Genomic DNA, 116,723 nt, shown 5'->3' on the forward strand with positions numbered 1-116,723 from the left:
AAAGAGTCTGTTTCATCAGTCTTAAGATTTCTTTTTTAATGTCAATGCTGGTAGGTCACGGTGCCTGAATTCCCAAGGGAGGAGAGTATAATGTGGCATGTCTGACCTCCACTTTCCATCATGGCCTGAACTAGTTTTTCAGGTTAACTTTGGAATACCCTTGGCCAAGAAGAGGGGTCCATTCAGTCAGTTGGCAGGGCTTAGAATTTTATTTTTGGTTTATATTCTCATAAAATACTTGTTATTCTATAAATGAAATATAATTCAAATTAAAAGGCAAAAATAAACTGGAAACAATATTCCAATAAGTATCACAATGGATTGAGATCATTTCTATATAAAAAGCTCATACAAATTATTAAGGTTTGTAAGAGGATTTCCATACCAATCAGCGATTCACAAAGGAAGAAATAGTAGTATTCAATAGACATGGCAATCACGAAAATGGGAGTACAATCCCCTTTCTGTTCCTGTCAAATTAGCAGAGATTAAAGAAGAATCTGCAGGGGGTGGGGTGGGGAGGAGGAACCCGTGAGAGAGGCCATCTCAAGCATTAATGTTGTGAGTTAAATTGTTGTGGTCTCGTAGTTAGGTGATATAAAAATTGTAACTATGTCATTACCAATTTTAAAACCTTTGACTTGAACTTCTACCTTAGGGATTCTATTCTAAAGAAATGAGTATAAATGTGAAGAAATGTGTATACCCAAAGGCATTCCTTACAGCCATTATTCATAACACAATACTGGAAATAATATAATGCACAATGGTAAATGGTCAGGGCAATTATAGCATATTCTTGACTCCTGTAAAGTCATTTAAATGTACATGGAGAAATGTTTAGGCTCTAATTTTAAGTTAAAGCATGTTTTTACATCTTCTTGGCCCAGCATCCCTCTATGCCCTCACCTGTGCCAGCCATACATAACCCTAGTATCAGAAGCCAGATTTTATCCCAATCTAGCCAAAATTAGGCCATCTGTGGCAGGCCCATTTACATACCTGCCTATGGGATACTGTCTTTCACTCAGAGCTCCAGCCACTCCATTTAAAACAGATGCTATTCACTCTGTTTGGGCAACCTGCAAAAGAACTCAGGTATATGGGGATTACTGAAATCAGTGACTCTCTATATGTCATAAGAAACACATTTCAGAAGAAATAAATTATAAACTCGGAGCTGTGAGATAAGCTGAAAATTTATTTAAAATAAAGAGTGACGCTATGTGCTGAATATAGATAGAAGAGAACAACAGCCTGTATGAAGGTTAACAAAAAGGAAAGCTGAGAATCCGTACTTCCCAGTGTAACCAGTACTCTGCCCTGTAGGTAACAGGCACTCAAAATTTATTTGTTATTGATGATGTTTTAAGATAGTTTGTCTTCCCACTAGAAGCCAAAGTATTTGAAGACTAACTTGCTGACTGACTTGCTTGTGTAGACACTTGCATAGCTGGAACAGTGTTTACATCCAAGATGTACTTATTTCATTCCCGAAACAACCAGCCTTGAGAGACGTACACTGAAAAAGTATAGACTGAATAACCTCTGGGGAATGGAACTGGGAAAAGATAACAGAAGAGAGTCCTCTGTTTATCTATTCATATACTTCACTTTTTACATCATAATTTCATATTATTTTTGACCCTTTTTTACAATTGATGTGTATTTTATTAAAACTAAATATGTAAAAGCATATTACTATGTTTTACCTTATCTTCCACTGTTTTAATTATACAGGTATCAGAGGAATATAGTATATATGTCGTATATCTATATATTACTCATCTTCAAACCCAGGATAAGAAATAGCTACTCAAAGCAAACCCAAGATGAAAGTAATGCTGTTAGTGATGGTGGCAGCAGTTATAATAGCAGTAATAAGAGTAATAACAGTAGTAGAAGTAGTATTAGTAGCTAGTAATAGTAGTGCCTTATGTATGTTTGGTCAACCCTTGTGGTTTTCATTGACCTTACATTATTTCCTTTGTCCTATCAAACAGCACTGTGAAGCCATTGTGAAATCATTCCCATTTAACTAAAGGGAGAAGTGAGACTCAAAGTATTTGCCTAACAAATGACACACAGATAATGAATGGTAGAACCAAAACAAAATTTTGCAATTTGATTCTTAAACTGGTTTCAGTTTCACTATTTTTCCAGGCACTTGCATACACAATTATCCCAAGTGGATCCACATACAATTTGGCTCTCCAAATATTAGGGCCACTGGTACATTATAATTTTAAGGGTGTTGTGCTTTTTATGAAAAAAAAAATGTAATCCGAGAATGAGCTTAACAATAAGAGTAATAACACTAGGATCTTCTGATTTTTATTTGTCTCACATTAACGACCATTTTCCTAGGGTAGGTAAAACTAGAAAGGTGTAAAAATAAAATTCAGTGTGTCCCTGGAACATACAATTTTGAAGTTGTTCTGAGTAGGAAATAATGTTCTACAGTGGCTGAAAATGAAAATCGCCTTGCAAGGTTATCTGGATTTTGAAAATCTGCATTGTGAATCCTAAGCTTAACGTAAACTTTGTGTGAGTTACCACCTTATAGCAATTTGTGTTAACAAATGCCATCCCTAAATCCTATCATTTGATGACAATTAAGAAGTCTTATAAAAATCCTTTTCCTGAGCAACTCATTTCCTGCCAAAGAAACTGTAAATCTTCACTTTAAACTACAACATCTGCTGAGGCATGAGTGTCAGGTGGCCATTTTTAAATTGTGAATTTTAGCATCCATGCAGTCTGTCGGTTTGTTATTTTCACGTTGCTGTGAGTCACTTCTGAACTGTCATTTCCTCTTTTACATTCCTAAAGCTTTGCCATAGTCAGATACTCACTGGAATATCTAATACTCTGTTGTTACTGTAGTGGCCAAGCCCTCTTTTCCTTGTTATGGTAACGCATCCATATCATCAACCCTACCAGTTCTGCCATCATCACCCCCATCTCTGTCATCATCACCCAAGAGACATTTACCCTATATCTCCTCAGGTACACACTCTGTATAAGACCTGATTCCTTTTTTCCAAAGGTACCATCCCTCTTCACTGAATTCCCAAAATTTTATTCTTCTCTGAAGTATTTCAATGGCAGGTATACATTTATTTTGTTGCATCAGTAGGATCTTCTTGCCATTTAGATTCTTATCTTTTTTTCTATCATCTTATCTCAAGATAATAGGAAAAGATGAAACTGATGCTGCTGCTAATTTTGAAGTCTTAACATTTTGTAGTAAGTATTTTCTGGGACTAAACAAGTGTACTATGCATTCAATTTGAGAAGAAAGATGAGAAAGTTAAGTATCAATAGAGAATACCTTGAAGAAGAATTCTTAAGCATCCAAGAATAATTTCCATCATAAATCCTTTCAGAAAGGAAAACAGGAGCTGAGAAAAACATCCCCCTCTTTAACTTATCCATATATAGTGGTTTGGGTGTTACATTTTCTTATGAGTCAGCATTTTTGTGGGAATTCACTATGTACCAAGAACACTTTTAAGCATTTTACATACAATATCTTGTATAAATGTCACAATAACTTTAAAGGTAGCTATTATCATATATATTTTCTAGAGGAGAAAACAAAGGCTTAGAGAACTTGAATGATTTTTCCAAACTAAATAGCTTATAAGAAGCAAGACCCAAGGCTTAAACAAAGATCTTTCTCTAGATAAAGTCCAAACATTTGGTCAAGTATGGAAAAAGTTTCTACTAGATTTTACTAGGTTCAATAAATCTATATTGTGTTAGAGCCAATAAAAATTATTGTGGGATATGTTGCCTAATCTTGGTTTAGTTATTTCATTCATTATACCTGCCTTAAGCACCTATTATGTATTGGACACCATGTAGTATAAGCTCCTACATTCTGGACACAGAATGGAAAAAAAAAAATACAGAAAGGAAAGTATTTAAGATGAATTATAAGGCAGTTAAAGTTACAAATTATGGGACAAAAAATAAATAACTGGTTATGCATAAATATAATGAGAATGATATAGGGATTGCAGCAGATTATAAGTTACATATCAGTCAGAAATGCAATGCTGTTTGAAAATAACACAAAGACATAAAATGTAACTGCAAATAATGTTCTCTTCATATTTAGCTTTGGCTAAATGGTTATGAGGACAAGTTATTCCAGAGCAACCATGTAATAAGCAAGCTATGGGAAACTTGAAGAAGGTCCATAGTTCTACAGTGAAAATAATTAAAAAGTAAGAAGAAAAGAAATCTTTAAACAAATACTTCAGGATTTGTGGTTATTTTGTCTGACGAAAGCAAAAACATGAACAAGGAGAGCCTTAATAACTATTTCAACATACAGAGAACTTTTTAGAGGATGGGAAAAAGTTGTTCCATTTTTCCATCGGAGAGAGAACAAAAGAAATGTATGTTCCTCAGAGGATGATACCATAAACATGTTCAGAAAGCGACATCCTAATTCTCCTCTTGGGACTTGTAAGTAGATGGAAACAAAAACTTTAAGATGATCAGAGGACAAAAGTTTCTCTTCTCACCCTTTCCCTGACACACATGCAACCAGAGTGTGCCTACTTAACAATCAACGACATACACAACTGTGCAACATAAATGGTGTTACCTTTACTGAAAGATGATACAACATATAGGTCTGAAACTCATTTGGTTGTCTACATATTTTATAAAACTGAACTTTTTACCAAAATCAAAAAAAATTCAGATAATAATTTAAATTGCTTCTCTAATTTTTTAAAGATCAAAACATGAGGTGACCTGATCCCCATTCTTAGTGGGTTGAAGGTATGTACTTCATCTCACATTAAATAGTACACATGCCCTCCATTTATCTGAGTCTCCGACATTTCCTATAATATGCATACCTGACCTATTTCATTCATTCAAGTTACCTCGTTAATCTCTTTAGACTTTTGATACTGCGACTACTGGCATGAGTTAAAGAAGGACCATTGGATGACTTCACTAAACCTATTTAGTGTACACAGTTTCTCATATGGAGCCCTCTTCTTAACATTTTATTTAGAACTAGGCAACCAAATTCTGACTGGTATGGAGTGCCTGAGCAGTAGTGCACAAAGAGTAGACAAAGAAGAATAAACACCCCATGGTCTTCCAAAAGTATTCTATGGAGCTAGGTTTCTCCAGGTGCGATTGGTACAATGTGCCAGGAGCCACTCCAATCTTCAAAAGACTGTGGCAGCTGATCTCTTGGATAATTAGTTTTATTCAATGAGGAGTAACTTAAAACATGATTTTCATATTAAAGCATTATCATATGCAAAATTCAAAAACATAAGATAAAGTATGAAAGTTCAAAAACATTTTGTCATTTGTAACAGAGAACCAAGGTTTGCATACTTTTGGTGGGTATGTTGCCGTCAATGTTTGAGGAGCATTACTAAATTTCCACCAACTCTAAATTATTGCTAAGTTATATCTCTTGTGACCTAAACCTCTCCTGAATCTCTTCTTGGAAGCCTTACAAGCACAAGGGTATGTGTCCAATGAACAAGTAAATCCTAATTAAGATTATTCCCATCAAAATTAAGCAACTCTTCATTTGAAATGTTGTTTTTTAAGTGATCTCCAACACACTAATCCAGCCTAATGCCTTCGGTTATGGACACATATCTGGAGTCAGATTGCCTGGGCTCTCTATCACTCAATAGTTGTATGATCTTGAATGAGTAACTTAACCGCCATGGGCTCCAATGTCTTCATAGGTTCTTCATAATATTGTTAAGAGGTTTAAATGTGTCAACATTTGCAAGGCATCTAGAATAATATGTGATAAATAGCAAGTGGTACAAATCTTCCTATAGGGAATGCTAAGTTTTTTTCTAAAGCTTTGTTTTCAGGTGGAAGAAATATGGCTATTCACATAATAAGCTTTATAAACTTATCCTGAGGTGATAATCTTGGGTAGAATATATCTATCAACCAACCCTCTAGTGATGCACCCTTCAGTTTAGCATTAAAGGGAAAGGAAAGTACTGAAAAATAAGGACCAACTCTCAACAACTATTTAAGTGTGTTTTGACATCTCAAAAAGCAGTAGCAAAACAAAGAGAAAGCAAGAAAGAAAAGAAAGAGAGAGACAGAGAGACAGAGGGATGGAGGGAGGGAGGGAGAGAGGGAGGGAGGAGGGAAGGAAGGAAGGATGGAAGGAAGGAAGGAGAAGGGAAGGGAAGGAAGGAAGGAAAAGAAAGAAAGGAAAAAGAAGAAAGAAAGAAGGAAAGAAAGAGAAAGAAAGAAAAAGAAAGAAAGAAAGGAAAGAGAAAGAAAGAAAAGAAGGAAAGGAGAGAAAGAAAGAAAGAAAGAAAGAAAGAAAGAAAGAAAGAAAGAAAGAAAGAAAGAAAGAAAGAAAGAAAGAAGGAAAGAAAGAAAGAAAGAAAGAAAGAGAGAGAAGGAGGGAGAGAGGGAGGGAGGGGGAGGGAGAAAGGGAGAGGGAGAAAGGGAGAGGGAGGGGGAGAGAGGGAGAGGTAGGGAGGAAGGATGGAAGGGAGGGAGGAAGGAAGGAAGGGGCTAGAGAAAGAAAGAAAATTGGGACAAACAGAAGCCCTGCCAAATAGTATTTATTTCAGAAATGTGAAAGACTTGATCTCTAAATTTTATTTTGAAGAATCACATTTTAAGTAAAAGTACAAACATTTAATGCTGTATTATACTCAGTAACGTTTAAAGGAGACTAATTGTATTTATTTGTGAGTATTGTCTTTTACTTCTGTTTTTTGTTTTTGTCTGAAATATTTTTAAAGCACAGGGTCTACTCCAAATACCTTATCCAAAAGGTTAACAACACCAAATTAGATGATGGAAGCTTATTCAAGGAGTAAGGACCCATGGCTTTTGTGCTATTATAACATATTCCATAATTAAAAGGCAGTAAAAACCTGGCGATCTCAGGTTTTTCTGATTAGCCTTCCCCAGTAGTTCACAAACATTTTGGTCTCAGGACCACTTTACAGTCTTAAAAACTATTAAGAATCCCAAAGAGCTTTTATTTATGTAGATTAACCCAATAACATTTACCTAATTAGAAAATTTTTAACTGAGGAAAAATTTTAAATATTTCTACTTTAATGCTATTAAAAATAACATTAAACCAAATGCATACTAAAATAAATGAAATAGTTTTATGACAAAATAACTATGTTTTCCAAGGCCCAAAAAGAAATCATTTTTGACAAGAGTGGCATTGTTTCACATTTTTGTTAATTCCCTAATGCCTGATTTCAGAGAAGTTGAGTTCTCATATCAGCTACTGCATTCAATCTGTTGCATTATATGTTTAGGTTGAAGTATGTGAAGACAATCTGGCCCGCACAGATATGTATTTTGGAATGAGAAGAGTACTTTACTCATTTTGTAAGATAATTGTGGATACCCTTCTTTGGAACCAAACTTGGAAAGAGACAGTTTCTCAAAGTTTAGTTGCAATATGGAATGTGGAACCACATCAATGAATTTTTGGTACATATTGTAGGGATGTCTATGTGTCTGTCTTGCACTTTCAATGGATTTTTCACCTATAAATATCTTTGCAACATTGTGCATCGGCCATTTGGAAAATTTGACTCACTGAACGATGTAAATCATCCAAATGATTACACAGCAATTTTAAAATTGCATTTATTAATATACCATCAATCTTAACACCAAAGCTTTTCAGAATTGAGATGCCATCACAATCCTGGGGACATATTTTTCAAAGTTCCAATGTTTGCTGGAAAGTTCTAATGTTATTGTTAAGAATGAAAACTATCATTTTTTGAAGTAGGAGACTCATTCATTCATTTTTAATAAAACATCCAAATATCAAAGTCAGAATAGCCATAATCTGTCAGTCATTCTCTCAAATAATAAATGTGTTCAATGAAAAAGTGGCTACTTGGGCTTGTAACTCAATTTCACAAGTGTTTTTCCTCTTGACAACCATCATCCAGCAGAATGTTTTATACATAATTCCCATTTCACTACACAGGACGTTAAAAATATCTAATAAAATTCAAGATTGGGAATTAATGAATTAACAGTGTTTTCTGCTTCATTGGGTACATTTTTTAACAAAACTGACATTTCTTGTTTTCTTCCTTTTTTTAATAAAGTGAGGGCATGTTAGTGATGAAACTATCACTACTGTTCAAGCTGCCAGTAGTTTGACTTATCATTGCTTTTGTACAATCACTACATGTCAGTGTGGGAAAAAGAATAAAATAACATGTTAATATTCTTATGAAAACAGTTTTTGCCTCATGGACCCCTTGAAAACTTATCAGGTTAACTGCAGACCACAGTTTGAGGCTTTTAATGTATCCTAGAGGAAATCCTTCTTTGTATTAGTGTGGGGTATACATTGTCGTTGAAATTTGGTTGTTAATCCCCCTTTGTACCTCTCTTCTGTCATCATCTTGAATCACAACTTGCATTTTTTATTACTATGGTTATCTTTTCACATGCTGGGCTTGGCTACCCCACAGAGAATACAGTGCCTTGTTACCCAAAATGTGGTCCATGGACCACTAGCATCGGTGTCACCTAGGAGCTTTTAAACATGCAGAAACTCAGGCCTCCTCCCAGTACTACGGAAACACAAACTGCAATTTTTTTTTTTTTTTTTTTTTTTTTTTTTTTTTGAGACAGAGTCTGGCTGTGTCACCCAGGTTGGAGTGCAGTGGCCGGATCTCAGCTCACTGCAAGCTTCGCCTCCCGGGTTCACACCATTCTCCTGCGTCAGCCTCCTGAGAAGCTGGGACTATAGGCGCCCGCCACCACGCCTGGCTAATTTTTTGCATTCTTAGTGGAGATGAGATTTCATCGTGTTAGCCAGGATGGTCTCGATCTCCTGACCTCGTGATCCGCCCACCTCGGCCTCCCAAAGTGCTGGGATCACAGGCGTGAGCTACCGCGCCCGGCCCACAAGCTGCATTTTAATAACACCCTCTGGTGATTTGTACGCTTGTGTGATGGAGATCTGTTATATTTGCCTAACTGTCGTTCTCTGCTTCAGGAAATCTGTCATTTCTCTATTTCAGGAAATGCTCTGACTCCAACACATGAGGTTGGCTGCATTTTCCCTGATACAGAAGTGGATGTATAACTAAGTTAAGCTATTTAGAGTATGCTATCCCTGTAAACAGAGTAATTTGTCCATTGCTGGGCATGTGTAAGCAAGACCAATCAGAGTCCTTTTTTTCAGAATAATATGGGTGGTGGGAGAAAGGAAATGCTCCTTTCTCTGGGATTATTAGCTGTATGGATAATGCAAATCCAAAAATTGCTGCTGGCCATCTTTGCTGCAGCATGAAGGAAAGTTCTCTGAAGTGATTCCAGAAAAGAGGAGCACTGAAGTCAGAGATGGAGAGAGAGAGATCCTTGATGATATCAAATGAGCCTCTGGATCCAGCTCTGCCTGAAGTCATCTGCCCCACGATTTTCAGTAACGTGAATCAACATATTCTGCTTTTCCAGTTAATGTTAGTTTGAATTGGCTTTCCGTTCCTTGCAACCAAAAGAGTTTTGATAGAAGACGAAAAACTCCATAGGGACATATGTATCATTTATATTCTTTGTAATCTTCAAAATATCTGGCAAGTGCCTTAAATTTAATGATCACCGTTGTTCACCATCTCAGCTCATTTTATCAAGCCCCTTATTTTATACATTTCTAATATGCATATTGGAATATGTCAACCCTGGCTTAAATGCTTCAGCTCTTCCTCACCATGGAGGTGTACAGTGCTGTTTAAAATGTCCTTCACAGTATAGCTATACCCACCTTCACAGGCTTATCTGTCAATTCCTTTCTACTGGTGCCATTCACCTCATTTGCTGGATTTCAGAGGAGCCCTAGCATTTCTTGACACCAAGCATTTACATATGCTGTTCCCAATATACCTTGGCTATCTAACTGATGAACCCCTATGTGATCTTAAGGAGCGTTTTCAAAGATCACCTTCTTTGTAAAGGTTTTCTTACTGCCCACTTATTTTCCTCCCTGAGATTATACTCCTTCTGTGTTCTTTATCAAGCCTTTACAAACTATATTAAATTTCTTGGACATTTCTCAGTGTTGCCTGTAAGATTATGAACCTGTTAAATTCAGAGACATCTTTCGTCCCTGTATTCTCAGATTTGATATAGAAACCTGACACTTACCATGAGCCCTTTAAATGTTTATTAAAGCAAAAATAACTAAAAATGACAAAAGGATTTTAGTCTTTACTCCCGGGCTCTGCCATTTATTTACTCTGTGACTTGGGTCAAATAATTCATGCTACTGAAATACTGTATTTCTTCCTCTATAAAATTAGGATAATATTGTCTACCTTGCCTGGTATGATAATTCTATGGAATTACAGGCAGTAAAACAGTCTCCCCTCAAAGATGTCTATGCCTTAATCTCTGGCACCTGCTAATATATTGTGTTACATGACAAAAGGGGTTGCAGACATAATGAAATTTACAGATCTTGATGTGGTGAGATTATTTTGTATTATCAGGCAGGGTTCAGTCTAATCACATGAGCTCTTAAAAAAGAGGTTTTTTTCCAGGCAGAGAGCAGAGGAGAGATGAGGCAAAAGGGAATGTTAGAAAGATTCAAAGCTTGAAAAGGATTTGATCCACTATGAGGCCATTAATGAAGGAATGCAGGCTGCCGGTAACAGTTGAAAATCACCCCAGCCAATACTCAGCAAGGAAGTGGAGACCATAGTCCTCTAACTGCCTAGAACTGAATTCTGCCAACAATGTGAATGAGATGGGAAGTGAAGACCCTCCCAGAGCCTCCAGAAAGGAAGAGAGCCCTGCATACACCTTGATTTCAGCCTTCTGAAACTTGGAGCAGAGAGCCAGCTGAGCCAACCTGAACCTGGGCTTTTAACCTACAAAACTGTGAAATAATAGATAGTGATGGTTTTAAGCTACTAAATTTATGATAGTTTTGTTAGGGCAGCAATAGAAAACTAATACATATGTAATATAGCATTTTATAAACTAAAATGTCAGGCAAATATGTGCTCTTAAAGTTTGATATTGCTATCTATTAGAGATGTTGGGTTAAAGAATATATTGAACCAGTAAGGAAAGGATCCAGTTTCAGCTTTCTACTGATGGCTAGCCAATTTTCCCAGCACCATTTATTAAATAGGGAATCCTTTCCCCATTTCTTGTTTTTCTCAGGTTTGTCAAAGATCAGATGGCTGTAGATGTGTGGTATTATTTCTGAGGACTCTGTTCTGTTCCATTGATCCTTTCCTTACTCCTTATACGAAAATTAATTCAAGATGGATTAGAGACTTAAATGTTAGACCTAATACCATAAAAATCCTAGAGGAAAACCTAGGTAGTACCATTCAGGACATAGGCATGGGCAAAGACTTCATGTCTAAAACACCAAAAGCAACGGCAGCAAAAGCCAAAATTGACAAATGGGATCTCATTAAACTAAAGAGCTTCTGCACAGCAAAAGAAACTACCATCAGAGTGAACAGGCAACCTACAGAATGGGAGAAAATTTTTGCAATCTACTCATCTGACAAAGGGCTAATATCCAGAACCTACAAAGAACTCAAACAAATTTACAAGAAAAAAACAAACAACCCCATCAAAAAGTGGGCAAAGGATATGAATAGACATTTCTCAAAAGAAGACATTCATACAGCCAACAAACACATGAAAAAATGCTCATCATCACTGGCCATCAGAGAAATGCAAATCAAAACCACAATGAGATACCATCTCACACCAGTTAGAATGGCGATCATTAAAAAGTCAGGAAACAACAGGTGCTGGAGAGGATGTGGAGAAATAGGAACACTTTTACACTGTTGGTGGGATTGTAAACTAGTTCAACCATTATGGAAAACAGTATGGCGATTCCTCAAGGATCTAGAACTAGATGTACCATATGACCCAGCCATCCCATTACTGGGTATATACCCAAAGGATTATAAATTATGCTGCTCTAAAGACACATGCACACGTATGTTTATTGCAGCACTATTCACAATAGCAAAGACTTGGAATCAACCCAAATGTCCATCAGTGACAGATTGGATTAAGAAAATGTGGCACATATACACCATGGAATACTATGCAGCCATAAAAAAGGATGAGTTTGTGTCCTTTGTAGGGACATGGATGCAGCTGGAATCCATCATTCTTAGCAAACTATCACAAGAACAGAAAACCAAACACCGCATGTTCTCACTCATAGGTGGGAACTGAACAACAAGATCACTTGGACTCAGGAAGGGGAACATCACACACCGGGGCCTATCATGGGGAGCGGGGAGGGGGGAGGGATTGCATTGGGAGTTATACCTGATGTAAATGACGAGTTGATGGGTGCAGCAGACTAACATGGCACAAGTATACATATGTAACAAACCTGCATGTTATGCACATGTACCCTACAACTTAAAGTATAATAATAATAAATAAATTAAAAAAAAAAAAAAAAAGAATATATTGAACCAATGTTGTATTTATTATAAGAAAGATAAGGGTGGGAGATGGAAGAAATGATGTTAAACTCATGAATTTAGTTTGCTTTGCAAATGTTTAACTTTGAGGTTGCTTCTTTCCAGATCCCTGGAGATTTGGCCTTTCGGCATACAGAGAGGTTTTATTAAAGCTCAAGTCCCTTGTAAAAGCTTTTAATAGCTTTCTTAAAAAAAATCATCTAAACTCTCTGTTCTGTGCTATTCCTCTAAATGCAAGAAAGCACAAAGATACTGAAGAAACATAGAGACAAAATTAAATCAGGGGCTCTCCTAGCTCCTCCATTATTCAAAGCACTTAGTGGACTATAAATGATTTAGAAGTGATACAACTAGACTTTTCACAGTAAATAGTTTTCATTTTCCTGATTGGTAATCAGGAGAAAGAAGATTCCATATTCCCATCAACAGAGATTTAGAATTATCTTTTGCCAAAAATGAAAGAGCTCTTTCTTCCTGTATAGTCTATTAAAAAAATAAATATATACACACACACACACACACACACACACACACAAAGGTGAATCAAAAAGAAAGAAAAGAGATTACAACTTTATTACTGCCCTTATTGGACACTTATAGCAGCAGGCTAGCAGGCACTGCACAGAATATAGAAATGAGACACTAAGTACATGATCTATAATGAAAATGAAGCTAATCAGAATCTAATATTACTACAAGGTTGAAATGAAAGCTATGGTATTTCTTATAACTGCACTTGGCACTTAGAGAAATTGAGACTCACAACATGCTTCATAAACATTAATTAATTATGCTGGGCTTACATTTAATTCCTCCAGTGGATAGAACGTATATACAGAAGATGAAAGAGTCAGCCATAACCTGGTGCTCATTGAATTCTGGATTGTAGGATCAGCTAATAATAATCACAATAGTAGTTGACACTTGTAATCTTCAGAACATCCTGTAAGCATTTATTAATCAACCATTGCACCATCTCAAGGGAAAGATAAATATTATTCTTCTCATTTATAACCTATAAAGTTGTGGCTTCAAGTGGAACAGCTTTGCCCAGGATTCCCCCATAAAACCCCAAGTGGAGATTAGAGAATTAGAATCACTGTATATACATACCATAAATGTTCAATACCACATTATGAGAGAAGTCTTAAAACAGTGAAATTTATAGACAACTTTGATTACTACAGAGAAAGTCCTAGGGTACATCTAGCAAAGAGAAAAAAGGTTGACAAATTGGAAAGGAAAGTTGATACACTCCCAGAGAATATCTACTCAAAGCATTTCCTTTGACTGCAACACATGTTTTTCTGATTCCTCCAGAACATTCAATTCTGGAATGGTCACTAAACAGGTTTAAGATGGGGGCAACAAAAATCCAGCCAAAAGGCCCACATAGGAACTTACAGATATATCTGACTGGTTCATATAGTGTTTTTATTTTTAATGAACATAAATAGGGTGCAGCCACACTTTCCGTGCACCACTGGATATGAGACAATGCATTTGACACTCGTCGTTGTTAGTATATATAGACTATACTATTGAGAGATGCCTTGTACACCCAGAATCACCACCAGCTCAGAGCATATAATGCCTCCTTTCTACCATTCTCAAAACAAAAACTTGAGTGAGAGTACTGGAGGATCCCCAAACTACTGTCATTGTTGTGGTTTTTCTGTCTGTTCTTTGTCCTACCTCCTATTTTGTTTCCTTTCCAGCCCAAGTCTTTCCACCCTGTATCTGGCCTTTTTACTCCCAATTCAGAGCTTTCATCCTGACATCTCCGTCTGCTTGGAAAGTTCTTATCCCTGTATCTCATACCCTTTTGACCTACAGAATTGTGTAGGCCCCAAATCTCTCAAATATGTATCTAATCAAATGCTGTTGCCACCTCCTGTGACCTCTTAACCTGCTTTATGTTTTTTCATAGTAATTATCACTCCTGAAATTACATTATATGTTTGTTTGTTTAGTTTTTCATCATCTGAATCTACCACTAGAACGTAAATTTCTTGAGTGCAGGCCTGTTTTCTTTTCTACGGAAGTACCTAGTCCAGAGCTTGCCACGGAAGAGGCATGTGGCAATATTAGTGAATCAATGAATTAATCATGCACATAATTCCATGTCAATACATATGTATGTCTTCATTATTATCTTAATAGCTGCACATTTCACTAATATCCACATTTATTTAAACAACATATTGTTTTTGGAAACTGAGGTTGTTTGCACTTTTTTCTTTTAAACTAGCATAACATGAGGACTATGACAGGGAGGGGAGAGTAGAAAGGAGGAAGGGATCAGGGTTAGAGACACAAACCTACCCTCTTTCTTGGTAATCAGGGGCTGCTCTGCTTCCTACAACCCAACTGATTTCTAGTGACTAGATCTCTTTTAAACCTGGGTTCCTGCAGCAGTTGGCCCCTGTCAGATGCCTTCTTGCACTTACTTGGTTGCCATGTCTAGCTGCCTAGGCTCCAGTTCCTGCTTAAAGACGATGAGGTACAGAACTAAGTGCATGAAGCATATCCTCTATTACTGTTAAGTCCCTTCCTACTCCTATTGATCAAAGGGGAAGGTGCTAAATGTGTTCTTCGTGTTCCCTTCGGTTTCATTCTGTGTCTTGGTCCTTTGGAGCTAATTGGAGTAGAGTATTACATACTATAATTGACGATAGTGGGTTTTTGTTTTGTTTTGTTTTGTTTTTGAGAATGAGTCTCACTCTGTCACCCAGACTGGAGGGCAGTGTCTTGATCATTCACTGCAACCTCCGCCTCCCAGGTTCAAGTGATCCTCCTGCCTCAGCCTCCCAAGTAGCTGGGATTACAGGCGTGCACCACCATGCCTGGCTGATTTTTGTATTTTTAGTAGAGACGGGGTTTCACTATATTGGTCAGGCTGGTCTGGAACTCCTGACCTCAGGTGATCCGTCCACCTTGGCCTCCCAAAGTGCTGGGATGACAGGTGTGATACCTCGTGCCTGGTCTAGGATAGTGTATTGATGCAAGAGGTTTTGAGTGTCCAAATAATTATCTGCTGAATTTGCTGCTGAATTAGGAAATAATTAGGTATTAGGAAAGAATATCTAGAACTGTGATTTCAAATACACCTCTGGGAGGGGCTGGAGAAGTTAGGAGGCAGAGTTAGGGTGTTCACAAGTCAAATCAGTCAAATTATCTGGAAAATTCAGGGTGCTAAGTTTACAGAGTTACCCAATGCTCTATTCTTCCCCCACTTTCTCATTTGCAGTATATAGACTCAGCCATAAGCATAAGTAAGGCCTGTCCTAATTTCTACCCTCAGTTTCTTGACTGCAACTCACCATGGGAGTTAACTGACTAAAGGTTAACACTCAGACTGGGTCCATATTTCTCTGAGAATAGATTTTGATCTTCCATTGCTAAGAGACCTCCCCATTCCACAATGTATACTAACCTATAGCTCTGTTCTTCTTATAATTATAAAATGCGAGATGGCTGGGTCTATTTCCTAGAGGCAAACAGTATTAATCTGCATACCTGAAATGCTTTCTCAATATGTACTTTTTTGTAAAAGCATCTGTAGGTTTTGTCATAAACACATAGTGTTTAAGGAAGCTAAATTAATTACATGCACTTTAATACTGAAAGTACAAAATAACAAACCTTACCTAGAATGCATATTTTATCTGTCTTGCTGAGAGAAAGGACAGATGAAAGAAAAATGTGTACTTAAGTATGCATTTAATAGTGTGGATAGTGAGGGGCAAACGTGTGGATGAAAAATGAATGCTAAAGTCAGATATTTTTGAAATAAATGAAGTAGAAACATTTGTAGCTAAAATACAAGGATAATCTCAGCAACTACTGAAACAAATATTATCACTAATAATATATTTCTGGAGGCTCACAAAAAATATAATCAATTTTTCAGTTCATAAAATTTCAAAAAATTGAATTTACATTTGCTAAACCAATTAACAAATTCTAATTTACACAGTGTTGATGCTTCTAATTGGCAGCCGTGCATTTTTATGAGTCTTCCTGTTAATCTCTTATGGTAATCAAACTCACAAATTTAAAATTCATTGGTGTTCTTGATACATGTAACTAGTTAAAATTCTTAATTAAATTAGGGTGACTAAAAGAAAAGTCATTTTAAAAGTAAAATCATAAAGTGTTATGACTAATGCTGTACAAATTAGCATAGGGTAGGTTTGGGGAGAATCATTTGAAGACTTTGCAATTAGAAGCACCTGCTATTAGTGCACTTGTTAAACTTTTATCAATTAATCATTACTGTCTCAAATAGCAAGAAAAATTGAATGTTGTGAATATGAAGAGAGTGATTAATTGCAAGTGGTAAATTGCTGACTGGTTCCATTATTACCTGTGCTTTAAGAATTTTTAGAAGTAAATGTCTATTATCAGTTTTATGAATACATAAATTATACTAATGTGTTCAGTATTGGTTGCTTTTCTGTCTTACTTATTCTGTAATAATTGTTTTCTCAAAGTTATAAAGACGACTTGGAGAACATGGATTCTGTAATAGAATATTATTATGGCTTCATCAAAAACATTTAATGATTGAATTATTTAATCTTATTCTCTAAATACACTCTATCCATATTTTTTATTAAAAGGGGCACGGGAAGAGGCAACACTTGTTTTTCTGCGGTGTAGAAATCAATCCCTATTTGAAGTACAATTTAGGATTAAACAACATAGCACTCTGACTTCAAAATGTTAATTAATTCTCAATTTGGCCTGCTGTCTCAAACCTAAGCATTTAGATTGCAAAGGGCACTTTGGTTAAGACTCATTTTATTACAAGTTGAAATTGTGAAAAAAAATTGATTTAGAAATGTGTTTCTAAATCAATGCAGTAATAGCAGGGTACCTAAAGTCTTTGCTCGAATGTACTTTTCATTATTCTAAGATTCACACAGGGATCTCTAATGGTCCCTGAAAATCCAGAGATTATCAAGAAATGTGACTTTAAGTACCATGAAATTGCTATAGCTATTTATCTTAGCCACTCATAGATAAAGTCATGTAACTATTAAGTGGAAACAGTTTCAAGTATAGGAAAGACTTCAGGTATATTTTATATTTCAGAAAATTATAGGACATAAGTTTAAATTAGGAAGAAGAGTAGGGGTGGTTGTGGGGGAAAGATGACCTATAAACCAAACCTTTACAAATACCAAATTCAACCAAAAAATAATATCAAAGGAGGATGTTCTTCTTACCTTCTGGAAAAAAATACCGCACATAGCATTGACTTCCACAGAAGCTTTGAGATCACAAACGTACCCTCATACTCGACTCTCTTATGTTGGCTTTAGGTCATGCGTTTTCTTGTCTGCCTAAGCCAAAAGAAGGAATTCACTAATTTACAACAGAACTATCCAGGCATGGAAAAAGAGGTGTAGATCAGGGATTCTCCATGGACATTCAGAGCCAGATCATTCTTTGTGGAGGGGGGCAGCTCTTTGTGGGGGAGAATGTTAGGCAGCATCCCTAGCTTCTATGCTAAGCTCCACAGGACTCCTACAGTTGTGATTTCCTCAAATGCCTCCAGACATTGTCAAAAATCCCTTGGTGGCAAAGTCATCCTGCATTGAGAACCACTAATCTCAATTGATCTAAAATTCTAGAAATTATTTATGTGGTATATCAGGTAGATTCAGATCCCAGTAATATCACCTTTCAAGTGTTGGCAACTATAATGCTTAATTCAGTTTCCCATTCTGCTACTCACTAACCCTGTGATTGTGGTTTTCATCACTAAACTTTAGTCTGTTCATTTATAAAATGGAGATAATAAGTTTCAAGTTAATAGGATTATTGTGGTCAATAAATAAGATACTGCATATAAACATATAACATAATGCCTAGCATATTATTAATCTTCAAAAAAGTTGATATTTTGGGTTGTTATTCGTCCAGTATCATTTTATAACAATGAAATCTGTGTCTAGATGTCTTCTCAAGTTGCACTAGAGAAAGTTTCAAACATAAACAATGATGATAACTTACATTTGCATAACACTTTAGAGAATCTAAACACTATTCCAGAGCTTATTTTTTATTTTCCTATCAACGTTTTTTTAGGACGATATGTCCAATAGTCTATTGAACATTGTCAAGAAATTCAGAAGAAATAAAAGTCTACTTTGGGCCTTCAAAGAACTTAAAACCTAGTCAGGTAAAATTATTCTTTACTCATAACACCATTAAAGAAAAGTAGACAATGCTGTTCTACACGTATTTATTACATTGCAAACTCATTGTGAACTGTAATAGTGTCTTAGACACAAATTTAATTCCCCCACTGCTACTTTGCAAGTAGAAGGCAATCCATAAATATTGGTGGGATGAAGAAATGGAAGGAATGTCAGAATAAAAAACTGGCTTTTCTTCCAGGTTGTTCTTGACTTAATATATGGCCTTGCTGAAGTCACGTCTGTAAGTTGATCTCTCTCAGTAAATGGAGAAGGTAATAACGATGCCTAACACCTGACATTTGTATTGCCCCAAATAGTTTGTAAAGCATTTTCCTTTACATTATCATCTCTCATGATAATATATCATCAGCCCATTCTCCTTTGAGAGCTCAGCAATTTCATAGCTGCAGCTACATCATGGGTCTTGGCCCTGGAGTGTTTCTCAGCCTAGGATGTACCTCAGACCTTAAATGGACTTGACTCTATGAGAATATGCTTTAGTAACAACAGATCAATTTTATTATATGCAAGATGAAGTTATAAACATAAATATAAAACCCCTTAGAATCTTTATCTGATGGAGTAGAGCCCTAAGCATCAGTTTAGTCTTATCCTTTTACAGATATGCAGACGTGGTCCTTTGGTGAAGAGGATTTCCCAAGTTTTCTCTTGGTGGGTCACCAACCACATCAGAATTAGAAGCTGATGACTCTTTCATTGTGTCACGGTATGAATCATTACAAAAGACAGAGGATTTAAATTTAACTCAAATTAGTCAGGCTTCCTTTGGCTCTGTAAAATATTTCACTTGTAACAGCATGTACATTTTTTAGTCTCTCATCTATAAATCCAATAAACTAATGAGCACGTAGTTTAGTTAGCCAATATGGAAAGAAGTAATGTAATGCAGCTGATGTCTCTTCAACAGCCATTTGCTTGGGAAGGTCCAAATGGAATTTTTTTCTCTTCAATTCCAACTTTAACATCTAATATACACTGAGGTAATTATCTTAATTTTAGAGAAATCTTGCAACTATCATTAAGTGCAAATGAATTAAATATTTTCAAGCATTAAATGTACCCATCATGGACTTTTATTTTCATTTTACTCTCACTCAATTTATTTGGAGACCTAATTAATCATGCAACAAGCTCTATATACTACATGTGGACTGTAACTCTTCATGGATGTAAACAATGAGGCTCGAACTCCTTTTGGACACAGACATGTAAGAAATGGCTGACAAATATTGAGAATGTTGGCAGCTGCCTGCTAAGGCTTTAAAGAGCCACCAACTATAATTTATGTACTTGGTCTGGTGAGCCATCTTCATACAATTTGAATGCTTGTAGAGTTCTTTATATAGAAAAGCTTTAATAATAAATGTGTAAAATGAGAGATGAGTAAGTCAACCAGCAGTAATTATTTTCAAGGCTAGAATTAAGGGTCTTAGTTACGTAATCACTGGTGAACTATAAAGCAGAAATTAAACTTTCTTTGAACACTACCTGAAACTAGGGGCAATTCTAAAAGTTCTGTAAAGTTCTAAAGGACAGAGACCATATTTTATCAATTTCTGTACATATTAGCATGTAATGGTATTCACCAATTTTTTGTTAAACTGGCCCAACATTGTCTCTAGAATGTTAAATCACCTACTAGTCCATTTCTAAATTTTAGGGATGGCATGGCTTTCAAGAAATCTTCTGTTTGCCCTACATACGCAGCTCAGTTTGACCACTTGTGTTATTTATGTGGATGCTAACTGGTTGCTAAATTTACCTGTAAGATTTCTAGAAGCCAGGTTGGCTAATCCTTACGCAACCCTTCTGCCTCCTGTTTTTGTTAAGCCAAGAAAAATATCCTATTTAAATACAAATTTCCAAATCTTAAACTGATGCTAACTCCAAATCTTAAACCCTAAATCAAGAGAAACATTCTTAAAAATACATGGACACTAGGGCCAATTGCTGTGACTGTCTCTGCAGCATCCATAATAATTCACGAAAACCTGGACAGAGTGAAATCTTCATAGAATTTTGTAAATGATATCAGTTGTGGAGGATCTTTTAATTTGTCAGATCCCATGATGGCCAGGAAAACATGGGCTAAGAAAACTTAAGGAGGAGAGATCTATTTTATCCCAGTTAATAGGCTTATCTTTCATGCAAAAAGAACATGGCTGTGACGGGTGTTTTTCAATCCTTCTTCCATATCCCAAGGCTGATTAAGTTCATGACCAATAAATAGATGTCGCTTTCCCTGAAAGGTGATTTAAATAACTTTTGATGCCTTTGCCCTAATAACAATACTCATCATATCTAGAAACTTCTATCATGTCTCCTTGCAAGATTCCACTGAAAAAGAGGCTTGCTTTTTCCTACTAAAGCCCTGATATATTATTGTGTAACCTGTGAGCCTGTACTTGCTTCAAGACTGGCACCCTCTGTTAGCCCTCCAGATGGAGACACTGGATATTCTTGCCGTCTCCCCTCAGCTCAACACCACTCCCCTGGGAAAAAGTTCTTCTTCATTTTCCAGGTGTGGCTAACTCACCACTGTAAGTAACCAACCCAGAAGCCCTGAAGTTTCAAAAATGAAAATTCGTGCTTAGAAATGTTCTCCATAGACAAAATGAGATTGGTTTGCCAGGTTCAAGATGAGTTCTCCACCAGGAGCAGGGTTCAGTGCTCCCTACATAGGAATACCACAGTTTCACTGCTTTGCTCCTGACAGACTCACTGGCAGGTATTGCTTGAAATGTAAGGTTTCTTTTATGTCAGGAAGTTGTAAATCCCACAGTTAAGGAACTTGATGGTTAGTAACATAATTCCTGTACAAGAGACTTACATTTTAGAGCATCGATCTCTCTGGATTCATGGTGTTTCTTTATCTGTTGGGGTAAATATTTTTAGAGTATTGTCTACTCTTTCTCCTGGTTTTAGAAAACATTCTGGCAGCCAAATAAATCACTAGTGAAGATGAGAGGGGAATCTCTTTTTTTTTTTTCTTTTGAGATGGAATTTCGCTCTGTCACCAGGCTGGAGTGTAGTGGCACAATCTCGGCTCACAGAAACCACTGCCTCCCAGGTTCAAGCAATTCTCCTGCCTCAGCCTCCCAAGTAGCAGGGATTACAGGTGTGCGCCACCATGCCCAGCTAATTTTTGGATTTTTAGTAGAGATGGGGTTTCACCATGTTGGGCAGGATGGTCTCGAACTCTTGACCTCATGATCCACCTGCCTAGGCCTCCCAAAGTCCTGGTATTACAGGCGTGAGCCACCACGCTCGACCGAGAGGAGGAATCTTAAAGGGTCCATCTTTAAGCTGCCTCTCTCATAAAACCAGAACACCTTCTATTCAGTCCGAGTTTTTATCTGGTATGGTAGATGCAATGAATTTCCTTGTCATGGAAAATGGCATCCACCTATATGAGTTATTTTCAATCTTGGCTGCATATTAGATTCACCTTGAGAGCTTTAAAAAATACCAATGCCCAGGCCCTACCCAAAAAATTCCTATGTAATTGATCTGGAGCAATGAAAACCCATTAGTGTTATTTTTTACTAACTCCCCAGGTGATTCTAATAAGTGCCCAGAATCATGAACTTATGCTTAGATTTATTATCTCTCTCTCTGATAATCTTTTAAACTTATTTAGCTTTACAATGTTCTGCCAAGGTAATCTTCCCTGGAGGACTGAAGGGTAAGATTGATGATTAACTCAGTATTTCTCCACCTGAAGTCACTGGGGAATAGATTGGCCACCTCTTCCCACTGGGCCACTATTTTAGATATAGAAAAATTAACCTAAAAGGGATATTTATCATTAAATGTGTTCATGAACTAAACATGGTGGTGCTAAATGGTAGACATAAATCCAGAGGAAATATTGCACATGTCACTGGATCAAATATTCTCACTTATCATTTATCATCAAAAGACATATTAAAAAATTCCACCTTAGTTACTTAGGGAGAATGTTTCTCCCTTCACCATCTTTTAACAGATTGATGATGACTTAAACTTGATCTGCTCTTGATCTGCTAGGGTCTGATCTGACAAGGAGGATCGGATAGCTAAATGAATCTTTGATCAGGTCAGTGTGCAACATGCAAAGTAAAAAATAAAGGCTAATGTGTTTTTTACAAATTTTAAATCTTAATATATGATAGGGAGTTCTGGCTCTGCCAAGATGGAGTAGTTTCATTTCTCTCCAATGCCCCCCTTCACAATTAAAAAAAAAATCCCTGGATATAACACAACAAGCGAAGGAATTCTCAGAAATGGGGGAAAGAAGAAAGCTGGATGCAAAGGGACCTTGAGACTTGAGGAACTACATGGTGATGAGTTTACTGTGTCTACTTATTGCCTCCCACATATCCCAGACCATGCCAGGCAGAAGCTTCCAACCCAGAAGTGTCAACAGCCACAAACCAAAATGCTCCAAGAAAAACCTGCTCAGCCCAAGTCAAGAGGACCAGGAAACATGTCTGACATTAGAAAACTTTCTTGGCAACACCGCCAAACTCTAGCCAAACATGAAGGGGAAAAACTATATCTTGTATTCCTCTGGTTTCAGCCATGCAGTGGGAAGTTGATCTTCCACACCAATACCCTGCCCGGGTGAAAATAGGCAGCATTCTGATTCCCCACATCTGATTGATGTCCATGGGGCTAAGCAGGGAGATGGTATTCCATCCCCTGCCTGGTGAAGATGGGCAGTGCTCCAATTTCCCCATGAGAGTTATGGCAGTGGAGCCGGGTGGGGGGCTGAACCTCCACTCCCACCCACAACCAACAAGATTAAATAAAGAGGTGTCAGTTGTGGCTAATCTGTGCTCCTGTTGACCTCCACCCCGGGTGTCAGCAAGACTCGGTGGGGAACTGAACGTCCACACCCACCTAGCATCAAGGAGATGGAATGAAGTCGTAGAAGGCAGGGTAGTTGACAGTGGGATAGTTGTCCCATTGTCCTTCTACCTTTGTGTCAGCAGGACTAGTGAGAAGCTAAACCTCGACCCTGTCAGGCACTGAACAGGCAGAAGAGGTAGTGGGAGGCAGGAATAATTGAAACTCCACTTCTTCTTCTGGTGTCAGGCTCAGTATGGAACCAAGCTTCATCGACACCCTGCAGCAACCATGCAGTGTGAGTCAGTGCCCACTTTTGCCAGGGTATGGTAGACAAGCCCTGCAAGAAGCTGAACACATACAACCACCCAGACCTTGAGGTACCCCTTAAAAGAGGCATGGCCTGCACAGAAAAGATTATTAAATAGGAAACAGAGTCTCATAATATAATATCCAAAATGCCTAGGACACAACAAAAAATTATTTTTCATATCAAAAACCAGGAAAATCACAAGGATTAGAAAAGCAACCAACAGAAGCCAGCACCAAGACAAATCAGATGTTACAGCAATTTGACAAGGATTTTGAGGCAACCATCATAAAAATGCCTCAATGAACAATCACAAATTCTCTTGAAACAAGTGAACAAACAGGAAAATCTCAGCAAAGAAATAGAAGTCATTCAAAAAGAATCAAATGGAAATTATAGAACTAAAAAACACAATGGCCAATTTCTTTTTAAAACTCACTGAATGTGCTCAATAGTAGAATGGGAATGGCAGACAATAGAATCAGTGAACTTGAAGATAGATCAATATAATTTTCTCAGTCTAAACAGCTGCAAGAAAATAGATTGAAAATAAAAATAAAGTCTCAAGGACCTTTGGGACAAAAACAAAAGAACACACATTAGTATCATTGGAGACTTAGAAGGAGAGGAAAAAGAGCAGAACTGAAAAAGTATTCAAAGAAATAATGGCAGGCCAGGCGTGGTAGCTCACGCCTGTAATCCCAGCACTTTGGGAAGCCAAGGCAGGCGGATCACGAGGTCAGGAGTTTGAGATCAGCCTGGCCAACATGATGAAACCCTGTCTCTACTAAAAATACAAAAAAAAAAAAAAAAAAAAAAAAGATCTGGGCACAGTGGCACACACCTGTAATCCCAGTTACTCAGGAGGCTGAAGCAAGAGAATCACTTGAACCCAGGAGATGGGGGTTACAGTGAGCCAAGATCACACCTTTGCCCTCCAGCCTGGATGACAGAGCAAGACTCCTTCTCGGAAAAGAAAAGAAACAATGACTAAAAACTCTCCACATTTGGTAAAAGACATAAACCTACAAACTCAAGAAGCTGAGCAAACTGCAAATAGAATACCCAAAGAAATCCATGCCAAGATACAAACATCATAAATAAACTTCTGAAAATTAAAGGCAAAAAAATCTTTAAAATGGCCACAAAGAAATAATACACTGCTTATAGGAACATACCAGTTTCATATCTAAAACCAGGGAGTACAGAAAAAAGTGACATTTTTTAAGTATTGGAAGAAAAGAACTCAATATAAATTTTATGTCTGACGAAAATAGCCTTTAAAAATGATGGGAAAATAAAGACAGTCTCGGAAGAAGTAAAACTAAGAAAATTTATTGTCAGCAAATCCACTGTAAAAGAATTACTAAAGGAAGTCCTATAAATGGGAAGGAAATATTAATAGAAGGCTTGAAACTTCGGAAGGAAATAACATCGGAATGGGTAAAAATAGGAATAAATATAATAGACAATCTTCTTGTTAAGTTCTTATATCATGTTTGATGATTAAAATAAAATTTCTAACACCCTCTAATGTGGTACTTAATGTATGCAGAAGAAATACATAAAACAATTATATTTTTTAATGGAGTAATTGAGTAGGGTAAAGGGACCTCGATGGGAGTAAGCTTTCTAAATTTCACTCAAAGTGGTAAAATGTTAATAATGTCAGACTGATATGCATATTGTTAGAACCTGGACCATCCCTACTGAAACTAAAAATACTATAAATAAAAAACAGGATGACATTTTATAAAATATTGAAATAACCCACAAGAATGTAAGAAAGGGGAAACAGAGGAACATAAAACAGAAAACAAATATTTTATTTTATACTTTTTGCTGTCTTAAAATACATACATATATGTGTGTGTGTGTGTGTGTATATATATATATATCAGATATCCAAGTAAGAGTATCCTAATTTGACACTCAGATGCAATCATAAAGAAGAATCTAAAACATTATTACCTAAGGTATGAATTCAGAAAGTATACAAATGAACATTTTTCGAGAGGAAGTTTAAAGTAAGCTCTCAAAAATTTGTTTTATGTCTGAAGAATGATAGCCTTCATTTTAGTCAATTTTTAGTTGTTCATATAACTAATATATTGCGGTCCCATCTGGTATAACTAAAATGAGCTATTTCTTATTTTCTAAAAGGCATCTTTTACTCTTCCAACAGTGTAGAATCATTAGTTTACAGAAGAACTATGTATATCAAAATATTTTTAAATGTTTTTATTATAAAGGAAATAAAAATATATTAGTAAACCAAAAGCAAGGCTTTTCAGACTAACGTTCTACTGACGGAAGTATTTAAGGTACATTTATTTTTCTGGTGCTGATCGCTTACTATGTTTTTAAATCATCTTGTAAAAAATTATTCAAAACAATAAAGGATTATTGATTTTATTACCATTATTACTTTATTGTATTTTTCTTTTTGCTCATTTGTAATTAGTAAATTTTTTTCAAGAAGCATGCATTGGTATTATAAGATAAAAATTCCAGGTTCATATTATACAATCATCATCAGCAAATTCTAATTTCTCTATATAATTTCCCAAGAACTATACAGATCAAGGATGTGAGCAAATAACAAATAACATCACCATCAAAGAGGATACTAAGAGAAGAAAAATATTCAAATTATTTCTATGATTAGAGCATAATATTGAAACTAGAAAGCTGGAACCCTAAGTAATTAAAACTACAGATAATTTCATTTATGAATATCAATGCAAAAATCTCAAATAAAATATGATCAAGCAAAATCAAACAGCACATTAAAAAATAATATATCCTGACTAAGTGGAATTCATTATAATAATGCAAGAATGGTTCAACAATTTTTAAAAAGCCTTTAATGTAATTCAACACATGAATAAATTTAAGGAAACAAAATCATACATCTTCCTAGGTGCTTAAGAGGCATTTGAAAATTCAACATCATTTTCTAACTTTAGAAAAAAGGATTTGTGAAATAGGATTCAATACATTCATCCTTAAAATTATTACATATGTGTCTGTGTGTCTGTGTATGTATGTATATCCAGTCCTCAACACAAATGCTAACATTATGTAGAAAACACCACATAAATTTTCCCTAAGGCAAGGATAAGGCAAGGATGCCTATCATTTCCACTAATATATCGTCTTGTTTTGGTGACATTACTGATATGGTTTGGATCCTTCTCTACACCTAAATCTCATGTTGAATTGTAATCCCCAGTGGTGGAGGTGGGGCCTGGTGGGAGGTGATTGGATCATGACGGTGGTGGTTTCTCATGAATGGTTCAGCAACATCCCCCTTGGTGCTATCCTCATGATAGTGAGGGAGTTCTCGTGAGATCCGGTTGTTTAAGAGTATGGCACCTCCCCTTCTCTCTCTCTTGCTCCTACTCCAGCCACATGCTGTTTGTACTCCCCATTTATCTACCGCCATGATTGTAAGTTTCCTGAGGCCTCCCAAGAAGCTGAGCAGATGCCAGCATCACGTTTCCTATACAGCCTGCAGAACTGTGAGCCAATTAAACCTCTTTTCTTCATAAATTACCTGGTCTCGGGTATTTCTTTATAGCAATGTGAGAACGGACTAATACAATTACCCAATGTACTAATAAGCACAGTAATTAGGAGTATAATGATTATAAAGGAAAAGATAAAAGTACATCTATATGTAAGAATTACGATAGTATACTTGAAAAGAATCAATGAAAATAGAATTACAAACAAAAATATGGTTCCATGAGGAATCAAGATCTAAAATTAGCATGCAAAAATTATTTCATATATGCAAAAATAATTAGAAAATGTCATAGAAAAGAAAGATGCCCCAACAAAAACAAAAAAGTGAGCAAAACAAGAAATACAGTGAATAATAAATGTGGTGCAAAATCTATACATGGAAATAATAAAACACTATTAGAAGATGCAAGCAAAATAAACTTGAAAAGAAAGACACCCTATATTCTTGAATTTGCTGATTTGACTTATAAAGGGTTAATATTCAAGTTAATATAAAAATTACAATATGCAATTCCAATAAATACATGAAGTTACTTGCTAAGCTACAGACTTGATTCTCAAAATGCAAATAGGCAAGAAAATGTAGGAAAAAAATCAATAAAAACTACCTTAATTATATAATAAGGTCACTATAATTAAACATTGTGGTGTTAGTACAAGAAAAAATAGACAAACAGTGAAAGTGAATAGAAAGTACAAAATTAGAGTAAGTATATATGGATATTTGATATACTGTAAAGGTGGCATCTCAAATTACTGGGAAAAAGATGCACGTATAAGTAAATGATCGTAGAACAATTGCATAACTAGAAAAAGATACAATTGAATCCAAACCTCTCACTTACTATACACCAATAAAAAAATCCATATGGATCAAGGATATAAATATAAAAAAGAGAATATTACCTATACTGGAAGAAAAATAAGTAAATTATTTTAATACATGAAAACTGGAAAGTCTTTCTGTTATGATTCAAATTCTGAGGCAATAAAAAAAAATAGACCTGAATACAAAAACTCTTGTGTGTGGCAAGACAAAAAGGAAAACAAAGAAAATATAACACCATATACCAGTAAAAATACAACTCTACTCATCAGCTTTTATAAGATATGCTGTGTAATAATCCTCACATCTCCATGAACAGCAACAGCAAATGTTGATTTCTCTCTTGCCTTATTGAAATTTTGTGTTGGCTATTGCTTTGTCTCATTACTCCAGAATCCTCATTACTCCAGAATCTAGGCTGATAGAATAGCCCATTTCTGTAACACTGCTATTCTCCTGACAGTCATTTAGCACCTCCACAGGTGGTTCATGAGGATTCCAGTTGCTCCACATCTTTGCCAGGGCTTGTTTTTAATTGTAGTTATTCTGATGGTTGTGTAATAGTATATTACTGTGGTTCTAATTTGCATTTACATAGTGACCAATGATGTTTAACAACTTTTCCTGGGCTTGCTGGACATTTACAAATAACTTGCCCATTTCGTGTTGGATTGTCTTGTTATTGAGTTGTAAGATTTCATTATATGTTCTGAATCCAAGTCTTTTGTAACATGTATGTTTTGCAAGTATTTTTCCCCATCTGTGGCTTATCTTTTAGTTTTCTTAATTAATGGTGTTTTCTGACAAGCCAAAGCTTATTATATTGGTGCATTTTAACTATAAAATATTTTTCTTTGGTGAGTCATATATTTTGCAAACTGTCTTTGCAAGCTTTGCCTTACCCAAGATCACAAAGATTTTTTCTTATATGTTTTCTTCTAGAAGTTGTGGGGTTTTAGCTCTTATTGGGGTCTATGATCCATTTTGAATCAAATTTTGTGTATGTTGTGAGAAAAGTGCCTAAGATCCTGTTTTCCACACAGACATCCAGCTGGATCATATCTTTCAGGACTATTTATTTAAAAGACACATTCTTTCCTCATTGAATTATCTTGACAATTTTTAAAAATTGACCATATAATCATACATCTATTTCTGAACTCTCAATTCTGTTTCACGGATCTAGATATCTATGTTTATGCCAATACAAGCATTACACATTGATAGTGCCTTCAACTCAGGGAATAAAAGTTTTCTAGACACATTCTTCTTCAAAATTCTGTATTCTTTGTGGACTTACATAAACTTTAGGATCAGTTTGACAATTTCTGTAAAAACTTCTGCCTGGATTTTAATTGAAATTGTGTTAAATAGATAAATACATTAGGAAATAATCAATATCATAACCATATTCAGTCTTCCAATTCATTAACATTATGCCTCCCAAATTATTTGTTTCCTTTAATTGCATTCAGCAATTTTTTTATATTTTTCAATGTATTGTTAAAATTATCTCTATGTTCTTTATGGTTTTTAATGCCATTATAATTATTCACTGTTAAAATTGAGAAAATCATTGACTTTGGTCTACTGGTTTTGTCTCATTTGATGTTATATTTACATACTGGTTAAAGTAGCTTCAGTTGTAGAGATCTTGGGAATTTCTGTGTACAGGATGGCAATATCCAAAAAAAATTTTAAGTTTTATAGCTTCCTTTCATATATATACATGTATATATACACACACAGAAAAAAAACAAATAAAACATCTGTCTCTCTCTCTAATCTATCCATATGAATGTGTGTGTGTGTGTGTGTGTGTATGGAAGGTGTGTGTATATATTGTTACCTGGATGACAAAATAATATGAGCACCAAAGCCCTGTAACATGCAGTTTACCTGTATAACAAACCTGCACATGTATCCCGATCCTAAAATAAAAGTTCACAAAAATTTTTAAAAAATGAAGAAAAACATATCTCAACAGTGTAATACACACATATCCGTACATACACGTATATATGGATAACTATTTAGAAAAGATACAATTGAACCCAAACCTATTTTATTTCTTTTTTCTTGCTTTATTTCACAGGCTAGGACTTCAATGACAATGTAGAATATAAGTGGGAGTAGGTATTCTTTCCATTTTCCCAATCTTATAGGACAAGTATTTGATCCTTCACCATAAGTATGATGCTACCTTAAGTAAGGTTTTCTACTCTTACTCTAATATTTGTATGTTGCTCAGAACTTTTACAATGTGTGGATGATGCATTTTGCAAAATGTTTTTAATTATATCTATTGAGATGATATGTTTTTCTTCATCTTTTTGAATTTTTAAAAACTTTTATTTTAGGCAGGTTTGTTATACAGGTAAATTGCATGTCACAGGGCTTTGGTATACATATTATTTTGTCACCCAGGTAACAAGGATAGTACCTGATACATCATTTTTTTTGATCCTCACCCTCCTCCCACTCTCCACCCTCAAGAAGGCCCCAGTGTCTCTTGTTCTTTTCTTTGTGTCCATATGTACTAAATGATTAGCTTCCATTTGTAAGTGAGAACATGTGGCATTTCATTTTCTGTTCCTGTGGCAGTTTACTTAAAGTAATGCCTCCAGCTCCATCCATGTTGCTGCAAAGGACATGATCTCATTCTTTTTTATAACTGCATAGTATTCTATGGTGTATATGTATCACATTTTTTTAAAAACAGTATACCATTGATGGGCATTTAGATTGATACCACATCTTTACTATTGTGAAGAGGGCTGCAGTGAACATACATGTTAATGTGTCTTTATGGTAGAATAATTTATATGACTTTGGCTATACATCCAATGATGGGATTGCTGGATCGAATGGTAATTCTGCTTTGAGTTCTTTGAAAAATCGCCAAACTGCTTTTCACAATGGCTAAACTAATTTACATTCCCACCAGAAGTAAGTAAGTATTCCCTTTTCTCCAAAACCTTGCCAGCATCTGTTATTTTTTGACTTTTTAATAATAGCCATTCCGACTGGAATAAGATGATATCTCATTGTAGTTTTGATTTGCATTTCTTTAATGATTAGCGATGTTGAACAGTTTTTATATGCCTGTTGGCCACATGTATGTCTGCTTTTCAAAAATGTCTGTTCATATCCTTTACCCACTTCTTCTAAGGTTGTTTGTTTTTCACTTGTTAATTTGTTTGAGTTCATTATAGATTCTGGATATTAGACCTTTGTCAGATGTGTAGTTTGCAAATATTTTCTACCAGTCTGTAGGTTGTCTGTTTATTGTTTCTTTTGCTGTGCAGAAGCTCTTTAGTTTAATTAGATCCCATTTGTCAATTTTTGTTTTTGTTGCAATTGCTTTGGTGTCTTAGTCATGAAATCTTTGCCAGGTCTGTGTCCAAAATAGTATTCCTAGGTTATCTTCCATGGATTTTATAATTTTATGTTTTACATTTAAGTCTTTAATCTATCTTGAATTGATTTTTGTAAATGGTGTAAGGAAAGGATCCAGTTTCAATCTTCTGCACATAGCTGGCCAGTTATCCTGGCACCATTTATTGAATAGGAAGTCCTTTCCCCATTGCTTGTTTTTTTCAACTTTGTTGAAAATCAGATAGTTGCAGGTGTGCAGCCTTATTTCTGGGTTCTCTATTCTGTTTCATTGGTCTGTGGGTCTTCTTTTGTACCAGTACCATACTGTTTTGGTTACTGTAGCCTTGTAGAATCATTTGAAGTCTGGTATTGTGATGCCTCCGGGCTTGTTCTTTTTCTTTAGGATTGCCTTAGCTATTTGGCCTCTGTTTTGATTCCATGTAGATTTTAAAGTAGTTTTATCTAGTTCTGTGAAGAATGTCATTTGTAGTTTGATAGGAATAGCATTAAATCTGTAAATTGCTTTAGTCAGTACAGCCATTTTAACATTCATTCTTCCTATCCATGAACATAGGATATTTTTCCGTTTGTGTCACCTCTGATTTCTTTGAGCAGTTTTTCATATTTCTCATTGTAGATATCTTTCACCTTCCTAATTAGCTGTATTCCTAGGTATGTTATTCTTTTTGTGGCTATTGTGAATGAGATTCTCTCTCTCTTTCTTTCTTTCCTTCCTTCCTTCTTTCTTCTTTTCTTCTTTCTTTTTTTCTTTTTTTTTTTTTTGTCAGAGTCTCGCTCTGTTACCCAGGCTTGGTTCAAGCGATTCTCCTGCCTCAGCCTCTTGAGTAGCTGGAATTACAGGCACTCCACCACACCCAGCTAATTTTTTTTGTATTTTTAGTAGAGACGAGGTTTCACCATGTTGGTCAGGCTGGTCTCAAACTCCTGACCTCGTGACCCCCCCGCGTCAGTCTCCCAAAGTGCTGGGATTGCAGGCATGAGCCACTGTGCCCAACTGGGATTTTGTTCTTTATTTGACTCTCAGCTTGGATGTTGTTGGTGTATAGGAATGCTACTAATTTTTGTACATTGATTTTGTATATTGAAACTTTGCTGAAGTTGTTTATCAGATCAAGGAGCTTTTATGGAGTTTTCTATGTATAGAATCATATAATCTGCAAACAGGGTAACTTGACTTCCTCTCTTCCTATTTGAATGCCTTTTATTTCTTTCTCTTGCTTAATTGTTCTGGCCATCATTTCCAGTACTATATTGAATAGGAGGGGTGACAAAGGGCATCTTTGCCTTGTACTGATTTTCAGAGGAATCTTTCCAGCTATTCCCCACTCCGTATGATGCTGGTTGTAGGTTTTTCATAGATGGCTCTTATTATTTTGAAGTATGTTCCTTCAATACCTAGTTTGTTGAGGGTTTTTAACATGAAATGATGTTGAATTTTATCAAAAGCCCTTTCTGCATCTATTGAGATGGTCAGATGGTTTTGTTTTTAGTTCTGTTTATGTGATGAATCACGTTTATTGATTGGCCTATGTTGATTCAGCCTTGAATCCCAGGTATAAAGCCTACTTGATTGTGGTGGATTAGCTTTTTTATGTGCTGCTGGATTTAGTTGGTTAGTATTTTGTTAAGAATTTTTGCATATGCTCATCAAGGATAGTGGCCTGACATTTTCTTTTTATGTTATGTCTCTTCTAGGTTTGGTATCAGCCTGATGTTGTTCTCATAGGATGAGTTAAGGAGGGACCCCTTCTCCTGGATATTTTGGAATACTTTCAGTAGGAATGGTACCAGCACTTCTTTATACTTCCGATAGAATTTGGCTGTGAGTCCATCTAGCCCTGAGCTTTTTCTGGTTGGTAGACTTTTTGTTACTAATTCAATTTCAGAACTCATTATTGGTCTGTTCGGGGATTCAATTTCTTCCTGGTTCAATCTTGGGAGATTGTATGTTTCTAGGAATTTATTCATTCCTTCTAAGTTTTCTAGTTTGCATTCATAGAAGTGTTTGTAGTAGTCTCTAAGAGTTTTCTAATTATTATTATTTCTGTGTGGTCAATGGTAACATCTCTGTCATTTCTGATTGTGTTTATTTAGATTTTCTCCTTTTTTTCTGTATTAGTCTAGCTAGCAGTCTCTCTATCTTATTAATCTTCCAAAAATTTACTTCTGGATTTGTTAATCTTTTCTATGGTTTTTCACATCTTAATTTCCTTCAGTTCAGCTCTGATTTTGGTTCTTTCTTGTCTTCTGCTGGCTTTTGGGTTTGTTTGCTCCTCTTTCTCTGGTTCCCCTGGTTGTGATGTTAGGTTAATTTGAAATCTTTCTAAATTTCTGGTGTGGGTGTTTAGTGCTATGCATTTCCCTCTTAACGTGGCTTTAGCGTGTCCCAGAGATTCTTGTATGTTGTCTCTATGTTTTCATTAGTTTCAAAGAATTTCTTGATGTCTGCCTTAATTTCATTGTTTACTCAAAAGTCATTCAGGAGAAGGTCATTTAATTTCTATATAATTGTATGATTTTGAACAATTTTATTAGTATTAACTTCTATTTTTGTTGTGCTGTGGTCTGAAAGGGTGGTTGGTATGATTTCAGTTATTGTGAATTTGTTAAGGATTGTTTTATGTCTGATTGTGTGTTTGATTTTAAAGTACGTACCATATGCTGATGAGAAGAATGTATATTCTCTTGTTTTCAGATGGAGAGTTATGTAGATATCTGTTAGGTTCATTTTTGGTCAAGTGTTGAGTTCAGGTCCTGTATACCTTTGTTAGTCTTCTGCCATGATAATGTGTCTAATACTTTCACTGGGATCATGAAGTCTCTCAATATTTTTGTGTGGTTATCCAAGTCTCTTTGTAGTTCACTAGGTACTTGTTTTACAAATCTGGGTGCTCCTGTATTGGGTGTTTATATATTTAGGATACTTAGATCTTTTAATTGAATTGAGTCCTTTACCTTTACCATTATGTAATGCTCTTATTTGTCTTTTGTATCTTTCTTGGTTTAAAGTCTGTTTTGTCTGAAATTAGAATAACAACCTGGGCTGGGCACAGTGGCTCACGCTTGTAATCCCAGCACTTTGGGAGACCGAGGCAGGTGTGTCACTTGAGGTCAGGAGTTCAAGACTAGCTTAACCAACATGAGGAAAACCCATATCTACTAAAAAACACAAAAAAATTTAGCCAGGCATAGTGGCAGGCACCTGTAATCCCAGCTACTCAGGAGGCTGAGGCAGGAGAATCACTTGAACCCAGGAGGCAGAGATTGCAGTGAGCATAGATCACGCCATTGCACTCCAGCCTGGGTGACAGAGTAACTCAATCTCAAAAGAAATAAAAATAAAAATAAAAAATAACAACCCTTGCTGTTTTCTGTTTACTTGGTAGATTTTTTTCAACCCCTTTACTTTAAGCCTGTGAGTGTTACTGCATGCGAGATGGGTCTCCTGGAGACTGCATATTGTTGGGTCTTGCTTTTTTATTCAACTTGCCACTCTGTGCCTTTCAGTTGGGGGCATTTAGACTATTTACATTTAAGGTTAATATTGAAATGTGCAAATTTGGTCCTGTCATTTTGTTGTCAGCTGGTTATTATGCAGACTTATTTTTCTGGTTGCTTCGTAGTCTTACTGGTCTATGTACTTAACTGTGTTTTTGTAGTGACTAGTAATGGTCTTTCTTTCCATATTTAGCACTCCCTTTAGGACCCCTTTTAAGGCGGTCTAATGGTAACAAATTCCCTTAGCATTTGCTTGTCTGAAAAGCATCTTGTTTCAACTTTGCTTATAAAGCTTAGTTTGGATGGATATGAAATTTTCGGTTGGAAATTCTTTTCTTTAAGAATGTTGAATATAGGCTCCTAACCTCCTATGGCCTGTAGGGTTTCTTCTGAAAGGTCTACTGTTAGCCTGATGGAGTTCCCTTTGTAGGTAAACTGCCATTTCTCTCTCGCTTCCTTTAACATTTTTTCTTTTATGTCATTCATGGAGAATCTGATGACTGTGTGTCTTGGGAATGGTCTTTTTCTGTATTACTGTGCAGGAGTTCTCTCTATTTTCTGAATTTGAATATGGGCATCTCTAATAACGTTGGGAAAATGTTCATGAACAATGTCCTGAAGTATATTTTGAAGCTGTTAGTGTTTTCTCCCTCTCTTTCAGTGATGCAATGAATTGTAGATTTGGTCTCTTTACATAATCCCATATTTCTCAGCAGATTTGTTCATTCTTCTATACTGTTTTTTTCTTTAGTTTTGTCTGACTGAGTTATTTTGGAGAACCAGTCTTTGAGCTCTGAAATTCTTTCCTCAGCTTGGTTAATTCTGCTGTCAATACTTGTGATTGTGTTCTGAAATTCTTGAAGTGGGTCATTCAGTTTTGTCAGAATAGTTTGGTTCTTTCTTAAAATGGCCGTTTTCTCTCATCTCCTCCATGCTTGTATCATATTCCCTAGAATTCTTGGATTGGTTTTTGACCTTCTGAATCTCAACTATCTTCGTTCACATTCATATTCAGAATTCTATTTATGTTATTTCAGCCATTTCAGCCTGGTCACGAACCATTGCTGGGGAACTACTGTGGTCATTTGGAGGCAAGACTCTCTGGCTTTTTGAGTTGGCAGAGTTCCAGGGCTGGTTATTTCTCATCTTTATGGGCTGATGTTCCTTCAGTCCTTGAAGTTGCTGTCTTTTTATCATTTTGTTGTTGTTGTTGTGTTGGCTTTTGTCCTCTTTGATGTCCTTGGGGGTATACTTATGGTACAAGGTAGCTTCAGTTGACTGGCTTCATTTCTGGAAGATTTTAGGAGGCCAGAGCTCAACTCAGCACTCCTGGGCTAAGTGCTCTAAATCATAGGGGCTGATAGCAGGCCCTGGCCCCTTAAGGTTAGGAACCTGCTGCACTGGAGGAGTTGAGGTATTCCTGGACTGCTGGCCACAACACTCTGATGGGTTGTGCCAGTCAAAGCTGTTCATGGGGAGGTGACAGCAGAATCTGTGGATCTGTGCTTTTTCATACCTGTCAGTAGCAGCAACAGCAGCATGGTGGCAGGGTGTCCAGTTGTTGGCTAGTGAGGCATGCTGGCCCGTACAGGACTGACTTTCTCCATGCAGGTGTTTGCAGTGGCAGCATATGGGGGACAGGTGTTGGGGCTACTGTTGTCTGTGGATACAGTGGTGTCTGTATAGGGGCAGGATGCTGGTAGATGTGGGACTTGCAATTTCTGTGTATGTGTTCATGCCAGAGCAGCCATATCGGTGCAGGACAGGAGATGGCACTTTTGGCCTCCATGCATGTGCTTGTGCTGGCAATGCTAGCATGACAGGGCATTCAGGGGCAGAGTGCACTCAGGACAGCAGCAATTGCACAGTTATCTTCATTATTTTCTACATGGGGAATTACATTAATTGAATTAAAAATGATAAACCAACCGAGTGTGGTGGCTCACGCCTGTAATCTCCACATTTTGGGAGGCTGAGGCAGGCAGATCACGAGATCAGGAGATGGAGGCAATCATGGCTAACGTGGTGAAACCCCATCTCTACTAAAAATGCAAAAATTAGCCGGGTGTGGTGGTGTGTACCTGCAGTCCTAGCTACTCAGGAGGGTGATGCAGGAGAATTGCTTGAACCCAGGAGGCGGAGGTTGCAGTGAGCCAAGATCGTACCACTGCGCTCCAGCTTAGTGACGGAGCAAGACTCCACCTTAAAGTAATAATAATAATAATAATAATAATAATAATAATAATAAACCAGCCTTACAATCCTGGGATAATACCATCTGGTCATCATGTATTATCTGTTTTGTTGTTGTTGTTGTTTTGTTTTGTTTTTAGAGATGGACTCTCACTCTGTCACTCAGGCTGTAGTGCAGTGGTGTGATCTCAGCTCACTACAACCTCCACCTCCCAGTTCAAATAACTCTCCTGCCTCAGCCTCCCAAGTAGCTAGGATTACAGGCTATCTGTTTTTTATATAGCTTGGTGTAATTTTTAAATATTTGGCTCAGGATTCTTACATCCTGTTTTATAAGGGATATTGCTCTTTAGCTTTGTTTGCTTTTGAAGTCTTTATTTGGAGATGGTGTTCAACTAATGCTAGACTCGTAACATGCTCTGAAAAATGTCGTCTCCTTTTACTTCCTTACAGAGTTTGTTAGGATTGATATTGTATTTTCCTACATATGCAATACAACTCTTTTATGAAGTTGTCTGTGCCTACAGTTTCTTTTGGGAAAGTCTTCAAGTAATAAATTTAATTTATTTGATAGATACAGAACTATCGAGGTGTCTATTTCTCAATAAGTCAGTTTTTTAATTAAGACCTTTCAAACAATTTGCCCGATTCATTTAAGTTCTCAATTTTTATTGGAATAAAGTTGTTCATAATATTATTTTATAATCTTTTCAATGACTGTTGGATCAGTAGAGACATCACTTATTTCACTTCTGATGATGATAATTTGTGCCTTCTCTCTTTTTTCTTAATTCATCTACTAGACATTCAATCATTTTTTTATCTTTCCAAAGGACAAACTTTGAATTTTATTCATCTCTGTTTTGGGAGTCTGTTTTCTTTTTTACTATGTTGGCTCTCATCTTTATTTACTTGCTTTCACTTACTTGGGTTTTATTAACTCTCCTTTTTTAGCTTCCTATACTGAAGCTTAGCTCATTGATTGTATGCCCTTTCACTTTACTAATATAAGCATTAAAAGATATAAATGTCTGTATTGGCTGGGTGTGGTGGCCCATGCCTGTCATCCCAGCAGTCTGGGAGACTGAGGCAGGCAGATCACCTGAGGTCATGAGTTCAAGGCCAGCCTGGCCAACATGGTGAAACCCATCTCTACTAAAAATACAAAAATTAGCTAAACTTGGTGGTGGGTTCCTGTAATCCCAGCTACTCAGGAGGCTGAGGCAGGAGAATCACTTGAACCCAGCAGGCGGAGGCTGCAATGAGCCAAGATCACCATCACACTTCAGCCAGGGCAGCAGGGCAAGATTCTGTCTCAAAAATAAATAAATAAATAAATGTCTCTGTCTACGCTTTAATTGTATCCCACAAATTTTGAAATACAGCTGCTTTCTTTACATTTGATATCAAATATTTTCTAATTTCCTTTCTGATTTCTTTTTTGATCTAAGGGTAATCTGGAAGTGTGTTGGTTGCTTTCTAAATTGCTGTTATCTCTCAATGACTTTTTTGCTTAATTATCTTGTTATAAGGGAACATACTCTACACAACTACAGTCCCCTTAAATTTATTGGTAAATTCATCTATGTCTTCTGTAACTCTCTGTGGTAGAAAAAAAAAAAAGCCCCCCAAGATATCCATGTCCTAATCCACAGAACCTAAAAATATATTACCTTACATGGCAAAAGGGATTTTTTGAATGTTATTAAATTAATGATTTGGGGATGGAAAGATTTTGTATTATCTGTGTCAAAGACTAAAACAATGTACAAATTTTGCTAGATATTGTCTATTCCTTTCCATAAATACCGTTTTTCCTTGTCACCAGCAATATGTTATTGTCTCTACCCCTGAAGCCTGGCCAAGAGAATATGTTGTAAGACTTTTGGATTTTTGTCAGTGTGATAGGTCAAAATTTGTACATTAACAGAGTTTTACATGTAACTTATTGTGATCAAATTAAGCCTTTTTGCATATGTTAAATTCATTTGTATTTCTTTTTTCAATGAACTATTTTTATCTTTGATACATTTTTGTTCCATTATATATATTGTTTCTTTTAGCTCTTTTATGTTTAGAATATTAATCTTTTGCCTGTGATAAAAAACTGGAAGCTATTTTTTTTTTAGTTTATTATGTCTCTTTATTTTGCTTGTGGTATTTTTGCCAGGCAAATGTTTAAATGACTTTTAGCCTAGTATTCTGACTGCACATCCTTAATAGAACATATTCTAAAGGGAAAAAAATCTGAAACACAATTTTAAACCTTATTGAGAGTTAGTAAGCATATTGGAATTTTTATGTTGTAGTCATTCTATACATGTCCTAGAGTAAAGAATAAAGTACCATCCTGGCTAACACGGTGAAACCACGTCTCTACTAAAAATACAAAAAAAAAAAAAATTAGCCAGGTGTGGTGGGCGCCTGTAGTCCCAGCTACTTGGGAGGCTGAGGCAGGAGAATGGCGTGAACCTGGGAGGCAGAGCTTGCAGCGAGCTGAGATGGCGCCACTGCACTCCTGGGCGACAGAGTGACACTCCGTCTCAAAAAAAAAAGAAAAAAAAGAATAAAGTAAATGTGTTAATTAGTAACCAGGGTTTTCAATATAAAACACAGGTTATCAATACAAAATCAAAAAAATCAGAAAAGCACTGTAATGTTAAATTTGAATTGGAAATAAACAACATATACTCAATCTTTAAGTTTACTTATATTTACATATATCCTAGCTTTATCCATTGAAACCACACCACTCCAATGTAAATGAATACTCCTGATACTCACATTTTAGTTTCTATCAGTTTCCCCCCAAAAAATCAGATATATTTCTTAGTTTAATTAAGTCCCATTTTGTTTTTGTTATTTGTGCTTTTGAGGTCATTATTTATTTGCCTAGACAATGTCCAGAGGAATTTCCCCTATGTTTTCTTCTAGTATTTTTACAGTTTCAGGTTTATTTTTAAGTCTTTAATCCATCTTGAGTTGATTTTTTAACACAGTGAGAGACAGGGGTCTAATTTCATTCTTTGGCATTATGAGAACCCAATTTTCCCAGCACCATTTATTAAAGGGGTGGCCTTTCCCCAGTGTGTTTTTGTCAACTGTCAATGATCAGTTGGCTGTCAGTGTATGGCTTTATTCCTGAGTTTTCTATTCTGTTCCCATTGATCTATATGTCTATTATACCAGAATCACACTGTTATGGTCACTATACCTTTGTACTATGATTAAAGTTAGATAATGTGGGCTGGACATTATGGTCATTTTAATGGCATTAGTTCTTCCAGTCAATTAGTATAGGATGATTTTCCCACTTGTTTGTGTCATCTACAATTTATTTCATCAGTGTTTTGTAGTTTTCCTTGTAAACACCTTTCACTGCATTGGTTTAAAGTTTTCCTAGGTGGCTTTTTGTTTTGTTTTGTTTTGTTGTATTGTGTTGTGTTCTGTTTGTGACTGTTGTAAATGGAATCACCTTCTTGACTTGGTTTTCTGCTAGATCACTAATGTATACACATGGTACTATTTTTTTACATTAATTTTGTATCTTGAAACTTTACCGAGTTTATTCATCACTCAAAGATTTTTTGTGGAGTCTTTAGAGTTTTGTACATGTAAGATCATCTCACTAATGAACAGGGATAATTTAACTTTATCTTTTCCAATTTGGATGTCTTTTATTTTGTTATCTTGCCTGATTGCTCTAGCTAAGACTTCCAGTGCTATGCTGAATAGGAGTGGTGAAAGTGAACATCCTTGTTTGGGTATCTACCCAAAAGAAAAGAAGATATTATATCAAAAAAGATACCTGCACTCTCATGTTTATCCTAACACTACTCATATTAGTAATGATACAGAAGCAACCTAATTGTCTATCATGAGATGACTGGCTAAAGAAAACGTGACATAAATACACAATAGAATAGTATTCAGCCATAAAACAAAATGAAATCATGTCTTTTGCAGCAACATGGATAGAAGTGAGATGCAGAAAGACAAATACCACATCTCCTCACTTATAAGTGGGATCTAAATAATGTGTACACATGGACACAGAGTGTGGAATTAGAGACACTGGAGACTCAGGAGGGTACAGGTTGGGGGTTGGATGGTGAGAAATTACTCAGTGGGTGCAATGTAACATTATTCAGGTGGTAGATATACTAAAATCCCAGTTACATATTCATGTAACAAAATTGCACTGTACACCTTAAATTTATACAAATAAATGTTTAAAAAATGAATTCAGAGATCTTTGAAGAAATGTTCGAATTCTGATCTGGAGCATAGGAAATACAAGATAAGACCAACCTGGACAACATAGTGCGACCCTGTCTCTACAAAAAATAAAAAATTAGTCAGATATGGTGGCACATACCTATAGTCTTAGCTACTCTGGTGGCTGAGGTCAGAGCATCACTTGAGCCCAGGTGTTTAAGATTACAGTGACCAATGATTGCACCACTGCATTGCAGCCCGGGTGACAGTGTGAGACCCTGTCTCAAAAAAAAAAAAAAAAAAAAAAAAAGAAAGAAAGAAAAGAAAAAGAAAACACAGGGTAAGACTGTAATATCTTAATAGTTCATAAAACAAAAATTTAGTCAAAGACCACTGAAGCAAAAATTTGTGTCAAAAACACACAAAGGCATTTTTGACTTTATTTTGTAAATTTGTGGTACATGTGCAGGATATGCAGGCTCATTACATAGGTAAACGTGTGCCATGATAGTTTCCTTCACCTATCAACCCATCACTTAAGTATTAAGCCCAGCATGCATTAGCTATTTTTTCTGATGCTCTTTCCACATATCCCACCCCGTGACAGGCCCCAGTGGGTGTTGTTCCCCCCACTGTGTTCATGTGTTCTCATTGTTCACCTCCCACTTATGAGAGGGAACATGCGGTGTTTGGTTTTCTGTTCCTGCATTAATTTGCTGAGGATAATGGCTTCCAGCTCCATCCATATCTCTGCAAAGGACATGATCTCATTCCCACAAAAGCATTTTTAAGGGATTTACATTAGCCAATTTTGAGATCTGAGTATTTGAGTATTGAAATGTGAGCACCAATAGGGATAATTATTTTAATTGTTCAAGTATAAAAGATTTGCCTATGAAAAGGCAAAATTAATTATGAAACATTGAATAAATAAACACTTAGGAGTCTGTAGTGATTCTGCAAGTGAAAGCCAGGTGGAGAGAGAAATTGGAGGTGACTGATACATAGAATAATGTTATAACTTATTGTCAATTTGTTAAATTTTTATTGTGAATGGAAACACAACAACATTCTGTGGAAAGAGACATAATCAGGACTGTCCTGGATAAACTGGAATCGCTAATCATCTTATTACTGTATCAGTTTCTTACTCTGACAGCTGGTAATTAAAATAAAGGAGCTGAGCAAATTTAAAAGAAAGGAGCTGAGCAAATTTTTGGAGGAGAAACACTTTTCCTACAAAAGAGTGATAGTTAATAAACATAGAAAGCATAATAATATTTTAAAATCATGTTTTTCTGACACCCCACATGGAAATAAGTAATCAGGAAAAAATTATTTGTAAAGATTAAAACAATTAGGTAAAATGTTGCTGGAGTATAAGATATACACCGTTGCCAAAGGAAAACATACTTTTAAATGGAGAGGTTTGCTCGTCATCACATTAACAGAGTGATCAAACTTAGAAATTGCAGATGACTCACTAACATTGGGATATACCAACATGTGTACCTCTTGATATGATGTAAAATGAAATACAAAGCATTACATATTAAATATTGTCTAAAATGTTTACTGTGTATCTAGTCAAGTCTTTAGATCAACCTTCAGTTTTCCAGAAATAGAGGATAAAAAAAAAAGATAAACGTTATGAGGAAACTATCAGATACATTCAGGATGTGGGACAATCAATGAGAAAATGGATTTGGTCATTTTAAAAAGTCAATATAAAAATTATAATAATGGAGGACAGATTAGTGGTTGCCAGGGGCATTGGAGAGAGTGGAAACAGGAGGAAGCAGTTGTGGCTATAAAAGGGGAATACAAGGGATCCCTGTGGTAATGGAACTCTTTTGTATTTTGACTGTATCAATGTCAATATCCTAATTGTGATATTTTTATACTATCATTTTGCAAAATGCTATCATTGGGGGGAAAAGGGTAAAAGATACATAGGATCTATCTGCATTATTTTTTACAACTGCATGTAAATCCATAATTCTCTCAAAATAAGTTTAATTTTAAAATAATTTTAAAAATATGTTAAATGAATTAAAAGCTGGGAAGACTACTCTAGATTTTAAAATACTAGCGATAAAATGAGCAAATGCAAATATGGTCAATTCCTATTGCTGAATATTGATGGTAGATATTTATTTTGTTCAACTATTCTGCATGCTTGAAATTTTTCATAACAAAATCAGAAAAAAAAAATCAATCTCATTGTTAGACAATTGATTAGAAATTGATCATTTCAGGCAAATTGTTAAAATATCATACCAATCTTAGCTATTGAATTTTCTTCTCTTTGTGGTCATCTCATTAGTTAATAGAACATGCAATTTTTAGTGACTTGCTTCATTAATTTACCCTTCTACTTGCTGAAGACACACCAACGGTCGTATCTGGAAAAAAATAATATTCATTAAATAAACAGAAATTTCTGCTTGATTTATTATGTAGAGATTATGGCAGGGTTTTGATTTGGGGCAACATTAGAAGAAAGAGAAAGCCAGATAAGTAAGATTCTCAAGTTTTTTATTCAGTTTTAAGTTTATCACCCACAGTGCAAGTCAGCTACAATGTTGAACTCAGAGCCAAAAAAAAAAAAAAAAAAGAGAGATCACATTAGGCATCAGGTCTGTTTGCTTTTGCAAACTCATATTTCATCTCTTTATATAAGCTTGGCTTATGACTATTAAGAAAAGAATACCTGAAAATATTCATTCCTTTTACTCCCTATGAATTAAACAGGACGCCTTTTAATGCAAATTTTCTGACACAACTTTCTGATAAGCAAATTTCATTACAATTCTTTCTTATGCACTTCTCATTAAAATTTTCAGGGTAAGTATATTTCAAAATATCTAGATTAACAGAAATTCTTAGAACTGATAAATGCAGTAAAGTTGCAGGCTAAGAAATCAACATACAAAAATCAGTAGCATTTCTAGATGCCAACAGTAAACAATCTGAAAAAGAAATCAAGAAAGTAATGTCATTTACAATAGCTACAAATAAAATTGAACCCCCGGGAATTAACCAAAGAAGTGAAAGATGCCTACAATGAAAACTATAAAACATTGATGAAAGAAATTGAAGAGGACACAAACAAATGGAAAATTATTCCATGTTTATGGATTTGAAGAATGAATATTGTTAAAATGTCCATACCACCCAAAGCAATCTACAGATTCAATGTAATGCCTATCAAACTACCAATGACATTCTTCACAGAAATAGAAAAACAATTCTAAAATTTACGTGGAACCAAATTTCATTACCAGTGATTTAAACATTTATTTCATTTAGACTATAACATGAAACTCTATCTCGGTGTTATGTGAGCTACCATAAAGCAGGAATAAATAGAAATAGGACTGGTGTTTGGCGAAGCCTCATAAAACAGAGATGCTTAGTAGTAAGTTTTATACTATGATAATCATTTGATAATGGGATCAATTATATGATGAATGTAAGCCTCAATGGTCTAATGGGACTAGGACATCTGTTCGCTGTATTTTTAGTGGGCCCTTCATTAAGCATGTGATTTGCAAGGTGAAGCAAAACACTGACTACAGAAAAAAGGATACCCAAAATATCTGACTTATTATCAATAGTTTCAGCAACTGATCTCTTCATAAACCTGAGGCTGGCAATTTTATTCTTCCTGAAAAAGACCAGATACTAAAAAATTTAGGCTTTGTGGGCCAGACTGTCTCTGTCACAACTACTCAACTCTGCCATTTTAAGTGCAAAAGCAGCCATAGATGATACTAAATGAATGGGTATAGCTGTGCTCCAATAATACTTTATTTATAAAAATAAGAAGCAGGCCAGACTGGGCTTGCAGGTGGTAGTTCGCTAATCCCTTTCATAGATGATCAAACGATTCCATTAGCGAATGGCACTCAATGTGGAATTTGATTTCTGAAAATGCAAAATTGAGGATGTTAAAACAAATTATTTTCAGAGAATATGAACTTACTTTATGATTTTCCATTTTGTCTTCTTTATCCATTAATTCTTATTTGCCATTAGTGTGAAGGTACAAAAGATTAAAAATTGGAAGGCTGTGTGGGACAAATAAGTAGACTAAATATAAATAACAGATTTGTATATTTTCATTATTTTCATCCCATGTAACTCTGCAAAATTATATTTTTCTCCTCTCAAAAGAGGAAAGTAATGCATTCTTGAGGTTTTGGCACAAGCACTGTTTAATGAAGGTCACAAACTGAGCAACAGAAGTTACTTATATGTTAAGACCCTTTGTAGAAATATGGAAAAATATATAAAATGAATAGAATACTATTTTCTAATATGTCTATAATTAAAAATAGTGCATTGTGGAAAATTTTCTCAAGTCCAGCGGTGGTCTTCCTGCATAATGGCTAGATTCTGACGTACACATTCCATGCATATTGAGAATACAGATGAAAAATTCCAGCTCAGATCCTGACCCATAGCTCTTCAAAAAATAGTTGTCAAGGACCTATTCTGAGGACAGTGTGTTCTTTCCCCACCACTAAAAAAAATGGTATACATGTGCAGAACGTGCAGGTTTGTTGCATAGGTATATGTGTGCCGTGGTGGTTTGCTGCACCTATTGATCCGTCCTCTAAGTTCCCTCTCCTCACCCCCCTCCCCCCAACACACCCTGGTATATGTTGTTCCCCTCTCTGTAGAACAGTGTGTTCTAATGGTTAAGAGTGTGAATTCTGGGGTCAGACTGTCTGCCTGGCTATGAATTCCAGTTGTGTGATATTGGGCAAATCACTTTTCTTCTCTGTACGTTAACTTCCCTATCTATAAAATAGGGGTAATAATATTGACCTCTTAAGTTTGTCTTGTGGAATACATGAACAAGTATGTATAAAGCACTTCAAAGCTGTAGTTCATGATTGGGAAAATATAAGTGTTGAATCAGTTTATGTCAACTATTTTTCAGCCTGTACTCTAGAGCTCTAAGTTGTTTTAGGGTTCATGAGTAAAGAAAAGGAGAGAACCATGTGTTTAGTAGCTATTTTAAGTGTCTGTGGTAGATGTTACTGCTGCTCACAGAAGGCTTGTACTTCTCTACGGTATTAGTCAGGGTTCTCTAGAGGGACAGAACAAATAGGATAGATGTATATATAAAGAGCACTTTATTAAAGAGTATTGATTCACATGATCGCAAGGAGGTCCCACAATAGGCTGTCTACAAGCTGAGGAGCAAGGAAGCCAGTCTGAGTCCCAAAACCTCAAAAGCAGGGAAGCCAACAGTGCAGCCTTTAGTCTGTGGTTGAAGGTCCAAGAGACCCAAAGCTGAAGAACTTGGAGTCCTACCTTCAAGGGCAGGAAGCACCCAGCATGGGAGAAAGATGGAGGCCAGAAGACTCAGTGAGTCTAGTCTTTCCACATTCCTCTGCCTGCTTTTATCCTAGCCATGCTGGCAGCTGATTAGATGGTGCCCAATCAGATTGAGGGTGGGTCTGCCTCTCCCGGTCCACTGACTCAAATATTAAGCTCCTTTGGCAACACCCTTACAGACACACCCAGGAACAATACTTTGCATCCTTCAATCCAAACAAGTTGATACTCAATGTTAACCATCACATCTACTCACTTAAAGTTAACCATAGACACGATTTTTTAGCCAAAAATATGTCAGCAGAAGTGGAAAGTGTGAGGGTGTGTCTTTCCAAACTCAGATATTTCTTTAGTAATATTCAGGGCAATGGTAGGTATTCAGCAAATTCTAGGAAAATCATGACGATCACTAACCTTTGATGTGTTATAATGGAAATGTGTTTTACACCCATTAATAGTCTTAAGAGATGATTTATTTATCTAAGATACAATTTTCCTAAGAGATTGAAATTATGTGATTCCCCTTGGGTGGCCACTCAGATACAAGGAGAAAATTCAGAATTCCTGATCTTGAATTACCAGTTTTTACTCTATTTTATTGAACATGGTGGTCCAAAGGTTGTTTCGTATGTCCCATCTTGTCTTTATTTTCTTCTCCTTTTAATATGCACTAGCTCACAGCTTGGTCTTTTGAAAAAAAAAAAAACTAAATCTTCAGTTGAAGAAACAAGGTATAGATTTTAAGCAAAAGTTATAAGCCAAAAAAGGTATCTATACACGTTTTTCTGTCTCCAATAGCCATAACATGATTTGTAAAGGTTTATAAGTTCTACAGACATTTACAGGGTGTGTGTTCTAGGTGCATCTAAAATGGACTGTGCCTGGTGCTAACCATGTTATTTATGTGTCTTCTACCATATGCTCAGTAGTAACTTTATTCTCAGAGCATATTTACAAAATGACACTGAGACTGATAAAAATGGCGTCCGTTGAACTTCTAATATATGGTATACATTCTTCCAGGTGTTTTACATGTTATTTCATTTAATTCTATAAACCTATTAGAAGTAGTGATAACCACATTTTCATGAGGAGATTAAAGTTCAGAGAAGTATTTACCTCAAATTCCACATCTAGAGACTGGAATTTGACCTATTCTGTTCCACATCTCTGCTCTTTCTACATTATTACACTCCTCTGCATTTTAAAGTGATTTTTACTTTTAGTCATTTTCTTATATTTCTTCCCCTTCCCCATCAGGCAAGAACCTTTGGGTTAATATATTATTCATCAATAGATAACTAATGCAAATGCTTACCAAATTACATGCTGGACAACTGGAACTTTCCCATTTCTGTCTCTGGCAATTGATTTAACCAATATTTTTGAAGCTTTATATATGCAGCATTAGATATTGTCCTTACTATCAAATGGCTTCTTATCTAATGGAGGAGGGGTGGTAAAAAATTTTAATTGGACTTTTTCAAAATTAAACTCAAAGTAAACCAAAGCGCAGAAATAAGTAAGGTAATAGCAGAGATACGTGAAATTTAAAATAATAAACAATAATTGAAAGTTGATTCTGCACAAAAGTTGATTCTGCAAAAAGATTAATAGAATTGATTGGCTTTTAAAATGCTCAGGGGACAAAAAGAGAAAATGAGAACAAAAATTAGCAATATCAGAAATGGAAAAGGGACATCACTACATATCCCAGAGATAAAAATAAGATAATAGAAAATGTTCTGAACAATAGCATTAAAATGCTTAATCATAAATTTAACAATATATCAATGGTTGTGCAAGACTTCCACAGTAAAAACTATATAACATTGTTAATAAAAATTAAAGGAGACTTAAATAAATGGTAATATATTCCATGTTCATGGATTAGAAGACTTAATTACCATTAAGACGTTAATTCTCCTGAAGTGGATATAGAGTTTCAACACAATCCCATATAAAATCCTAGCAAACTTTTTTAGATATTGTCAAGCAAGTGCTAAAATGTATATGAAATTTATAAAAACCTAGGATAGCAAAAAACAATTCTGTAAAAGAACATCCAAGTTGAAGAAATTACATATACTTGATTGTAACACTTATGTTACAGTAATCAAGTTAATGTGATATTGACTTAAAGGATAGAAAAAAATAGATCAAAACAACATCAACAATCTGGAATCCAGAAGTTGACTCACTTATATAGACAACCAATTAAATTTTTACAAAAATACAGCAGCAATTTAATAGGGAAAGAAAAGTCTTCTAAGTAAATGGTTCCAAGAAACCTGGGTATCCATAAGGAAAAAAATAAACTACCATCCCTACAACACATCACACACAGAAAATAAAAGATCATAAACTTAAACTCAAAAGCTAGAATTATAACGTTTTTTAAAGAAAACATAGAATAATATCTCCATGAATTGTAGCCAACAAAGATTTCTTAGGCCATAGAAAACATTAACCATAAAAATTTTTTTAAATGAGAAATTACTTCATTGAAATTAAAAACTTCTGTTCCTTAAATATCATCATTAGGAAAATGAATAGGCAAATCACACACTTGGGGAAAGTAGTCATAATAGATATACCTGAAAAATACATATATCCACCATATGTAAAGAACATCTACAGTTCAACAACAAAAATGCAGCAAATTTTAAATATTGGGCAAAGGACTAAAACAGACACTTCCAAAAGAAAGACAAATGAATGGCTAATAAAGATATGATGAAGTGCTCAACATCACTAGTCATCAGGAAACTTCAAATTAAAACTTCCATGACATTATCATTTCACACCAACTAAAATGGCTGAAATGAAAATGACTGGCATAGCAAAAGTTGATAAGGATGTGGCAAAATAAGAACTTTCATACATGACTGAGTATAAAATGGTTAATCTCTTTGGAAAAAGATTAGGTAGTTTCTTATAGAGTTAAATACACACTTACCCTCTGATGCAGCAATTCTACTCCTCAGTAATCATCACATAGAAATGAAACATATATTCCCTTAACTCCCACAATGAAATGCATCATCAAAAACTGTTTGTATTAGTGGAAACTAGCCTTTGCTATGTCTGGCATTGAAACATGTTTTAAAACACTGCTTTTTAAAATAAACTTTAACTTGAAATAAAAACTGTAAACAATTAATTTCCTGTCCATTGGAAGATTATTTCTGACTGAAAGAGTCATCAAAGCAAAGTCTGAAAAGATTGAATTCTCCCGAGTAATATTCTGTGAGAAACATATAACATTTTGTTTAACATTACTTAATGTCTTCAATATACAGTTTATTATATCAGAATTCAAATGATTTTTTTAAAATTAGCTTTCACTACCAACCGTAACATAAATGGGCAGATGAACACATAACTATCTAAGGTGGACAATGATAAATGCTACAATGAAGCTAGAACAAACTTGCCATGAGAATATAGCTATAGAGACAGATTTTTCCTTAGACAATATAATATTTAAACTAAGCTTTAAGAGGCAGATATCATGACAAAAATAAAAAGCAAGTACTCAAACTTACTTCAAAGTTGTCTTAATTTCTTAAAGCTTTGATCTCATTGTGTTAGCAAATGTTGAATGAATTCACATTTTTTATTATTTTATCATTCACATTGATATTAAATTAGCAAATATTTACTAAGTACCTAGTATGTCAGTTGTCAGAACTGACATAGTATTTATCTAGTAAATTTTTGTATTTCATACACTTCTTCTCATTACCAGTATGACATCTCCCAGTCAAAGATACTAATGACCTCCTGCCTTGACTGAATGACTTCCTAAGTGGCTTCACTTTCTTTATGTTTAGTCTCCTTGATGCATTTTCTTAAGTGCAGATGATCTTTTAAAAGCCTACTAGAAACATGTTATAAGGCCTTTTAGTTAGATAGTACTTGTTCTTTGAATATTCTTTCCCTGTATGTATATGGTTGTATCTTTCTAATACTTCAAATTTTACTTAAAGTTCACTGCTTTTGTGAGTTGTTATTCTGACAACTCTATCTAAATAGGTCTTCCCAACCCCAAACACATCTTTATTTTAGCACCATTTCTTTTTTAATTTGTACTTAATTAAGTATTGGTCTGTTTCTGTATTTTAGGTCTCCCCAACAAGGCTATCAGGTACTCAAGGGCAGGAATTTTACTTGTTCAGGCATGCAGTGTATATCTACCACCTAGAATGGAGGCAATGCATAGTAGACACTGAATAAATATATATTTACTGTTGTATTGTGAGCAAAACAAAAATGATCCCTGCTTTTACCTAGTGAGGAAGGTAGATATTCACCTAATAATCACAGAAATAAATGGAAAATTAGAAACTGATAAGTGCTTGAAACAGAGAGCATGATTTTATGAGAATGTGTAATAAAAGGAAAAGATCTTCCTGGAGGAGTTAGGACAGACTTTCCCAAGGATGGTATAATTGAACTGAGAACTGAAGAGTCAGTAAGAGTTACCCAGGAGTTGAGAGGTGAGACGTGTCTTTCCGTTAAGGAAAAAAGCTGTGTTGTGAGATCAAACCTGATGGGTTAAAGAAAGGCTTCTAAGGCAGGGACATCTGGCAAAATCTGGAAGTATTTTTAGTTGTCATGATGGAAGAGGGTGTGCTACTGACATTTAGTGGGTAGAGGTTGGGGACACTGCTCAACATCCTACACAGAACAGGACAGCCCCTAGACAACAAAGGGTGATCCAACAAAAATGTCAATAGTACCAAGGTTGAGAAACCCTGGGTTAAAGTATTGCTTCTCAAACATTTTCCTTACAATACAAAATATATTTTTACAACATAATCCAGTAAAGTAACACAAAACATAACAAGCATTTACATGAAATAATATTTACCCTTTTGTTTGCGATGTAACCTATTTTCCCTTCCCTTCCCTTCCTTCCCTTCTATTATTTTAATGCTGGTCTTGATTCACAGAATTTATTTCATGACTCATTATTAAGTCTCAATCTGTAGTTAGAAAACATCACTGTGCTGAAGTATCTAAAAAGAGATGACTGACTGGAGCTCAGAAATCAAGAGGGAAGGTTGAAAAGTGGTGGAAATAGTGAGGCAAGTGGGAGATCTTTCACAGACCTAGAGGCCAAGCTAAAGATTTTGGTCTTTATCTAAAGAGTAATAGAAAGACTTTGAAAGATTATGAGCAAGGATTGGCATAATTAGATTTTTTTATAGTACACAGCAGTACTGTCCAACAAAAATATAATGCAAGCTACATATCCAATAATAAATGTTCTAGCATCCATAGTTTTTAAAAAGGTAAAAAGAAACAGATGAAGTTAATTTTAATATGTTCTACTTAATTCGATGGATCACTTCAACATGGAATCAATATGGAATCAATATAAAAATTATAAATGAGGCCAGGTGCAGCGGCTCACGCCTGTAATCCCAGCACTTTGGGAGGCCTAGGAGGGTGGATCACCTGAGGTCAGGAGTTCAGGACCAGCCTGGCCAACAGGGTGAAATGTTTTCTCTACTAAAAATACAAAAAATAGCCGGGCATGGTGGCAGGTGCCTGTAGTCCCAGCTACTCAGGAGGCTGAGACAGGAGAATTGCTTGAACCCAGGAGGTGGACGTTGCAATAAGCCAAGATTGTGCCACTGCACTCCAGCCTGGGCAACAAGAGCGAAACTCCGTCTCAAAAAAAAAAAAAAAAAAAAATTATAAACAAGATGTTTTACATCCTTTTTTCACACTAAGTGTTTGAAATATAGTGTGTCTTTTATAGCTACAACTTATTTCAATGTAGACTAGCTGTGCATTGCTCAATAGCCCCTGCAGCTAGTGGTAGAAAGGCACACCTTACAGCACATGTGTAGAGAATGAGTTGGAGCAGAATAAAGGTGAATGTGGTGAGACCCGTTAGGAAGAGATTGTCATGGCCCAAGCAAGACATGATGGTTACTTGTGGTGCGTGGTGGTAATATACATGGAGAGACATGGGCGATGTTAAAGAAATATTTAAAAGTAAAATGAACAGGTTCTAGTTATGATTTTTGATATTGAGTGGGGTGAGGGTGGATGAATAAAATGGAAATTATCTGGGAACCTGAGTATGTCTCCTTTTTCGCCCTTGCAAAATAAGTGGAGTCCACTCCTCTGTGTTAAAAACCCCTAAGGTCAGAGTTCGGTTAACTGTAAGAGGGTTAATATCAGAGCTTTTTAAAAATGGTGTACACAGTCTGTGATTCCACAACTAGTGAATGTGTATGACTAAGCCCAATTTTTAAAAAAATTTATCCATTACTTGATCTACAAAAATTTAACTTCTCAACTGAAAGCTATATAAGGATAGAGATTTGTTTAGTTACTGCAGTAGTCTCACAGGCTAAAATGATTCTTGGCAAATAACATGTGCTTAATATATATTTGTTGAATGAATGAATCTGCTTATTTAAGCCCTGGTATTCTTTTGGAACATTTTCAAATATTAAATATTTTACAGATATCTGATCATAACAAATAACTGTACCACAGGACTTGATGTACCATTGAGTTTAAATCCCTTATTTATCTGTTCTTGGTATTTATCAGGATGAATGCATTAGTAGTCTTTCCTCATCAAACTGCCCAAGCTTGTATATTTAGGTCTGTGTTTATGTGTATGTATATATGTGTGTGTGTATATCTTGGAGGTAAAAATCTATCTGTGTTCATCCTCAAAATCCAAAAGTATTACATTTCTTTAATTTATGACATGTTAAAATCAGATACTGAAACTGTGCCCCAGTGATAAATAATTTGTTAACTAGCAAAATTTCTTGAGCTTCTTTTGCAGGACAGTGGAGAGAAAAAACAGTTTGTTACAATCCCTTCTGTCTGCAACAAAGAAAGAAAAGAATGCTTCTCTTTTTGCCACCCACAGTCCTTGGGCAGGTATCCAAACTCACTTAAATACCCTCCTTACTTCAGAAGAACATAGAATTTTCCTTTCAGAGAGCCTGTACCAAGGCTTATAAGATGTATGAAGAAGCCCCTAATAACTTGGTAAGGGCTGCCCTGACTTGACCATCCCAACACCGACCCTTGATGAAATCCTAGCGACATGGAAGATAGAAATAAGTTTGAACATTATAGAGATTGCATACTTAAGGGGCTAAAGAAAGGAGTTTTGACACAAAGAAGTTTAAATTACACCCAGGAGGTCAAACAAAAGCCTAAAGAAGACCCCTCAGAATACTTATAATTGTGGGGGCTTACTGACGGTATGCAGAGATAGATATGGAAGCTCTGAAAAATCTAAAAATGAGAAATATGACCTTTACAGGACAAGCTGCCCCCAACATTCAGAATAAATTGCAAATAGTGGAAGAGGCTTTAGGAATGCCCATGTCTCAGTGGTTTGAGATTGCTTTCAAAATTTTCAATGGCTGAGATGAGGTCCCAGAAAATAATGAACAGAGCAAAATGAAACACCAGGCCACCTTGCTGGCTGAAGCCCTGAACGAGAAACTATTGGGAGGAAGCATATCAGCTACTTCATCTGGTGCTCCACTTGGTACTTATAGATGGAGTTTGGCAGGTCCCATTCTCAGGGTAAATAGAACTTACAGGGGCTTGTGTCCCAGCCACCAGGTGGGCTGTTTCTTCAGGAATAACCTCCTGTGTTTCTAGTTCATATATACCTATCTGCAATTGTTCAACCCAAATGCATCCACCCAAACATGGTCTTCCACTCTGCAGCATTTAAAACCAAAGATACTGCTCCTAAATTAGTTTATCTCATAATCCACTTCAGTGAAGGTTCCTCAAGAAGCTGATAATGGTGATCTTCAAAATGAGATAGTTCTGTCACACACAATACCCTCCGGTTTCGTTACTTGGTTTTGCCCTTCCCCAACATTTAACTACCTTCTTGGTAATCACAGGTCTCAGAGGCACTTTCTGCTATCCCCAAGGAACAGAACTTTCCCCTTTGTGGATGACTTTGTGGTTAGTGGCCTGAACCCGGACACATCCACATCTGAGCTTGGTCCAGCTCAAGGCCCAACCTAGTAAGTATTCTCTTTTATTCCCATCTTAGCTATTATAGATAACAATAACGAAGGGATTGAATATTTCCCTTTCTTTGTTATTAGTTTGCATTTCCTTAGGCAGCCAGTAAACCAACTCCCCAGGAGTCTAGTTTGACCCATTTCTAAATTCCACTGATAACTTTTGCCTTTAGTAACTGTAACTTTTGCCTTTAGTAACTGCGTGCAGTACAGCTGTAGCTCCATGCCATGGGTGACTATGTGGTCACTCAGGGAATGAAAGGTTCCATATTCCCCACATTTCCATCCTTTCTCTTCCCAAAGCACATATTTCTGTGAGTAAGGGCCTCTCTAGGAAACCTTATTTATCTGACACCAATTGCTATTAAACCCTCAAGCCACGTTTTTCCTCTGTTCTAATACCAACAACAGCAATCAACTAACAAGACTTCTTTGACCCCTAAATAATGTAGGACTTTCTCCCCACCAGCAAGCAAGCAATCAATTCTGTAGCAGATACCAGCTGGGTTTCCTCCAATTCAATTCCAACACTATCTTTCTGGAGGTAGCATTAGCTCCACACATTGAGATCTCAATCCCACAAGACTGCTCCCTCAACTCCCTCCTACAACTCCCTCAGACACCAGTTGCAATTCTGGACCTCTGGAAATTCTGACCTACCAGCCTCAAGATGGGGCTCCCAAGATCCCCTCTCTGGGGTCAATCAATTTGCAGGAGCTGCTCAAGCTGCTCACAGAGCTCAGGGAAACACTAACTTATGTTTACAAGTTTATTATAAGGGATATTAGAAAGGAAGGATAAATACAGATGAAGAGGTGTGTAGGGTGGGGTATGGGGGAAGAGGTGTGGAGCTTCCATGCTTTCCCTGGGCATGCCACCCTCCAGGAACCTCCACATGTCCAGCTATCCAGAAACTCCCTGAACCCTATTCTCTTGGGTTTTTATGGAAGCTTCAGGATGTCAGTATTCCTTCCCCCAGGGTATGGAATGAGACCCTCTCTGGAATGAAGGTCTTATGACCCACAATCAGAAAGACAGAGGAAGATCAGAGTCCTGCCTTGGAGCAGGTGAGAGGTGGGCATGAGAAGGTCAGAGTGATTCTGTTTCCTGAGACCTGACACATTCAACATTATAACAAAAGACTATAACTAAGGCTATGGGAGTGGTGAGCATGGAACTGTGGCTGAAAACCAATAGATGGATGGATGGATGGATAGATAGATAGATAGATAGATACATAGATACATAGATACATAGATAGATAGCTACTCCACTAGGGTTTTTTGGGAACGGTAGGATTTTTCTGAATTTCGATTCCAAATTTTGGGTTCATGGCTAAGCCCCTTTAGGAAGCCATGAAAGATGAGGATGAGGAACCCCTAAAATGGACTGGAGAATGTCACAAAGTTTTCCAGGACATAAAAGAAAAATTGGTGATTGCTCCTTCCCTAGGCCCTCCAGATCTAAGAAAATCTTCTAACCTCCTTGTCATGAAAGATAGCAAGTAAGCCTTGGGGTGTTAACTCAGAATTTAGGGCCCATAAGAAACCTGTGGCTTATTTTTCAGACCTGGATGTTGTCACACAAAGATGGCCAGTTTGACTTCAGGCAGTAGCAATCATTTGTGACTTGCTCTTTTTAGAGGCTGACAAGTTTACCATAGGGCAGCCTACTACAATGCAAACCCCACATTACATGTTACCTCTTTCAGAACAAAAAGGAGGACATTGACTTATACCTGAGAGGCTAGAAAAATACAAAACATTATTGCTGGGCAACTCAAATGTGAAACTAAAAGTAGTCTCCATCGTGAATCTTACCACCTTACTCCTGAGTAGCATGGAAGAAACTATTCATTGTTGCATTCATATTGTATAAACTTTGTGACATTCCCCAGTCCATTTTAGGGGTTCCTTGTCCTCATCTTTCATGGCTTTCTAAAGGGGCTTAGCCATGAGCCCAAAGTTGGGAATCCAAATTCATTATTAATTCATACTCGATCAAGTTTATTCTAGTCAGCTCAACTCAGTAAATAAACCCCTAAAAGATCCAAATCTGATTCACTGATGGAAGTAGTTTCATGGATCAAGGGATATGGAGGGCTGAAAATGCTGTAGTGACACTCATCAGGACATGTCCAGCTCAAACTAAATACACACTCATCAAAAAGTAAGCCCTTCTACTCCCCTGAGGGCTTGGAAAGATTCAGTCAATGGGGATTTAATTGGGGACCAATGTGTTCTCAGGACACCACATACAAGTATACTAAAGAAAGAGGGATATGTGATAGACAAGAAAAGGTCCTGATTCCTCAGGACTTAATGGAAGAAGTAATTAGTCATGTCCACAAGAGCACTCACTATGGTAGGGATGCTACACTACAATGGATACAAAAATATATCATTGGTCCCAACATGTGGAGAACAATCCAAAAGGTAATACATCAATGTGTGATCTGTACAAAGAATAAACCAAATGTAACTGAACATCAGGTTAGTTGCTCACCACGTGCAGAGTCCAAGTAACAAGAGTGAGGTCTGATATAAAGAAAGTGGTTTATTCCAAAGCTAATTTGGGGAATTGGCACATGTGTCCTGCCATACTGCTTCACTTTTGGGACAGAAAGCAGGTACTTTTAAAAGGCAAGGAGGAAATAATCAAAGTGAGGGGTCCATGCAAGCTCTGGTGCCTTATCCAGTAGGCAGTCAAGCTGGTAACTGCTGGCACCTTCATGGACAGGCTGTTATCTCTTGAGGCCACCTCCTGATGGAGGGAGTTCCTTAGTGGGGATCCTTTGGTCTGTAAATCGATTATTAACTCTCCAGGAAATAGATGACCTTGCCCTGTAGGGAGTGTCTGATGAAGGAGAGGGTAAAAGGCTATATTTCCTTTTCTAAAGGTCTAGGTAGGAAGTAGGGAACCAGGGAAACAAATTAAATCATCCCTTAGAAAAAAAGGGTTACTCCATAACAGAAAGACTGGTCCATCTCAGTCATAAAAGGAGTTCAAGCCAGGAGATTAAGACCAGGTGAGGGGTCCGGGGCTGAGGCTCAAGCCTATAATCCCAGCACTGGGGGTGGCCAAGGCAGGAGGATCTTTTGATCCCAGGAGTTCAATACCAGCCTGGGCAAATATAGTAAAATTTTAATTTAAAACAAAAGCAGAAGTAGATGAAGAAGAGTGGAAGAAAGGTGGAAGAAGAGGAGGAGGAAGAAGAAGGAGGAGGAGGAAGAAGGAGGAGGAGGAGGAGAAGAAGAAGAAGAAGGAGGAAGAGGAGGGAGGAGGGAGGAGGGAAGGAAGGAAGTGGAAGAAGAAGTAAAGGAAGGGCAATAAAGAAGAAGGAAATAAAAGCTATAGCTTTGGTAGCTGTAGCAGAAGCAGAAGCAGAAGAAGCAAAGAAGAACATGAAGAAGAAGAAGAAGAAGAAGAAGAAGAAGAAGAAGAAGGAGGAGGAGGAGGAGGCGGCGGAGGAGGAGGTGGAGGAGAGGAGGATGGAGGGAAGGAGAGAAAGAGGAAGGAAAGAAGCCGTGAAAAGCTAAAAAAAAAAAAAAAAAAAAACCCACCAGTGAGGACAGGCAAACGGATTTCACCATGATGCTGAAGGTTTCCAGAAACTTGAGGTATCTGCTACTATTGTGGATACTTTTGCAAGATAGGTAGAAGTCCTTCCTAATAGGACAGAAAAGTCTTCTGAAGTAGGCAAAACCTTATTAATATCAATCATTTCCAAGTTTGGACTGCCTTCCTCAATGCAAAGTGACAGTGGAGCAGCCTTCATTGCTAGAATGACACAGGAAGTCTCTGGAGCTCTGGGAGTACAATGGAAACTCCATTCTTCAAGGAGACTCCACTCAACAAGAATGATAGAAAAGATGAACTACGCTCTAAAAAAAGCTCTGGCTAAAATTTGTCAAGAAACTAATTTGACCTAGGATAAGGTGCTGCTGGTTGCACTGCTTAGAGTGAGGGTGGCCCCCACAAAGTAGCTCCAATTGAGCCCTTACAAAAAACTTTATGAGATACCCTTCCTTCAAAATGAGCTTGACCTAGGGCCTTGGAGACATGGAGGGTAAGAGAACTAGATCTCATCAGATATGTCCAATCCCCAGGTGCCACTTTAACTGCTATTCATAAGTTTGCCTCCAGCAGGTTAAGGTCTGTTACAGATATGCCTCTTCATCATTTGACTCTAGGAGACTGGATGGTGCTTAAATCTTGGAAGAACAAACATTCGGAAGATAAGCTGCATCCCAGGTATGTGGGGGCCTTATGAAGTATGCCTGGTAACTCATTCCTCTGTTAAATTATAGGAGGTCACGCCTTGGATTCACCACTCTCGTGTCAAGGTGGTTCCGGTTCAGCAGATTGACCCTATCCCCACAGCCCTGCCAATAGAATGGGAACTGTGCTGAGGATTTCCATAAGGGCTAAGGCCACCCCAACATCTATTGGAAGCATACCTCTGACACAGACTTCTCTCAGCCTCCTGTTTTTGTGAGCCTTTGGCTGCTCTTAGCTGCTTTTCAAAAGAAAGCCACAAGAGAAGACATGTATGCCTCTTAAATTCTTGATCTACTTGTTGCTTGCTTTGTCCTAAATTTCTATTAATTTGTGATTTGTGTGTGTGTTACTACTTGAAAAAATTAAATCATTTCTTGATGATCATTAAGGCTCTTCATTCCCTCTGTTAAAATTATCCACCCCTCCTTCTTCTTAAAAATATCCTTTCACTTGCTTTAATCATAGCATGGGAATTTTTCCTTAATACGAATTTCCCAATCTCTTGCCACTTTGGGGATTTTACTTAGTGTTGCATATGTGATCCAAGAACCTCCTCTGTACTTAAACTTGCTGATCTCCTAATTATCCCTGTGACCCATTTCTCTAGCATGCCAAATTTCATGATGACCTATGATAAAAACAAAAACAAAAATAAAAACAAAACCATAGGTATAACCTATCGAGTCAGATTGGCTGATGGAGAATTGTCAGTTCCCTGTTTTCCAGTAACAGTTCCCACAAAGACACACCTATGCTAACAGCTGAAAAACAATGCAAGCACAAAGAGGCCTATGCCCACATACACCAGATATTGGCTAATGGAAGGACTGAAATCATCTATTTACATAACAACATTTACTTTCTGCTTCCTGTTTCCTATCCTGCAGTCCAGAAGAGATGAATTAATGCATCCTCAAAGTACAGGTCTACACCATTATTTCAAGAATGTATACACCATTATATTAAAGTACAAGTCTACATCATTATGTCAAGAATGTCTAAACCATTATGTCAAAGTACAGGTCTACACCATTATGTCAAGAAGGAATTGAGTATACCTTCAAGGACCACCCACTTCCCTACCAGTTTGTACAATAGATGACTCCTCCTGGACACCACCATAAACTGACCCCTGGCTTGACCAAGTCCTAAATGAAATTCCCAAAAACTTGAATTTTAACAACATGTTTAGTATTCTGTGTGCCCTCTTCAGGATATATCTTTACTTGCAGAACAAATGGCCAGTCTTGGACCTATGAATACCTTGACAGCTGTCATATAGGAGGGTTCTGTTTACTCAGGTACCTACTCATTCCTTTCTTTATCAATAATGTTAGTGATGCCAAGTATTGGACTAGTATCATAAAACTATATGCAAGGGCCAAGATTTATGTTAGATACCCTGCCCAGTAAATATTTGTCAGGCAGCTTATCACATGGGGCATGATATTTCTTCAGATGAACTCTGTTAACTAGGTGGGGTGTGCAGTTCATGAACACAGGATTAGAAATCTTTCCAACACCCTGGCAAGGCTTGCCAATGAGACCATCTTAGCCATAGTGGCAAAACAGAGGTGCTAGATTCTTTGGTTAAAATAGTATAGATCATGGAGTGACTCTTGATTGTATACTGGCCGAGCAAGGAGTTGTTTGTGTAGTAGCTAACACATCATGTTGCATTTACATTAATACCACTGCAGAAGTTGAGACACATTTGGAGAAAATCAGACAAGAAGCCACCTGCCTTAACCAAGTATCTACCAAAGAACCAGGGTTCTTCTACTTCATAATCTTTTCAGTTGGCTCCCCCAGGATTTTGGATCATTTTTCTCACCTGTATTGCAACTTTTCCTGATTATTCATTTCCTCCTGTGTGTTATGAGAAAAATGTTCAATTTCTTAACTCTCTGATGCTGAAAATGTCTCTTTCCCAGAACCGGGTTGAAACAATTTCTGAAATGTAAGCCTGATACCAGGGAACTCCCACAGCAAAGTGCTAAACAATTTCATTTCTCTAACTAAGGTTGATGCTCCTGGTCAGCAGAAAGTACCTAGAATGGTCATCATCACAAGATTGAGGAGTGATTAAAAGACAGGGGGCACTGAAGCATGCCCCAGGGTTAGAGAATTTGTTAACTAGCAAAATTTCTCCAGCTTGCTTTGCAACACAGTGAAGATAACAAGTAGAGAAGAAAATAGATTGTTAAAATTCCCAGGATTTGCAACAAAGTTGGCTGGCAGGCTGACACTAGTTGGAACCAACATGGCTGACTACAGTCTGCACAGAGTAGATTTACAGAGTAGATTTACTCACCCCATGAGGGACCTTTTGACACAGAGGGCTGAAAACTCCACCTCCAAATCACCCTAATGCTGCCACTTTTTGAACATGCAAGGCATAAAGAAGCATGCAGGGTCAACAGCACATGCCCAAGGGACTTCTCAAATGCCATTTCTTTCCAGACCCAAAGCCCCACCCTCAAAACGTCTCCCTAAAATTTATGTTGACAAGGACAGTAAGGGGAGACCAACTTGAGCATTTCCTCCAGTCTCCTTGTCAATCCACTCACAAAAACCTTTCTCACTGCAAAACCCAGAGCTTTGGTGTTTAGTTTTCTGTTGCTTATGGGCAAATGGATTCAGTTTAGTTTGATAACAATATGAGTATACATCAGGCAGGTTCCTGTCCATTCTGGGCTTTCCCTCTGGAGTTCATCAGTACTCTGCCTCAACAAGAAAGAACATTGTTGTTTATAGTAGTTCTATTTTTAGATTTTTGAGGAATGTCTATATGGTTCTGCATAGTGGAATGATGATATGATCCAGCATCCCCTTGCTGGGTAAGTAACCAAAAGAAAATCAGTATATCAAAGAGATGTCTGCACTCCCATGTTTTTTTGCAGCACTATTAACAAAAGGCAAAATATGCTATTATCCTGAGTGTCCATCAGTGGATGAATGGATAAAGAAAATGTGGCATATATACATAATGGAATATTATTCTGCCATAAGAAAGAATGATATCCTGGTATTTGCAACAACAGGGATGGAACTTGAGGATCATATGTTAAGTGAAATAAGCCAGGCACAGAAAGAAAAATGTCACATGTTCCTACTCATAATGTGGGTGCAGTAGATTTGGAATGTTCCCACCACAAAGAAATGATAAATATTTGAGGTCATGGATATCCCAGTTGCTATGGATATCCCAGATGTGATCATTACACAGTGTATGTTTGTTTGAAAATATCACATATAGCCCATATATATGTACAACTACAATTAGCTCATAAAAATTAAAAATCAAAAAAATTAAGAAAAAGAACAAGCATTACAATATTTTGAATGATCTTTCCTATAGTTACATTTTACAACATAGGTTCTTATCGAATCTTTTCAAATATAAATAGGAAATAAGACATCTTTTTTAAATGTATCACAAAATTACAGGTTTCTCATATAAAATGCTGATAGACTATATATAAATAAATATGGAATAACAATATAAATATCTTTGAACCTTTCTTTTCCTACTTAACAACAGCTATAACATGTTTCTCTGTTAATAAAGCACCTCTTTAACATCTGTGTATATCTACCAAGGGTTTAAACAAATTCTTTCATCCTTGGATTTCAGGTTGCTTACAGTATTTTGCTATTATAAATAACACTGCAATAAACATTTATGCTAAATGTTTCCACACTCATTCTGTTTTTTCTTTTCAAGAAAAAATTTCTAGAGAAAAAAAATTCCATGTTAAAGGTTATGTAAATGTTATGAGTCTTAATACTGCCAAATTGCCTTGAGAGAGACTTGTGTTGATTGCTACTTCTCCCAGCAGTGCAGTACTTGAGTCCCTAATATCACACACCCGCCCAATCAGGCGCCTTGTCTTTGTCACTTTGGTAGATGAGAAATTGTCATCTTCATATTAATTTGCATTTATTTTATTACTAGCAAGCATATATAAACATTTTTTCACATGTGTATCAGTGATTTCTATTTATTTCTGCATTATTTATTTATGCCCTTAGTCCATTTTTTCTTAGAGATTATCTTTTTCTTTTTTCTTAGACATTATCTTTTTCTCATCCACTCAGAAGTGAAACAGCTTTAATATATTAATATTAACCCTCAATTACATACATTTTAAACATTTACCAGTGGGTCACTAACTGGGAGAAGAGGAGTACTTTGTGATATTTTGGTTAAGGTTTTTGTGTGCTCGAGTCTACTCATCTTTTCATGTAGCATCTGCCTTGATATCACAAGAGAATGTTACTCTTCAACATAGGTTATATAAACATTTATCAAGAATTCATATTATGTTACTTTTATTATTTCATTTTCAATATTTAAATATTTAATCCATTATAAAGTTAATTTTGGTAAAAGTATCAAATAAGGATATGATGTGAATCTTTCCCCATATGTTTAGCCAATTACAACAACATGCTAAAGGTATAATCAGTTTTTGGTTCACTGACATGATTTTCCAACTTTACTATATAAAACTTGTTCTACTCAATGGAGTAATAGAAGATTGAGTAAAAGGGGAGTATACCTTAATAAAAAGCTAACAATAGGAGAAATATCTCTAAATATGATACATAATTTAGTTTTTCTAAAACTTTGAGTGTTTGGCAATGTATATACAATTACTAAAAGCCTACATTAGAATGAAATTAAATCATAAAATAAATTTTCAAAGGTATTTGTTATCACTCAGTTCTAGTTTCTAGTTCTCTCAGTTTACTTGAAATGACTTTTATGAAGCAGAGGAAACTGATTGGGAAGAAAATTTGCCAGTGTTAAGCTTGAACAGCTAATTGAGTTTCAGACTTAAATGGTATCTTATTAGCATCCTTGAAATATTAATAAGAAAAGTCGAACATCAAAAATCTTCTCTTGATAAAAGAGTTTTCATTGTTGCTATTAGTAACAATGCAAATTTGAATTAATGGAAATATTTTTAACTATTCTTGCAGAAAATTTTAGACACAAACAGAAGTAGAGAAACTAAAATAATAAGCTGATATACTAACCACCCATCTTCAACAATTTTTAAACTCCTGGATAGGATTTGGTGTTTACCCTAAAACACAAAACCATCCTCACCTAAAAGTTTTCTTAAATCCTTAAAATATTCATCATCAGTGTTCACAGATCCCCAATTATCTTCTTTCCACTCTTTTTAAAATATTGCCTATTTGACTTGTGATTCAAGTAAGTTCATATATTGTGGTTCACTGTTACATTTTGTCTCTTTGTAGGTTCTCCTTCAATATGCTGGGTTTTAATCTTTGCATTTTTTGTTGTTGATGTTGTTGAAGAAATTGGCTCTATTGCCATATGGAGTTTCTCCACAGTCTGAATTTTGTTGATTGCCTCTCCTTGATGAAATATAATACATTGATAAGATTCAGATTCTTGTGTGTGTGTGTGTGTGTGTGTGTGTGTGTGTGTGTGTTTCTGAAGGGTGGGTAGCTCCACATTTCCTAAACCAGATCCAGAATTCATTCATCTCTCTAAAACCCCCAGTTTCTTTTAGTGGAAAATATTTCAGTACCCCAATCTGGGTGTCAGTGGGGCTCAGCTGAGTTGATCACTGTTTCTTGGTTTTTACAGAGTGAACCAACCAAAGAAATATCTATTTTATCCAAAGATATTTTGATATGTCAAACTGATGTTCCAGTTCAAATTCAGGACTACAGGTTTACATCTGTATCTCCTTTCCCTCATGTTGAAAAGCTTGGTTTTCCAAATGCTGAGGGATTTCATCACCACCAGGCCTGCCTCACAAGAGCTCCTGAAGGAAGCACTAAATATGGAAAGGAAAAGCTGGTACCAGCCACTGCATAAACACACCAAAATATAAAGACAAATGTCACTCTGAAGAAACTGCATCAACTAGTATGCAAAATAACCAGATAGCATCATCATGACAGGATCACATTCACACATAGCAATACTAACCTTAAACGTAAATGGACTAAGTGCCCTAATTAAAATACACAGGCTGGCAAATTGGATAAAGAGTCAAGACCCATTGATGTGCTGTATTCAGGAGACCCATCTCATGTGCTAAGACATACATAGGCTCAAAATAAAGGGGTGGAGGAAAATTTATCAAGCAAGCAGAAAGGAAAAAAAGCAGGAGTTGCAATCCTAGTCTCTGACAAAACAGACTTTAGACCAACAAAGATCAAAACAGACAAAGAAGGCATTGGCATTACATAATGATAAAGGGATCAATGCAGCAAGAAATGCTAGCTATCCTAAATCTATATGCACCCAATACGGGAGCACCCAGATTCATAAAGCAAGTTCTCAGAGACCTACAAAGAGACTTAGACTCCCACACAACAATAGTGAGAGACTTTAACACCCCACTGTCAATATTAGATCAATGAGACAGAAAATTAACAAGGATATTCAGGACTTGAACTCAGTTCTGGATCAAGTTGACCTGATAGATGAACTATCCACCTCAAATCAACAGAATATACATTCTTCTCAGTGCCACATGGCACTTATTCTAAAATCAACCACATAATTGGAAGTAAAACCCTCTCAGCAAATGCAAAAGATCTGAAATCATAACAAACAGTCTCTCAGACCACAGTGCAATCAAATTAGAACTCAGGATTAAGAAACTCACTCAAAACTGCACAATTTACATGGAAATTGAACAACCTGCTCCTGAATGACTCCTGGGTAAATAATGAAATTAAGGCAGGAATCAAGAAGTACTTTGAAACCAATGAGAACAAAGAGACAGCATACCAGAATCTCTGGGACACAGCTAAAGCAGTGTTAAGAGGGAAATTTATTGCACTACATTTCCACATCAGAAAGCTAGAGAGATCTCAAATTGACACTCTAACATCATAATTACAAAAGCTAGAGAAGCAAGAGCAAACTAATTCAAAAGCTAGCAGAAGATAAGAAATAACTAATATCAGAGCAGAATTGAAGGAGATAGAGACACAAAAAAACCCTCCAAAACATCAATGAATCCAGGAGCTGTTTTTTTGTTTTTTTTTTTAAATAACAAAATAGACCACTAGCTAGACTAATAAAGAAGAAAAGAAAAGAATCCAATAGACACAACAAAAAATGATAAAGGGGATATCATCACTGACCCCACAGAAATACAAACTACCATCAGAGAATACTATAAACACCTCTATGCAAATAAACTAGAAAATCTAGAAGAAATGGATAAATTCCTGGACACAAACACCCTCCCAAGACTAAATCAGGAAGAAGTCGAATCCCTGAGTATACCAATAACAAGTTCTGAAATTTAGGTAGTAATTAATAGCCTACCAACCAAAACAAGCCCAGGACCAGATGGATTCACAGCTGAATTCTACCAGAGGTACAAAGAGGAGCTGGTTTTCAATGATACCAACCTAATCACTCGTTTGCTTTATCCCACACCACACGTAAAGCCCTCTCAGAGTAGTTACAGCACCACCAACATGTGTGATTGTGATTATTAAAAATAGTTTACATTTTTTACAGCTCTTTTCTTTGAGTATGTCTTAGTAGTAACCCATAATCAAATTACTGAGCTTTAAAGTAATTTAAAAGAGTTCTTGCTATGACATTAGGTCAACTGGATATAGGGTTAGGTTTATTTGTTTTCAGTTTTAAAATATTGCTTTGTACTTAATTTTATTTTATAATGATGTTAAAAAAAAAAAAAAAAAAACCTTAAGGCCTCAAAGTCAAATCTTCAAAACACAGTATATTTGAAAACATATAGCTGTCTGTATCACACTATCCCTCTCTTCTTCTATAGGTAAGCTTTCTAACTTTTTTTTTTTTTTTTGCTTTTATTTTATGGTAGCCTTTCATTGTTTTGTTAGTAAATATTCATATCCATATCCCATGTTCCCACTTGTTTAGATGAACTTTGCCTTCTTTTTACTACCTTGTTTTTTCCCTTATCAATATATCCTAGAGATTGTTCCATAAGAGTATACAGAGAGATTTCCTATACTGTTTTATAGTACTCCATTGTGTAGATGTGCAATAGTTTATTCAACATCCTCCATTCAACTTGTCACCTATTGATGGATATTTGGATTGTTTCTAGTCTTTTCTATTATCCGTAATATTATAATAGTCTTGTGCATTTTTCCAAATGTTTGCCAGTGTTTCTTCATGATATATTTCTACAAATGTAATTGCTGGATCCAAAGGTAAATACCTATGCAATTTTGCTAGATTTTGGAAAAATCCCTCTCTGTAAAGGTTGTATTTCTTAATTATCACCAGCAGTATATAAAAGTGTCTACTTACCCATCCTTTCCAAAGAAGTAGGCTGTGAGGCTTTAGAGTTTTGCCCATTTGATGGGGAGAAATGTTTCCTACAGAACTTTATTTTTCTTCTTTCTTCTTTTTGTGTTTTTTTGAAACGGAGTCTTGCTCTGTCGCACAGGCTGGAGTGCAGTGCTGCCATCCTGGCTTACTGCAATCTCCGCCTCCCAGGTTCAAGTGATTCTCCTGCCTCAGCCTCCCGAGTAGCTGGGACTACAGGTGCCCGCCACCATGCCTGGCTCATTTTTGTATTTTTAGTAGAGACAGGGGTTCACCATGTTGGCCAGGCTGGTCTCGAACTCCTGACCTCAGGTGATCCTGCCGCCTCGGCCTCCCAAAGTGCTGGAATTATAGGCATGAGTCACTGCACCAGGCCATCCTACAGTACTTTTAATTTGCATTACTTTTGTGGCAAATGAGGTTAAGCATCTTTTCATTTGGTTTAGGGCCATTTGAATTTCTACTTCTGTCAACTGTCTTTTCATACCATTAGCATATTTTCCTATAGGGAATTTTTATCCTTTTTCATATTTTAGGCATTATTAACTCTAGTCTATGATAAAGTGCAAGTATTTTCCCACGGTTTTTTTGTTTTGTTTTGTTTTGTTTTTACTGTGTTTAATTAGCCATGTAAGCTTTTTAAGTTTTGTTGAATCAAATTTGTTGTGCTTTTCTTTTATCACTTTCAGATATTGAGTCAAATTTAGGAACATATTCCCAAATATCATATAGAGAAATTCACTTGTGTTTTCTCCTAGTACTTATAGTTTTGTGTAGTTCTCTTTCTTTTACTTGTTCCCCACATTTATCCACTTGTATCTGTGATCCATTTGGAAATTAATGTGATATAAAATTAAAGTCTTGGCTTAATAAGCCATATGAAAAAGAGGAAGTGAAAACATTTTTCATACCCATGTATAATTTTAAAGACATATTTGTTTTCTCTATTTCTCCACTATACCCTTCTTCTGTAGAGAAGGAAGAAAACAACATGTTATATAATATGATTCAATGATGTAGTGTGTTACCTTTAATTTTATTACATTAACTCAACAACTGAACAGACAGTTGACATTCATAAGCCCAATAAACATGCTATAGAATATAAAGATGCAAGTGGAACAAAATAGTGAGCCCAAAACCAAATTCAAACATATACTGTATTAGTCCATTCTCACACTGCTATGAAGAAATACCCGAGACTGTATTTAGGAATACAGGAAATGAAGGAATATTTATTAGGAATGTATATAAAGGAAAGAGTTTTAATTGACTCACAGTTCTGCATGGCTAGGGAGGCCTCAGGAAACATACAATCATGGCAGAAGGCAAAGGAGAAACAGGCACCTTCTTCACAAGGCAGCAGAAAGGAGAAGTGCTGAGGAAAGGGGGGAAGAGCCCTTTATGAAATCAGATCTCAGGAGAACTCACTCACTATTATGAGAACCGTATGGGAGAAACTGCCCCCATGATTCAATTACCTCCATCTGGTCTCCCCCTTGACACGTGGAGATTATAGAGATTATGGGGATTACAATTCAAGATGAGATTTGGGTGGGGACTCAAGGCCTAACCACATCATATAGGGTCAAATGATTTTCAACAAGGGCACCAAAAAGACACAATGGGGAAAGGATAGTCTCTTCAATAAATGGTGCTGGGAAAACTGGATTTCCACATGCAAAATAATGAAATTTGACTCTTATCTTACATTATGCACAAAAATCAGCTTAAAATAGATAAAAGACCTAAATATAAAACCTGAAACCATAAAAATTCTAGAAGAAAACAGGGGAAAATCCCCTTGACGTTGGTCTTAGCAATGATTTCTTGACTATCACACCAAAAGCTCTGTTTAAAAAAGCAGGAATAAATAAATAGGAATACATCAAACTAAAAAGCTTATACACAGAAAACAATCAACAAAATCAAAAGGCAACCTACCGATAGGAAAAAAGTAGGGTAAGCCATCTGTCAGACAAGTGGTTAATATCCAAGATTTATGAAGAACTTATTAAATTCAACAGCAAGAAAACATATAACCTGATTTTAAAACAGGCAAAATACTTGAATAGACATTTCTCCAAAGATAACATAAAAATGGCCAGCAGATACATGAAAAGGTATTCAACATCACTAATCATCAGGGAATTGTAAATGGAAACCACTATGACATACCACCTCACACCTGTTAGGATGGCTGTTATCTAAAAGACAAGAGAGAACAAGTATTAGCATGCGTGTAGGAAAAAGAGATGCCTTGTACAATGTTTATGGGAATGTAGATGGTACAGCCGTTATACAAAAATGGTGGTTTTCCTGAAGAAAATTAAAAATATGAGTACCATACGACTCAGAAATTCATCTTCTGGGTATATACCTAAAGGGAAAGAAATCACCGCCTCATAAAAATATCTACACTCCCATGTTCATTAAAGCATTATTGCATTATTCACAATAGCCAAGATATAGAAACAATCTAGGTGTTCATCAATGGACGAGTGGATAAAGAAACTCTGTGTGTGTGTGTGTGTGTGTGTGTGTGTGTGTGTGTACACACATGATGGAGTGTTATTCAGTCTTTAAAAAAGAGGAGATCCTGCCATTTGTCACAACATTGATGGACCTGGCAGACATTATGCTAAGTGAAATAAGCCAAACACAGAAAGAAAAATATTGCATGATCTTATTTATAGGTGGAAACTTGTTTTTTAAAAGATCATAGAGAGAGAGAGAGAGAGAGAATAAATCAGTGGTTACCAAGGTTGAGGTGGGGACAGAAAATGGGGAGATACAGGTCAAATAATACAAAGTAGCATATATGGAGGATAAGTCAAAAAATCTAATGCATGACATGAAGATTACAGTTAATAATGGTGTATTGGATTCCTGATTTTTGCTAAATGAGTAGAGTATAGCTGCTCTTTGTAGGAGGGATAGTGGGTAACTATGTAAGATGACAGGTATGCTCATTTTTTCCACTACAGTAGTTATTTATATATATATATATCCTATAACGTCATGTTGCCTACCTTAAATATACACAACAAAATTTATTTAAGAAAGGAAAACACATGCAACACTTTTAGCTTATCTGATAACTTCCATTTATACTTCAAATGTATTATTACTAATATCAGGACTTCAGTGTTTCTATTTTAACCTCATTGTATAAAAAACATGGTGGTTTTTCCTATGTCTCATTCATCATTCATTTACTAAAGGAATGTTTACTGAATATCTACAGTGTTCCAGAAATGTCCTCATTCTGAGGTTTCAGATATGTCCCCCTATATCTCCCCCTACACACTCTGGCATGCGATGCAATTAGGAGATCAACTGCCTTCGTTGCAGATACTAAAGAAGGGCATTGTATTTCTTGTGTATGTTTTAGTGGGTGAAAAACATTGGCAAACTGCTTTAAAGGCAATTGGGTGATATTGAAGAATTTTAGCAAAGTGCTGACATGGTCAAAACATTTGGCTGAGAATGGATTAGAGGAGGACAAGACTGAAGATATGGAGACTAGTCAAGAAGCTGTAAGAGACAGCCGGTGAGAAATGCCTAGGATGGTGGCAGCAGGGATAAACAGAAATGTCTGGATTCTAGAGAAACTTAGAAGTTAAAACTAACAGTAGATTGTGGGGTAGCAAGAGTGAGGAAAGAGCTGAGGATCACTATGTGCAACTGCATGGATGGCAGTGGCAGACACAGATCTGGAGAACATAAGAGGAGAAAGCATCTTTGTGAAGGAAGATGGTGAGGTCAGATGGAGAAGAGATTACCTGCTTAACTGGAATGGAGGGTGATCACTAATCAAGACGTGTACTAAAATGCATACTGAAGGTCTTTTCTCAGCGAGACTTAGAAACAGTTCTGTGGTCCTTATTGTTTAACTCAGAGGAATTAGGAATAACAGAAATTGCAAAATAGGTTAGATGATTTAAGGCCAACCTGAAGAAAAGGTCAGAGTAGGATGGAGGTGATTTTTAAGGGAGAGGTGTTTTTTGGAGTTCTTCATATCATATGATAGAGTTAGAGGCATATCCCTTTGCTTGTTGGATAACCCCCATGTATACTTATTACCACATATGCAGTGACCTGAATTACCTTAAATGAGCCACAAAATTCAGACAAATGCAAAGGCTGTTTTCCCTGAGCTCTTTAGATTCACTGCATTCCCATATGAGAATTTGTGACTGAAGTCCCCTGTGTAGTTTTGATTACGCAGATACTGCCAAAATGCATCACTTAAACACAGCCTGGAAATTGTTAGAATGAATGCTACCTAGGCAATAGAAGAAAATAAAATGCAAAGGTAGTCTTAAAGAAAAAATAAGTAAACCCGTATGTTCTTTCTATCAACCTGATTTCTATTCTGAGATAGATTCATCTCAGATTGATCACTGAGTCCTTCCTTGACCACGAAAAAGCATGATTTTGAGCCTGCAAATTTTAAGAGCTCCTAAAAGACTTAATATAAGTCTTTTCCTAAACACAATCCACTGGATTTTCCCAAACAAGACGCCCTCTGGAAAAATTGTGGAAGGAAAAGGAGCATTGATCTGAAGAAATAACAAAAGCTGTGAGGAACTCCAGAGAGATGAAAGGCCATGTAAATTGGTCTGGGAGTGACAGGGTGTTCCTCTAGGGTCAAGAGCAGCCAAGCAGCAGCAGTAAATATAGATCTGGGCAAATATTTTTAAATTATGCTCTTATCTCAGCCCATATTTCCTTGGAATAATCATTGCTTGTTCCTTGGCCTCAGAATCAGCAGTAACTGATTTCTATGGCTGTGGGTATTCTTACAGCAGCCTTTGGGGATGAGGAGCTGGCATAGGTGTAAGCTGACCAGTGTCCCATGAATAGTCATCCATCCAACCCTTCTCCAAAAAATTACAAAGGTGGTAATTTATTACCTAAAGAGATTGCCATCTCATAGTCTGCTCCTCTCTAAGAATTTAGATATGAATGCCTAAACAGTTATTGCCTAATGAAATAAAGGAAACTAGATTCATCTGAGGGATTAGGTGATGCCTAGGGCTCTAGGGCACAACACTTTAACCCCTCCTTCTTAACTATGCCTGACCTTTAGCCCTTCCCTAACGTAAATTCTCATAGAGTTTTCAAACTGTGGGTATTTACCCATTAACAAATGATTAAATCCCTTTAGTACGGAGCTCTGGTATTTTTCAATAAAATCAAACTGACTAAGAAATAATAGAGTGCATTGCTTAACATGATGATAAATATTTTGTAATATATATCAAATATATTTTAAAATACTTTTTATCAATATATATTGAGTCAAGAGATAAAATGTATTTCTGACTGTAGAAAAGTCAATAAAGTCTGAAATCTCTTGTTATCCCTTGCGAAATATGACTTTACAGACAGCTGAGGGCTACAACTCTAAAAATAATAAAATCAACAACAATAACCTTATAAAGAAGAACTGTTGGCATAAGTAATTCAAATAAGCATAATAAATATTCTCAAGCAGGGAACGGAAGACATTAGTATTGTTAGTAGTACTAAGAAGACAGAAAAAAGAACAAGGTCAAATGTGAGATGTGAAAAGCATGATAGGTGAATAAAGAACACCAGTTTGTAAAACAAATTAGTGAGCTAGAATATAAGACTAAGGAACTTTCCCAAAATGCAGCAAGAAAAGATAATGATCAGACATATAAAAGAAAATAAGACTTGTGGAGATCAGAAATCAAAGTGAAAATGTATAGAGAATAGAAGAATAGATGGAGATTTTTTAAAAGACTAATGAAGAAATATTTGATAAAATAAGGAAAATAAAATTGCCCAATTTAAAGAAAGCTGAAAGGGGCCCATACAGAGCACAAAACAATGGACAAAAAACCTTACCCTTAGACATATTGTAGTAAAATGTGATAACATAAAAAACAAGATAAAATTCTGAAAGCTTCCAAAATAAAAAACTAGACATATTGGAGAAAAAAACAAGAATTACATTTAAAAGAAGCAAGAAGTCAATACAGTATTATTTTTAATCTGCAGAAGGAACATATCTCTGATTGTAGAATTTTATATTTGCCAGTATGTCATTTAAATTGATGGGAAAAAAATATTCTCAGACTTCTAAGAACTCACAAAGTTTGCCAAGATCCCACCTTCAAATTCCTCCTTAGACAAGATATTAAAACAAAAATAAGGTTAATTTCAGGAGGATAATTGAAGAGATCTGGACAATAAATGCCATCAAATCCGTTTTTAAAATGTATTGTTGTCTAACAAACAAAGAACAGCATAAATAAAAACACATCGAAAACAAACTGGAACTAAAATTCCAGAAAAATTAACAGTAGAGAAAACAATGCATGCATGAGAAGGAAGATACGGATCAGTGATGCCCAATCTTTTTGGCACCAGGAACCAGTTTTGTGGAAGACAATTTCTCCAGACTTAGTGATACCGGATGGTTTCAAGATGAAAGTCTTTCACCTCAGATCATCAGGCATTAGATTCTCATAAGGAGTGTGCAACCTAGATTCCTCACGTACATAGTTCACGATAGGGTTCATACTCCTATGAGAATCTAATGTCCTCACTGATCTGACAGAAGGCTGAACTCAGGTGATAATGTTCACTAGCCCACCACTGACCTCCTACTGTGTGGCCCGGTTCCTAACAGACCATGAAGCAACCTGTACTGGTCCACAGCCCTGGGGGTTGGGGACCCCTGAAATAGATGATTAACAAATCAATATAAAAGGAATAGTTTCTTTTTAGAAGACTACAACTTACCAAAAATAACTCCAGTGGAAACAGTCTAAACAGATCATTTTCCACAAAAGAAAGAAAAATAGTAGTTAAAGAGATCCCCACTCAAGAGCACTAGGCCCAGATTTCATAGGAGAATTCTGCTAACTCTAATTTTATGAAACAATTATTACATGATTACAAAACCTGACAAAGATTGTCCCATAAAAAAAGTACAGATTAATCTCACTTATAAATAATGCTATAGAATTTTTATATAAGTTATGTTAGGAAACAGAATCCAACAACACATTAAGCATGAGTCTTGTGACTAAATGGGGTTAACTCTAAGAATATATGTGTGCTTCAACATTGGGACACTTATAATTCATCTCAATGAAGTTAAAGAGAAAAGTAATACTGTTATCTCCATGGACACAGGAAAGGCATTTGACAAAATTTACTACCCATTCATTTATAAAAGCATTCAGTAAAATAGGAATTGATGGAGATGTTAACATGATTTTATGTATCTATCTATTCTACCTGTCTATCCTTTAATCCAAAAGCTGGTCTCCCTTAACAGGGAAACATTGGAGACTATCCTGCAACAATCAAGAAGAGAAAAGCCTATCTGCTGACTCCCTTGCTATTAAATATTGTTTTGAAGTTACTGACCAAGGCAACTAGATGCAAGTAAAATATGTATAGTATGCTACCTTTTATTTATTACAGTGAGTGGGTACATAATTTTTTAAGTGATCAACTGCACGGAATGGAAGGCATAGGATGGAGGGATAGTGATAAAAGCTAGATCCACACAAATATAGCCAAGTGACCTTCGACAAAGGAGCAAAGGCAATTTCATGGAGGAAAGATAGTCTTTTCAAGAACTGATGCTGGGAAGATTGGACATTCATATGCAAAAAGATGAATCTGGACATACTCCTTACACATTTCACATAAGTTACCCAAACATGGGCTTACCATAAAATCTGGCAATTCCACTTCTAGGTACTTACCCAATTAAGTGGAGAACCTCTGTCCACACAAAAACCACACATGAATGTCTATGGCAGCAGCTTAATTCATTGCAAAACACTGAACAACCAAGACATCCTTCACCAGGTTACTGGATAAATATACTGTGCTATATCCACACAATGGAATGGAATGTTATTCACTGACAAACAGAAATTAGTAAACTATGAAGCCATAAAAAGACATGGAGGAATCTAAAATGGATATTGTTGAATGAAAGAACTCAGTCTGAGAACGCTACTTACTGTATGATTCCAACAATATGACATTTTGGAAAAGGCAAAACTATATAGACAGTTAAAATAATTAAAAGATCAGTGGTTGCCAAGTTTCAGGGGAGGGGTAGGGGAAGAAAGCATAAGTGAAGCACAGAGGACTTTTAGGTGAGAAAACTAGTCAGTGTGAAATAGTCATGGTGAATACCTGTCATTATACATTTGTCAAAGCGCATAGAATGTACAACACAAAGAATGAATCTTAATATAAATGATGGACTATAGTTGATGATAATGTATTAATGGTTTGTTAATTTTAACAAATGTACCACATGAATGCAAGATGTTAATAATAGAGGACGCTGAGGAGGGAGAGGTGGTTAGGTGATTATATGAAACTCTATACCATCTGTTAAATGATTCCATAAATCTAAGACTGTACTAAAAATAAAATATACTCACTTTTTTAATAAATTAAATTAATGTATGAGTATCCAGCTAGAGGCATTACCAGTCTTACAGAAACTACTCCAAATGACTTTAAAATATGGCAATTTGACTGCATATTCCCAGTGAATACAAATCATAAAGGTAAATAAATTACAAATAATTTTTAAGCTGTCTTAATAATCATATTGTCAGTAGTAGTGTGGGTATTGTTCTTCTGATACACTTGTTGTGTAATGTGGGATCCAGTGAGTGAGTCATTATTTGAAAGACTAATTTTACCAGTGTTATTGGTAACTGGGATTTACCTAGTGGGAAAGAAGATATAAAGATGTAATATAAAAGAGGTTTCATTAAAAAAAACTCTGTGGTCCTGAATTAAAATGGTAATAAATTAATTACACATTGCTAGTTTTATCTATAGAGAAGGCCTAAAAATAATGATCAATCTGGTGGTAAATGATGTACGCCTGTAGCACCCAGGTTGTGGCCTGGAAATAGCATTTTACTCTAAAAAGAAGCTGGTCTCCTCAGAGAAATGACTGATTCAAATTTAGGGCAAGAAGTATATAAGATAAGCATGAAATATACCAAAATGAGGGAAGCTATTAAAACTACTACAATTGTGTCAAAATGAGTTAGAAGCCAAATTGAAGAGTCCATGGATGAAACAATTTGAGCACTAATAATGAAGATGATTTCAGTGAGTGGAAATACATCAAATATGTTTAAATCCTTGAGTTCATAATGACTTTTTTAAAAAATTAAAAAGTGGGGCAAAAAAGGAACAACTTATGTTTGTGGATGCCAGGGGTTATTTTGAAAACTTGCAAAAATAATTTCTAATTATTTTGAAAACTTGCAAAAAAAAAAAAAAAAAAAAAGGAAGGAAAGAATCAAATATTATCCTGCCTGCCTCCCTATGTGAATATCATTGTATAGTCGAACAGGACATGAGACATTTCACTTTATGGAAGAATTCCAGTTAAAAATGAAGACCATAACAATAGAATTAAATTATCATCATTTTGCAACCCCTAATGAATTAATGGATCTAAGAATTGATCATCACAAAGACAAAGAAATAAAGAAAGAAAAAGAGAAGGGGGAGGAGGGAGAGGGAGAGAAAGAGAGAGAACCATGCAGTATGTACCTTTTGATGGAAAAACAAAACACCATTTTGAAGAAATCTTACAAGATCCTAGATCAAAATACCAATTTAGAGGGAATACATTGAAAAATATCTCAACCTCTATCACAGGAATACAATCTGTAAAATGTCAACTGTGCAAAATCTACAGGAAAATTAATATGGTTTTATCAATAATAGCAATAAAATAAAATTAATTGTAAGAAACAATTTATTCTATAGGTTCCCTACACAAAAGGAACCTCCAGATTAAAGAGAAAATATTTGTAAAGAAAAATTTGCTGTAAGTGAACCTTATTTGTATTCTATTTCAAAAAGGATAATTATAAAAATGGATTATGACATGCAAGCTTAAAGTTTTTATTTGATGCTATTAAAGAATCACTGATGTAATAATTTTACTTATTTTTGAGATTCCTTGTCATTTAGAAATATTTAATAAAACATTTATAGATAAAATGATGTCATATTTGGGCTTTTACTTCAAAATAGTGCAAGAAGAGGAAAAATGTGTGAGAGTTACAGGTGAAAAAACAGGAGCCATTAGTTAATTGATTGCAAGGTTGATGGTGAGTCCAGGGTGCTTCAAACAGTTTTTCTGTCTTCTTTTAATATACTTAAAATTTTCCATGACCTTAGGTTTTTATTTATATTGCTAATGCATAGTGAAGAACAAGTGTTCTCTGAGAAGTTCTTTAAAATGCATCAATAACATTTGTCCAGTAATTTTTTTAAAAAACATGTGCTTATAAAGGGAGAAGGAGATAGCAGAAAAGACAGAAAAAGAAGCCAAACTTCTTGATTTGTAGATTTAATGTTGGAATCATAAAAATATTTTACATGGTTCTAAGAGAAAATTCAATCAAAAAGCAATCATTAAAATCTAAAAATGAAACAAATGAAGCTAACTCAATCTCCAGTTGGTGGCATAATCACACAGAGAAGATCTATTACAAATGAATTTAAGACACAGTAATTTGATTTTACACTCTCAGTGGGAAATAATCTAAAATTAAACCATTTTTGGTAATCAGATTTTTGGTGGTAATAGTGGTATTATCATTCTAAAACTGATGTATTAGTCAGGGTTCTCTAGAGGAGCAGAACAAAATAGGAGATATATATATATATATACTCTCTCTCATATATATACTCTCATATATATACTCTCTCTCATATATATATATGTGTGTGTGTGTGTGTGTGTGTGTGTGTGTGTGTGTATGAGAGAGAGTTTGTAAGTATTAACTTACATGATCACAGGTCCCACAATAGGCTATCTGCAAGGTTGAGAAGCAAGGAGAGCCAGTCCGAGTCTCAAAACTGAAGAACTTGGAGTCTGATGTTTGAGGGCAGGAAGCATCCAGCATGGGAGAAAGATGTAGGCTGTGAGTCTAGGCCAGTCTCACCTTTCACTTTTTCTGCCTGCTTTATATTTGCTGGCAGCTAATCAGTTTGTGCCCAACAGATTAAGTGTGGATCTGCCTTCCTCAGCCCACTGACTCAAATGTTAATCTCCTTTGGCAACACCCTCACAGACACACCTAGGATTAATATTTTGTATCCTGCAATCCACTTGAGTTGACACTCAGTATTAACCATCACAAACCCACCCCTTGTCAGCTTGAACCCATACACATCTCCTGAGATCATACATAATCCTCAGATAAAGCAATAATAAGGTTACAATTACACCTAACACAATACAACTTCCTTTGTACAACCAAAAACGCGCCAACCCCCAATCCAAATACTATTACATAAAGTTAACAATACTTAAATGTCGATATAAAGTCAATAAAACTTATGTCACATGATAAAGGAAAAGGAAATAAAATGAAGATATTTTCTTAGTACAAGTGTATACATGAACAAAAATGTTTTTAACAAAAGAAGGAGGAAATACTCATGACAACTACAGTCCTCGTTTCTGCAGCTGGTCACGTAGTCATACCTGGTATTGATGACTACCTTCTTCTACTGCTCATTCTGTATTCCCTTTCCCTTCAGCAAGCACCTTAGCAGGTCATGGTTTTTTCCTGGTGGAGTGACCCAAACCTTCATTCCTGAGGGGTCTGGACCATTTGCAGTCCCACCTGGATTGGGCTGCTGTAGTTTCCCATTGACCTTAATCACATGGCATAGTAATATTAAGAGACGCCCTAATGGAGTTCCTGTATTCCATGCATACTCTTCCTTACCTCCATTATGGAATAGTAGACTGATTTCATCTTGATAGTCCAGGTCAGTCACCCCAGCCAACACTGTAAATCCCTTCTTAGCCTGTTGACTTTAGGATAGGAGCAGCCTGAAGTGTCTAGGTGGCAATCTTAACTTCCGGTTTAATGGAACCGTTTTTGTGTCTCCTAGTGGCAGCATTCCTCCCTTTGGAACTAAGACCTCTAGGCCAGCAGAACGTAAAGTCATGGAAACAGGAAGCAAACATTTGCAAGTGGATCACTAGGGGTGATGGTGAGTGGTGTCACTTCCATTTCCAACCCTTCCTGGACCCGTGAATCCTGGCTACGGGAGAAACAGTACAATATATTGGACTCTGATTCGGAGCATACATGGCCTTCTAGAGAACTTTGCCCCAGCCCTGCAAAGTATTGTCATCTAGTTGGTGGTGTAATTGTGACTTCAAAAGGCCATTCCACTGTTCTATCAATCCAACTGCTTCAGGATGACGGGGAACATGGTAAGATCAGTGAATTACATGAGCATGAGCCTACTGCCACACTTCTTTGGCCATAAAGTGAATGCCTTGGTCAGAGGCAATGCTGTGTGGAATACTATGATGGTGGATAAGGCATTCTGTGAGTCCACGGATGGTAGTCTTGGCAGAAGCATTGTTTGCAGGACAGGCAAACCCATATCCAGAGTAAGTGTCTATTCCAGTAAGGACAAACCTCTGCTTTTTCCATGATGGAAGAGGTCCAATATAATCAACCTGCCACCAGGTAGCTGGCTGATCATCCTGAGAAATGATGCCATATCAAGGGCTCAGTGTCAGTCTCTGCTGCTGGCAAATTGGGTACTCAGCAGTGACCATAGCCAAGTCAGCCTTGGTGAGTGGAAGTTTATGTTGCTAAGCCCTGGCATAACCTTCATCCCTGCCACCATGGCCACTTTGTTCATAGGCCCATTGGGTGATGACATGGGTGCCTGGGGAAAGAGACTGAGTGTTGTCCACAGAACGGGTCATTTTACCCACTTGATTATTAAAATCCTCCTCTGTGGAGGTCACCCATTGGTAAGCACTCACATGTGATACAAATATCTTCAGTTTTTGACCACTCAGAAAGGTCCATTCATATACCTCTTCCCCAAATTTCTTTGTCACCAATTTTCCAATCATGCTTCTTCCAAGTCCCTGAGCATCTTGGCTACAGCCCATGAATCATTATGTAATTGCACATCTGGCCATTTCTCCTTCTGTGCAAAGTGCACAGCCAGGTGCACTGCTCAAAGTTCTACTCACTGGGAAGATTTCCCTTCACAACTGTCTTTCGAGGATTTCCTAGAAAGGGGCTGTAGTGCTGCAGCTGTCCACTTTCAGGTGGTCCCTGCATATCATGCAGAACCATCTGTGAACCAGGCCCTAGTCTTCTCTTCCTCTGTCAACTGATCATAGGGAACTCCCCATGAGGCCTTCTGTGCAGGCTGCGGGAGAGAAGGCAAGGTGGCAGAAATGGAAACAGTGGGCACTTGAGCCACTTCCTCATGTAACTTACTTGTGCCTTCAGGACTTGCTCAAGCCTGATAATGTATATATCACTTCCATTGATGATGGAATGCTGCTGTGCATGACCCAGTTTATGGCTAGATGGGTTAGAATGCACCCAGTTCATGATAGGCAGTTCAGGTCACATGGTGACTTCATGACCCATAGTCAAATGCTCAGTTTCCACCAAAGCCCAGTAACATGCCAAGAGCTGTCTCTCAAAAGGAGAATAGTTATCTGCAGAAGATGGCAGGGCCTTGCTCCAAAATCCTAGGGGCCTCCACTGTGATTCAACTATAGGGACTCTCAAAGGCTCCAAACAGCATCCCTATCTGCAACTGACACCTGAAGCACCATTGGATCTGCTGGGTCATATGACCCAAGTGGCAGAGCAGCTTGCACAGCAGCCTGAACCTGTTGCAGAGCTTTCTCCTGTTCTGGACCCCATCCAAAACTGGCAACCTTTTGGGTCATTTAATTAATGGGCCAAAGTAACACACCCAAATGCGGAATGTGTTGCCTCCAAAATCCAAATGGGCCCAATAGGCACATTTCTTGGTTGTAGGAGGCGCCAAATGCAGCAACTTATCCTTCACCTTGGAAGAAATATCTCGACAGGTCCCACACCACTGGACCCCTAGAAATTTTACTGAGATATAAGTTCCCTGAGTATACTCAGATTAATTTCCCATTGACTGGCATGTAAATGTCTCAACAATAAGTCCAGTGTGTTTGCTACTTCTTGCTCACTGGATCTAATCGGCACAATGTAATGGACCTGTGTGATATATCTTTTTATTTTTTGAAATGGATTTTCACTCTTTTTGCCCAGGCTGGAGTGCAATGGTACGATCTTGGCTCACTGCAACCCCCGCCTCGCGAGTTCAGCCGATTCTCCTGCCTCAGCCTCCCAAGTAGCTGGGATTACAGGTGCCTCCCACCACAACTGGCTAATTTTTTGTATTTTTAGTAGAGACGGGGTTTTATCATGTTGGCCAGGATGGTCTTTATCTCTTGACCTTTTGCAGAGGAGAAAAGCGATCAAGGTCTCTCCAAATAAGATTACGACACAAAGCCTGAGAGTTGATATACCCCTGAGGTAGGACAGTAAAGGTATATTGTTGGCCTTGCCAGCTGAAGGGAAATTGTTTCTAGTAGGCCTTATGGACAGGAATGGAGAAAAAGGCATTTGCCAAGTAAATGGCTGCACACCAGGTACCAGGAGATGTATTAATTTGCTCAAGCAATGAAACCACATCTGGCACAGCAGCTGCAATTGGAGTCACCACGTAGTTAAGTTTATGATATTCCACTATAATTCTCTGAGATCCATCCGTCTTCCCTACAGGCCAAATGGGAGAGTTGAATGGGGATGTGGTAGGAGTCACCACCCCTGCACCTTTCAAGTCCTGGATGGTGGCATTAATGTCTGCAATCCCTCCAGGGATGCAATATGGTTTTTGATATACTATTTTTCTAGGTAGAGACAGCTCTAATGGCTTCCATTTGGCCTTTCCCACCACAGTAACTCTCACCCTAACAGGGAACCAATGTAGGGGTTCTACCAGCTGCTAAGTATGTCTATGCCAATTACGCATTCTGGCACTGGGGAAATGGCCACAGGATGAGTCCGGAGACCCACTGGACCCACTGTAAGTCAGACCTGAGCTACAACTTCATTATTACCTGATCTCCATAAGCCCCTACTTTAACTGGAGGACCACAGTGATGTTTTGGGTTCCCTGGAATCAACATCAGCTGAGAGCTAGTGTCCAGTAGTCCTCGAAATATCTGATAATTTCCCTTTCCCCAGTGCACAGTTACCCTGGTAAAAGGCCAGAGGTCTCCTTGGGGAAGGATAAGAGAAAGATTCACTGCATAAATTATCAGTAATATAGTGGGATCTTTCCTTAAGAGAACCTGGCCTTCCCTTCATTCAAAGGGTTCTGGGCCTGTAAACTGGCTCAAGTCTGGAAATCGATTCAGGGGCCATGATTCTCTGTTTTAATAATTCAAATTAGTCTTTTGTCTATTTGACCTAGAAGTTTTCTCCTTATACAAAGTAAGTAGGAATGCAGTAGGCTTCCTATCAATTTCACCTCTAGGAACACCACGGTTAATTAGTCAATGCCAGAGGTTTACATGAGTCAGACTACTCTGATTGCTGCTTTGTCTCTGCTGTCCATTATGGTAGCTCACCTTGCCTTTGACAGTTGAGTGCTGCCACTTGGCCTCTGCCACTTTGGGATCCATTCCCATTGTATTTAATTTTTGTAGTTGAGTCACTCTGTTTCCCACTGTTAGATCTAATATACAGAGAAGAGCAATTACAGGGTTCTTCAAAGACGCAGGTGCTGCCCTCACAAATCTATTTTGCAAGGCATTGGTCAAGGGTATATCTTCTGGACCCTCCAAGCTGGGATGAGTAGGTCTGACATGACTAATGCACCCTCCCAATCTCCCTAAGCCTTTGCACGCCTTCCTCTACATTAAGCCAAAGGAGATCAGGCATTTCCAGCTCACTCACAGTGGGCCCTCTTTTAATCCACATTTCAGCTAACCAAGCAAATAAACTATTGGAATCTTTTATAACTCCTTGAGATGCAACATTAAAAGCAGGGTCCCTACTTAGTGGGCCCAAATCAATAAATTCAGCCTGATACAACTCTGTGTTCCTCCCACCATTAGCGCATACCCTTAATACCCATTCCCATGCCTGTTCTCTAGATTTCTGTTTGTATAAATTACAGAACTCAAACAGTTCTTTTTAAGTGTAGCATACCTCTTCATGGGCCACACTCTCAACCTCACCTCTAGGGACCTACCAGGACTTTAGTTGTAGGTCTAGAAGCAAACAGGGGTGTTGGGTGTGGCTCCTGAGGATAATCAACATTATTTTGCCTGACATCTCCCTCAGGGGAGGCCATCACTGTTGCCTCAGGCAGTACAGAGTTTATCTCCTCAGACAAAGGTGGAAAGGCTGATGGCAACATGGGTCAGGGAGGGGATGTTGCCACTACTGGGGATGAGGAAGTTGTTCCTTCTGGCAAAAAAGATTCATCCGAGTTTACAAACTCAGTGTCCCCAGCTTCATCAGGGTCCTCCCACACATCCCCATTCCAAGTTGCAGGGTCCTATTCTTTTCCAATCAATGCCCTCACTTTAACAGTAAACACCTGGTGAGGCTGGGCATGCACCTTTTGCTGCAGGTCAGCCACTCACATGATACGAGCTTGTGTCTGTTTTTCCACAACTTCAACTCTTTCACTACAGGAGATAAGACTCTCATTCAGGGCAATCTTAGCAGATTTGAGGCTCAGTATCTGTTTTTGAAGCTGGGAGACATAATCCTTGAGTTGATAATTTTCTTTTATCACTTTGTCCACTGAACTTAGGAGCAACCAACCAGCTTCATTATGTTCCTTGGTTCTCCACATATGGTCAAAGGTATTATGTATAAAGCCACTAAACTCCTTGCCTCTCATGAGAGGTGAATCGGGAGTGTCAAATGCATTTATTTTGCATAACTCTCTAAGAAGTTTATGCTAAGGACTATCAGTGTTCTCCATACTACTAGAATTAGAGTCCTTAGTGTTTTTGGGTCTAATCATATTAAGCATCCAACTCCAGAAACCCTAAAACAAAGAAATAACTCCATCTTTAACATTCTGTTCCTCTAGAACCACTTCTGGTACCAAAATCTGTATTAGTCAAGGTTCTATAGAGGGACAGAACTAATAGGATATATATCCTATTGGCTCACGCTCAATCTGGATGGGTGCCATCTAATTAGCTGCCAGCACAGCTAGAATAAAGCAGGCAGAAGAACATGGAAGGACTTGACTGCCTGGGTCTTCTGGCCTCCATCTTTCTCCCATGCTGGATGCTTCCTGCCCTCGGAGATAAGATTCCAAATTCTTCAGCCCTTGGGCTCTTGGACCTACACCAGTTATTTTCTGGGGCCTCTCAGGCCTTTGGCCACAGACTGAAGGCTGCACTGTCCGTTTCCTATTTTTGAGGTTTTGAGACTTGGACTAGCTTACTTGCTCCTCAGTTTGCAGAAGGCCTGTTGTGGGACTTCATCTTGTGATCATGTGAGTCAATACACCTTAGTAAACTCCCTTTCATATATATCTATCCTATCAGCCCTGTTGATAGGAGAACCTTGACTAATGAACCTTGACTAATGAACCTTGACTAACGAACCATATAAGATAATATATGTGAAGGTTCCAAGGATCATTATTCAGCCTATCATAACCCTCTAGCTCCTAATGAGTAACATTCTTTTCACATACGAAATACATTCATCCCCATCCCAAGGTCACCAAAAGTCTCAACCGAAGTCCAAAATTGTATGACTTAAGCATCAGCTCAAGTCCAAAATTTCATGTCTCATCAGCTCAAGAGTAAAATATCTCACTACATCATCTAAATTAGGTACAAATGAGACTCTGATATGATCCATTCTGTAGTAAAATTTCTATCTGTGAATCTTTGAAATTCAAGAAAACAGTAATTCTCTTCTAAAACAAAATGATAGTACAAGCATTAGCTAACAGTCATGTATTTCTCATTCAAAAAGGGAGGAATAAAGGGCAGAAAAGGAGTTACTGGTCCCAAGCAATTTTGAAATCCAGCTGAGCAAACTCCATTAATTTTCAAGTCCTAGGAATAATCTTCTAAGGCCCATAGCTGTACCCTCCAGGTTCACAGCTCTGCCCTCATAATTCACTACATTGGACAACAATACTAGAATCAATGAGCCTTTGCAATAATCAGGTTATGTTCTTGAAAACCATGTCACACCAAATGGAACCACATTCCTCATAGAAATTACTAATGGTTCAAGATAGGGAGAATAAAAAATTAATATAACAGAAAGTTTATCATATCAAAAAGCAGAAAAGTTATAAAGGACTCTTAAATGTAAGCCAAAAGGGCTGAGAAGTCATCCTTGTCTAAGATGGAAAACTCTGAGCATCAATAAGGATAAAAGCAGAAACGAGTTGAAATATATGAAATGTATTTTTATCCATGAGTATATAATGCTGCCAAAATGAATGAATAAATAGGTGAATGAATAACATAAAAGCAAAGAAACCAACGTAAAAGTTTTAATTGGTCATTTTCGGAGGGTGCCAATGAGCCATTTCATTATTTTGAAAATTGGTAAATAAAGTAAAAGAATCAAGAGTTTATCCTATTTTTCCCATGTGATCTGTTAAGTCTTTAAGTGTAACAAAGACTTAAGAAGCATCACAGAAGCAGAGACAAATGAACATTGTATATCTCCTAATGGAAGTACATACCATCTGTTTATGGAATCCTTTCAAAAAAATTTGCACCTGAATATAATTCAAACTCCAGATCTACCAATTTGCAGACAATAGAAGGTTTAGAAAAACATATTAAGAATACTACAGGGAACAATCAGCAAAATTCAGACTAAAAAAATCTATGAAACAGACAACCCAGTGTTTGCTCAATTAAAAAATAATGAAAAGGCTGGGCACGGTGGTTCAACCCTGTAATCCCAGCACTTTGGGAGGCCGAGACGAGCAGATCACGAGGTCAGGAGATCGAGACCATCCTGGCTAACACCGTGAAACCCCATCTCTATTAAAAAATACAAAAAACTAGCTGGGCGAGATGGTGGACGCCTGTAGTTCCAGCTACTCCGGAGGCTGAGGCAGGAGAATGGCCTAAACCCAGGAGGCGGAGCTTGCAGTGAGCTGAGATCTGGCCACTGCACTCCAGCCTGGGCAACACAGCGAGACTCCGTCTCAAAAAATAATAATAATAATAATGAAAAAAGAGAGGGGGGATGAAAAAGGAGGAATTAATAATACAGTGTTCCACATATATTAATATGTATTTCTAACAAGTGTAAATCTTAATAAAATGCAGATTCAGACTCAGTACTCATGTGGAGCATTACCTAACCTCTAGTGTAGCATACCTCTAGTTAGCATACCTAACCTCTAGTGTATTGAACCTCCTACAACTCAGAAAATGGCAAAAAAAATAAGATATTTAAGAGACTTATCAACCAGTTAAATATAAGCATGTAATTTAGATTGTGATTCAAACAAACATTGATTAAGAAAAATTTGGTAGAAAACAAAATGAAAATACTATATATTAGTTACATACAATAGTTTTCTTTAGCTTTTGGTAATTGTATTGTGGAAATGTTTTTTGAGTCTTTATCTTTTGGAAATTCAGTATAAAATATTTATAGCGAAATGATATGAAATCTTGGATTTGCTTCAAAATAATCTTGGGAACGATGGAGTGGCAGACAGTGAAGAAGTTAGAAATAAAACAATATTGGTAATGTGTTGCTAAGAGTTTAAGTAGGATGGTTGATACATTGGTCTTATTATACTGTTTTCCCTGTTTCTAAATTGACAGAAAATTTACAAAATCAAAAACTATTTACAAAGATCATCAGAGATTAATAAACATAAGTCTGATTTTTAGGTTAAAGGCAAGCAGCATAGAAACAAATAAACACAAAAATTTTTAAGTGCATAGCTTAAAATACAAACTAGCCAAAGACAACCTGTAGGAAAAGAAGAAAAATGAAAGTTAAAATAGAAATTATTCAATAAAATAACAGAAAGCAATTCAAATATAAATAGGATTATAATAAACAGACTAAACTCACCTATATTCTTGGATATCGGTATTCCAATAATCTCAGATTTGGAAAAATCAATAACATATTCTCTATAATAGGTTCATTTAAAGCAAAAAGAATCAAAAAGAGTCAGAATTTAAATAATTGAAAAGTTACACAGGAAAAAAATATAGACAAAAAGAGGGCGTGATAGCAGTCTTAAATTTTGTAAAAATAAAATTTAAGGCAGAAATTACCATAATGCACGATGGTATCTTTTGACATTGGTTATAAAAAAAGAATAGTAGAGAATATACTCCTGAAATACAGCCTCAAATTATATAAAGTGACAACTGATAGAAATTAGAGATTTTTAAACACCTCTTTCAGAACTTAACAGATGAAGCAGATAATAATAAAGACACAAATCTCTTGATATTTCTTTTGATCTCTCTGATTGAATAATATACATGCTTGAGTTAGTTATACAAAAAAATCTATACTTGAGAAAGCAACTATTATATATGAGGGCATAGGGAACATTTACATTTACATTTCTCCCACAAAGTAAGCCTAAATAAATTGTAAAGAATCAATATCTTACAGACTAATTTTCTCTGACCATAATGCAATAAAATTAGAAAATATTAACAAAAAATTGCTAAAAATCAAATTTTAGAAGATAAAATATTAATTCATAATCCTCTAGTTAATTAGAAATGACAAGGAATATTATAAAGCAAAAATTAAATAGTTCATGTCAGCATTTGTGGGATGAAGCTAATACAGTACTTAAAGGGGAAAATATACCTTAAATGCATATATCAGAAATCAAGAAAGTTTGAGAACAAATGAGCTAAGCATTTATTTTGGTCAGTTTCAGGGTAAGCATTAGAGCTCAACAGCAAAAATGCAAATAATAAAATAATAATGATGAGGACAGACTCATATCTCAATAAAGAACAAAGAGACAAGGTGAAAGAGAAAGTGAGAAAGGAGTTACCAAAAAGTACAAAGTGTAAAAAATGAAAATTTAAACAATATTATTTTTAAAACACATGCATACATTTGAAAATCTATATAAAACTGATAAATTTTCAGATACCCTAAAAAGAAAAATTGGTGCAAGAAAAAATAGGAAACAAAGAGATAGCTATGCACAAAATAAATTGAAATTGTAATCAAAGATCTCTCTTTCTAAAATGCCCTGGACCTACGTAGTTAAAGAGATGCCTTCTACTAAGCTTCCAGCAATCAGGTTGTGATGGTTAATTTTAGGTGTCAACTTGACTGGATTAAGGGATACCCAAGTAGCTGGGTACCCAAAATTAAATAGTTCATGTCAGCATTTGTGGGATGAAGCTAATACAGAGGGAAAAACGTATCTTTAAATGCATGTATCAGAAAGCAAGAAAAGTTGAGAACAAATGAGCTAAGTATTTATTTCAGTAAGTTGAAGAGTAAACAATAGAGCTGAATCACAAAAATAAAAATAATAAAATAATAATGATGGGGAATGACTCATACTGGTAAGGCATTCTGGGTATGTCTATGAGGGTATTTCCAGAAGAGATTGGTGTTGGAACCAATGGACGGAGCAAGGAAGACCCACTCTCAACCAATGTGGCAGACACTGTTTAATTGGATGAGGGCCTGGATAGAACAAAAGGGCAGAAGGACAAAGTTTCTCTTTCTCTCCTGGAGGTGTGACACCCTTCTTCCTCTGCCCTTGGACATCAGAATCCCAAGTTCTTTGTCCTTCAGATACTGGGACTATCACCAGGAGCCCCCTGGATCCTCAAGCGTTCAATTGCCAACTGAGAGTTACACCATCAGTTTCCCTAGTTCTGAGGCTTTGAGCCAAGCTACCAACTTACCTGGCTCTCTGGCTAGTGTAACCTTGACTCCAAAACAAGAAAAGGAAAAAAGAAGAGAAAAGAGAAGCAAATGGAAGGGAAGAGAAAAGAAGAGAACATTTTAGGTGCATGCTACATAAAACATAGCTGCAAATATCCTCCATAAAATATTAGTTGTATAAATTAAATATTGTACTAAAAGAAAACTTCATGATCCCAGGAAAGCAAGTATCAATTTTTATTAGAAAATGTATCAATATATTTCTCCAAACAAAAAGGAGAAATCATATTATCTTAAAAGTTTCAGAAAAAACAATTTGGGAACTTTAATACCCATTTGAAATTTAAACAAAAATGCTATTGGCAAACAAAGAACAGTCAACAACTTTATTTGCCAAGGGTTATATACCAAATACATACAGAAATGTAATACTTAATAGAGAAATACATTATTATGAAAAGAATTTTAGGTATTATTCCTTACATATTCGGGCAACCACACAGATACTCACTTTTACCACTGTTTTCTAGCAAACTCTTAGAGAACCTGGTAAATGTTTTGAGGAAAGAAAAATAAATACAACTGTAAGGATTAAAGTGAGAGTTAAAACTCTAAATGTTTTCAAACTATATGGTCATCTATACAATTAACAGATTCAACAAATTTTAAACTAATAAGATAATTCAATAAGGTTTATGAGGTTTTAAACATCAACTAATGAAAATCTAAAGCATGTGTCATGACTACTAATGTCTAGTACAAAATATCTCTAAGAATGTTCATAGCAACTTGTCAATGACCTTAAGTCAAACAATCCAAATGTTTATCAATCGGAGAATGGGAAAACGAATTGTCGTGTATTCACACACTGAAATACTGCTCAAGAATGAAAAAGGAATAAACCATCATAAATAAATCTCACAAACATCATGTGTTGAACAAAAGAATGCAGACACAAAAAATACATAATATATGGTTCTAGTTATACAAAGTTCATATAAATGGTAGAAGACATGAAGGAGACTTTGGAATTTTTGAAAGCTACTACACGTTGGTTTGAGCAATATTTATATGGCTGTGTACAAAAATAAAAATTCATTAAGCTGTACTCTTCAGGTTTATGCAATTTATTATATGTAATTTATACCCCAAAAGTAAACTAAATAATCAGTAACATTTGTTTATATGAGCAATAACATAATAGAAAATATAATAAATGAAAAAGGCTATTCATAATGGTACCAAAGGTACTGTAAATAATCCAGAACTTAAAAGACTCTTAAGGATAACATTTTTAAATCATAAAAGAACATAAAAAATATTTTAATATGTGGGGAGACATTCCTTACTCTTGGTTGTAACGACTTACTAATATAAAAATATTAATATTCTCTGAATTTTTTGAAGATAATAAATTTATTTTTACAATTAATATGGAGAAACAAATATAAACAAATTGCTAAATAAAATATGAAAATGAGAAGCAAAGGAGTGGACTTACATTACCAGGTACTGACATACTACAAATGCATTATAATAAATTTTTTTTTACTCGCACAGGAATAGACAAATATAACAGAATAATTAGCCCAGAGACAGATCACTTTTATATGTAAAAGTTGCACTACAAATCAGTGGAGGAAGAAACAGGTGTTTAGTAGATCTTGTGGAGGGAAACTTGCTCATTATATGGAAAAATAAAACTAATCTTCCACTTAACATCATAAACACAGAGAGCAATGGGATGGATTAAACACACAAATGTGTAAGGTAAAACTACAAAATTAAAACAACTGTAAGATCTGAGGGACAAAACGACTTGAAGGCGTAGAGAATGAATAAACCAGAAAACACCAGAGGGGAAAAGGAAACAGCATGTAGTGAGCTTTTTTTAATTTTTAAATTAATTTTTTTAAGTATGAGAGCAAACCACAGTGAGGACTATGTGAGTCAGTTAAAACTTTGACATAAAATACACAGATTATCTTGCTAGAAAAACCAGAGGACAAGGTTCAGTGCAACGACCATAGTAGGAAAATTAGGGGGGAAATTTCAGAAAGTCAAACTCTGAAGAAAGGAAGCCCCAAGTTTTTCGTATACTGATACTCTACACAAATCTGTAGCTGATACTTGAACATATACACGAAGTAGACTTAGTAGACTAATTAATGATAAAAGAACTCTGGCCAGGTGCAGTGGCTCACGACTGTAACCTGCGCTTTGGGAGGCCCAGGAGGGCTGATTGCTGGAGTCCATGAGTTTGAGACCCACCTGGGCAACATGATGAAATCTCATTTCAAAAAAAAAAAATACAAAAATTCGACGGGTATGGTGGCACACACCTGTAGTCCCAGCTACTCAGGAGTCTGTGGTAGGAGGATCACTTGAGCCTGGGAGGCAGAGGTTGCAGTGAGCCGAGATTATGTCACTCCACTTTAGCCTGGGAAATAGAGTGAGACTCCATCTCAAAAAATAAAAATAAAAAATTAACTTCTACAACATATCATTCTCAATGTCCAGGGTAAAATTCAAAATTACTTAAAATACGAAGTAACAATATAATGCTGGCCATTCTCAATTGAAAAGATAATCAATGGAAACCAAACCTCTGATTACTCATATGTTGAATGACTAGAGCATTTTAAATTATTTATTATAGATACATTCAATTATGTAAAGAAAAATATGCTCACAGTGGATGAAAAGACAAAGAAACAAAACCTATAGAAAGAAATTGATGGAAATTCTAGAACTAAAAACATAATATCTGAAATAAAAATTTCACCACCTAGCTTAACATTAGAATGGAAATGACAGAGAAAAGGTAAGTAGAAATTATTCTATGAGAAGATGAGAAAAAAATACGGGGAAAAGGGAATAGGGCTTTCAGAATCTGTAGGATGATAGCAAATGGTCCCATAGATGTATATTTGAAGTCCCAGAGGAGATAATAGAAAGAACGAAGCAGAAATAAAAAACTTAAAGAAAAAGTTTATGCATAACATCGGAAGGTATCTTTGTATCTTAAACTAAACCCCTAAAACACAAACCATAGGTGAAAATTGCATACAAACACTGCCTTGAAAATATCACATGCAGAAGCATTTGCGTTAAATACATTCATGGAAATCTGAAATTTTTATTTCAGATACTGTGTTTTTAGTTCTAGAATTTCCATCAATTTCTTTCTATAGGTTTTGTTTCTTTGTCTTTTCATTCACTGTGAGAATATATTTTCCCCAATCAACTTGTTCTCATTCCTCATAAATGTGTAGAATGAGAACAAGTTGATTGGGGAAAATATATTCTAATTTTGCTATTTTTTTCACTTATACATAAATACTAATTAAGTCAACTATAAGACACTTATACAGAGTGGCTTACCTGAATTGCTTTATATATATACCATCCCTCTGCATCATCACCTTTGGAAAGTGGGGATAACTCTTCAGAACTTTCATTCAACTCAAATGAGTAGGAAAGGAAATAATTAGAGGGTCCAGCAGAGATTGGGGTAAATTTAAGAAAGAGGCGTTCCTGCCCTTCCTTGTTTCTGAGTCATCCTTGGGATAGATAGCTGAGCCAAGCAGGGATTCAGATACTAATCATGTAGCTGGGCTCCAGAATATTCCCAAATGGACTTCCAAACCAAAGATGTTCTGAAAGCCAAGCTCCGTCTGGGATCTACATTGGAAAGTTCTGTCTGTTTTTCTTCCTTTCTGGAGTACTCTGTTGGTCTCACAAGCAATTGCCTGGGCAAAACAAGCTCTTAAAGGGTCTTAAATGTTAATGAGGCCTCTCACCAAAAGAATCAAACACAGTAGCAGATCGGTGAGCCTAGGGACTGCCTAACGTAAAAGCAGGTACTGGTCTTATTTCATCACCTACTTTCTCTCTGTCCACAATACTTCCCTCCCTTTGGCCTATGTATTTCCTTCTACCAGACAACCAATGCTCTAAGACTGTTCCCAAATGTTCAGTCCTTCTGAGTTAGCCTTTTCATATTCTCTCTGGCATCGCCCACGGTTTTATTTTTTCCTTAATTTTCTAAATTAGAGATCACTTTCCTCTACCTCAGCCACTTAGGGCTCTGCTCATTACTAGCTAACAGAAGAGAATGAAAGTAGGAACAGCTAAATAAGAAATGACAGAGTGTGAAAACCTTCCCAGGTGTTTACATTGTAGCTCAGGGGTTCAGAGTCTCAATCCAAATGAATGAATCACTAGAACACTTATCATACTCTAGAATGATTCTTAGAGGAGCTGGTTTTAGAGAGAGCCTTGGACAGGAGACAGTTCAGTGGTCAGAGCTCTGAGGCTCTTACTAGCATTTTAGAAGCTGCTGCTCTGCTTTTTCTTTCTTTCATGTTGGGTTTCTGAATAAAACTGAAGAAAGAAAGAATGTTCTTCTATTTTAAGTTTTAAAAAGAACAAAAACAAAGAAAAATCAGAGAAGTAGAGGGCTATGGGTAGGAACTTCATGACCATTCCTGGTGAATCTCTGAAGCCATGAGCCCTACTGATGCCTCATTCTACATCAGAAAGTCTGCATTTGTAGGCTGTCCCAGGCCAGTGAGGGTAAAGAGATGCATCGTGAGGGTAGAGGGAAGCATTACTTTACACTGCATCAATCGCAATATTTTTATTTTTGAAAGTCACTCTGCACAGTCATTAAATAGCCTTGCAAATGTAAATCTTCCATACACACCCCACATACACACACAACCTAAATCATCATCTCTGCTGCCAGTGTTGATCACTAACATTGTTCCTCAGAGGTATTGTAGAATTGCCATTATGACAGAATGGGTTCTTCTTTCTTTTTACTTTAAAACCTCTCTATCTGCTTACTTGCTAGAACCCCCTGCAGTGAACAAAGAAAACCTTGCAAAGGTTTATAGACACAGGTTGGATTCCCTAAGCAAAGAACACTGCAGGATGCTTTTACATGTAATGAGAACTTCCCAAATCCATAGTCTTAGAGGAATCCAGGTATCTAAATTACTGATGCATTAAATTCACTTAGGTAATATAATAGTAAATAAAATAGCCTTTAACACAAGCATTATTGGCCAGTTCCTAGGAGGCTTCCCAAGTTGAAATGTGTATTCATAACGAAATTCCTTTGGTTTTCCTTTGTATCATTTCAACCTTGTATACATAAATTAAGACTTAAAACTTGTTTAATAAACATTTAATACAGGACATTTGTCATCAGAAGAAATGTTTGGTATTATACAAAGGTTTCTCTATCAAGATAGAACGGTAGCCAGAAATATGGTTTTATTTTCTTCAAATGTTTTAATCCAAGCAGTCTATGGGCAGAAGTAATACTGAGTCTAGCTCAGCTGAAAGATAGAAAGAAAACAAGGAGGAAAGAAGGAAGAAAGGAAATGAGGAAGGGAAGGAGAAAGGGAATAAAGGAAAAAGATAGGGAGAGATAAAGGGAGGGAAGGAAAACAAGGAGGCTATCCATATTAGATTCCAGTTCTAAACCAGCACTTTAGTTTACAGTATTTTCAAATTCCCCACTGAAGAGTTCAGTAGAGGATAATTGCAATATTTGAATCACTAAATCAATTTAAGTTCAATTAATGATCTGTAAACTTTGAAAGCATTGGTTTTAGTGATTCTGTAGCATTCGTGATTTCAAATGAATACATTTGAGATTATGAGAACTACTGTCTTGAAATGGAGGCAAAGGGAGACGGAGAACATGGTCACACTACATTATTATCCAATTGTGCTTAATGGAGAGTTCATAGTGAATGGGAATGATAAGAATTCTTGTTTCAACCTATACCAATGTTTTGCTTTGCTTAAAAAGTTACTAACACATTGACTAAATACTCACTTTAGTATCAGAGTTATGGAAAATAATTATGATCTACTGAAGTCAGTGAAAAGAAACAAAGTTTAAACAATCACATAACAGGGTTTTAAATTTCTTATCCTTAGAGATTACTTTTTCGGTAATAAAGTATGTTTAAATCAAATTAATAAATAAATAATAAACTAGATAGTCATATCTTCTGCCCCTCATATCTCTTCCTTGTCACCATTTCTTTTTCCAATTAGGGGCATGACCAGCGATAAACATATAATTAGTCACTGGTAACATTGACTACTCACAGTTTGGGAGGCAGTAAATTGGTTTAGGGCCGACACTGACAAGTTACGCAGCCCTGGACTCCCATCCAGTGTCCATCACTTACTAGCTTTGATGTCTTCAGAAAGTAACAGTGCTAAATTCAAAGTACTCTTACTTGTAAGATGGAAATTGTGATGTTTACTCCCACATGTTTGATAGGATAATCAAATTAAATAATATATTTAAGACCTTAGTAAAGTAACTGGCACGTGGTAAGTATTCAACATAAAGAGATAGTTGAGGTTATTGTTAATTTTTTTATTGCATATAGGCATGATCTATCAATGGACATAATCTAAAATATAAGCACATTTTTATACCTTAAAAATTACGTATTCTAAGAGCCCTCATTCTGGAGATACAGGATAAATCTAAAGTAGATTTCCAGAGAAGGAAGTAATTTCTGCAATGTCAAATGCTAGCTGTTGGCAGCATGGGTGGTAGAACGCAGTTCAGTTGTTTCTCTGCCCCAGGCTTCTTCTATAACACTGTGTTTACCTCATATACATCCATCAAACATTTTGTGTGTAATGCACTACACACCAAAAATTACACACCAAAAATCCCTGCATGAGTAAGATATGGCACCTGCCTGGGGAAGCTGACAGTTTAGAATCCCCGCTAAGTACTAATTCCTATTTCTTCCAGTAGCTTCATTAAAGCAGAAGAATAGCAGCTCTTAATTCTTCATACGTCTCTTCTGAAAGGAGATTTCTCATGTCCAGCAAACAACGAAGTCTATAATGAATCTCTGGGTTCTGGTAAAACAGTCGCTGAGTTCTGTAAAATGGAAAGCCTAGCGTAATGCTAGCCAAGTCTGGTGTGACTTTCCAGGTGTGACTTGCCCTTTATCGGCTTCTTTCATTCTCAGCCATCCAAAGTGATACTTAGAAAGAGCAAGAGTTATTCTCTTAACTTGCCAATTTTTATGACCATGGGTAAAAAAGCTAAAGTCATTTAGATGCTGTCAAATTGTAAAAGTACATTTTTGTTTAAAGCATAGAAATAAATCATGTGTTCAGATACAGCTGAGGAAGAAGGAGGTTTTATAATAAGATGCTCTAGAATGACAGCCACATAGAATGGGTGATGGCTCCAAATATGACTCAATTTTTAAGATGGACCCAGAGATAGAGATAGTTTCAGCTCTCTCCTATATCTCCCCATGTTTTCTCTTCCACTCAAGGAAAAGTATTACACGTGAGTGAAAGCAATGATATTTACAGAGATGTAAAAGGATCTGCTTTAGCTTATAATAAAAGAGAAGTCCTATCTACTTTGGTACAATAGATATGTTCCAGCAGATTTTTTGTGACATACCTTATAGGATGCACAAGCATGTGGTAACGCCAAGATGTGGAGCTTAGAAAAATATTCACTCTTTCTTCTAATCATGCTGCCAGACATACAGCCTGGTCATCAATGGCTTCAGGCTGTGTTCAACTTATAGTGAGCACTATGTATATGTATATGTATATGTATATGCGTATCTATACCTATATCTATATGTATAATAAGCATTATGGGTGCAGCATGCAGAGGGCCGTTGGGAGAATGCACCAATGGCAATGGAGTCAGCACCATGCTAGCCGCATATGTCTCTCTTATTGGATAGGTGTTAATAAACAACTATTCTTTCCCCTCTTCTTGAATGATCTAGTCTTGGTTTAAGCTGTATTTCCTCTTAGTTGTTCCCTTCTATTAAATTCACAATTTTGGCTCTATCTGTTTGTCCACCTACAAAGGGTAAGTAAATACTTAAATATTTGATAGTTTTCTTTAACCTGGTTCACAATGTCTTACATATTTTATCCAAAGAAATAATGTCAGTGAATTTGAGGTTTTATTTGTCTTCTAAGTCTTTTCTAGTTCATACTAAAATATTATTAAAAATCTAAAATGTCAGAAGCCTTAATCAGAACAATCAAGCAAAAAAACTAATAAAAGCATTAAAATTAGAAAAGAGAAGGTCAAATTATGTCTGTTTGCTGATAACATGATCATACACCTAGAAAACCTTAAAGACTCTTCCAAAAGACTCATAGACTTGATTAATGACTTCAGTGAATTTTCGGGTAGTAAAATCAATGTATGAAAATTAGCAGCATTTCCATACACCAATAACATTCAAGCTGAGAACCAAATCAAGAACTCAATCCCACTTACACTACACACACACACACACACACACACACACACACACACAGACAAATTACCTAGGAAAACATTTAACCAAGGATGTGAAAGCTCTCTCCAAGGAGAACTACAAAACACTGATGAAAGATATCATAGACAACACAAGCAAATGGAAAAATATCCCAAGCTCATGGATTGGAAGAATTAATCTTGTTAAAATGATCATACTGCCTAAAGCAATATACACATCCAATGCAATTCCTAACAAATTACCAAGGTCGTTTTTCACAGAATTAGGAAAAAACCTATTCTAAAATTCATATGGAACTGAAAAAGAGCCAGAATAGCCAAAGCAATCCTAGGCAGAAAGAACAAGGCTGGAGGCACCATGTTCCCTAACTTCAAATTATACTACAAGGCTATAGTAACCAAAAGAACATGGTATTAGTTAAAAATAAAAAAAAAAAAAAGACACATAGGCCAATGGAACAGAATAGAGAACCAAAAAATGAAGCTACATAGCTACCACAAACTGATCTTCAACAAAATTGACAAAAATATACACTGGGGAAAAGATACCTTTCAATACATGGTGCTGGGAAAATTGGATAGCCACATGCAGAGGAATGAAACTGGACTGTATCCTTTACTATATACAAAAATTAACTCAAGATGGATTAGAGACTTAAATGTAAAACGTGAAACTATAAAAATCTTAGAAGAAAACCTAGGGAGAATTCTTCGGGACATTGACCTAGGCAATGAATTTATGACTAAGATTTAAAAACAAATGCAACAAAAACAAAAATAGATGGTACTTTTAAAAAAAGCTTTCACGCAGCAAAAGAAATAAACAGACAACCTAAAGAATGGGGAAAATACTTGCAAACTATGCATCCAACAAAAGACTAATATCCAGAATCTACAATGAACTCAAACAACTCAACAAGAAAGAAAACCAACTAACCCCATTTAAAAGTGACAGACATTTTTCGAAAAAAGATACACAAGTGGCAACAAAGATATGAAATAATGGTCAACATTACTAATCATCAGAGAAATGTAAATTGAAATCACAATGAGATACCATCTTGTACTAGTCAAAATTGCTATTATTAAAAAGACAAAAAACAACAGATGTTGAGGATGCAGAGAAACTGGAACACTTACTTGCTGTTGATGGGAATATAAATTAGTACAACTTCTATGGAAAGCGGCGTGGAGATTTCTCAGAAAGCTAAAACTAGAATTACCATTTGACGCAGCAACCCCACTATTGGGTATCTACCCAAAGGACAAGAAATTATATCAAAAAGACATCTGCATGCATTTTTTATTGCATCACTATTTGCAATAGTGAAATCATGGAATGAACCTAAGAATCCATCAGTGGATGATTGGATAAAGAAAATACGATGCTCTCTCTCTCTCTCTCTCTCTCTCTCTTTCTCTCTCTCTCTCTCCCTCTCTCTCTCTATATATATATATAGAGAGAGATTATATATTATAGATAATCTATATATTATAGATATATAGAGATACATAGTATAGATATATAGATATATAGAGATAATCTATAATAATAGATTATCTATAATATATATTATATATTATATACAATAGAGATTATATATATTATATATATATAATACCATGAAATATTACTCAGCCATAAAGAGAATGAAATCATGTTTTTTGCAGCAGCATGGATGGAGCTGGAGGCCATTATCCTAAGTGAAATAACTCAGGAACAGAAAACCAAATATCACATGTTCTCATTTGTAAGTTGGGAGCTAAACAATGGGCACACATGGACATACAGAGAGAAATAACAGAGACTGAGGGTCTCCAAAAGGGGGAAAGGTGAGTTGAGGGATGTAAGTTGAAAACTTAACCACTGGGTATAATGTTCATTATTCAGGTGATGGGTACACTCGAAGCTTAAACTCCAACACTATGCAATATATCTACGTAACAAATCTGCACATGTACCCCCTGCCTGAATCTATAAAATAAATGTTTTCATTTAAAAATGTCCATTGGTGCATCTCCCTAAAACATCTCATCCACCTTACCCCAGAAATGTGGTTTAGTGCCATAAGGGATATGTGCCAGTTGGGAAAACAGCATTATGAATTTTTTAAGCCACATTTTAAAAATGCAAGTGTAACTGATTTTAGCACATGGAAAAACAATCTGTAAAGCATTGAGCTAGCTCAGTTTGCATGTCCCAAAAGATTACAAAAACATAGCATTGTCAGATACTTTGCTGAAACAATAATGTTAGGCTAATTTTGCCCAACATAATCGATCCCAGGAATTTGAAATTTATTCACAACAGTGGACAGTTAATAACTTGTGATATCTGTCTCAGAAACCCCAATCATCTTTTATAATCCATTAATGACATAATTAGAGAATATTTTCCAATACATTCTTCAGGGCCTCCTTCCTCTCAAGAAAAGGAAACCTCCTTGTTACCCAAGTCCATCAAGCCCACAGTGGAGATGTGGCAAATAGTAAAAATTACATGCCCCTCATCATGAGTGTGGTTATGAAGAGACCTCCTGGAAGATGAGTCTCTTGTCTCTCAAGCTGCCTACAGTCTAGCTGATAAGACTGAAGCTAACATACGTGAGGTGAGAGAGAGAGAAAGAAGTAGAAGATAGTATATAACCAAGGGCTCAATCAGGAGCCAGTGTCATTCAATATCCAAGGAAAGAGAGAACAAGCAGTCCAGAATCCCTAAGAAAGACTTTATGGAACAAGCAGATCTCAAGCTGACCCTGTGATTGGTCACAGTTAAGAGAACCAAAAAAGAAAAGCATATCAGAAAAGAAAAAAACATTAATGAGGATACGGATGCCAGTGGGAGTGAGCTGGTGCTGCCCATCCCCTCGCGGGACCAGGCAGAGGCTGGACTAATTGTTGCTGGGACTGCCAGCCCTGCGTTTGTGAAAATACATCATTGCCAAGATAAAAGCAAAAAGATTTAGCTTTCACAAAATAAAAACTTCCAGAAAAACTGAATACATTCCCTTAGGGTAGAGAAAAGCATGGAGAATTTCAGCTCCAAAAGCAGAATCTTTGAGTTGGAGATAATAGGGGGAACAGAATTGGAAGCCAGGACGTAGCCCTAGGAGGGAACTCGCCGCTATGCACAGCAACTACACATTTTCCCCTTTTCTTTGTGTTAACATTACATCTGTGCTCACATTTATTTCCTTGGGGATGGGTATCTGTTTCTCACTAGAACCCCTATTTTATCTTACTTTTTGGTAGCCTTTCTCAACTGTTAAATTTTGTGCCAATTAATCTTATTAATAAAAGATTCCAGATTCAAGTAACACTTTTTTCTTGACTTTGGATAGCTCAAGCCGACTAGGACTACAGTCAGATCAATCACTTCTGTGGGCATTCATGAAGAAATCATGAAAGGATATTGTCTGGGAACCCAGTTCATGGTACAGAGACCCTGATACTGTGATTTTCCAAAGATTCTTTTCAAATGGGCCTTTGTGCTTCAACCTGCAATGCATTTAACACATAATTTTTAGCCACACACACTGTCCTGTTCACAGGGTGCCAAATATCTGCTTGAAAGAAGAAAAATATCAACCCTAAATTGACATTTCCAAATACTCACATGTTTAGATATGTGAAGAGAAAACATTTGGGTTTTGGGGACTGTATTTATCCAAATGATTTGACAATTCATATTGTTCCATCTGAATGTTCTTGGGAAAATGTGGATTCTTATTATGTGTCCATAACTTATTGTTATTTTAGTATTACCACTACATTGAAAAATAGCAATTTGGTCTTGAAAATTAACATTAAATTTGTACAACAATCTAAGTTTTAAAAAGCTTTTTTTAAAAAAAACAAAGTACCTAATTTGCCTTCTCCCCCACTGAGTGGTAGAACTACTTTAATATCATTCATATATAAATAGTTTCTCATTTTGGGGGGAATAGTCAATTAGCAAGCTTAAATACCCAAGCACATACATAAAGGACACTATATTCATGCTTTTAATTCTGATAACCTTGACAGAGACCATGACGTCAACCTGGGACACACCTCCTTTCTCCATTAAAAATAAATATACTACTTTGATTTCAAAAGAAAAATGCAGCATCTCTCAATAAGCTTATGTAAGTAATTTAGTTTGGAAGGGTGGGAAGCTGTATTTATAAAGGTTTTAACTAAATTGAGAATAGGCCCTGGATTCAAATAGAAGAGTAAGGAAAAGAAAATAGGGAAAACAGGACCATTTATTATCATTACCTTTTAGAAAACACCCAACACTCTTGCAGCAAGATACAACAACACATTTGATGAGTGATCTCGTTTCTGCGTCATGATGTTTGCAAGGAGAAGAGTGTCCAGCATACAGATATCACTCTCAGAGAGTCTGGGGAATTGGTTTTCCTCTTTGGGAAACCATAAATCTTGTGGCTGTTTATCATGACCTAACAGGACCTCTGTCTGAAGGAATGGCAGGCGCATTCTGACTCTAATCTCTGACATCAGCCTGGGCTGGCTGGTAACGTGTGTTTACACAGAACTGTCTGAAAGCTCTGGCATGTGACAAGTGTCACAGCCCTGCCTTCTTTGGGCAGCCTAATTAACTATTGCTACCTGATACAGTAGGGACGGGGCCCCATGCCAGGCCAGGGAAACCTAGATATGGAAAGGGAAGCAAGTGCTTCTGAGGCCAAGTCTGAAATCAAAGGACGGCACATAGGATTAAACAGATCTTCCAATGCTTATAATCGAAAACTCAATAAAATCACAAAGTCTTATAGATTCTATTCCAGAGGGATCTTTAAAAACTAAAATGACAACAGGAGGTAGCTAAAATGGATAGATTGAAATAAAAACTGCACATGGCCTAGGACTCAGGCTGCAAGAGAAACCAGGAGGAATCAGACCAGAAGAGCATCCTCCTCGGATGAAGAGCACCCAGGAGACAGGAAGAGAGGTGGGGCCAGGAGATGGAGGGGAGTTTCCGGAACAAACTGTAAAAGTGCATGGAGGGGCCTGCCAATGGTGGCATTAAGGAAAGTGGCTGGAAAATCAATATGGAAAGGAAAAAATTTTTCAAGAAGTCTAGTGAAAAATGAAAAACAGCCTCATTAAAACATTTGGAAGTGATTATAAAAACCACCTTGAAATAATCAGTGTTAAACACAGCTTCAGAAAAATGTACTGAGATTTAACTTAGTTAACTCTTTCAGTCCTGCACTGATGTCGGCTCTCACAGGCACAACTTTATGCTAAATATACACTTCTTCTCACTGTACCGGTTTTAAATAGGAACCATTGATGCAAAGAGGAAGTGACTCAAACAAAATTCAAAGAGATATGAATTAAAGAAACCATGCAAATTACCTCTGATTTTTTTTCTTTAAATCATACAAACCAAAAAAGAACCCAAAACAACTCCATCATGATTGTACATAAAAGAAGCAGCTTAAAATAAAATGTTTGTAATCAACCAATGAAGAAACTATGATGTTAAATCAGGCTTTTATTTATGTATTTGTTAAATGACTCCATTTCCTTGGCCAGAAAAGAGGTCACAATGAAAATAAAGCTTGAGAAAAACAGCAACCAAGAACCAAGGCACGTGGCCATCCTGGCCCTTCCGCTACACCATGGTCCCCTGTCCAGGAGTCACCGGCTGCCCTAGGTCAGAACTTCAAGGAGCCTATGAACATTAGGAATCCTGGGCAGATTCTGTGTGTGTTTGCTTATGCTTTTTCTTTTCCTGGGCAAAAGGTTTGTTAACCTTCTTGCAGCTTTCCAAAAGGTGTTTATGACTCAAAGAAAGCTTAAAGGTTTGAAGTCACCTATTTGAATAAGTGACCACTTTCACAACGTGATGGTGGTAGGGGCCAGTAGCCCCAAGGACCACCCCCTAAGTATTCTATCACCTGTTCCTTTAATGCTAAAAAATGCCACAATTAGAACTGCATTGTTGTTAGCTCACAACTAAATCCTGTTAAAATGAAAATCCTCTACATATATATGTATATATGTATATACATATATGTGTGTGTATATATATGTATATGTGTACATAGACATCCTCCAATAAAAGAAATAGCAATTTATATCATCCTCCAATAAAAGAAATCAGGGCTTCTTGAATAGATGGCTGATTCTCTGGCTGGGACATAATGAGCCTGGGGGCATCTTGTAGTACCAGAAAATAAAGAATTGCTAAAGTAAATAACTAAATAAAATGACCCTGGGAGGTTAGGGGTGTGTCAAAGGGATATAGCAGTTATCTGAAATAGCTCCCAATGTTCTAAGCTGGAGCAATTTGAGCAAAAATAAATAAAGTAGAATTGGACCTAAATTATAAAATAAATAACCATGAATCCATACTGACATAAATAAATGGTTGGATAAATAAATGGGAGAGAAGTGATAAATCCCTCATGCAGAAGCATTCCAAATGCTATATCCTAGATGTAGAAGATATTCTTCCCTCAAATGGGGGGCCGAGGAGCTTCATTCCCTACTGCTTAAGTGTGAGCCAGGCTTACTGATTTCCTTCCAAAGAGTACAGAATGCAAAGAGGAGGATAAAAGAGTAACTTTACAATGGAGAAATCTGGCAAACACTACCTCAGCCAGGTGATTAAGGTGAGGATCAACAGTCATAAATCATGTCGATAAAAGGGACCCTTGGTATGACATGATAAAAATGGCACTTTACCTCTGTGGTCTTCCTCCACCAAAATTTTCCATAACCCTAGTCGTGATAAAGACATCAGACAAATCCAAGTAGAGAGGCATCCTATAAAATGCCTAACCAGAATTATGAAAGCCATCAAAAACGAGCAAAGTATGAGAATCTGTCACCACAAGAGGACTCAAAGGAGACATGACTACTAAACTCCTAAATATCATGTGACATCCCTGTATGGAATCCTGGCACTGAAAAAGGACATTAGGTAAGAACAAAGGAAATAAGAATAAAGTATGGACTCTAGCTAATTGGGAAAAAAATAATCTAGAAGGATACCTACCAGTATTATGATACAAGTTGGGGAGAGCCGTGTTGGCCATAGACTTGAAGAAAGTGGACAGTGAGGCTGTGGGGTGGTTCAAAGGAATTCTAGCAGAATCCAAAATTCCTTATATTTTTTAAACAACACTGGTACCTTACGTGATGAGGGTGAATCTGGGTTACAGGCATATTATTATTATACTATACCTTAATTTTTCCATAAGTTTTTAATTTATCAAGAAAAATAGGTAAATGTGTTTGTTAAAAGCAGGAAGCAGATAACCCTTTGAGCTGCAAGCTGTCATCCCTGTACAATGGTTTTCCAGCTGAGTTCTGTAGTCCCATATTTCTCATCACTGCCTCAAGGACCAGAGCAAAGGTATAGAAGGCTGAGTGGGCAGGACTTTAGAAACTACTGTTGCTTCAACCAGGGCAATCTGCTCCCAACTGTTTTATAAACTGGGGTGACTATGTAATAAGGAAGGATGCTCCCTCTTAAAATGGATACTGCTGGTCGTGATTTTTTTTTTTTTTTTCCTTAAGAACAGCATCCTCCAATTTTAGCAGGACATGTGGGCACTCAGAATACAATTCACATTGCCCATGCTTCCTTGCAGGTAAGTGTGGTCACCTGACCACATAAGTTATAGAAAGTAGGATGTAAAGTATCCTTAAAGGAGGTGCCATTCTCTCTCCTGCCCTTTCCTGCTTCCTTCTGACTGAAATATTGGATGCGATGCCTATAGCTTTCAGGTTTTGAGAGTACCTGGAACTATGAGTTGACCTTCGGAAAGTAAGGAATACATGGTGGAGCACCAAGATACAATATGAGAAAGAAATCAACCTGTGTCTTATTCATTTGGTGATTTAATTTTTTTCTGTTCCTTGCAGCCTAATCTAGTTGTAGCATGTCTAAAGAAATATCACTCATTTGGATGCATTAATTGGGACAGACCATGGGCCCAAAAAAGATTTTCTCTAATATCATGGGTTAGGGTGTTGATGTATAAGGGAGGCTGGTTTGGGATATGAACTGTTTCTGAGACAGGAAAACCCTCATGCCCTAGCTTCCCAGACAGACACTATGGGTGAGAATGCTTTGGACAAATGGCTGTAGATTGTGTTTTGAAAGGGCAGTTACCTAAATGGTAGAGCCATATGAGCAGGAGCACGGATGACCATAGCTCTGCTTAACACAGAGCAAAAGAAATTCCCATTCACCCCTCACATCTGCAGTCTACCACCAGCCAAAAATGGCAGTGTGTGCAGATAGGTCTCTGCTGTGGTCTTCCATGGACACACAGTGCCGTGGCTTTGGTACTACAGTCTCCACCAGTGACACCATGTGGCGGCAACAGCAACAACAGCAGTGGAGGTCTTGGCTCCTGGGAAGTGCATTAGACTATTTTGGACTTTTTCTTCATGTGGTATCTTATATGTCATGAACTGAATATACACTTTTAGCATTGTTGGGCTTGTTATGGGAAGGAAAGGTCCAAGGAGAAAAGAGAGACATTTTCATGACACCACGATGGGACTTAGCATCATTTAATTTGAATATGAAAAGAGAGATGACCTTGTTTTGAACTCCTACGTGGTGAAGTGGGACATATTGGTTACATGTGTAAGATTTCATTTAACATAAGGTTTTGCTGCTAAAGTAAATTTGAAAAACCACTGCCTTATTGTGAATGAAGGTTGAGGACTTTACAGTAAATGTGTTAAAACTCCAGACTTCAAATCAGACACACAGGGTTTGAATCCCAGCTCCCCTGCCCCTTTTTATGTTCATGGACAACTAATGTAATCTTTCTGAAGCTCCATTGCGTCTTCCAGACAAAGGGGATAACTACATCTAGATTTCCTATTTGGGGAAGTAAGGAAGGCATTGTGTATAACGGATATCTGTGTGTGAAAGTAGTTAAGGTGAGTTAGCAATCAAATGACCAAAAGTGATTAACTGTGAGTGGTACATAGAATAATGACCCCCCAAAGATGTCTAGGTCTCAATCCCAGGAACCTGTGAATATGTCATCTCTCACGGCAAAAGGAACTCAGTTACCATAATGCAGGAACTGGATCTGCCTGAAAAGGGCTTGGGTCTTTCAGAACCACCAAGCAGTGAAGAGGTCCTGAGCCACCATACAGTTAGTATTTGTGGTTGGAATAATTATGCCACCATATGTGTGACATGACTGTGGCCCTTGAAAATGACAGACATGCACACCATAAACTAACACCAACATTATATTCAAAGAAAGGGACTCAGGAGCAATGACAGTTATTTGAGTCACAAGCACTCCTGAGAGAAGGCAGGAAGACATCATGGCATGAAGGGAAAGGAAATACTTTTGTAACTCAGTACCAGTGTGATCCTTGGCATAACACACTATCCTGGAGCCTTAGTCTCAATGTATTTGAGGTGAAATTGAATAATATATGTGGCTATGAAGTTCCTACCCGACCTAACTTTTAAAGCCTCTAAGTGGTAAGAACTCCATTTGACTGTCAAAGAGCTCACTTTATTAACATTTCTTTCTTTATGGGTAAACATGTAAAAAGGTTTATAACCAAGTTACTTTCCTCTTGATGGGCTTTTTTGTATGTTTTCTTACTTTCTAAGAAAAGTGCTGTATTTTACCAAATTTTACTATTATAATTTCAAACATAAGCCATGATTCTCTAGACCCATTAGACCTGTTAAACTATTCCCTAAGATATCACAAAAAATATTTGCTCCCTTTTCTTATCTGCAGTTTCTTCCAACATTTTTTTCAATCTCCTCCAGCATTTTATTTGCCACCGCCAAGCTGATTCACAAGCCCTCTAAATTGTGAGGCACTGAGGTTTCTGACCAACAGACCAAAAACATGGGACTTTGGGTTATGTTGAAATGAAAAGGAGAAAATTCCCCAGCCCTATTAAAACTACTAAGACAATATAGCCACCACAGAAACCAAATATTTAAATTCTAAAATATTGGGGGATAATAGAATCATTATTATTAAAGTGAAATCATTCAAGCCTCCTTTTGTTGGATATGTTGATTCATTCTTTCTAGTCCTGTGAATCAGACCTCCTAGAACAACCTGATTGGGGCAAGTTCAACACATTTCAGTTCAATTTTCTCCAATTCAAACACAACTTCCACAATGAGGTGAGCTTCTAACAATTCAAAGGAACAAACCATTAAATTAAAATTCCTAACTTGATTGTTTGAATCACACTGGGCTAAATTTACATCCTCCATAACACTGTGGGAATTCACTCTGTGGGAGATTTTTCTAGCTACATTTTTTTAAGCAAACATTTTCTTTTCTCTTCTTCTTTTTAAGGGTGAATTAGTTGTTGCTGTACCTTTAATGATAAGAGGAAAGAAATAAAACTGGGCTCCAGGAAAAAACAATGAGGCAATAATTTTGAAATTAAAACACAGCACATGATATATCAATATAATTGTCCTGCGTATGTGGAGATAACTCTGCTTTGATGGTGTTATTTCCTGAGCATGCAAAACCTAATAAAATCTGGAGGGCTGAATTGATGAGAAATTCAGGGTTAGAGATTATGAAAAACACACACTCAAATAGCCAAACAAAATTACTGAAAAACAATTGTAGTGTAGAATTATTTATCTAAGTAATGCAGGAGGATTTATAAAGATCTCTCAACGTTAAAATAAATTACTTAAAACACTTTACTTCTTTGGCAAAGGAAAATGTGATTGTGTAACTAGCTGTTTGACCTTGACCAAGTCAGTTGATGCTTCTGTGCCTCAGATTCCTAAATGTTTTCTTAATCATCCTTAAGAAAACTTTTAATTCTAAAATTTCTATGATTGTATGCTTATAGTGACAGGTTTTTTTCCCCTTATCTTATATCTATCTAATTTCTTCAAAATGAAATCATTATTTATGGAATAGAAAAGATTCAGCAGTGACCAGCTCACCAATTGATAATATAAATGTCAAATTGCGACAGAATCAGCCATGAAAGCATCCAATGATGATTGTAAGCATCCAAGCAACCATGAAGTATCCAAGGGAAAAAATCATCAGGATGCTAACCTTCCCTACACAAATGTAGTTTAACCACTTATTTGCTTGATGTGACGTTGAGTGTGTCATTGAACTGTTCCGAGTCTGTTTTCTTTTTCTGAAACATAAAATGGAGGTAATAACAGTATTTGCTGCACAGGATTGCTGGAGACTTAAATGAAACCCCAATGCCTGCCATACAATAAAAGCTCCATAAATATTTCCCATTACTACCATCATCATCATAAATATTACAGATAAACTCTCAGCTGTGATCACCATTTGGGGAATAAATTTGAAGGAACTGGACATTCCACTTTTAATGTGAACATTACAATTTAATGAAAGATAGGAAAAAATTTGGTAGGAGAAATTCTTCCATCCTTTCCTTATAAATAATAGAACATTCGCTCAAACAAATAAGAACTAATTGTCTTACAACAAAGCAGTACACTTTGACTGCATAGTCATAAAAAAGACATTTGTGAGCTATGTGATTCTGCTATGAAGAGAAAAGGTGGAGGAGAAAAAGGAAGAACAATTTTCTGTCTATGCCTTGGCATCTGTTCCCAGGCTTTGAATTATTGTCCCTACTAATTAACCCCTTCTACTTATAAACTCAGAAATCATACTTTATGAAAACTCCAAAGTTTTTTAAAAATTGTCTTGCATTTTTGGTAACCCCTACTTCTTTCTACCCCACTAATCCCTCTTCCTCATACACACCTGCTAGATTTCTCACAGCTCACTTAAGAGTCATGAAGGTACAGTCTTCTAGCTTCTTCTGTCAGAATTTGACATATTATGCCAAGGAATTTCTCTAGCCTCAAACTGCACTGGCAATTCCTCACCCCAAATTATTTGAGTGAGGCTAATTTATTTATATGACATTAAATAACAGAGTTCATAACGTGGCTGTAAGTATTAAACAAAAAAGTAAAGTTTTAGTAAACAACTCAGGAGAGGAAGGTGCCCAGAGTGGAGTAAAGAGAAGAAGCCTAACAAGGTGGAGGGATGGAAGCCTTAGCAACAGAAGGGACAAAGGTCAATAACTGAGAAATTGTCCCTGGACCATGAATGCTGTATGTTCTCACTGAAGATATTGATCATGCAGTAACACAATGTGAACTGCTGTATGTACCTGGTTCAATTCCACACCCATACCCAACTTTTGTACAAATCTCTTATAAATTTCACTTTGTATCACTGGTCCTTTGAAGGATAAGGTACCAAAGTGAATCTAGTGTTGGGAAGGCAAATTAGTGACAACAAGCCCAGAGACAGATACTGAAATTAAAAAAAAAAAAGAAAGAAAAAAGAAAAAAGAAAAAAGAAAAAAACTAATTCTGTAGAAGAAAACAATTAGAGCCAGAAAAACCTAAGCCCTCAACCCAAGAATCTGGGGGGCCATTAGAAGGGATTCTTGAGTTTTACATCTATATATAGAATGAGAACTCAGGTGAATTTTATGTGAATGCCAAAGGACAGGGTACCCTAGTCGGCTGCTAGGTTGCAAAGGTGAAGTACTTGGCAAGTACTTGTATGCTTAAGTGCTCAATAAATATCAGCTATACTATTAGTGAAGATTTTGATTTTGGGTGATATTCTGGTTATTTAATATTTGTACCCAATATTTTCCCTCATAGTGCTTACCAACATTTATAGCCACATATTTATTTTCATAGCCTAATTGATTATCCTTCTTTAATCTCGATGTAGCTTTTTAGAACATATACACTAGATCTCTTATACTGCTGCATACACATTGACAAACTTGCACTATTTAATTTTTCATTTTACCAAGCACAAAAACACACCATTTACCTATAATTGAATCAATCTGTAGCTTTCTTTACTTTGTCATTTCTTCCTGACTACACTCTGGTCACCCCTAGTAGATTCAGGAAATGTTCTAGTCTTAGAAAAAACAATCACAGGTTTCTACTCAAAAAAGAAAACTTCTACAAATATTGATAAAGTGGTATAAGATGGACTATATTAGATGGAAGGAGAAAGAAAAAGGAAAGAGATTTCATAATCAGAAACTTGCATCAACCTCTAAGTAACCCAGTTATTTATTGGTTAGGTTTCTTTACTGTAAGCAACAGAAACCAAATCTGGCTAACTTAGCCAAACACTAAAAATAAAAAGGGATAGAAAAATTGTAATCTGTTCGCACCTATAACTGAAAAATTCAGTAGGAATATCTTTGTCATCATTCTATCTAGAGGCTTATATATTATCATTAGTGTTTGGTTTCTCCCCATCTTTTTGTTCTGTCTTCTTCCATGGTGCTGTCATTATCTGGATCCATATAGTGATAAGAAAGTTGCCAGAAACTCTAGAACTGTATCAACTAAGGTTCAATTCTATTAGAAAAGAGAGAATGCATCTTCCTGGACACTCAAGCAAAAGCCCTAGAAAGGACTTTGATTGAACTTGATTGACCGGCTTTTGTCCTAACTCAACAAAGCACCATGGCTGAGAAAAATGAACCATGCTAATTAGCTTAAGCTTAAGTTACAGGCCAAATAATGGACTGAGAAAACGAGGAGGTTATTTCTTGAAAGAAAATTAAGAATCTGATGTCTGGAAAATAGTAAATAACAATAACAATAATATTAACATTTTGTTGGTCTTGTAGGTCAGGAAGTTATTCTATACACTTTATTTATACTAACTCATTTAATCTTCACATGCAGATACATATGATTATTATCTCATTTGGCAGATGAGGAAATCAAGGCTCAAAGTAGTTAAAAATAACATGACCAGAATTACTCACATAGTTCCTGACAGAGTTGAGATCTGAACCCAGGCAGTCTGGAGCCAGAATGTCTTTATAACCACTCTAATTCAGTAAGTATACTATGTGTAGGAAGCAAAAAAATTAGTCAGTTAAAATTGTGTATTTTCACAGACTCTAGCTGTGTACTTATGATCACTGATTTACCGTTCAGGCCCTATAAGTAGTATTTGGCATATAAGAAACATTTATTGAATGAAGGGGTTAATAAATGAGTGAAAGAATAAGTGATTGCAGTATGAAATCTACTGCAATATATCTCAGCTAACTTTAAACTTCAACTAAATTTTAAACTCCTCGGGACAGTCATACCTTGTGAGCTTTCTGTATTCTATCCAAAGATGAACACAGTGTTAAGTACACAAGAGGTTCTTAAAAATGACTTCCCATTATTGAAGGCCTACCCTGCACAGTAAATCCTGCAGATTATCATAATTTAGGCTTTATAAAAGATGTCCTGTTTTACAGATAACAATAACTGATGCTGAGAAAGGTTAAGACATTCTCAAGGTCATATAACTAGTAATGAGAATGCTGGGATTAGAACTCTTGTCTATTTTACCATCATAGAAGCTTTTTCTGACTTCATTCTCCATTGTGCTTCTTCCCTCACCAAGAGCTCACATAAGAGATATCTATAGTGACCAAGCGTTCCTATACTTACGAGCTCTCATGAAGATACAGTTGTATGTATGAAAGTCCAAAAAAAGCTATATTAATATTTAAATTTAAAAAGCAAATTTTTGGAAACATGCACTAATGGGAGAAAGGTGTGTTTTCTTTTATCACAGTGATAGAAAAAGGAAAGAAAGAGGAATTTTTAGAGAATTAATTGTCAAAGAAACCAATTTGATACCATGTTGGGAAGCTAAGCAGAAGGCTGTATCAAGTGACAAGTTCCAAAGACAAGTACCCTTTATTGCAAGTTATTTGACCTGCCTTAAGTCTCTTCAATTCAAATCTGGAATCTGTCAAGGGTGCTCAAATGTGTTCAGCCAGTCAACTGTAATAAAGACAATGAATGGGCTCCAGAACTTTCCGTTACTTAATTCATTGTGAAAAATCTTAAGGTTTTGTTTCTGTATTAGATTACTTGTCAGCTGAATCGAATGTTCAGAACTAATAATAAGGAATAAATCAGGAGAGAATGAATGCCTTTCTCCTCAAAGACCCCAATAATATAAAATTACTAAAGCTAGCTAAGTTGGAATATACTGAATAACTGAATATATTTATACATTGCAGATGGTGTGGAATGCTGCCAGTGATACCTTGGGGATAACTTAAAGTCTGGTTTTCCTAGGGGCAGAGAGATAAAATAGCCAAAATAGAATCCCTTCAAACTTGAATCAAAAAGGCGGAATGAAAATGTAAACTCATTTAAAAACTCGAAGGACTTATCTACCCTAATAAAAACCAAGGGAATAACTCAATACATTTGAAAAAAAAAATACTGTTTCTTATCAAATCATCAGAGTAAAAAGGTCTTTGCAAAAATAAATAGACCTACAATGCCACCATACAGACTAAATATCTGAGACTGTGTGTTCAAAGGCAAAGTGGAGTGGAGAAGAGATGAATCAATTTTTTTGTATAATTCACATAAACTCTTCTCCTTTTAAAGGGACTGGAGGCTCAGAATTAACCAGACTGGCAATGTTGATTTAGCTCACAGAGCAATTTAGAATTTTATTTTTATTGGAACCAAAAGGACATTTAAAAAAATCTAGTCCTACTTACTCACAGTATAGCTCAGACAATCTAAGTTCAAAGGGATTAAGCTACCTGCCCAAGGTCACACCACTAGTTTAGCTGTAGAAGAAGAATACATATCTAGGATACCTAACTCCTAGTCACCTGTTTTTTTACAACACACTATACTTGATTTGATATTTGCGTCTAATATATTTTCTCTGGGACAGCTTCATTCATGAAGACATATCTAAACATAAACAAGAAACAGAATGTTAGGGACTGAATTTAGTCAGGAAAGAAAACAAAACATCTGAACTTCCCCAAAATTGATCAAGGCATATTTAATCATCATTTCATCAAGATCTTCATTATACAACTGTGAAATTCACAGCATAGCTAAACTAAATATTTTACCTGATTTCATTTAGGAGTAATTTGGAACTACTGTTTCCCTAACATTAATCTTACTTGTCTGTATCATAATACAATAATTCTATTAATTTAGTAGGGCAAAACATTTTCTGAAGTATATGTGTGTGTGTGACACATATATATATATATTCTAAACATGTGTTTAGATGTATATATCATACACATGTTTTAGATATATATATCTAAACATGTGTTAGATATATATATATATTCTAAACATGTGTTTATATAGTCATATATCCCCTTTGATGAGGTAATATTTTGTGTCTGTTCTGATGATGACCTCATTGTTATTACAGGGCTTCTTGACATTTTTGGAGTATAATCATTAAACATGTTTAATTTCACAAAGATTATGCTCCAGTAAGAAAGGTATTTTATTCTTCCTTTCGTTAGTATAAAGCTTAAATATTTTTTTCATAAGTCTGACTCCCTGTCATCAGATAATGTATTTTAAATGAATTTTCCTTCTCTTGGTTCCAAAATGCATATTGAGGCAGGAGCTCAAGAAAGATTGGTCCTTGGTTTTTAGACTGTCTTTTTCAAATAAGATGTAGATCTATCTTGCCACTCATAAGGGCCTTTAAGAACCAGGTCACTTGTCCTGTTCGGACTGAATGCTAGCACTATAGCTAATGAAAACTACCCTATGGTTTGAATTAGACCTAACAGTCCTCACTTCCTGCCTTAATTTGCAGTTACAGCTTTTTTCAGGATAGTGTTGTATATAGTAAGACCTCTGCAACTGTGTAAACAGGCTTTATCTGAAAGCTGGACACCGTAGGCACAATTGTTATTGATAAGAGGTAAAGGGATTATGGTTCAGATGCATTTTCAGTGTGAATGTGAAAAGTCTCATCAATCCCCTGAGATAGCCAGTGTTAATCTCTTGATATCATCTAGATTTTGCCATCTTTAACGATATTACATTTTGTTTTGGGGGGAGAGAAATTTACTTCTCCCTGATGAGTGAAGGGTCCAGAGTCAACAAAACACAGAATTACACAAACAGCCACATTCTCAAAGAAATTGCCAACTCCAGAGTTTGACTGTAATCTGAGTTTAAATAATAGCTTATTAGGAGGCAAAATACTTTGCATATGCAAAGGTTCATCTCTCTAAGAAGGTTAATGGAAAGAGGAAAAGTGAATCCAGACTGCACCCAGCATATTAAACACATCTTTTTATTTGAATTTTAATAATTCCAGCATATTCCTTGGATACAGAAACAGAGCCACTGAATTGTATCCTTAAACTCGACTGTAAAATCTATCACTTAGCGCTTCTATATTAGTAATGGTCTAAAAGGACATGGGAACTCTGGAGTGTTGAGTTCCACTTGAAACATACGGATTTCTTTACACCAAGACCTCCTATTGCACACTTAAGGTGTTACTGGGGTTTTCAGTGGAGCAATCAATAAATGACCGCTGTTTGATCTGACCAAAATTTGAAAGACTTGAGTAAAGTAAAAGCAGCAAGTTTTTGTTCACTTATTCATTCATTTATTCAACAAATATTGATCTGTACCGGGCCTTTTAAAGTTTCTAATCAGACAAGAAACTATGAGAAAATAATATTTAAAGAAATTCACTGGCTCGTCTTGTCAAACTCTCAAACGACTGGTTTGAAACCTTATGGAGGAGAAGGGACACAGAATCTGTAAAGAAATTGTTGAAAGTTGTAAACCTTCAAAAACAACATCACCAACAACAAAAAGACACCTAAATCCAGACAAACGCACAAATGTTTACATGCCACTTCAAGGGTTTTCAAGTGTTTCTAAAATTTACCCAAGGACACATGCTTAAGAACCACTGCTCTAGATTAAAGACCTAAATAATTAACTAAAGGCTAATCAGTTAGCTGCTGATGGTATACACCAAGGCAGTGTCATACTTTTTCCATCTTCAGCATTCACTTTAACACTTTATTCATCAGTGTTACCGAACTGAATGTTGAGAACACTGAATTGAGAGATGAGAACACTGATTTGGGTCTCTCCTGTCTCTCTCTCTCTCTCTCTTGCTCTCTCTCTCTCTCACACACACACACACACACACACACACCATTTGCAAAGTTCATTGCCATTCATCACTTTATTGTGGGGAAAAAAATGCACTTTCTCAAAAATTATAAATATTCAGCAGAAAAAGTAGAAGAGTGGTTCTCTTTTTTTGTATAGGCTAGATAAACACAAACTATTGCAATTCAAAAAGATTTTAGAAGCCTTTAAAAATATTTTAAAGGCTAAGTTAAATAACAAATAGTACAATGTGTCTCCAGGGAGAGAAGAAAGAAAAAAATTAACATAATTATACATTGATAAAATCACTGAGTCCCAGACATTTTGTCTGAAAGAGCAGATTATATTTCACCTGGAACCTTCACTTTCATTAATTTTCCCCAGCTCATTTCTGGTACTGCTTTCACCTTTATGGCTCTGGTCTTGGTCTAGACTCCAACCAATGACCTGGACGTGAAGGGATTCCTGGCTGCCAGATCATTGTTTCTGCAGCAGATCAATATCACAATGCTACAGTTCATGGAGCGTTGGCCCAGCTGGTCTCTTCCAGATCTCAGAATGACAGCTTTGCTGATCTCTCTGAGCTCTAGCCTCACGTACTTTATAAAACTAGGGAATGGCATTTGGGGAACCCAGGAGTGACAGGTACATTCTGCATGTGATAACTCTCACCAGGAATAGTTTTCATGTTTAGCAGTTCCAAGGAAAGAAGAATTTTCCTCTAGTATATCAAATGATTCTGTATATAAATGAATTGGCATTGACAATTTTGATATTCATTAGGTAAATCAAATATATGAAGACAAACATCTTGAACATTAACATATCGATGAAACATATAACTGATAATGTTATCAAATTATTATTTATTTTTAGGTGTAATAATGGTCATGTAATTTTTTTACTTAATTTTTTTCATTTTTAATTTGTATACATTCATAGTAGGTATATATACTTACAGGGTACATGAGATATTTTGATACAGGAATAAAATGCATAATAATCACATCATGATAAATGGGGTACCCATTACCTCAAGCATTTATCATTTATTTATGTTACAAATATTACAATT

General features: G+C 36.3%; 2 long non-coding RNA genes across 3 annotated transcripts; both read right to left on the minus strand.

Annotated features, from left to right (window-relative positions):
• Positions 1 to 593: 593 nt before the first annotated feature.
• On the minus strand, positions 594 to 21,773 carry LOC116269437. 2 transcript variants are annotated; one of them, XR_004176955.1, is made up of 3 exons: positions 17,738 to 21,773; positions 1,430 to 1,561; positions 594 to 1,082 (listed from the first exon to the last, which is right to left on the minus strand). It is a non-coding gene; the product is annotated as an uncharacterized LOC116269437 (long non-coding RNA). The 2 variants fall into 2 exon arrangements; XR_004176954.1 differs by lacking the exon at positions 594 to 1,082 and having other exon boundaries at positions 1,182 to 1,561.
• Positions 21,774 to 44,919: 23,146 nt separating this feature from the next.
• LOC103887593 lies at positions 44,920 to 111,894 on the minus strand. The gene is made up of 5 exons (XR_002524343.2): positions 111,808 to 111,894; positions 111,475 to 111,557; positions 108,602 to 108,807; positions 47,473 to 48,335; positions 44,920 to 45,614 (listed from the first exon to the last, which is right to left on the minus strand). It is a non-coding gene; the product is annotated as an uncharacterized LOC103887593 (long non-coding RNA).
• Between the last annotated feature and the right edge of the window lie 4,829 nt (positions 111,895 to 116,723).

Source organism: Papio anubis, chromosome 11, assembly GCF_008728515.1.
Source record: "Papio anubis isolate 15944 chromosome 11, Panubis1.0, whole genome shotgun sequence".
In the NCBI taxonomy this organism is placed as follows: Eukaryota; Metazoa; Chordata; class Mammalia; order Primates; family Cercopithecidae; genus Papio; species Papio anubis.